Genomic DNA, 144,179 nt, shown 5'->3' with positions numbered 1-144,179 from the left:
ACTTAACCCGAATTGCTCATGTAAGACGCTCTGGATCAGAGCGTCCGACAAATGAATGAAATACCTAATGTAACGTTTGTTTGAACTTATCCAGTAATGTTTTATGTAGGCTAGCCTACAGGGGCATAGGATAAATAAACGCATTAATAATCGAATCAATCAGGTTACGTACCGGAGCCTGGGTCCACAGTATGTGTATGCTATGGTGCATCACATCACCCCGTATCGCTCAGCTCAGCCTCGACCAGAATGGATTCTCCAAGAGGAACACAGCTCAGCTCCATCGAAACGTCGGCTTGCTGACCATGCAAGGAACCACAGCAGCAGCTCTAATGCCCTGCATGCATTACCTGCTCCGCGTTGACAAATGCACTGGCTCGCTGGTCCATGTATATCTTGGCCAGATGATATCCTACATTAAACAAGAAGATGGATAATCGTTTGGGTCCTGGCTGCTTATGTAGATAGTATCTGTTCGTTTGACTGAATCAGTAAGTTGCCTTAAATGCAGTAGTATAGTATATTTTTCAAATTGTCTCTCATTTAAGAATCTGCACTAATCAACATATGCTTCTCTTTGAACATTTGCATGTAATATTATACTACCTTTTACTGCAGTGGGCTAAATCAGGGTCACACAGAGTGTTTCTTGGTAGACTTAAACAAATCTATTTTGAAACAAAAGTATACACCTCACACACATGGTTATGGGCTTAAACAAAAGAAGACACATGTACCATGTCAGATATAGAATTAAAATGTATTCAATTTTGAGTTTGCATCCCAATATTACATGTTATATACATCACAGAAGACTGAAATATAACTAAACCGTTTGACATAAAAAATATATTAATAACATTCCACCCATGAGGCCACTAGGTCATTTGACTGCAGGAAAAGGGTTACTGGGGCAATCCACAGTGAAACAATAACAAAGGGTTCTTCCCGCCCCTGTTTCGGTTAAAAGCTCGGGGATGGGTGTGGAGAAATGTTACCTCTCAAATTCATAGAGGGATTGATACAAAGGTATGGATGCAAGGACTGACCCTCCAAGATATCAAAATGATAGTTTTAACCATGTTTTGAGGCTGACCACATTGTTGTGTTTACTACATTGGTTACAAACGTTGGAGTAAAACAAACGTATGTGTTGGGTTCTAATGGGGTACAGTTAAGCTAAGATCCCTTTCTAAGATATATTTTTCAAGCATCAATGTGTAGGCCTACATTTCATTCATTGCAACAGAGACGTGAGGGGCTTTGTCTGAAACTTGGTGTAAAGCCGCAGAGGTCAAACAAATTCTCCAGCTGACCTACAAGGGATCAGAGATCCAGAGTAAGGACAAGGCAGGGTGGGCAACTACGGGAAAACAGTCAACATAATATATGTATCTTTTTTATTATTTAGCAGATGTTCTTGCTCAGAGCCACTTACAAGAGTAATTACATTTTTTTATTTTTTATTTTTTTATTTCACCTTTATTTAACCAGGTAGGCTAGTTGAGAACAAGTTCTCATTTGCAACTGCGACCTGGCCAAGATAAAGCATAGCAGTGTGAACAGACAACAACACAGAGTTACACATGGAGTAAACAATAAACAAGTCAATAACATGGTAGGAAAAAGAGAATCTATATACAATGTGTGCAAAAGGCATGAGGTAGGCAATAAATCGAATAATTACAATTTAGCAGATTAACACTGGAGTGATAAATCATCAGATGATCATGTGCAAGAAGAGATACTGGTGTGCAAAAGAGCAGAAAAGTAAATAAATAAAAGCAGTATGGGGGTGAGGTAGGTAAATTGGGTGGGTAGTTTACAGATGGACTATGTACAGCTGCAGCGATCGGTTAGCTGCTCGGATAGCAGATTTTTAAAGTTGTTGAGGGAGATAAAAGTCTCCAACTTCAGAGATTTTTGCAATTCGTTCCAGTCGCAGGCAGCAGAGAACTGGAAGGAAAGGCGTCCAAATGAGGTTTTGGCTTTAGGGATGATCAGTGAGATACACCTGCTGGAGCGCGTGCTACGGGTGGGTGTAGCCATCGTGACCAGTGAACTGAGATAAGGCGGCACTTTACCTACCATAGCCTTGTAGATGACCTGGAGCCAGTGGGTCTGACGACGAACATGTAGCGAGGGCCAGCCGACTAGGGCATACAGGTCGCAGTGGTGGGTCGTATAAGGTGCTTTAGTAACAAAACGGATGGCACTGTGATAAACTGCATCCAGTTTGCTGAGTAGAGTATTGGAAGCTATTTTGTAGATGACATTGCCGAAGTCGAGGATCGGTAGGATAGTCAGTTTTACTAGGGTAAGTTTGGCGGCGTGAGTGAAGGAGGCTTTGTTCCGGAATAGAAAGCCGACTCTAGATTTGATTTTGGATTGGAGATGTTTGATATGAGTCTGGAAGGAGAGTTTGCAGTCTAGCCAGACACCTAGGTACTTATAGATGTCCACATATTCTAGGTCGGAACCGTCCAGGGTGGTGATGCTAGTCGGGCGTGCGGGTGCAGGCAGCGAACGGTTGAAAAGCATGCATTTGGTTTTACTAGCATTTAAGAGCAGTTGGAGGCCACGGAAGGAGTGTTGTATGGCATTGAAGCTCGTTTGGAGGTTAGATAGCACAGTGTCCAGGGAAGGGCCGGAAGTATACAGAATGGTGTCGTCTGCGTAGAGGTGGATCAGGGAATCGCCCGCAGCAAGAGCAACATCATTGATGTATACAGAGAAAAGAGTCGGCCCGAGAATTGAACCCTGTGGTACCCCCATAGAGACTGCCAGAGGACCGGACAACATGCCCTCCGATTTGACACACTGAACTCTGTCTGCAAAGTAGTTGGTGAACCAGGCGAGATGGTCAGTGATCTGTTTGTTGACTTGGCTTTCGAAGACCTTAGCTAGGCAGGGCAGGATGGATATAGGTCTGTAACAGTTTGGGTCCAGGGTGTCTCCCCCTTTGAAGAGGGGTATGACAGCGGCAGCTTTCCAATCCTTGGGGATCTCAGATGATACGAAGGAGAGGTTGAACAGGCTAGTAATAGGGGGTGCGACAATGGCGGCGGACAGTTTCAGAAATAGGGGGTCCAGATTGTCAAGCCCAGCTGATTTGTATGGGTCCAGGTTTTCCAGCTCTTTCAGAACATCTGCTATCTGAATATGGGTAAAGGAGAAGCTGGGGAGGCTTGGGCGAGTAGCAGCGGGGGGGGCGGGGCTGTTGGCCAAGGTTGGAGTTGCCAGGTGGAAGGCATGGCCAGCCATTGAGAAATGTTTGTTGAAGTTTTCGATTATCACGGACTTATCAGTGGTGACCGTGTTATCTAGCCTCAGTGCAGTGGGCAGCTGGGAGGAGGTGCTCTTGTTTTCCATGGACTTTACAGTATCCCAGAACTTTTTGGAGTTAGAGCTACAGGATGCAAATTTCTGCTTGAAAAAGCTGGCCTTTGCTTTCCTGACTGACTGCGTGTATTGGTTCCTGACTTCCCTGAACAGTTGCATATCACGGGGGCTCTTCGATGCTATTGCAGTTCGCCACAGGATGTTTTTGTGCTGGTCGAGGGCAGTCAGGTCTGGAGTGAACCAAGGGCTATATCTGTTCTTGGTTCTGCATTTTTTGAACGGAGCATGCTTGTCTAATATGGTGAGGAAGTAACTTTTAAAGAATGACCAGGCATCCTCAACTGACGGGATGAGGTCAATATCCTTCCAGGGTACCCGGGCCAGGTCGATTAGAAAGGCCTGCTCGCAGAAGTGTTTCAGGGAGCGTTTGACAGTGATGAGGGGTGGTCGTTTGACCGTGGACCCGTGGCGGATACAGGCAATGAGGCAGTGATCGCTGAGATCTTGATTGAAGACAGCAGAGGTGTATTTGGAGGGCAAGTTGGTCAGGATAATGTCTATTAGGGTGCCCATGTTTACGGATTTAGGGTTGTACCTGGTGGGTTCCTTGATGATTTGTGTGAGATTGAGGGCATCAAGCTTAGATTGTAGGACTGCCGGGGTGTTAAGCATATCCCAGTTTAGGTTACCTAACAGAACAAACTCTCAAGCTAGATGGGGAGCGATCAATTCACAGATGGTGTCCAGGGCACAGCTGGGAGCTGAGGGGGGTCGGTAGCAGGCGGCAACAGTGAGAGACTTATTTCTGGAGAGATTAATTTTTAAAATTAGAAGTTCGAACTGTTTGGGCATAGACTTGGAAAGTATGACAGAACTTTGCAGGCTATCTCTGCAGTAGATTGCAACTCCTCCCCCTTTGGCAGTTCTATCTTGACGGAAAGTGTTATAGTTGGGTATGGAAATCTCAGAGTTTTTGGTGGCCTTCCTAAGCCAGGATTCAGACACGGCAAGGACATCAGGGTTGGCAGAGTGTGCTAAAGCGGTGAGTAAGGCAAACTTAGGGAGGAGGCTTCTGATGTTGACATGCATGAGGCCAAGGCTTTTTCGATCACAGAAGTCAACAAATGAGTGTGACTGGGGACATGCAGGGCCTGGGTTTACCTCCACATCACCCGAGGAACAGAGGAGTAGTAGGATGAGGGTGCGGCTAAAGCCTATCAAAACTGGTCGCCTAGAGCGTTGGGGACAAGGAATAAAAGGAGCAGATTTATGGGCGTGGTAGAATAGATTCTGGGCATAATGTGCAGACCAGGGTATGGTGGGGCACGGGTACAGCGGAGGCAAGCCCAGGCACTGGGTGATGATAAGAGAGGTTGTATCTCTGGACATGCTGGTCTCAATGGGTGAGGTCACCGCATGTGTGGGGGGTGGGACAAAGGAGGTATCAGAGGTACGGAGAGTGGAACTACGGGGTCCATTGCAAACCAAAACAATGATAACTAGCCTGAACAACAGTATGCAAGGCATATTGATATTTGAGAGAGACATACAATAAGGCATAAAGTGATTGCAGGTCATGATTGGGAGAGCTAGCTAAAACAGCAGGTGAGATAACAGCAGCTAGTCAGCTAACACAGCAACAGAAGGTAAAAATGGCGACGACTGGGCAGAGAGGGTCGGATTAACTACACACAGATCCTGAGTTAAGGCACAGAGCCGACAGATAAAACACAAAAAAACAGAATGGAGTACCGTGAATTAATGGACAGTCAAGCAGGCATCAGCTATGTAGCCAAGTGATCATAGTGTCCAGGGGGCAGCCGTAGATGGAGTAGTGAGGCCTCCACTAAGCTAGCCCGCGGCGTTTAAAGTTAGTAGCCCGGGGGGGTGGTCTGCTCAGACGGAGGGGGTCTGCTCAGACGGAGGCCGGTTGAGGGCACAGCGGATGGGGTATTTGTCTGCAGACCAGACGTGGTCGTGTCGACAGAGAATCCAAGCCGGATGGCGGTGGCGAAAGAGAGGTTGTGAGTTGTAGAATTGTGTTTGCTAACTGGTGCTAGCTTCGTGGGTAGTGGCTAGTCATGGGTAGCAAGCTAGCAGAAGATGGAGGTCTGTTTTTAGCCACGCCGTGCAATTCCGTCGGTAGATTAGTGAGGTTCCGTGTGGTAGAGGGGACCAATCCAATTGTCAAAATAGTTATAGTGGCCTAAGAAGATTGTTCGATAGACCTGTTCAGATAGCAGCCGATATGCTCAAGACAGCTAACGATTAGCGGGCCGCAGTTAGTATATGGACGTTCAGGTTACGTCGCGATGGAGGGGCCGGTTGAAATACTCCCTCGGGCAGATAACGTCGGTATCCCAGTCGTGAAGGCCCGGTGGGGCTACGCTAACTGCCTTGTTCAAGGGCAAATCGACAGATTTTTCATCTAGTCAGCTCGGGGATTCGAAACAGCAACCTTTCGGTTACTGGCCCAACGCTCTTAACCACTAGCCTACCATTAGTCCAACTCTAAAACTAGAGTTCCTATTGGACAAATTCAGGTCGGTCCCTCACCGTTTCGTTTTGCTTCCGTTTAAGAAACATTTTGAAACAGAATCTGCGTAGTGAATACACACCAGATATAACACTGAAAGCTACAGAAAGAGTCCAATACCGTCATTAGTTGGGCTTTTAAACGGACACTAGATGGGGTAGTTGCTCAGATTGAAATGTTTTTGTTTATCTTACGTATGCTGCACTGCAATTCAGTTTTCTTTATTGTAAACCGTCAAAGTGCTCCACTGTGGAACATGTATTTGTGTAAATAAAACCTACCCATTTATGAGTCCAAAAATGGATGTAGCAACTGCAGATTTCCCTTTACTGAAATAAATGGAAGGGGACAAAATGGTCTGGAAAAAATATATACTTCTCTCAACTTGCGTTACCCACTCCAGTCAGCAGATGGCGATATGCATCTTTCCGGCGATGCTTCCAGCGTGACATATAATCCAGTGGACAACCACCCATCGTGACACAACAACAACTTGGCTGCAGCTCAAACATGTTCATTTTTACCCCCTCAGCCCTCGCGCTAGCCATTTTCCCTAAGGGGAATCCCCACCAAAACCGGATGCAGTTTGATTGCCATCTGAAGTGGAGGTCCAATTCACAAACAAAGGTTACGTATGCTACCACGGTTATGTGAGCTATTGGATCACTCCAATATGGTATCCTTCCGCACGGCAGGATACATTCAGAGAATTTCAGATTAGTCCCGTGTATCGGGTCGTGCTGCGGCTGACCCAATTAAACAGCTGCTGCTGCACTACTTCCACCTCATGTCTTTTTCGTAGATCACAGACAAAGAGGATTGGAGTGATCCAATAGCTCAGATAACTGTGGTTACATACATAATCATCGTTATGTAACACTATATTGGATCATTCCAATATGGTATCACAATACCAGATTCATCTGTGAACTAGATAAGGGCCAGTTAGAGAGCAAAGTCCCGTCGAACTGAGCTCAGGGCAGTCATAGCTGCTATGTCCCTCCGTCCCCACTCAGGGTAGCGGAAGCAACACCCAGCACAGCCGTTCCGACCTGAGTGGCGGGGGCAACAATGACCCGATAGTACCGAGAACAAGGTGGTAAACAATACCCAACTGGCTATTGAGGGGAACTCCTTGGAGAAGTGCCTACGATATAGCTACTCCTCTAGTAGAATGCGCCTCTACAGCAGACGGCAGAGACCGGCTTGCCAGCCGATATGCTGTAGTAATAGTGTCCACAATCCAATGTGAGAGTCTTTGTATCGATAGGCTCTGGCCCAGAACTCTCTCACCATAGCAAACAAATAGCCGATCAGACTGTCGTATTGACTCTGTCTGTTTAATATAAGTGGCCAAGGCCCTGACCGGACGCTGCACACCTGGGGGGAAAAATACCCAGCTCACTCAGAGCTGCAGAAGGAGTATGTAAGGGCCGGTTCACATGTCTGTCAAACAGGACCTATGGCAAGAATGAGGGGTTAAGACCTTAGTCTGGACACTCCTCTTGTCTGGACCCATTCGGAAAAACATTCAGTGCTCACTGAAAAAGCATGAAGTTCACTCACCCTCTTTAGTGGAGGTAATAGACAACAGGAATGCCACCTGTATGGATAGGTGCTTCAAAGTCATCGACACTAGGAGCTTGAGGGCAGCTTAGCGAGCACTCACAGCACCACGTCAACGTTCCATTATGGCACCCAGCGGACCATTGCAGGACACAGACATCGAACTGCCTTCATAAATGTGGAGAGCAACGGGTAGCCAGCCATGGGTCCCTCTTGGCCTTCCTCGTGGCATGTCGAGATAGCGGCTAAATGCACTCTCATTGTGGATGCCACTCGGCCCGCATCGAGCAGTGACTGTGAAAACCGTTTGCACATGTGGCTTTCACACCAGGTAGAGAATATGCCCCACCACATTTAATATGACTTATTGGTGGAAGAGACCATGGCACTCTGCAACGTGTTCACCACATTGTCCTGGAGGCCTACACTGGTCCACTAATGCCTCTCAGAAGCCAAGCCTGAAGCTGGAGGCAGTGCAGGTCCAGATGCCACAGTGTCCCCCCCAGCCTGGAGAGAAGGTCGGGCCTCAGGGGCAGCTGCCATGGGGTCCCCGAGAGGAGAGACAACAGAAGGCTGAACCATGGTGGTATTGGCCAGCATGGAACAATCAAGAGCAGCTGGTGGCCAATCATAATGACCCTGCCTAGCGTAGCTGTGATCAGGGGAAATGGTGGGAAAACGTAAAGAGTTGTTGCTGGGCACGTTGTGAGCGAGGGCATCCAGACTCGTAGGGTCCGACATCATGAACCAGCGATGAGTGTTCTCCTGAAATGCAAACAGGTCCATCTGTGCTCTCCCGAACCTGTCCCAAAGCTGTAACACCACCTGAGGGTGTAGACTCCAGTCCCCCCCCCCCAGCAGGCCACCTCTAGAGAGCATGGCCACTGCATTGTTCAGGATCCCGTGATATGTGCTGCTCGCAGCGATGCCAAGCAGGTCTGGGCCCAAGGTAAGAGCTCCTGAGCTATTGGATCAGGAAATGCTGTCCTACCAGGTAGGGCTGGAACTGTTAAAGAGCTAGGCGAACCACACTGAGCTCTTGCACATTGATGTGTTGACCACTCGATGGGGGGCTCCAGCGGCCTCTGGCCACCATGCCTCTGAACATGGCACCTCAACCCGTCAGAGAAACTTCAGTGCACAGCAGTTCTCTGCGGTGGACTCTGATCAGGCTCACCCCCTTTAACAGGAAGGAGCAGAATAGCCACTTCGATAAGATCCTCAAACATGCACTCATGACCAACAGTTGGTTGTGTCTGTGTTGTTTGGGGTGTCAGCCATGGAGGTTGAACCAGTAGCCTGATAGAGAATGCCCAGCTGAACCAACAGTGAAGCCACCGTCAGTAGGCCGAGTAACTGTTGGCACTTGAACACAGACATGGCTCGTCCGAGCCGGAAACAGTTGATGTAGGATAGGATTTTGTTACTCTCACCTGAGGGAGACGTGACCTCATGAGAGTAGAGTCTATGGACATCCCGAGGTAGATCACCTTCCGTGAGGGGGTCAGGTGACTCTTCTCCTCGTTTAGGGTGAGGCCCAGAACTCAAATGTGGTTCAAGATGGTCCTCGTGTCCATTGTGGCCTGTTCACAGGATGGGGCAGACTAACCAATCGTACAGGTAAGACAGTTACTCCTCCAGTAGAATGTTCCACCACAGTAAAGGCAAAGGACGGCGGGCCAGCCGAAATGCTGCAGTAAGTGTCCACCATGCAATGTGAGAGTCTGGTCGGATAGGCTAGGGCCCAGAACTCTCTCACCATAGTAAACGAACAATGATAAAGCTTTCGTATTGCCTGCGTCTGTAAAAAGTAAGTGTCCATTGCCCTAGCCGGGCACAACACACTGCGGGAAGCCCCTAGTTCACCCGCAACAGTGAGAGGGGCGTATGTGGACAACTGTAATGGCCGGTTAACGTGTGTGTCAGACAGAACCCTTGGCCAGAATGAGGGGTTAGGAAGTAGGTTGACACTCCATCTGAACTCATTCAAAAACATTCCTTCAACCAGGGCTTCAACACTAGAAGACCCTCTCTCATTTATGCCTTGGGCCTGTGAGAAGCTGCCAATGCCAGTGGTAAGCATCTCAGGATGACTGCAGAGTGCAATCCTTCTTAGACGCAATCCACTGCCTGTGGGCAGGGACACCTCGCATTTCTCAAGGTGAAAAGCCCCACTGGAAATGGTAGTTTCTCTCTGTGGGAAGAAGAGATGGGTAGTGTATACCCTGCAGTGTAACAAAAGAATATGCCAACCCCAGCTACACACTGCTAAAATCCACAGTGTAATCTAGTTACTGTATGTACTGTAAAGTAGTGTAACAGAAAAACTATTGAGCACCAACCCACCTAGGCACTGTGTAAAAAACAGCAGTGAAATAGAGCATTAATGTGAGTTTCCAGGGGAAACTAGGATAGTTACTGTCTTAACTGTAAGTACAAAAGAAAACTAGTAATCCCAGCTACACACTGTGCAAGACCGCAGTGTAATAGCTGAAAAGTGAGTTTCCAAGGGAAACTAGGATACTCACTGGAAACTACACTAACCAAAAATATAAAACGCAACATGCAAAGTGTTGGTCCCATGTTTCATGAGCTGAAGTAAAAGATCCCAGAAATGTTCCATACGCACAAAAAGCTTATTTATCTCAAATTTTGAGCACAAATTTATTTACATCCCTTTCTCGTTTGCCAAGATAATCCATCCACCTGACAGGTGTGGCATATCAATAAGCTGATTAAACAGCATGATCATTACACAGGTGCACCTTTTGCTGGGGACAATAAAAGGCCACTCTAAAATGTGCAGTTTTGTCACACAACACAATGCCACAGATGTCTCAAGTTTTGAGGGAGTGAGCAATTGGCATGCTGACTGCAGTAATATCCACCAGATCTGTTGCCAGATAATTTAATGTTAATTTCTCTACCATAAATAAGCTGCCTCCAACATTGTTTTAGAGAATTTGGCAGTACATCCAACCAGCCTCACAACCGCAGACCACATGTATGGTGTCGTGTGGGCGAGCGGTTTGCCAACGTTGTGAACAGAGTGCCCCATGGTGGCGTGGGGTTATCGTAATGGCATGCATAAGCTATGGACAACGAACACAATTACATTTTATTGATGGCTATTTGAATGCGTTGAGATACCGTGACGAGATCCTGAGGCCCATTGTCGTGCCATTCATCCGTCGCCATCACCTCATGTTTCAGCATGATAATGCATGGCCCCATGTCACAATTCCTGGAAGCTGAAAATGTCCCATTGCTTCCATGGCCTGCATACTCACCAGACATGTCACCCATTGAGCATGTTTGGGATGCCCTTGATCGACGAGTACGACAGCGTTTTACAGTTCCTGCCGATATCCAGCCAGTTCGCATAGCGATTGAATAGGAATGGGAAAACATTCCACTGGCCACAAACAACAGTCTGAACTCTGTGCGAAGGAGATGTATCACGCTGCATGAGGCAAATGGTGGTCACACCAGATACTGACTGGCTTTCTGATCCACGCCCCTACCTTTATTTTAAAGGTATCTGACCAACAGATGCATATCTATATACACAGTTCATGTGAAATCCATAAATTAGGGCATAATGAATGAATTTCAATTGACTGATTTCCTTATGAACTAACTCAGTACAATCTTTGAAACTGTTGCATGTTGTGTTTATATTTTTGTTCAGTATAGCATAGTTACTGTATGTAGCCTACTGTAAAACTATAGTAAACCTGGCTGCACACTGTGATTTAAAAAAATGTGTAATAGAGCTGTCAGTTTCCAATTAAGGGATAGTTACTGTCTGTACTGTAAAGTAGTGCAATATAACTATAGTAAACACAGCTACACACTGAAACCCTCAGTGTAATAGAGCTGAGATGTGAGTTTCCATGGGAAACTATGATAGTTACTGTCTGTACTGTAAAATAGTATAAGAAAACTATTGTGTACTCTCACTCTCACTCTCTCACTCTCTCACTCTCAAAAACAACAGTGTACTCTCACTAACATAAACTCAGCCTGGAATACTGGAAAATGAAGGCAACAGTGTAATATTACTGTGTCTATAGTATACACTGCCAAATACTGTATGATAGTATAGAATGGGACCTACAGTATCAGCCTTGATCTCATACACTATCTGAAGGAGAAGAAACGTGAATGAATGTACCTTTTCCTTGTGGAAAAATTATTAAGCCAACAGTGTGATATACCATGTCTATAGTAAACATTGTGCAATACTGTATAATAGGAAAGATTACTACAGACCCAGTATCAGGCTTTGTCTCATACACCATCTGAATGAAGGACAGGAGACATGAATGCAATATTTTCTTAATCTATCCACATTGCAATGTTTTGAAATGCGGAGTTTTATTTTGAAGGTTTCCTCGTTACCATACACCCGTGACGTCATCTTTGTAGCATACTAGTCTCATCCACCTCGGTAGCTTCCTAGCCAAAATAGCCGAAAGATTCAAGCTCTTTAGACTCTTCCTGAGTATATTAGACACTGTGTTTTGAACACAATTGTCTCCTATCTACTAGTTACCCCATTTCATTTCATATTTACGTTGTTGTTAGTCAGCTTGCTGGCTCGTTAAATTAGCTCTAGCCTAGTGGCTAATAATAGCTAGCTAACATTCCCGACCATGAGCTCATTAAGCTACTCCCCTCTTGTTAAATAAGAAAGCTTCTGGACAGAGAAAGGGGGTCTGTAGCTCAACATTGTCGTGAAGGAAGAGAATAATGTCACAGTGAAGAAAGAGGTAGAGGGTGATGCTGTTACAATGAAAGAAGAGGAAGACGCGTTCATAATGAGAGGAGTTTGTTACCGTCTTAGAAGAGAAAGAGGCGCATATAGTTTTTGGAGTGTGGGAGGGGGAGATGACTATCATTTAAAGAGGAGGAAGAAGAGAAGGACAAGGTGGATGTCACAGTGAAGAAAGAGGTAGAGGGTGAGGTTGTTACAATGAAAGAAGATAACGACGTTTCTGTGAAAGAAGAGGAAGACGCGTTCATAGTGAAAGAGGAGGCTGTTACCGTCATAGAAGAGAAAGAGGCGCATGTCGTTTTTGGAGTGAAGGAGGGGGAGATGACTGTCTCATTTGAAAAGGAGATTGGAGATCTGATTATCACTAGTGAGTACTGTCTTGAAAAAAAACGGTACACAACTTGTGTGTGGTTTTAAAGGGGCAATCCGGGATTCATTACAACAACAAAATGACTGCCTTGACACTTTTGGTAAACAGCTGGGGGATGGAGAAATGTAACCACTCTCAAATTCATAAGGTCACAGCACTCTATATAAACACACACACACACACACACACACACACACACACACACACACACACACACACACACACACACACACACACACACACACACACACACACACACACACACACAGGTGGAAAAAGTACCCAATTGTCGTACTTGAGTAAAAGTAAAGATTCCTTTATAGAAAATTACTCAAGTTAAAGTGAAAGTCACCCAGTAAAAAACTACTTAAGTAAAAGTCTAAGTATTTGGTTTTAAATATACTTAAGTATCAAAAGTAAATGTAATTGCTAAAATATACTTAAGTAAAAGTATAAATCATTTCACATTCATTATATTAAGCAAACCAGATGGCACAATCTCTTGTTTTTTTTTTTAAATTTTACGGATAGCCAGGGGCACACTCCAACACTCAGACATAATTTACAAATGAAGCATTTGTGTTTAGTGAGTCTGCCAGATAAGAGGCAGTAGGGATGCACAGGGATGTTCTCTTGATGTGTGTGAATTTGACCATTTTCCTGTCCTGCTCTGCAGTCAAAATGTAACGAGTACTTTTGGGTTTCAGGGAAAATGTATGGAGTAAAAAGTACATTATTTTCTTTAGGAATGTAGTGAAGTAAAAGTAGTCAAAAATAAATTGTAAAGTACCAATACCCCAAAAAACGACTTAAGTAGTACTTTAAAGTATTTTTACTTAAGTACTTTACACCACTGCACACATATACACGACACTCTCGCGCACACAGACACAAAGTCACGCACACACATTTTAAGTTTCAAAGTGTATTTGTCACGTGCACCAGGATACAGCAGCAGGTGTAAAACAGTACAGTAAAATGTTTACTTGCAAGCTCTTTCCCAACAATGCAGTATTCAATATCAAGGTGAGAGGAAATAATATATGTAATAATATAGGTAAGAAAACACATGAGAAACACAAGAAAAAATTAAATACAAGAATTCAAGCTATATGCAGGTAAGAAGCAAACCACTTACCTAGCTAGATAACAAGCTACTGAATTAGCAAACCAAATGCACAACTGCAGAGCATTTAGCACATTTTAAACCATTAACTTAGTTATAAGCCATCTAGTTGGTAAACATTTAGTTGTGAATTCCATACTGTAACTAGATCACCTGGCGCATGCTGTGACTCAAGGCTCCGGGTCTCTGGTCATTGTGTGCTTGTAAACAAAGACGGTGTGACCAGTGAAATGAAGAATGCGATCTGCTTTATCGCCTAACGTATTGCACAAGTTTACTGCAGGTATTTACTTAAAAAGTAGCTACAAATAAATAGTTTCAACGCTATTGAAGGTATTGAAAAACCATACCGTGGATATTTCCAAATACCCCGGTATACGGTATATACCAGGGCATAAAATAAACATCTAAAAAAATCGACCCACTACTCAAATGTTTTACCAGCCCCCCAAAAATAAAAATTACGATAAAATGTATAGCAACAAAACACAAAAAAACAGACGAGCATACTTTGTTACAATGCATTCGGAAAGTATTCAGACCCCTTCTCTTTTTCCACATTTTGTTACATTACACCCTTATTCGAAAATTGATCAAATTGTTTTTTCCCCTCAATCTACACACAATACACCATAATGACAAAACAAAAACATGATTTTCGACTGATAAATAAAAAAAATATATATATAACACATTTATATAAGTATTTAGACCCTTTACTCAGTACTTTGTTGAAGCATCTTTGGAAGCGATTACAGTCACGAGTCTTCTTGGGTATGATGCTACAAGCTTGGCACACCTGTATTTGGGGAGTTTCTCCAATTCTTCTCTGCAGATCCTCTCAAGCTCTGTCAGGTTGTATGGGGAGCGTTGCTGCACAGCTATTTTCAGGTCTCTCCAGAGATGATCGATCGGGTTCAAGTCCGGCCTCTGGCTGGGCCACTCAAGGACATTCAGACTTGTCCCAAAGCCACTCCTGCGTTGTCTTGGCTGTGTGCTTAGGGTCGTTGTCCTGTTGAAAGGATGAATCTTCGCCCCCAGTCTGCGGTCCTGAGCAGGTTTTCTCCGTTAATCTTTCCCTTGATTCTGACTAGTCTCCCAGTGCCTGCCACTGAAAAACATCCCCACAGCATGATGCTGCCACCACCATGCTTCACAGTAGGGATGGTATTGGCCAGGTGATGAGCGGTGCCTGGTTTCCTCCAGACGTGACGCTTGGCATTCATGCCAAATTGTTCAATCTTGGTTTCATCAGACCAGAGAATCTTGTTTTTCATGGGTTGAGAATCCTCTAGGTGCCTTATGGCAAACTCCAAACGGGCTGTCATGTGCCTTTTACTGAGGAGTGGCTTCCGTCTGGCCACTCTACAGTAAAGGCCTGGTTAGTGGAGTGATGCAGAGATGCTTGTGAGAACCTTCCAGAAGGACATCTCCACAGAGGAACTCTAGAGCTTTGTCAGAGTAACCATCGGGTTCTTTGTCACCTCCCTGACCAAGGCACTTCTGCCCCGATTGCTCAGTTTGGCCGGGTGGCCAGCTCTAGGAAGAGTCTTGGTGGTTCCAAAGTTCTTCCATTTAAGAATGATGGAGGCCACTGTGTTTATGGGGACCTTCAATGCTGCAGAAATGTTTTGGTACCCTTCCCCAAATCTGTGCCTCGACACAATACTGTCTCGGAGCTCTATGGACAATTCCTTCGACCTCATGCCTTGGTTTTTGCGATGACATGCACTGTCAACTGTCATACCTTATGTAGACAGGTGTGTACCTTTCCAAATCATGTCCAAACAATTTAATTTTCCACAGGTGGATTCCAATCAAGTTAGAAACAGAAACAGAAACATCTCAAGGATGATCAATGGAAACAGGATGCACCTGAGCTCAATTTTGAGTCTCATAGCAAAGGGTCTGAATACTTATGTAGGTAAGGTATTTCAGTTTTCAATTTAACTCATTTGATCATTTAAAAAAAATATTTAAGCCAGTTTCCTGCAATTCTACAAATTTCTCCATAAAGCTAAGAGAAATTGTTAACATTTTAAAGCTAATTTCCTGCAGTTCTATGCATTTCGCCATAGCTAATGCAGTGTTATTTTGCGCAAGAATAATAACAAAATCAATACTGCTAAATTAATTGTTTTTTGAATTATCAGTTCTCCCTGACAGTCTAGCTTTTATTTTGATGATTGTTGTATTAGAAGTTAAAATTATTTGTTGGGTTAGGTAAGAAAATAAATAGATTACTGTTGTTAGAAGCTACTGCATTGCAATTGGTATATAAAAAAAAACTATAAAATCCATAAATGATGAAACTGTGGAACCCAAAAAGAAGTGTTACTGGTTTTCAATAACTAGTTAAATGATTTGATGAATTAAGTGCTGAAGAAGAAATGTAGCATTATAACAACTACATGCTCAGGGGGTTCACCTTAGGTGTCCCGCAGTCAGACCATATTGTGGGCTCGATCAGGAAACCACAGAGGAGCTTGAGGGTAACTGTAAAAAACACACAAAAGGAGCACTGAATGACAAAGTGCTGAACCCCTGCTTTCAGCTAAGAATTAATTTCATGAAATTAGTCTTAGCTGACACCCTATACTTAGCGAGTGTGACTCACCCGTGAGGCTGTTGTCTGGTCAACTAGAAAGGGAGGACCAGCCGCCATTATACCCCGTGGCTGAACGTATTCAGCGTGAAAGGCGAGATAACGCGTAGTAAGAGCCAGGCCACGCTAAAATAGTGCAGAGCAGACTATTAATAAATAATGGATTGCTCATTTGGTGTTGTACACAAAAAATAGCCCCTACTGACGCATAGTATATCTTGTCACAAACTACACATAAAGTGTTAACAGTAGGAAGGAGTGAGCTAACCTCTTTGGCAAGTAGAGATAGACAGAGAGGGGTGATCTGAGTTGATAAAGTGGAGCCCAGGGCTTAACTGCTAACTCAGCCTAGGGTAGGAAGACAAGAGGCTCATACCGCAGGATACAATCATATCAGGCCGTGTCTACACTTTGACACGTACATGCAACTTCTGCTATCCGAATACGAAGATCACATTGAAAAGACAGGTCTAGATGCACAAAAGTTGCTTTGTGGTTTGATTGTGTTCAGATCTGTCCGACCACCTCAGGAGGGGGTCAGGGACTCATTTTGTGCAGATTTCTCCTCAGTCTGGATGCAATCAGGCTACCAAAAGTGCATACAGTGGGAGACGTCATCAGCACTCTGCCCACAAGTCTCCAGAAAAAGTGTGTTTTGGGACCAAGGCACCTTTTCATTGGAGGAAATACGTTCCTAACGTGATAGTATTTAGATGCTAACCCATTTGCAATTATTTCGCTTGCTGGCTATATAGCTACAGTAGTTAGCTACTGCCATCAAGTTGTGTTATTTCACATTTTGTGTTACAGCCTGAATTCAAATATCGTACCCCGAAGACATGCTAACCTTTCCCTATTACCATAACAGGAGAGGTTAGCATTTTTGGGTGGGGTATGATATTGTGCGTCTAACTTTCTCACTCATCATTATTCACGATTCATTTAGGACTATCCGTAATTATGGTAGCATTCACATTAATGTATACTGACCAAAATATAAACGCAACATGTAAAGTGTTAGTCCCATGTTTCATGAGCTGAAATAAAATATCCCAGAAATTTCCATACGCACAAAAAGCATATTTTTCTAAAATGTTGTAAATAATTGTTTTTACATCCCTGTTGGTGAGCATTTCTCCTTTGCCAAGATAATCCATCCACCTGACCGGTGTGGCATATCAAGAAGCTGATTAAACAGCATGATCATTACACAGGTGCACCTTGTGCTGGGGACAATAAAAGGCCACTCTAAAATGTGCAGTTTTGTCACACAACACAATGCCACAGATGTCTCAAGTTTTGAGGGAGCATGCAATTGGCATGCTGACTGCAGGAATGTTCACCAGAGCTGTTGCCAGATAATTTAATGTTAATTTGTTTACCATGAGCCATCTCCAACCTCGTTTTAGAGAATTTGGCAGTACATCCAACCAGCCACACAACTGCACACCATGTGTAAATACACCAGCTCAGGACCCCCCCCACCCCACATCTGGGTTCTTCAGCTACGGGATCGTCTGACACCAGCCACCCGGACAGCTGGGGGGGGACTGGCTACCAACTGGGTGTGCCTATAACCTCCCAGGCCCACCCATGGCTGCGCCCCTGCCCAGTCATGTAAGATCCATAGATCAGGGCTTAATTTATTTATTTCAATTGACAGATTTCCTTATATGAACTGTAACTCAGTCAAATTGTTGAAATTGTTGCATGTTGTGTTTATATTTTAGTTAAGTATAGAAACATTCTATTCTTATTTACAATAAAAGTGAATCCAAAATGACACTACATTATTTACCATTCATTTCTATTCGGCACACAATAATCTAAAACACAACCAAAACAAACAACAAATACATCTAAGTTTTGTAGAGTCACAAGCTTGATGTAATCACTGCATGCTAGGAATATGGGACCAAATTCGAAACTTTTGACTACGTTAATACACACCAATACTTTTGGTCCCCTAAAATGGGAGGACTATGTCGCGAAAGCGCTGTAATTTCTCTACACTTCACCCGATATGGATGAAAATACCCTCAAATTAAAGCTGACAGTCTGTACTTTAACCTCATAGTCATTGTATCATTTCAAATCCAAAGTGCTGGAGTGCAGAGACAAAACAACAACACGTGTCATTGCGATGATCCACTATAGTCAGGTAAGGGTCTTTGCCTGCTGTTTTGGCATTCAGCATCAGACGTTTTGCCGTCTTATTTGATTTTTTTTTACCTTTATTTAAGTAGGCAAGTCCGTTAAGAACAAATTCTTATTTTCAATGACGGCCTAGGAACAGTGGGTGAACTGCCTTATTCAGGGGCAGAACGACAGATTTTCACCTTGTCAGCTCAGGGATTCGATCTCGCAACCTTTCAGTTACTAGTCCAACGCTCTAACCACTAGGCTACCTGCCTCCCCTTAACGGATGACTATGCTTTCCCGTTACTTTGAGGGTAATCAGGTGACGAGGTCTTGTGTTCGAATTCCTACAGTTCACCGAATCTTTTGAAATCATGGGAGGAATAGTGAGGTCCATTATCAGAGAAACAGACGTCTGGTATCCCTTGCAAAGTGTGATTTAAGGTTGCGGATCACAGTAGTGGACAGGTAAGTAGTCAATTTCCCAGAAGTTGGAAAGTAATCAGATAATCTCTGTTGTCAAAGGTTAACAGGTCTGTGCCTATCTTTTCCCATGGTCGGCTAGGCAGCTCATGTGGACAAAGTGTCTCTTTTTGTTATTTTGCATCCTGCAGACGTCACACTTTTCTATGAATGTCCTAACCTGTTCGTTCATGCCTTACCAGTATACACATTATCTTGCCCTCCTGAGGCATCCTTCAATCCCAATGTGAGAAAAGTGAATCCGGTTAGTTATTTCACCTCTGAGTGTGTCTGGAATAGCTGCTCTTTCTCCTCTGAATATGATTCCAACTTGAACACTCAGTTCGTCTTGAAATGAGTAGTAGTGTATGACATCTTTCTGTGTATCCATTTTCTTCTTTGGCCATCCCGACTGAATGGTCTGTGTCAGTGTCTGCATTTTCTTGTCTTTTGTGGTTTCAGAGCGACTAGCTTTGAGCCTCTCCTCTGAGATGTGTAGGTATTGGGCCACAATGCTTTCAATTATTTCAGCTTCAACTGATCCTTCTGTGGTACTTCCTGGTAAGTATGCTCAGCTCAGAGTATCGGCAAGCAACATGTCCTTCCCAGGAACATATGTAACCTCAATGTTATACAGTGGGGAGAAGAAGTATTTGATACACTGCCGATTTTGCAGGTTTTCCTACTTACAAAGCATGTAGAGGTCTGTAATTTTTATCATAGGTACACTTCAACTGTGAGAGACGTAATCTAAAATTCAGAAAATCACATTGTATGATTTTTAAGTAATTCATTTGCATTTTATTACATGACATAAGTATTTGATACATCAGAAATGCAGAACTTAATATTTGGTACAGAAACCTTTGTTTGCAATTACAGAGATCATACGTTTCCTGTAGTTCTTGACCAGGTTTGCACACACTGCAGCAGGGATTTTGTCCCACTCCTCCATACAGACCTTCTCCAGATCCTTCAGGTTTCGGGGCTGTCGCTGGGCAGGCAATACGGACTTTCAGCTCCCTCCAAAGATTTTCTATTGGGTTCAGGTCTGGAGACTGGCTAGGCCACTCCAGGACCTTGAGATGCTTCTTACGGAGCCACTCGTTAGTTGCCCTGGCTGTGTGTTTCGGGTCGTTGTCATGCTGGAAGACCCAGCCACGACCCTTCTTCATTGCTCTTACAATTTCCTTTGGAACATTTCAGGTGCCGGGCTAATCCCCATCGGCATCTTCAACCATCTGTACCTGCCACACGGTGTAGAGAATGTTGTCAGATAGCTTGACTCTTCTTCTAGCTGTATGTGCCAGAAACCATTCTTGACGTCACACACTGTGAATACTCTTTCTTTTAAAAAGGTCCAGTAAGAATGCATCTATAGAGGTAGAGGAAAGTGACTTCTCTTTAGTGCCTTGTTCAATGGTCTGGGGTCTATACATATTCTCAGTTTACCATTTGGTTTCTTCACAATCACAAGGCTGCTTATCCAATCGGGTTCTTTTCTCCACCGGTGTAATAATCCTCCTGTCCTGAAGGCTGCTCTGCCTTCTTTCAATGGCTTCATCATTGCGACTGGAACTCTTCTTTTAGGTAGTTTCACTGGCTCCACCTTGTGGTCAATCTGGATTTTGTAGTTTCCTATCGTCTCCTGTGAAGACAAATGAATATGAACTTTTTATGTTCTCCATAGTCCATTGAACATCTGTGTCCGTAACCCTCTGTCACAATGCTATCCACAGCAACAAAAAAAAGAAAAGTAAACTGCCATTTTACTAGGTTCATGGCCTGAACTGCTTTACTTCCTAGTATCGGCACTCTAGACAGGCGGCACAGTATCTTGTTTCGTGAATTTCTCAGTTGAATCTTGTATTTGCCCAGTGGCTGTAGTGTGCTCTTGCTGTACATCACTAGGATTTATTGGGAAAATATTGCAGCTTGCTCCACAATCTAACTGGAATCTCACAAGTTCTTTGACAGTGATCATTTGCCGAAAATAACTGACTAGGTCTCTCGTCTGTAGTAACACTCAGAATATCCTCATCTGTCTCTCACGTCATGCACTCATTTTCCTTTCCCTTGCTTTGACATGCACTTTGCAGCAAAACGATTGTCCTTCCCACACTTTTTACACTGCTTCCAAAAGCTGGCCATTTGTTTTTATTCCTCTCATGTGTTTTCCCACATAATTTGCATGAGATTGGATACTAGTCCTTTTCTTTATTTGTTGTATGTTTTATTGCATGGACTTCCTCAACTGTATTACCTTGAATTGTTTTACTGTTATTACTTGACAACTCGGCAGATCTACATATCGGCATACATTTGTCTGTCAGGTTATCCTCTCTTAGCAGTCTCTCTCTAAGATGAAAGTTGCATGGATCAACGAGTCTTTAATATCACCGAAATTGCATGTACTGGCTAGCGTTTTAAAATCTGTCACATATTTATCAATACCTTCATCAGTTCCTTGACCTCTCAACAGTCTCATTCAATTTTGGGTTGCAATGCGTGTCAAACGCCTCAATAAACTGGTTCACTGACGACCTCGCGGACATTGAACACGTCATTGTCTCACACAGCTTCCTACCACTCTCTCCAATGAGATGGTAGAAAAGTTTCACTTTCACGGTCTCCTCCGCATCCTCTAGTGTAGTAAGAACCAGGTAGAGTGTCAACTCCTCTTTCCACGATGTCCAGCTCTTCGCCAGGTTGTTGGTGGTTTTAATCCAAGCGCGCTTTCCATCTTGCAACGTGGTTTCTCTCTGCGTCACCCGTTTAGGTGGCCTTCTTGCTATATAGCTACATAGCTCACTGTTGGCGAGTCACTTCCAAGTTTGCTACTCACAGCCTCTCGACGGCGAAAGTCATTTTCCTGCCGACAAGTTCGTCTCCGCTGTCACCATATTTCATATCTGTTCTGTCTCTTAGACTTTTCAGATAGGACGGTTAAAGCATTTCAGCTGCTTAACTATTGTTTATTATTAACAATCAACATCTCATCATCAATAGAGACGCTGGTCACTGCAGTAGAACGGTATGAGCGAGTGTTGCACACATTAGTGTCCCCACTGCAACACATAACAATACTATTGTTACACCTACCACACAGAATATAAAGATATATGTGGTCATATACAAATGTAAGCAAGTTTTGAAATGATTGTTTTAGTCAAATGTTATATCTGTTTGATCAATTTGCAGTCTACAAATTATTAGTAATTATTCAAGACAAAATCTGCCCTGATAGCCTATATCATTAATTTGAAAGTCCCACAATTTATGAATTCTTGATATTGGCTTTAAAGGGGCATTCTACTGAAATTCTAGGTTCGCGCGGAGCAATTTTGTCAAGTCGGAGACCATCGTTCGTCTCTGCCTTTTAAAGTGTGTTACATTATAACGATTTAACAATTGTCAGACTGCATTAACTTTACAAAAACCAAGTGTTCAAAGTTCTTCTTTTTTTTTTTTACTGCAGTCAATTGCAAGTTTCTGCATTTGCTCTTCACCAGCTTCATCCTGCAGCCATCACCTGCATTGTGGGAGGATGTATTGTCAACCAATCATTAGGGTGTTGAAGTTTGACCCACGCGACTGTGCCCAAAAGACGTGACTGAAACAGGAGCTAACTTTGCCGCGATTCATGTACAGTGGATAAATACAAATTGAATGTGATATTTGGGGCTCTCTCTCACCAATTGATTGTACAATGTAGGCTACACACATTATTTCAGTGTGTGAGTGAGTGTGTAATATGGGGTTGGAGATGTTTATTTCGAAATTGTTTTATAAACAATGTCAATTACGTCAACACTGCCATGCTGATCTGAGTCTTGCTGTTGGAAAACCACAGCCGTGTCAGACTTGACTGTCGCAAATGCATCTCCCTGACTTTATTCGTCGACTTTTATCTACAGTCCGCTGCTTTTGTCTTACAACTCAAACCCCTACACTTACGTGTTTTTTAAAAATAATTTAGGAATTGTTAAAGCCACACTCTGTAAGATTTCTACCCCATCAAAGAGTGGGCCACCAACAGACCTTTATTAACAATGGATCAAATGTATCCAATGACATTGACTGACATGTTTCTTAATATCTATTATTATAGAGATCTGCTCAGCCTTAAAACATGAAATACCATGAGAGCAAGATTAGATTTGAAACTCTTTATTATTATGATGGCCCGCAAGTTAACATTTTGTATTATGAAATGTTGTGAAGCTTTGCCTGGGGTTATTGAGTGATCTGGTCTGGATTAGACCTCATAGGAAAACAGTTCATTCAGGTCTCTGTTTATATAAAGTGAAGCCGGTTCAGAAGGGAAACCCGAGTGCTGGTATCAGCTGATCACATGAGCAGAGATTGCACCAAAGTATTTCTGCTATGCCAACCCCACCCCAGCTTCACACCTGTTTGGCTGGAGTAGCTTAGAGAAGCTAGCTAGCTAGGCTAACTGGAGTAGCCTAGAGAAGCTAGCTAGCTAGGCTAATTGAGGCGACATGCTGTGCTTTCTCCCCAACCCGATTCAGATAAAACAACAGCCTCGTTGTAGCCTACCTACTCCTTTTAATTCCATCATTTTATTCCATCTTGCATTGCATTAGTGAACTCTCACTTCACTTGCTACACATTGAGCTGCTTTGATTGGCCAAAATAAACATCAAGCTACACGTGTGAAGGCTACGGCTACAATGAAAAGGTAATGTAAATGTCATAGTATGTCCTTTTATGTAACAATGTCAGATGGATATCTTCATTTAATTTAGAAAACTTTTCAGTGTTAAAATATGTCACCTTTTTGTTGTTGCAAAAATGAATGCTCACAAGTATTCAAATACTAACATCCGTTCGGATATTAGAGTATTCGAATACCGTGCACATCCCTAGTCAAGACCTAATGTATTGTTCCTCTTTCATAATAAATGGTTAAACAAATGTGTAGTGTTTCCTTTCTGAACTAAATTCTCGATTTGTCTTTGGCAGGAGAGGGACCAGACTCTCGTCCTGACAGCGGGAAGAGTCCCTCAGAGGAACCACAGCCAGCGATATCCAAACCAGCAATACCACACCACTGCTCCCAATGTGGAAAGAGTTTTAAGTGGTTATGGAAGCTGAAAAAGCACGAGAGAACACACACAGGAGAAAGGCCTTACCACTGCTCTCAGTGTAGAAAAACTTTTACCCAGTTAAGGAGTCTGAAAGAACATAAGAAAATACGCACAGGAGAGAAGCCTTACCACTGCTCCATGTGTGGAAAGAGTTTTTCCCGGCCAGAGGACCTGAAAACGCATGAAAGGACACACACAAGTGAGAAGCCTTACCACTGTTCCCAGTGTGGAAGGCATTTTAAGTGGTTAGGGAGTCTGAAGGAGCATAAGAAAATACACACAGGAGAGCAGCCTTACCATTGTTCCTTGTGTGGAAAGAGTTTTACCCAGTTAGGGAACCTGAAAAGGCATGAGAGACCAGACACTCACGATGATAACAGGAAGAGTCCCTCCGATGAACCAGACCCAGAGACGTCCAAACCAGCGAGACGACACCACAGCTCCCAGTGTGGAAAGAGTTTTACTGAGTTGTGGAACCTAAAAGTGCATAAGAGGACACACACAGGAGAAAAGCCTTACCATTGCTCCCAATGCTGAAATAGTTTTAGGTGGTTAGGTAACCTGAAGGAGCATGAGTGAACACACACAGGAGAGAAGCCCTACCACTGCTCTCATTGTGGAAAGAGTTTTACCCAGTCAGGGGACCTGAAAAGGCAGGAGAGAACGCACACACAGGAGAGAAGCCCTACCATTGTTCCCACTGTGGAAATTGTTTTAGGTGGTTAGGGACCCTGAAGGAGCATGAGAGAATATGCACAGGAGAGAAGCCCTACCACTGCTCCCAGGGTGGGAAGACATTTTCTCGATTAGGGTACCTGAAAAGACACATGAGAATTGAGAAGCTACAGTTGAAGTCGGAAGTTTACATACGCCTTAGCCAAATACATTTAAACTCCTGACATTTAGTACAAGAGGGGACTGAGCACGCACCCATGAGGGGCCCCCATGTTGAGGATCAGCGTGGCAGATGTGCTGTTACCTACCCTTACCACCTGGGGGCGGCCGTCAGTAAGTCCAGGATCCAGTTGCAGTTGGAGGTGTTTAGTCCCAGGGTCTTTAGCTTAGTGATGAGCTTTTGAGGGCACTATGGTGTTGAACACTGAGCTGTAGTCAATGAATAGCATTCTCACGTAGGTGTTCCTTTTGTCCAGGTTGAATAGGGCAGTGTGGAGTGCAATAGAGGTTGCATCATCTGTGGATCTGTTGGGGCGGTATGCAAATTAGTGGGTCTAAGATTTCTGGGATAATGGTGTTGATGTGAGCCATGACCAGCCTTTCAAAGCCCTTCCTGGCTACAGACGTGAGTGCTATGGGTCGGTATTCATTTAGGCAGGTTACCTTGGTCTTCTTAGGTACATGGTGGTCTGCTTGAAACATGTTGGTATTACAGACCCGGTCAGGGAGAGGTAGAAAATGTCAGTGAATACACTTGACAGTTGGTCAGCGCATGTTCGGTGTACACGTCCTGGTAATCCGTCTGGCTTTGCGGCCTTGTGAGTGTTGACCTGTTTAAAGGTCTTACTCACATCGGCTACGGAGAGCGTGATCACACAGTTGTCCGGAACAGCTGGTTGCTTGCCTTGAAGCATACATAGAAGTCATTTAGCTCATCTGAGCTCGTGTCACTGGGCAGCTTGCGGCTATGCTTCCCTTTGTAGTCTGAAACAGTTTGCAAGCCCTGCCACATCCGACGAGCGTCGGAGCCGGTGTAGTAGGATTCAATCTTAGTCCTGTATTGACGGTTCGTCGGAGGGCATAGCGGGATTTCTTATAAGCGTCTGGGTTAGAGTCGCGCTCCTTGAAAACGACAGCTCTACCCTTTAGCTCAGTGCGGATGTTGCCTGTAATCCATGGCCCCTTTGGGGTACATACCCCCACTAGTAGTAGCAGCTAGCTAACGTTAACAGGATCCAAACATAAACATAAAAAAACAATACAATCATTTAATTGGCAGATTCATTTAAAAAAAAAAATCACAGTTGGATATACCCATATAAACACACACATCACCATAGCTACCAAGGACAGTGGGATTGAACTTCGGGAAAAGTGGGAATGGGGTGGGGATCTGCAGCAAAGGCTATGAGCTGGTGGCTGGGGCGCCAGAGGGCGGCAGCCAATTGCCAAAATGCCGCCCCAAATTCAATTGCCGCCGTAGGCAGCCGCCTAATATGAGGACCGGCCCTGCATGGGAGAGATCGCATTTGTAAAATGATGTATCGTTTCAAATGTCGTAGAGACAGACTGGTAGGTTTATACAACCCCCAACTGTTGCAAACCAAATAGTAGCATGGAAAATGTATTTGAAGACAATTTCTTCCAAAGGGAGATAAAGATTATGAATTTCCTGCATGGGCTGCAGGACAGTGGAATTATGACATTAACACGTCATGGCATTTTGTGGGACATGGCATAACTCCAGTATATCAACCAATCAGGATCCAGGATCCAAACCACCCATTTGATTTAAGAAATAAGGCACAAGAGGCAGTGCTGTATCGTGAATAGAGTCACAGATAAATGGCGTTGTTCGTCAACCCATTTACCTGTGACTATATTCATGATATAGCACTGCCTCCTTTGCCTTTATGCTTTTTTTATAGAACGGGTGGGTCTAATGCTGATTGGTTAAAACCACATTCCAGCCTGTGTCTATTCCACAAGTTACCACTGGCTAAATATATGACGTTAAAATGCCTATTTACTCTCTTCCATCTGACTGCTCAATCCACTGTCTCATCAGCCCAGCCAGAAATTGTATCAACTTGATCTCCACTATAAAAAAAACATCTAGACTTTTTTTAGACTAACATTTAGTTTTCAACGGTGGAGATTTGTACGAAAGAGCACATTTTCTATGCCAGGTGAAATCTCCCTTCATTAGCTCATTGTTATGGATGTATCCAAATAAATTTCACTAGAAAATAGCTTAAACATTTACATTTTAGTCATTTAGCAGAAGCTCTTATCCAGAACGACTAACAATACTTTTTTCGTAAACAAATGCAGCTACTTTGTTGTTATTCTGGCTGCACTGTTTGATGTGACTAAGTTAGCTGTAGTTGGTTAGCTAACAAGCAAGGGATAAGAACGTTGCCAGCCCTCAACATTTAGAACGAACGAATGGGTCGTGTCCATAAAAGGAACAAAAACAGTTAACGACTGGGTCGCGTCTCTGGCAACCGAACTGATAGAATTGTTGTACCATTCGTCCACCGCCATCACCTCACATTTCAGCATGATAATGCACACCCCCATGTTTGAAGGATCTGTACAAAATTCCTGTAAGGTGAAAATGTCCTAGTTCTTCCAAAGCCTGCATACTCACAAGACATGTCACCCAGTGGCAGTGATGAAAAAAGCACCCAATTGTCATACTTGAGTAAAAGTAAACATACCTTAACAGAAAATGACTCAAGTGAAACTCACCCAGTAAAAAAACGACTTCAGTAAAAGTCTAAAAGTATTTGGTATTAAATATACTTAAGTATCAAAAGTAAATCTAATTGCTCAAATGTACTTAAGTATCAAAAGTAAAAGTATAAATCCTTTCAGAAGACGGTCACATTTTCTAGTTTTTTATTTTATTTTACGGATAGCCAGGGGCATGCTTTAACTCTGACACAATTTACAAACTGAAGCATATATTTAGTGAGTCTGCCAGACCAGAAGCAGTAGGGATGACCTGGGATGTTCTCTTGATAAGTGTGTGAATTAGACAATTTTCCTGTCCTGCTAAGCATTCAAAATGTAACGAGCACTTTTGGGTGACAGTGAAAATGTATGGAGTAAAAGTACATCCTTTTCTTTAGGAATGTTGTGAAGTAAAAGTTGCCAAAAATATTAAAAGTATTAAAAATATTAAAATACTTAAGTACTTTACACCACTGCCCAGTGGAGGCTCCCGAGGGGAGAACGGCTTATAATAATGGCCCCGAATAAGGCCCGGAAAGTATTTGATGCCGTTCCACTGATTCCGTTCCAGTCATTACCACAAGCCCATTCTCCCCAATTAAGGTGCCACCAACCTCCTGTGATGTCACCCATTAACCATGTTTAGGATGCTCTGGATCGACGTGTACGACAGTGTGTTCCAGGTCCCGCCAATATCCAGCAACTTCGCACAGCCATTGAAGACGCGTGAGACAACATTCCACAGGCCACAATCAACAGCCTGATCATCTCTATGCAAATACCCATAAAACCTAGAGGTCAAACAGGGAAATGTTTCCAATCGTTTTTCCACCATTCATTTTTTCCATAGGGGAATTTAGAAATACTTCAAATAAGGGTTGTGCTTTGTGTAGGCTTACCCTGGCATGATGTTTTGATAACCATGTAAATCTGTCTAGGACAAGGTGACTTTTATCAATATATTCACTTAGTTTTCAGATTTGGCCTATATCCCTGTTATTTTTAGACCTGATTAGCTAGCTGTACCACCCAAATACTGTAAACCTGATCTGCTGCTATACAGACCTATTGATACAGTATTTGTACTTTATTACTGACAAAAGAGCAAACAATTTTTATAAAAAAGTGAAACTGCTCCTTGCCTCTATAAATGAAGAAAAACCTAAGTACATTCTCTATATTACACAACCATTATATCCAAACATTCTTAAACATTTTGCCTAATGAATGTGACCCAGTCTTGCAGGGACTTGTAGTTGGGCTGGGGTCTGAACTGAGTGTGTTGAGTAGTTTGTGTGGAGGCTTGGCCAGCTCTCCGTCAGTGAACTTGTCAGGGAGGAGTAGGTAGCTGGACTGGAGCTGTTCCATTAACCTCTAATTCCTCCCAAACCCGGATCCCGGAGCACCCCATCAGTAAAAAAGCTGACTAGCATAGCCTAGCATAGCGTCACAAGTAAATACTAGCATCTAAATATCATTAAATCACAAGTCCAAGATACCAGATGAAAGATACACATCTTGTGAATCCAGCCATCATTTCTGATTTTTAAAATGTTTTACAGGGAAGACACAATATGTAAATCTATTAGCTAACCACGTTAGCAAAAGACACCACTTTTTTTACTCCACCAGTTTTTTACTCCATCAGTAGCTATCACAAATTCGACCAAATAAAGATATAAATAGCCACTAACCAAGAAACAACTTCATCAGATGACAGTCTGATAACATATTTATTGTATAGCATATGTTTTGTTAGAAAAATGTGCATATTTCAGGTATAAATCATAGTTTACCATTGCAGCCAGTAATCACAACTCTCACCAAAGCGACTAGAATAACTACAGAGAGCAACGTGTATTACCTAATTACTCATCATAAAACATTTCTTAAAAATACACAACGTACAGCAATTGAAAGACACAGATCTTGTGAATCTAGACAATATTTCAGATTTTCTAAGTGTTTTACAGCGAAAACACAATATAGCGTTATATTAGCTTACCACAATAGCAAACATCACAACAGCATTGATTCAAGCCAAACACAGCAATAATGTATAAACCACCAAAAGATATTAATTTTTTCACTAACCTTCTCAGAATTCTTCAGATGATAGTCCTATAACATCATATTACACAATGCATATAGAGTTTGTTCGAAAATGTGCATATTTAGCGGCACAAATCGTGGTTATACAATGAGAAAAGTAGCCAAGCTGCAAAGAAAATGTCAGGAGAAATCTTGGGAAAGGCACCTATTCTAATCGAAAACTATTCATAAACTTGACTAAAAAATACAAGTTGGACAGCAAATGAAAGATAAATTAGTTCTTAATGCAATCGCTGTGTTAGATTTTTAAAATTAACGTTACTGCGCAATACAGCGTGCGCTAAAGCGAGACCGCTCCATAATTCATGGCGGAATTATTATTTGACATTTGTCAACATAAGTACGAATTAACAGCATAAAGACTGCTTACTATTAGCTGAGCTTCCATCAGAATCTTGGGCAAGGTGTCCTTTCTCCAGAACAATCGTCTTTTGGTTGAAAGATCTCCTCTTCTCCTGTCGAAATAGCAGCTAACGATAGCCACCCACTGGAGAGGTGTCCAACTCGTGAAAGCGCATGACAAAGAAATCCCAGAAAATCGCAATAAACTGCTATAAACTGCTATAAGTCGGTTTAAATTAACTACCTTATGATGTCTTTAACACCTATAACGAATAAAAACATGACCGGAGATATAGAACTACTAAAACGAAAGCGTTTGCAGGACGCCGGTACTTCCGTTCCACGGTCTATATATAGGGTCCCAGATTGCGCAATCCACTCCATTCAAATTCTCCCCGCTTACTGACATCTAGAGGAAGACGTATGCAGTGCATGTAGCCCGATGGCTTACATGGGGACTTATAAACTGACCTCAGAACAGGGACCTCGATTTCTGAAATCTCACTCCCTGACAGGAAATGTGCTGCAGAATGAGTTCTGTTTCACTCAGAGAAATAATTCAAACGGTTTTAGAAACTAGAGAGTGTTTTCTATCCAATAGTAATAAATGCATATTGTACGAGCAAGAATTGAGTACGAGGCAGTTTAATTTGGGAACTCATTTTTACAAAGTCGAAATGGCGCCCCCATAGGCTCAAGAGGTTTTAAGGTGATCAAACTGTGGAAACTATCCAGCAACTCCATGTGCATCAGCACCACCTCTTCTGGACCCCCTGACTGCTGAAAGAGGGGTAGGTATATGATATGTCTCTTTTAGAAGTAAAAAAAAAAAAAAAAAAAGATTCTCAATGAGAATAACCAGTATAAATAAATATTAAATTCAATATTTGACTGACTCTAATTAGTGTTTTACATTCAGCTGAATCCCAAATACGAGGGCTACCTACACCACTACACCCAGGAAGTGCTCCAATGCATCCTGGGATACATGCAGGAGGCCTCATAGACCATCAGGAAGGAACAGGAGGGTGACCAGGATGATGATGTCAGAGGTCAAGCCAGGCACTGCCACCACTGTGGGCACCAAAACAAACTGCAACAGAGGAGCAGGCCAAAACTTCAGAAATCTCACTTGGTCAAACAAGCAGTAAGAGAAAGAGTGACACAGAGGCAGGCCAAGGAGTCAGTATCGGCAGCCGAAAACGGGAAACCTCTCACCCAACCCAAGAGGAAGTCCTCCAGTGACATCACTGTAGCGCCAAAATTCGAAGGCGAAGAAGAGGGGGAGAAGAAGCAGGAAGAAGAAGGAAAGCGACGTGGAGGGGAAAGGAGAGGTGGCCCCTAAAGAGTCAGAGGTGAAGAAGAGGCCCAAGCTGAGCTGGCTGTCCTCAGGGAAGCAGCCCAGTATCTTCTCTAAGTTCATGAGCATGAGATGGATTAGCTGCCACACAGGAGGGAAGACAGAGACAGCCAAACCTGACCAGGAGGAGACGCAGAGTAACCAACCTCAGGAGAACGGTGGGGAACACAGGAAAAACTCTCGGGAGAAGGTAACAGAGGAAGCGGAGGAGAAAGCTAAAAGTGAAAGTGAGGTCAGAGTCGAGTACATGTCGTTGGAAATCCACTTCATCGACCGTGTCCTGTCTGTCGCATTTTTTTGTACCCTTGCTTTAGCCATTATGTTTTGTCTATTACTGTGTTGAATCCGGACTCTGCTCTTTCCCTCTCCCCTGTCCAGAGTGCCTGGGTGTGGACCTGATGGAGCGTTTGTTCCAGGGCCTTCTGGTGTTGAGGACACGCTGTCTGAAATGTGAGTGTCACGCTGAGAGCAGAGAAGACTTCCAGGACATCAGTGTCCCAGTGCAGGCGGACGAACAGGGTGTTATTGTGTGTACACACACTCACACAGGGTTCTTGTTTAATACGGCAATCGTGCAGCCTAGTGACTGTACTATACACACACACACAAGTTAGCACACGGTCACACATACATGAACAGTCACCACTTAAACAAGCTGTTTCAAAGATCAGCCCAAGCAACAGTCTCCACAATGTATATCCTCTCATATTACAACCATCTCACTCTAACCCCTCTGCTCTGCTCTGCTCTCCACCCCTCCAGTCCCCCAAGCTGGAAACTCTGAAGTGGGCCATCTCCCAGTTTGCCTCAGTGGAGAGGATCGTAGGAGAGTACCTCTGTGAGATCTGCCACCACTACACTGAGGCTGAGAGGAGTCTGCCGTTTGATAAAACCCCCCAGGAGGTCGTCACCGTCCACCTCAAGTGCTTCTCCGTCCTTTATAATGCCCTCTGTCTCAAGTCTGCTTGGTTTTGCTCTTACTCTAGTTACAGTGGATGAATACTTTGTCACTTACATACAACATCAACACACAATCAGATATGATATAACACAGAAGCGCAACACCATATTATACAACAGTACTTGGTAAGCTGATCTGAGGGAAAAAGGAAGGTGTAAGGTTCAGTGTGTGTTAAAATTAGTTCAGTGTTTGTTTTACAACCATCTTTGTAACCTCTGTGTCTCAAGCTACTCAGCATGTGTAAACTGACGCTCTCTCTCTCTGTGTTGTTCAGGATGGACCCGTACGCCGGCCTCTCAAAGGTGAACACCCCCCTACTGACCCCTTTCAAGTGCTCTCTGGAGGAGTGGTGCATGCACCTCTCAGCCACCGGAGGGCAGCACTACCAGCTGTTTGCTGTGGTCATTCACAGCGGTGTCACCCTCTCCAGCAGACGGTACACCACCTACTTCAGGATGATGGACCTCAAGGACACCAAGGTCCGTCTGCCCGAGGGGGATGAGAAGCAGAGCGGAGAGGAAGAGGAGTGTGGTGGGAAATTGCATGGTCCGCAACCCAAGGAAGAGGTGTTGGATTATGATGACGGGGAAGTGTCTTAGAGTCTCAAAGGTAAAGGACAAAATGGTTCTGCTAACGCCAACTCTGCTAGCACCACAATAACCAGCAAGCTGGGGGCCAAGAAGGCCTCAGAGGGGGTGGGACTGCTGGGGGGGCCAGAGGAGCCTGTCCAGCTACGACCTTGGGGGCAACAAGCAGACAGCCAACCCAAGGCAGCCTCTATTGGGACAGAGAACACCACCACCAGATCATCCAGACGGACTTCCAGGGCCCCGGGACACAGTAGTAATGGAGGGATAAAGGAGGAGGCTGAGGAGGTCCTTGTGACTGGGTGCGAGGGGGCTGGAGGTGGGGTGTCTACGGAGCAGGCCCTGAGCAGCCTGCTGCAGTACGAGGGGAAGTGGATGCTCTTTGACGACTCTGAAGAGCTTTTCTTTGAGGAGGACTTCCCGAGAGCCTGCTCTACTTCTACTCCATACTTGTTATTTTACAGGAGGCTCTCCCGCCAGTGATACCACTTTGTATGTGTGTGGGTCAGTGGCGGTTCTAGCTTGTATGGCTTCCTACGCGAACACACCCTTCAGCCCCCCCCAGACAATATGTCTGTGAAACTATATATTCACAGTATTATGAATTGTGGTTTATTTGGTAGCATTTTGTAGTGTGACTGATTTTACTAATTGCATTAGTGCTGTACAAAGTTAGAGGTGCGCTATTTGATAGATTCCCCCGCTCCCCCTACCTCGGGCTTCCAGTGGGGAGACCTGAGGTCAACCTACCTCCGCCCCCCTCCCTATCGCGTACTTCTGAGTGGGAGACCTTCCCAGGCAGTAGCCTGCCTAGCTCACAAAATAGAAATCGGGGGCCTCCCGGGTGGCGCAGTGGTCTAGGGCACTGCATCGCAGTGCTAACTGCGATGCGGTGTCGCAGCCGGTCGCAACCGGGAGGTCCATGGGGCAACGCACAATTGTCATTTATTTTACCGTTATTTTACCAGGTAAGTTGACTGAGAAAACGATCTCATTTGCAGCAACGACCTGGGGAATAGTTACAGGGGAGAGGAGGGGGATGAATGAGCCAATTGTAAACTGGGGATTATTAGGTGACCATGATGGTTTGAGGGCCAGATTGGGAATTTAGCCAGGACACTGGGGTTAACACCCCTACTCTTACGATAAGTGCCATGGGATCTTTAATGACCTCAGAGAGTCAGGACACCCGTTTAACGTCCCATCCGAAAGACGGCACCCTACACAGGGCAGTGTCCCCAATCACTGCCCTGGGGCATTGGGATATTTTTTAGACCAGAGGAAAGAGTGCCTCCTACTGGCCCTCCAACACCACTTCCAGCAGCATCTGGTCTCCCATCCAGGGACTGACCAGGACCAACCCTGCTTAGCTTCAGAAGCAAGCCAGTAGTGGTATGCAGGGTGGTATGCTGCAGGGTGGTATGCTGCTATAGCGTCATCCGGGTTAGGGAGGGTTTGGCCGGTAGGGATATCCTTGTCTCATCCCGCTCCAGCGCCTCCTGTGGCGGGCCGGGCGCAGTGCGCGCTAACCAAGGGGGCCAGGTACACGGTGTTTCCTCCGACACATTGGTGCGGCTGGCTTCCGGGTTGGAGGCGCTGTGTTAGGAAGCAGTGCGGCTTGGTTGGGTTGTGCTTCGGAGGACGCATGGCTTTCGACCTTCGTCTCTCCCGAGCCCGTACGGGAGTTGTAGCGATGAGACAAGATAGTAATTACTAGTGATTGGATACCACGAAAATTGGGGAGAAAATGGGATAAAAAAAAAATTAAAAATAGAAATCAGGGCGGCCACTCCGACAAAGTTAATTGACCCACAGTGACACGCTGTGGCATGATATCATTGACGTGACGTGCAAATGAGCGATAGAAAACCGATCGTGCAAATCTCACCATTCCATTTATTTCAGCTCATGAAAGATGGGACCAACACTTCACATGTTGAGTTTATATTTTTGTTCAGTGTAGATGTAGTTAACTAGCTGGCCTGACGCATCGTTGCCCATTAAAGGAAGTTCGGCAAGTATTTATTTTAACCAGGTAGCCGAGGATAACAAAAGCTAAAAGCGTGTACTGTATGACAGTCATAGACCGTTTTGGCAACATGAAAGAGGATGGTGGCATTGGCTTTTCTCTACAGGTAGGGTGAGTCGACATGTTTTTTCTACTTGGCGCGCACACCCACAGCTTACTTTGATTGGACTAAATCGTTTTTGGTATATTTTAGTTGACACTATTAGACTAAGCAGAGGTGATTAGATGGTGTTGACATGGTGCTGGAATAGTGGAGGCCGCTCCTATTTTCTTTGTGACTCGTGGTAACTCTCCATAGTTCTAAATTAATAGTTGTTTAATGGTCCGAAAATGTCAGAAACATTACCTTGCGCGTGACCATGCTGTAGGTCATATAACTGTTTATTAAGTGCAATATGCTTTGTGGACAGATGGTGCTCCGGTTTTGTGATGAAACAAAGGTTTGGTTGAATTGATTCTGTTACTGTCTTCTTATTGCATCAACCTTAGGCCTATATCACGGTCGCAAGGCATATGAACTAACAGGTTATAGAGCAAACAACGCAATTATCACAACACAGATTGTAATATGGCTTTTTTTTCCTGGATTGGCTTCCCCCGGTGATTTTACCCACGCACTCCTACTGTGAATGAAGTCAATCTACTATATCCCTTTACCATTCATAAATCATACAACGTAGTTTCATGTCCATGGTATCCCACCGGGACAAGTAAACCAAATATCTTGTTTGTAATTTCCTAGGATATGCAGCCAATATCCGGACATGGCTGACAGTGACGTTAAAGTGAGAGATTCGTCAGTGATTGAGTATGTTTACATGCACACTAATAATTTGAAATGAAACATATGGCAGTAGGCAGATTATGCAAAAGTCATGTGAACACCTTACTAAGTTTATCTTAAAATCGGGCGTAAGGTCAAAATTGAAGTGAGAATACGCAGAATAAAATCTGTTTTTCTGAGCAATCTTTCAAATTGTTAGGACGTGAACAATTTGATCTGCTTCCACCAGCCGAGCAAGCCCCCCTCTTTAGAGCTAGTGGAGTGAGTTCGGAACAACTAAACGAGCTTAGTAGAAGTAGTTTTCGCATACAAACGTTATGTGCAAACTCCGAATCAAATATGCTTTCCAAAAATAACACGGTCGCTGTGGTAGAACGTTTATTTCGATTGGCCATTTTCTGCATTTATCAGAGTGCCATCAGCAGGGGCGAAAATCTGAGATCAACCTTGGAGGGGACAATTACATTAAATTTTCTCAAGAGCAATTCCTGAGGGGGACACCAAAAGTAGTGCTGTAACACATAGCATACGTTGTTAAATGTATATTGAGGAACCATAATTCCTACAACTGGATAATTGATAGGTACAGTAGTTAACTGAAGGGTTTTCCCAACTTGTTCAAATGTTTAAATCATTATAATTCTACTAATAATAATAGTTATAGCAGTGCTCCTTACCAGTCCAGTATGTATGCAGGTATTCGTACTTACAACCAGCAATATCAAGAAAGGTCAGTAGGTGACAATGGTACTGTACACTGTATGGGTGTAGTTTTCATAAATACAATGAACATGGTGTGATCACATCTAAAAGAATCTCCATTGAGAACCATCACAAAGTTGGTCTCCGTATTGAATTGACCTTTTAATTGGACTTTTTCTGATACATTTATATAGTCATTAAATATGTCCACCTGGCCTGAGTCTACAATATCTTTGCAAGAACAAAAAGCTTAAAATAAGTAGTTCTAAAAGCAAAATAACTACTTCAATGAAAAACCCAAATAAATCAAACAAAATATCCTTCAGTGTCTCAACTCAGCCAGTGTCTCAACTCAGCCAGTGTCTCAACTCAGCCAGTGTCTCAACTCAGCCAGTGTCTCAACTCAGCCAGTGTCTCAACTCAGCCAGTGTCTCAACTCAGCCAGTGTCTCAACTCAGCCAGTGTCTCAACTCAGCCAGTGTCTCAACTCAGCCAGTGTCTCAACTCAGCCAGTGTCTCAACTCAGCCAGTGTCTCAACTCAGCCAGTGTCTCAACTCAGCCAGTGTCTCAACTCAGCCAGTGTCTCAACTCAGCCAGTGTCTCAACTCAGCCAGTGTCTCAACTCAGCCAGTGTCTCAACTCAGCCAGTGTCTCAACTCAGCCAGTGTCTCAACTCAGCCAGTGTCTCAACTCAGCCAGTCTCAACTCAGCCAGTGTCTCAACTCTTCAAACAGCAGCTATGGACAAGTATGTCGCACAAAGTAGGCCATTTTAAATAAAATAACATGAAATAAATAATTTGTAAGTGTCTTGAAAACTACTAAACAAAAGAACAAATATCAATTACACCAGGGGTTCTCAAACAGGGGTCCATGGACTAATTGCAAGGGGTCCGTGAAATAAAAAAGTGTAATGAATGTAGTCAGTACCACAAGGTTTCCAGTAAGTTTACATATAATATAGAGGGGGTGGAGGTCCCTGAGGACTGCTCAAAACCTTGCCTGCCTTGCCTCAAAATATGCAGGGGTTCCAGTACCCCAAAAAGGTTGAGAACCACTGCTATACACACTACTGAACAAAAGAACCGAGCATATGTTTGCGGGTTTCCTCAACAACACATCAGTTGGCACTTTCGCAATGCCCTCGCCTGTTGTCTCCGACACCCTGTATAGCCCAATAAACTCCTTGTGAGGAACATGGTCATGGTCAACATAACGCAGACAGACACTCTCCTGTTCAGCACCAGAGACATCTTGAGTACCATCAACAATTAATGAAAATTGTACAATCGGAAGAGACCTAATCTCAGCTGCAATGCCTCGAATGACTATTGGCCATGATGTTCAGAATTTCATTCTGTGCTTTGGGGCCTGTGTACATTGTGGTACGCTCTGTTAACCACTTCAGTAAAATGGGATCATCCTCTTCTGCCCTAAGTTTCAAAATCTGGTATAAATTCCCACTGTCATCCGTGTGGCCTCTAAAGGCTTGTCCCTGTCTTACTACATGCCGCACCGAACTAACAATTTTCATCAAGCAATGCCTTGCGTCATCCAGCTGTTTAACCCACGCGCTGGACATAACTGGACACTGATTGGATTTAGCTGGTGTGCTGTTACAATTACAAAGTGGCGGTGGGTTTGGCAATTTTGATGTGCTGTGAATTTTTCAATGCCTTTTCTCCAGTTCCTAAATCCTGCACTAATGAAGGCAGCATCAGCTCTTTGGCCAAAAGATGGCTGGCTTGAAAACCCTTGGCTACAGTGAAAACACAACACTCCTTTTATTGATGGATTATAATGTAGCCAGGGGAAATCGCGAAACCATCTCTCTTGAAACGTCAACACTCTGTTGGCAAGAGTTTGCGGTTCTATAAATTGTGGGTGTGGCTGATATGGTTTTGTGCCATCACTGTGGTAACTGGACAATGCTGTGCCACTGTCCCCTATACTGGTGCTGCTGGCAACAAGGGTGACACTTGGTCCTGCCGTGGCTGTGACACTGTCCTCTGAAGTCTCTCTTCCTGGCTCTTTCCCTTTCACCCCCCTAACTGACTCAGCCGGTCTCCTAGAAAATAAATAAGGTGTTTGCCGTACTCCTAACTACCGGTACCCCAAACTACACAATTAATCACAACAGCAATACCATTGCCGTAAACAAATCTTAGTTTAGTCACCAGTTTAAGTTGAGAGTGGGGGTATCCATGGCATTTTCCAATTATGTCCCTATTTTACAAGTCAAAAAAATTGAGAACCTTTCATAATGTTGCCAAACAAAGACTCAACAAACCTACCTGAGACTCCCTGTCTCTGCCAGTCTGTCCCTGCATATCTGTCCCCAGCTCTGCTGTCTGTGTGCCATCTGTTGCCTGCTCTGCCTAATGACATCATTGTGAAACATTGCCATTAGCATTTCACTTCTTTCTTATGAACATTTTATCAACTAGTCTTTGAGATATTAGGATACTAGAGTTCTTACTATGCGTTTTGGTGTACTGACAAATACTCTGATGTCCGTCTTCTTACTTGTTTCTGCCATTTTTCTACCTGGCTGGCTGGCTGGCCTAGCTGCACACACACACATTTACACAACACATGCTGCAAACTTTTGTAATTTAAAAAGTTTGTTTCATATTGGCTGGCTTCCAACAATAGCTGAATTTGTAAAGCTAGCGAGCACCAATTCCGTTTCTGTGTGTTTGCTATAATCTTTGCTACCTGGTTAAATAAAGGTGAAATAAAATAAAATAAAAAAAGTTCACTAGCGACAATTTATCTTTTGCAACGAGACCATTATATATATTTAAGACAATGGTAGAAGAGAGTGTAGTTCTGTTCTGTTCTGTTTGGACTTCAGTTTATTGCTAACCTTATCACAGGGACGTCGAAGCACTACAGCTGCATGCTGATCTTGGAATAAACTGTCGATAGCAAAGATTCCATCTTTGACGACGCCACATAAATGGAATAGGTACTAGCTAGCTTGATAGTTAATGTTTGCTTTAGTTTGCGCGCTAGCTCTGCAAATTCAACTAGTGTGTGAACCCTGCCAACATAAAAATAAATAAATAACATTGCTATGGACCTGCTATGGATTGACTGGATTAACCTCGCGTCAGTTACGTACATGTCCCTTTCGGACAGTAGATACGAACTCTCTATTACCTTGCCAGCTAAAGAACTGGCAGTGGATCAAACCATTGTGAGGCAAAGGGCGGGGGTCGCAATCTTTTGAAATTTAAATGCGCTATTAAGTGTCTATAATCAGCACAAGTGCTTTCATTGCGTATTATTAATATTATTGAAATTACATAGTTATGTTTACAGTGATATATTGGGGGGGACAAATCATATTTTTCCCAAGATGGGGGGGTCGTGTCCCCCCCGTCCCCCCTGGGATTTCCGCCTATGGCCATCAGGTAGCCCACGGCGATATCGGTCCGCTAATACAGGACAATGTGACTTTTTTGTAATAATCTTTTTTTTTGGGGGGGGGGGGGGGGGGTCTGCCACACCCCTACTTCCCGTGGCTATGCATGTAAACAGGATTATTAGGGGTATCATTCTTCTTGCAAAGTATGTAAACATTTTAATAAAATGTATTAATCTGACTACCCACAATAATCGCATCATTGTGTGCATGTGTACTCAGTGTAGCCCACCGAATCACATTGGAGTGAGCCGTTCATTTGGCTCCCTAATTTGCATACTGGTAACCTTTTTGGCTGTTAATCTGTAGATACATTATGAAAGCATTCAATGAAGATGGTGACTCCTCACTGCAGGAACAATAGGTAGCGGAAAGAGACTTATTCTGTTCCAAATATGACAATGATAAAAATAAAAATACATCTGTGAAGTCAGAAATATATAATACTTATAAACCTTTAATTTTAAATGTAACCTTTTTTTGAAGATGTGCCCCATTTAACACATTTTTCTGTTTTAAAAACCTCTTAGATGTCAGGTCCCGTTTTGGGGACCTGCATGGTTACTGGTACCGGATCCGACCCGACATTTCCGCTTATAGATCGATCTGTGGACACCGTAGACCGAAATGGCTTGCATTGAGCGATAGCTCTGGTTCCCACGGACACAGTAATTCATGTTGTGCAGTAAAACTGTATGTAAGACTTTAAAACTGTCTTTTCATATAGGCCTAGACAACATCCAAAATAACTAATAATACACTGAATTCGTATACATTTGCAGTAATTTAAAATTGTAAAGTCATGTCTTTCTACACAATACCACAACTCATTTTATCAATCTGAAAAAAAAAAAAAGATTATTACAAAAAAGTCACACTGTTTTTCACAGCATTCAATCATTTTGCTGTATATTTTAGATGGAACCAAGTTATTACAACATACCAGAGGCCACCAAAATAGAGCCTATTTGGCAACCTTTTTTTAAGCCCCCACGGTCCAGGAAGTCCATAGCTGGCTTTACTTAGGGAAAACATTGGTTTCATGCCTTCAAATACTGTTGGACCGTCAGAAATAAGCTGCTCAGTTTTGGTCCATAATGTTTAAGTTCAGTTAGATACAGATAAAGTAGGCCATCTCGGTCTAGTTCTTGGCGAGACAATTGTTGCACGTGTAGAAAATAATAATAATTCCCACATATTTTCTACTTCTCGCTCCTGCTATAATTTGTAGATTCTCTTGTACATTTAATAAAACACCAGCATATGCAAAGTTTACCTTTGTTTGTTTCTTTGTCTTCAAGATTGTCTTTTTTGTCTTCAAAGAACAGTACTCACCCATTTGGACATTCAAATATTTATTTAGTCAAATATTTAAAGTAAACAAAAAAAATACATAACTATTCAATGTCAATGTTTAAAACATTTCCCTAACTAAAAACAAAATGGAGCTTAACTAAAAATTATAAAGCATTATAAATAGTGTCGGTACATATTTTTCAAGTTTACTTTCCATCCCATTTTTGATTAAATATTAAAACGTTCAAGTCGCAAAATGCATTGATACACAGTAATTTAAAAAAGTGCATACATGAAATATGAATACAGATTTGACATTATACGTAGTAAGATCCACTTTGTTAAACCCACTGATTGCGTAACAGGCTGCCTGCCTGTAAACAAATAAGACACTTGAATGACGTACCAAGTTCGTGGTAACACTCCTTCTGCTCGCTAATCGGGAACGCTGACTCCGTCTTTACACATTAATAAATTAAGGTAATGATTCTTCATCTTCAAAGTTCAAGCTTGCGGAGACTCATTCTGCTGAAGGAATCCCTGTGGGGAAAAAAGAACACAGAATGCAAAGTCAGTGAAACATGGAGAAGCCAAGTCACACCAAATTGGCCATGCAGTAGAGACCCAGTGCAGACAGTTTTACACAGGTGATTCCAATCACAGAATACCAAACTACCTGGTGAAGCTGCCCGTTTGCTGCATTTAACAGAAGCAAAAGCAGGGAATCATATTTATGTGGAGGGGAAGGCATGACAAAACATAAGCAATATGAGTATTTCATACGTCCAAATGCACATCATTAACGCGCCAAAGAAAGAGTGGAGCCGCGAACATTAGAAGCAGTTTACATTTAAACTGTTTCTATGTCTCAAAAAACATTTGTTGCCATAGTTGCACGTGATATAACGCTACATGTTAGCTTTTCCCCATCAGATAGCATAGGGATAAGTATGCCAGGTTAACAACACCAGCTGAACATGATTTTTCCTGTGACAAATTCTGTATCGGCCAATTAAAAACGTTGACGTGACCAACCCCTTTTTTCCCATGAGCGTCCTTAACAGAAGTCACACAGCACCAGCTGCTAATCAAAGTTAGTAAAACATGCACAAAACTTAAGCTGGACAGATAGCTCACAGTCAGGCTTCTAATCCCAGGTGAGATCGTTTTTTCCTTTGAAATGTAGACCTACATTTATTGTGATAGTGTGTTGCGAAGGGTGCAGCCAAAACCTTGTAAATGAAGATTACAAATATATCTAATGAGGAGTTTCTCTGAGTTCCTCTCGTAGACCGACAAATAGGCTTCTATTATACAGGGGTGTAGATCGACCAGATCGCACTAGAGCGATGCTTCGTCACTTCTCAGAATGGTGCTTGTTTAATAAAGTGTTATAACTTAAGGTGAATCAATGTCTCGCAAGATTACTTAATGATTCATCAGTATTCTACATAAGCCCAAAATACCGAATATATAATAGCATAGTTTCATGTAACTGTTAGACCAGAAACACCATTTCATATGTAGGCTACACTTACAACATTTTACATGTATTATTATAAATCATCCACTTTTGTTACATTTTGAATCGCGCATCAACGAGTCAGTGAAAAGCCCTATGGATTTAGAGTCAACCGCTTTAGCATTGTGTGCCACTTCGAAGCGATGGTAATAACGGTACATGACCGCTAATCGACAAGTCCATAAGGTTCTTAGTCTATTTATTCGATGTATGATACACGTACATGTTTGTAAGGACCTAATTGACCTTTTCTCTGCAAAAACTTGGGATTTTGTTATATGTGAAAACAATTGTGTGTAAAATTAGTACTAGTAGCTAGTTGCCTAGTCAAGGATTAATCAATGCAATATTGGCACATAACATTTTGATACAGACCAACAGAACAAAAGTAAACCTTGAATTTCAGGTTTAAAATATCCTTCTGGTGGCCAGAGTTGACCTATTTTAAGAAATGCCATTGATAGGCTGATGCGGAATTTATTATAGGACATAATCAGTCAGCTGGTGAGGTTAGCATAGGGCTGACGGGACCAAGTACAATGTAGTGCTCTATCACGTTCAAGTAAATCAGCTATTTTAATTGGCTGATGCACATTTTGAGACCGAGAAACAGTTTAATAGGGGTGAGCCAAGTACTCGGACAAAACGAGTACCGTAACGGATATGGAGAATTTTCCGAACACGATTATGACAAGTATTTTTTGTAATTATACGGAAAAAAGTAATTTTCAGCTGCCAGCACACATTCTCTTTCACTCAAACAAAGTGAAGGGCTGTGTGCTCCAAACAACTATTGGTTAGTTCTTCTGTCTGTAAAGAAACGGGCGGGGTATCGGTTGAGCCAGCTGCAACGATTTGGATTAGAACAAGCCGCTCTCAAGTCTCCCCTTCTCCAAACACTGCGTATGAATCAGAATCCGTAGCTAGCCATTGTTGTTCTAGTTATTTCCTGTCCACTTTGCTGATGCTATTTGGTTGTTTTGTCTGTCTACTTGGCATGGTTTAGTAAGCCTACTTTGTCTGAAGGTATATTTATTCTATTGCTGACGATGTCTGTCGTTATTTCGTGATCCAAACCCATGCTTGCTTGCTATTATTACTTATTCTCGCCCAGGCATGTTTACCGAGCAACATATCATTAGAAAATAAAATTACAAATGTAGTTTATTTGTATTATACAAATGTTGTGGCATAAGTGTCAGGAGAGATAAGTTTTGCTCCTCTCGAAAGTGAAACAATATACGGGGTCAAGAGAATTAGCCTACCTTCATTTAAATCTGTGTCTGCAATAAATGCAGGCACTAGTAGCCAGCCATACATTAAGCTATTTATTAGCCTATTTCGTTGATAATTGAATAGGACTAAGTAAGTAAATCATGTGCATTTTCATCTGTCGGGGTCGTTTAACAATGTGGGTGAGTGAATGAAGGACATGGTGGAGAAAATTGCAAGATTGTGTTATAATACTGTTATTGCATCAAATGTTTGTTTTATGCAACAGAATAGGGGGTTCTCTGAACACTTTCATCTGTGTGTGTTCTACTGAGGATGGGCCTCGGAGTTTTAATGCTGACAGAAGATTTACCATGTCTTTGGGTGATGAACCTAACAAGACCGCATTCCATAGCATGAGTTACCGTTTCTGTACTGGGTTACCATGGGGAGATGGCTCCAGTATTGAGTTGGTGGGGCCAGACTCTGGTTTCTACACAACAAGAACAGTCTTGACAGCGGATAGCCTTTGCTGTGAATTATTAGCATCTTTCATTTGAATCTTAACCTTGTGACCCATTCCATACATCTGTTGTTTGTCATGATTATCCAGGAGGATGGACTTTGCTATAAATGCTGTGGCTTAGTCCTGCTGGTTGGGCTCTCAACGAATCACCTACGGGGGGGCTCGTTGACAAGCTCCATTACTGCAGTAATTAAATAAGAACGTTTACTTGTTTTGAATAAATTTACAAGTCTCCCCTTTTGATTAGAATAATTCCACAACAAGAAACATAAAGATGCACTCAGTGATAGAGCAGTAATGTGCACTTGAGGTATAGGCTTTACCAGCATTTAAAGCGCACGTCCGGGTTTTCCGATCAAGAGTAAATCTGATTACGAGTATCAAGTGTGATAAAACGGATACGATTCCGCATACGAGTATGACGAGATCGGCACACCCCTAGTTTAAAATTAAACTATTTCTAATGTTCACAAGTATGGCCCCAGTATGTTCCTGCTTGTCAACATACACACACACACACACACACACCTGTGAGAGTTGACCTGCAGCACAGGTTTATAAAGCTGGGGTATCTTTCTGCAGATGAGTGGCTGTAGCGCCTCCTTCAGACGATGGTAGTTCCTCTCCAACTCCCTCTGGTACTCCTTCTGGTCTGGACCAATCAGACTCTTGTTCTTACGGAGGGCGTCTTCACACCTGTATGGAGGAGAATAGGACAGGTGTGAGCAGAGCACTGGACTTCAATATGACCTGTTGCATACAGCACAGTGAATTGAAGTCTATAATCTTGATTTACAAACAACAGTACTTTGAATTGAATAAACTTTATTGACCTCTAGAGCGGAAACTGGTACTTTACCTGTTCGTGAAGTCTTTGAAGCAGAGACGTAGTTTGTTGTGGTGTCTATAGATTTTAGGGTCACTGGGGATCTCTGAAAGGAACACCTGGGCCACTTCCAGAGGTCCCTGGTTGACGGTGGTCCCCACAGACCCCTGCAGGACCATTTGCAGCATCTTGGCATCGGAGGGGTCCTGGTGGGTGGCGAAGGCCAGCTCCTGGGTCTTCTTCTGCATATCCTCTATAGCCACCTCGATGGGCATGGAGCTGATCTAACACAGGACCAGAGAGACAGGGATTGACGATCAGATGGAGAAAGCACACGAGAGACATTTGCGTCAATATTTAAAATAAACCGAGGTACATGCCTGTTTTTCATACGAATGTGTGTCAGTAAGAACATTGCTTTAGTGGTCACTCTGAAATATGGCGTGGATTTCATGTAACAGTAGCATGTGGTGCACGGTGTCAGATGACGTGCCGGTGCCTCACCTCTTCTTTGTGGATGATGTTGATGCGGGTCTTGATGTAGGGGAAGGCGTGGGAGGTGGTCAGGATGGTTTTGCGCTTGAACTGATCGTGCAGATCCCCGTGCGCACGCCCGTCCAGCGTGAACGGCGTGCAGTAGACAAAGCGCCGCAGGTTGTAGTTCTTGTCGAAGTACGTGATGCGGTCCTTCATTTCATAGTTGTCAAAGTACGGCTCCACGTACGTGATCTGGACATAAGCCTGGACACAGTAAAGATACACAGTGGCACCTAGTTAACATGTTGTTTTACCAACATGAAACACAATACATATAAATAACCAATTAATATTCCAATAAGTGATTTGGAATTACATCTTTATCCACAAACCCTCTCTCCCACCCCCACACACACCTTATTTGGGTCCAGTTTGCACTTGTCCACTGGATTGGAGTCCTTAATGACTTCCACCTGGTCTTCTCCATAGCGCTCGCCATAAAACCCCTAAGAGATCAAACACACAGGACACACTCGGTGCTCAAGCTCTGTCACAGCGTAGACCGAGACCATTTAAAAAACTGAGAAGAGACCATTACTTAACTTCTCTAGGGTAGGGGGCAGCATTCGTAATTTTGGATGAAAAGCATACCCAAATTAAACTGCCTGCTTCTCGGGCCCAGAAGATATGATATGCATATAACTGGTAGATTTGGATAGAAAACACTCTAAAGTTTCCAAAACTGTTAAAATAGTTTCTGTGAGTGTAACAGAACTGATTTGGCAGGCGAAAACCTGAGAAAAATCCATTCGGGAAGTCGTTTTTTTTGTTGGTTTTGTAGTTTTCTATTCAATGCCATTACAGTATCCATTGACTTAGGACTCAAATTGCAGTTCCTATGCCTTCCACTAGATGTCAACAGTCTTTAGAAATTGTTTCAGGCTTGTATTCTGAAAAATTAGGAAGTAAGAGCAGTCTGAATGAGTGGGCCCTAAACTGTCACAGAGCTTTTTCATGCTAGTGACCGAGAGAGTGCCTTTCTTGTTTACCTTTTATATTGACGACATTATTGTCCGGTTGAAATATTAGCGATTATTTAGGCTAAAAACAATCTGAGGATTGAATATAAACATTGTTTGACATGTTTCTATGAACTTTACGGATACAATTTGGATTTTTTTGTCTGCGTTTGAGCCTGTGGATTACTGAAGAAAACGCGAACAAAACTGAGGTTTTTGGATATAAAGAGACTTTATCAAACAAAAGGAACATTTATTGAGTAAATGAATGTCTGCTGAGTGCAACCATATGAAGATCATCAAAGGTAAGGGATTCATTTTATCTCTATTTCTGACTTGTGTAACTCTTCTACCTGGCTGGTTGCTGTTTGTAATGATTTGTCTGCTGGGCTATGTTCTCAAATAATCGTATGGTATGCTTTCGCCGTAAAGCATTTTTTAAATCTGACACCGTGGTTGGATTCACAAGAAGTTAATCTTTAAACCTATGTAAAATGTTTTGTTTTCTGAATTTTCAGATTTTTTTTTTGAATTTTCTTTTTTCTGAATGAGTATTTCTGTATTTGAATTTGGCGCCCAGCAGTTTCACTGGCTGTTGAAGAGGTGGGACGCTAACGTCTCACGTACCCAAGAGAGGTTAAAGGAAAAATCCACTGAAAAACAATCTTTTGGTATTGCTTTCATTAGTCCACTGTTGATATGGTCCCATAACGTACTGTAGCAAGAGACACTTTGCATCTTGAAAGTCCAACATCTTGATTGCTGACATGTGAAACATTTCAGGACTGTTATCAACAGTAGACTAATGGAAAAAATATCAAAAGATAGTTTGAGACACACTCCTCCAAACTGCCATTTACCTCGAGTCGGTGTGAGATCTCTGCTAGCTTGGTGATGGCAGGCTCTTTGTACACAAACTCCTGCTCGTCCAAGTCCCCAAATTTAGAGCCGTAAAATCCGACTCTGAAGTAAGTACCAAACATTCTCTTCCCACCCTGTAAGACAGAAAACATGTTTTACGTGTGCAAATGTAAAATATAAGCGCATGCATGCATGCTACTTGAACAAAAACATGCTGCTTTTACACAGAATGTCATCAGAAGTGTAAGGACAAAGCACGGTAGTAACCCCGTGGATGGTGACAGTCTGATTATGTCTGAGCCAGACTGTTGATACATTAGCTGAAATCCATCCAACTCAGTGAAACCATCAAGTTCAAGTTCTCATCATCAGCAAACACTTCAATTGCAACACCAAATATGAACAACTTACAGAGGCTCTATCAATGGCCATGTTGACCAATGATGTGTTATTGCTGATCCGATTGGAATATGTGCACTGACCTAGAAACAGTATGTATTCCTGGGTGTTGTGTTGACGTGTGACTGGATAGATACTACTGCACTGTTGGAGCTGGGAACACAAGCATTTCGCTACACCCGCTAAATATGTGTGTGTGACCAATAGCATCGGATTTGGTTTGAGTACACGTGTGAAAAGTCTGTCACGGTCTATGGCCCGGTACCAAAGCCTTTAAACTGGCAGATGAATGAGGATGGACAGAGCGAAATTAAATGAACAGGCGCTGGTCAAGCAGAGAGCTCTGTAGTTTTTCAGGAAGGGGTGGAGCAGCTAAGGAAACGTGTGTGTGTGTCGGTGTTGTGTGTGTGTGTGTGTGTGAAGAGTGGGAGGAGGATATATACGTGGCTGTACAGAAACAGGTCAGAACTGAGCCAAACCAGATCAACTCGAGGCTGCAAGCTCCCAGTACTGCTCCTATTGGTTGAACAATTATTTTAATCGACATAGCTTTGGCATTATATATAGGTACATAGTACAGCAGTGAAATTCATATCATATTTTCCCGTGATCAGTTGCTCTGCAATTTGGCTCAGTGGTTGTTTGTCAGTGGTTCATTGCATTACATTCCCCCTCAAAAAGTCACAGAAATAAAGTCATCCTCAAACTAGAAACTTACCACAACACACAATAAGTAAAGTGGGAAGGAAGGGTCGGCATGGCAACCAGGGAAATCAAAAGGAGAAAACAAGAACACATTTTAATCAGGATTCCAGGTAATTCACTAGAGAAACTAAACAAGAACACATTTTAATCAGGATTCAAGGTAATTCACTAGAGAAACTAAACAAGAACACATTTTAATCAGGATTCCAGGTAATTCACTAGAGAAACTAAACAAGAACACATTTTAATCAGGATTCCAGGTAATTCACTAGAGAAACTAAACAAGAACACAAGAACACCACAAACCAAGGCAAACAGAATAGACAGCAACCACCAATACCAAAACAATTCCTTTTGACTTTAAGAACACACGACACGAAACATGCAGAGAAAGAGAGAGTGAAGTAAAGGGAGGTGAAAGGAGAGAGGTGGTGATGGATGGTGGTGATGGAGCTCCACAGTCCCTGGAAACATTCAGGGAGCTGTACTCCCAGTCCTTAAGTTCCCTCAGGAGAAAACGGAGGAGTGTTCTGTCCGGGTCATGCAACACACCGGGTTAATACCAGTTAACACAACAGCAGCAGTATGAATGAAGGAACTCAGGGGTCGATTTAGTTTGTCTTTTTCCAAATAAAAAGGGAGAAAATTTCACTTTGAGGTGGGACAAATTTAACAATCCAGTCCAAAATCCTTGGACTTGCACCCTCTTGAAATTCAACGTTTCTTAACCGAATGTGGATTCTGTTGGAACTGCATATGGCAAACGCAAGTTTGCAATAGTTTGTGGTTCATTTTTTTGTCAGAGCATTCTATTACAAAAAGGCTCTGGTTTGTGGGAGTGTGTATTGAGAGAACAACCTGGGGGAGTGGGTATCCTCAGCATGAATATCTGACTAAAATCGAACCCTGTGGCCGTAGATGAGATGAGTTGTGACAACAGGCGAGCGAGCAACAGACCAGATGTTGACGTCCGACCGGACCAGACAGTTTGTTGTTGATGAGAGATGGTCTGACAAGGCAGGGGTGCAGGTAGGTGAAGCCCTCATTCACCAAGACTTGCCATTAGTATCACACTGGGGCTCCCATGCACGGCCTGCCAAAACGGTCACGTTAAGACAACCTTCCGCAGACAGAGCAGAAGAGGAAAGGAGAATGAGGAGGAAGAGGAGGAGGGTTGCTGCCCGTAACATGGCATCAGCAGTCCCACAGTTGGTTGGACAGAGGGAGAAACGGACAGCACCCAGTCTAGGTAGATGTTAATGGATGGTACAGTATAATGTAAAACAGCAGCAGAGAGCAACACGACTAGCAAATAATAAATATGAAGTAGAGACAAAAAGTAAATGAGCAGGCCAAGCAGGAACCATTAGGACCTACCTCCCAGCCAGTGCTCTGTGGTGACAATGAAAATAGAATATAAACACGTTTACAGTCACATTGGTACACTGCAGTGGCTGTCGGTCGGAGAGTGTACATATTTGGCATGCTCTTTCCTGCAATGCCTCCGACAGACAACAGGGCATTGCACTGGTGGGTCCATGCTCCTAACACACACATGGCACAGTACAGTCACAGTACGTGTTTCTCTGTCCCAGAATCACAGACATGCACGCGTAACATCCACAGACAGGCAGTCCTAAACGACTTCCACACAGAGGTGGGGCATATAACAGTCCTGTCCGTCTGTTCTCTATACCTACAGTATGTATAGGGCAAGAGCTAGATAAAAGCACGTGGATTTACCTGGTGCACGATTTTGCCAAAGGCTTCCTGTAGTTTACCATGTATGGTGGCCAACTTCTTGGCGTCCCGGTTGGCCTCGTGGATGGGGATCAGGACCTTGTACACCTCGTTCACCGCCTCGTACATACCAGCCTGGGAAAAGGTATTGAAAGTATTGGTGCGCTTGATTTAGCTTGGGGCTTACACTTTCGGGACTATTCCATTGGTTCCACTATACCGGGCAAAAACGATCAAGTGCATCTTAAGTATTTGACACAAGTATTTGACCCAGGTCTGGTTATGTGAAGTATTTATTCCTATGAGTGGTTAGATCAAGCCTTGACAACGCTCCATGTGTCATAGATAGACCAGCTGTGGACTGCCTCTGGTCTATCTTAAGTGCCGTAGTTATTTCTCAGAGTCTCACCAGGGAGAAGGAGGAAGCAGCCTGATCCAGCAGCCCCACTAGGCCAGCCTCAGTGAAGTATTTCCCCGAGCAGATACCCTCCTCATCGGGAGACACCACGTCATCAGACACTGCAGACTCCTCCAGCACGTTGGAAGAGACGTTCTGAAACGGAGAAAGACAAGTCACACATGGTCACTCATTATTTAGACACAGACATAATACTCTAATGGGTTAATCATGGTATTACATTTTCTTTACAACATGTTACTCTGTATTGTTGTCTGTTCACACTGCTATGCTTTATCTTGGCCAGGTCGCAGTTGCAAATGAGAACTTGTTCTCAACTAGCCTACCTGGTTAAATAAAGGTGAAATAAAAAAAAATAAAAAAAATATTCAGTTGATAAATTGAGTCACTTGTGATGGCACTGAGGTAGGACTAAACCTGCAGTATCATGTCTCTCCAGGATGATTTCCTGGTCAAAACAAAGTAGTCAAATCTATCAGGTCCTAAAATAGTATTTTCTCTTGTCCTCACCTGGAAGGTGACACAGCCAACAGGCAGGTACTTGCGGTCCTCCAGCATGCTGAGGTATTCTGCCACCAGGGCCGCGCTGTGCACCAGACACTGGGCTGCCTCCGCGTGATTGGTCCTCTCAGAGTGTTTACCCGCCATGTTCTGCATCCACGTCAGACGCAGGTCTGGAGACGTCTGGTAACCCTTAGCGATCCTGGACACAGACGCAGCACCGCCTTGAAGCAAAGCTCAATGTGTGTGTGTGTGTGTGTGTGTGTTCCATACCTGTACATGAGGTCTATGAGCATCTCTGGGTCCTCCTGGTGCTCCTTCATCTTGACTGTATCAGACAGGATCATGTGCAGGTTGAACACCAGATCCTGGACCTACAGTACACACAAAAGATAGAAATATGAAGCATGGGTAATAAGGTGACATCATCATCTCACGTGATTGGACAAGGTATTCCCTTTCCGGTCAGCCATTTTCTGATGACATTTTCATCGTTTTTTTTGTGTGCGTTGTATATTGAAACACTTTTATATACTGAACAAGTAGTTCCACTGCTTTGTACTACAATAACTAAAAAGGGTTAAATGTCAGTAAGTCTGTACTAATCTATTGACATCCAGCATGTCCGCTGCGGTTACCTGGTCAGGGAAGGTGGTCTCCCGGAGTTCCAGGTCTTCCTCGCCGTAGGTCAAGATGGTCTTCAGGGAACGCCGGAGGAATTCCCCGTTGAAGTGCTGAGACGTTCCCACCAGGGAGGACAGGGACATGGTCGCCTGCATCTTCACCCGAGCAAAATTCTACAAAAGGAGCAGGGCCAGTCAGAGAAACGGCGAGAACATAGAACACCTACATGGAACCTGTCCTGAAAAGGAGGAACATACGTCACATGTGGAATATGTACAAGACGTGCAATCCTTCTCCTGCGTTTCATCAATAATGACCCCTAAAGGGATCAATAGTTGTATTGAAAATTGGTTAAGTAGCTGGCAGGTAGACAGTACTCTTATGTGTCCGTGTTTGCTGTGCGTTGCCCTGACGTTGTACTTACGTTGCCAATCTCAAAGTTCTGCCTCATGAGCAGGTAGAGCGAAGCGGAGGCGTGGGATCTGATGGCGCCAATACTGCTGCTACAGTTCCTCAGTAGACGCAGACACAGGTCAGCACACTGCTCTGTCTCCTCCTCGAACAGCAACTCTGGGAACTACACACACACACACACACAAATGTACGTAAGTATGAAACAGGACAGATACACAGAGATAAACAGACAATACTATGACAGTGCGCAGGCGTTTTACAAATTGACTTCACAAAATCTCTTTAAAAAGTGCAACTCTTCGATGGAAAATATCGACACGATTGTAGACAGGAAGTCAATTCGGACCTTGGAGACGAGAGCCCTCTGTGTAGCAAAGCAGTGCTGGAGGTAGAGTGCACTCTGGTTACAGGCCATGCTATGGAGCAGCACCTTCAACATTCCGCCCAGGATACTCTCCTTCGACTCTGTCACAGACACCGTCTAGGATACACAAATACTGTCATTGCAAATAAGAATTTGCTCTAAATTGATTTGCCTAGTTAAATAAAGGTTAAATAAAACAAAATTTAAAAATACATATCACAATCAATCAATACATTTGTATTATCCCCAGAGGGAAATTTGGTTTACAAATGTGTCCATCTTTCAACCTGACTGTGTGCGGAGTCTGGTGCCTCTTAAAGGTAGACTCAGCGATATGACATAGGTGCACAGAGTAAACAGCACAGTGGGTACATTTCCACAACAACTAAGAGCGTTGACGCGCGAGGCTATACTTATCAGCTAATTTGGTGCCCTGGCTGCCACGCTGCAAGAGCGTGAAGCGAACCTGTGCACGTACACATGCGCCGATACTGCTAGTGACTGTGTGAGAGCAAAGTCTTGCATCTCGCTCATCGCCAATATCTGCAGGGCTGCTGGTGGAAATGTCATTCCTCTGTACCTGGACGATGATCTCCAGAGTGTCCAGAATGATCAGATTGGCCTCCGTTGCCAGGTTACCGTCAATAAGTGCTTCGTGCTCCAGCTCCGCTCGGGTCCTGTCACAGGAAACAGGACGTGACAGACGGTCAGACACTCTCCAAACTGGCCGCCGGCCAGCTCCATATTCATGGGGTCCCCTTGAATGCCACAGCACTCATCATGCCTATCAGTCACATTCAAGCCATCGCACACAGACAGGAGTTCTTCCATGTGCAATGAACTGTAAGGGGTTTGGTGTATGGAGGGGTTGAAGAGTAGGATGATGGTGGTGGGGGGTTATGATATGTTTTGTTACAGTTGATAAGTCACACACCTAACTACTAAAGGCTCCTGGGTTTGGGTTGGACTCCCTGGGCTGTGTAGTAGGATGCTGTCTCTAAACCTGCACGACACAGTACTCACACAGTACACCACAGAGTCCAGAGCACACGGTAGCTACACGCTGCATGGCTAGCACACGGAGAGGAGAGCAGGGGACCAGGGACCCAAACACACCTCCAACACTTGGGGGGAGTTACATGCTGACCAAACTGGACGCGCGTCAACGCTCATGCGTTGATTTTGTTCACCCACACCAGAAGCAATCAGGACACGCAGGTTGAAATATCAAAACAAACTCTGAACCAAATATATTAATTTGGGAACAGGTCAAAAAGCATTAAACATTTATGGCAATTTAGCTAGATAGCTTGCTGTTGCTAGCTCATTTGACCTGGGATATAAACATTGGGTTGTTATTTTACGTGAAATGCACAAGGTCCTCTACTCCGACAATTAATCCACAGATAAAACGATAAACCAAATTAGGTTCTCATCATCTCCCCTCCTTCCTTCAGGCTTCTTTTTTTCCCCTTTGAACTTTATATGAAGGTTGGCAACCAACTTTACAGTGCATTACTACAACTGACTGGAGTGCGGACCTAGGTTCATCTTTCAATCACCCACATGGGTATATACTCCTAAAAACCAATGAGGAGATGGGAGAGGCTGGACTTGCATCACATTGACCGTCAGAAATAGAACCAACTTCTGGCCACGCAGACGGTCGCGAGCAGTGTGGGTGCAATGATTGAATAACATGTATGTGTACATTTATTTCGCAATGCTCGCGCACGTGACGCGAGTGGTGTGGTCAGCATGTTAGGCAGCAGAGGTAAGACAGGAGGAAGGTTAAGGGGGCACTGGTTGCATGGAGAGCAGTAGAGGTAGAGAGGCCACACCAATAGAAGATGTGATTTCTATGAAAGTGCTTATCCATTTTTTTTGTTGATTTATTGGACATTCAGTATTACAAACGGGTCTAATTGGCAAGTACACATGCTGTACAATCATCTACATTTTCTACCGTGCAAATTGTCACATGCTAAATCAACCAATTGAGAGCCTACCATTTACGACAGAATCACATTGATTTCACCCATCTAAACCCAGAATAAGGAATAGACACACATCAGTGAGCACTGCACACTGGTTAAATGACCAGCAGTCCCACCGCAGGCGCCAGACAGACATAAACCACAAGCACCGTTACAGGAAAGGTTGGAGGTCAGAGGTCAGGGTTCGGAGGGAATGAGTCAGGTCACCAAAGCAAGCAGGAGGCACTCAGAGCACTGCAGCACACTGACTCCAGGGGGACAATACAATACCTGAGTGATCTGGGGCTCCTATACAGAGGCACAGTGAGACACGAGAGGACATTCGGAGGAGTGAGTTAACAGATGAAATGGGACAGAGGACAAGATGCATGTGCCTTCCAGGCGTTTTAAACACTGGGCATCTAAAAACAACGGGATAGGGTCTATCAGCGTGTCTTCTTCTGTTGTAGCATCAGGAATCCAACCCGTATCGCTCGGTGTGGGCTTGTTCGGTTCAAACTAGATTCTTGTTTCTCTGAAGAAGCCCACTATAGGGCCTGAGTGGATTGTGAGATGGCGATGTGTGCGTGCATCTCTCTCTCTCTCTGTGTGTGTGTGTGTGTGTAAAAAGCGTAAGCATACTTGTCCATCCTCTCGCTGTGCTGGCGCCAGTGTGTCATGTCTTTCCTCCAGCGCAGGTTTTCCTGGCTGCCGAAGGCACTGCCTGACGAACTCCTCTCTACGGGTGGAAGACATAAGAGGAGGAGAGAAGATAGGGAGGAGAGAGGGGAAAAAGCAGGCAAGGGGGTAGAGAGGGTGAGGAGATGTGGAGCGAAAGGGAAAGAGAAGTTGAAGGCGAGAGAGATGGAATGGTCATTTTCAGATCCCTTTTCCCAAGGTGTGTGTGTTCCGTGTGTACCTAACTGTCCCCTGCTGCGGCGGACCATCTCCTGCCGTGCCCCGATGCTCCCCAGTATGGCCTCCTCCAGCTTGGCCTTCATGTCCTTGGACTTCTTTAAGGTCAGGCTGTTCATGCGCTCAAAGGCCTTCTTCCCCTGCATGGTGAAAAAAAACATGGTCCTTTTTCCATGATGAGGATGGAGAGAAGTTACACAGGGTTACTGCGCCACACCACCACAGCAAGAGAGGTAAAATAGAATAGAGATGGATTATATAAGAGTAAGGTGAGCCGAAAAGAGTAGGAAAGCTCTCTGATTAAGATGACTTTGTTAGTCAACTGCACACAAGGTCCAACTGATGCTTCCACTTGTATCCCAAACTCTCCGAAAAACACACACACATACAGTTGAAGTCGGAAGTTTACATACACTTAGGTTGGCGTCATTAAAACTAGTTTTTAAACCACTACACAAATTTCTTGTTAACAAACTATAGTTTTGACAAGTCGGTTAGGACATCTACTTTGTGCTGACATTTCACATTCTTAAAATAAAGAGGTGTTCCTAACTGATCTAAGACAGGGAATTTTTACTAGGATTAATGTCAGGAATTGTGAACTTAAATATATTTGGCTAAGGTGTATGTAAACTTCCAACTTCAACTGTACATATACCGATTTGAAAACCAACTCATAAGCGCCTGGGAAGTAAAACTTCATAGCACCTTTTGAAATAAGTTTCTTTCCACCCAGTCTTATCCAGGCACGAAATAATGGACTGTCAAGTGAGGCAATACACTTGACGTGCTTCTACAGAATTGAGGCATTACTACTGTCATGACGTTGGCCTCTGGGTAAGGTTTATGTCCTCCCATAAATACCTTTCTCCCTTTCCTCTCTTGACTCTACTGAAGGACTCTTGAAAAGCCTTTGATATACATAGAGAGCGGGGGAACATCAAAAGGTGGGGGGAAAGGAACCATATTTCGGTAAACCAACAAGTTGAAAATATGCGTTGGTACTTAATGAATATGATGTCAGTTCAGTTGTCATCTGAGACATTCTTATTAATGATAGGATGACAAACTGTATCCTGGAAATTCTACACATTATAGTTATCAAATTCACATGGAATTGTTGTGCAATTTAAATGTTTAAATATGAAACTATTTGTGAAAATTTTAAATGGAATTTTAGCTTCCAAATGAGAGAATTGGGTTTTCATAAGGGTAAATCTCTGCTCACTCAGTGGCCCGCCCATGTGAAGAGACATTGGTTGTAAACTATGAAACATGCCCTCTCTCCTACCACTATATAAAGCCCTTGACGAAAATGTAACCTCCTGTTCTGAGGACGTGAGGACGACGGTCCCACGTTAAAAGGACTAACATGTCAACTACAGAACTAAGCCAACCTCAGCGTGAGCTTTGGTTGCGAATGGTATGAACTTTGAACTCTTATTCACTACAGAAGTGATACCTCCTAGCCGTTGAGTTAGCAGCGGCCGCTGTAAACGTGGGCTAGGAAAGGACGGACGACGGATCCAGTCTAACACACAACGACGATACTTCAACGTATCCAGTTTACCAACAGAGACATTCTTCCAAGAACAGGAAGATCTCTGTTGGGCAACACGGCCAGCATCTACGACCAACCTACCGAAGCGCAGCTCAGAGTAAATATTTATTGCATTTTCCTTTTCCAAATGGGCGGTAATTTAGAATGTATAAGATACTGTATTTACGATAGCATAGCTTCTCCCTTTGTTCCTCAGGCTTCCCACTCTTTCACTCAAACCCAACCCTCTTTCCTTTGCGTAACCAGCCGTCATGTCGGCTCCGTCCACCAGGGACATTTTCTGTATGACATAATTAGCATTCTGTATATATGTAATTCTGTGTGATTTTTTAGGTATTTAGTAAATAAATAATTAAACCAAAGTTTGTATTGCTGATTCAACTTGTTAGCCAGGGTTCGTGAAGAGAATGTACAACTTTCAGATGATACTGAAATAAGGTTAATAATGACTGCTATTGATGTAAAATAATACTAGGTCTTTAAGAGTTTATTCGGAAGATAACAGCTCTATAAACATTATTTCGTGGTGCCCCGACTTTCCAGTTAATTACAGTTACATGATTAGCTTAATCAGGTAATATTAATTACAGAGAAAGGATTTTATAGAATAGCATGTCATATGACTTAATCCGGCATAGCCAAAAACACGACACTACAATAGATCTACAACACGCACATGCTTTTTCTGTGCTCCAGCTGTGACGTTACCTTGTACTCGAAGCAGGAGACACAGAGGTAGAGCATGTCCAGCAGACGGTTGAGCTGGGAGACAGACAGGTCAGTGAACCACTTCTGTAGTACACACTCATCTGCATTCTTCAGAACCCACAGCAGACAGATCAACAGACTGTGACTGGACTCTGCTGAGAAGGTGGCGTGCGGACGACTGGCCTGGAGAGAGAGAGAGATGGGAAGAGACCAAGGGAAAAAAGGTGAGCAAAACAGAGAGTTATGAAAGTAGAGGTAGAAAGGGGGAGCTTAACAGAAGGAGAGAAAGAGACTCCAGAAGCAAAGACAGAGGGAATAAGCGAGGAAGGGATAGAGGGAACAGGAATTGTAGTTGCCTGTGGGTTGAGCAGGAAGCTGCTGGGACGGGACATCGGAGATGAGGTCCCCGCTATCGCCATGGCAACTGTCTGACTGATCATGCTGTTGCCGTCCTCCACAGACTCACCCCCCCCGGCACCATCTGCGGACCCCTGAGCTCCCCCAGGGCGGCCCCACTGGATATGGGACTCTACAGAAATGAGGGGGGGAGAGAAGAGAAACCAATCAGGATCAACAAGCACAAAATACAATTAGTAGGGAGTAGCACATCAGAGTTGCAGACATTGTTTAATGTGCTTTTCCTGAGCAGCACCAGAACCAGTGGGATGCCCAAAGATTTCTAAAGCCACCTGATAGTCCTATATCTAATCACACAGCCATTCAAGTATGGATAAACTCCACATATCTACAGACTCAGAATCTTCCTGAAAGTTTGGGACACATAAGGCTAGATGTAGAATTTAGACCCACCTGTGAAGTCGTGCAGCTGGGGCAGCGATTCCATGACGATGCCGATGAGTGGCAGGTAGAGCATGGCGACACGGGCCTTGACCTCAGGGTCAGCGTAGCGGGGGTCGGAGTCATGGCTGGACAGCAGGTTATGGACCACACTGATCACCTTCTTATGTAAGCCAAACATCCTTTAGGTTAGGGAGGGAGAAAGGCAGAGGTTGTTTTTTTGGTGTATTTGGACAGGAACAAGTCCAAACACATTGACCAAACAATTTCCTGATGCATTGCATTATAGCGTTTCTAGCTGATGCTAATTTTAAACAATTTTTTTGTCATTCTTGATCCCAAAACTTTTTGGGGAATCAAATGTTACTGGTCACATACACATGGTTAGCAGATGTTAATGCGAGTGGAGCGAAATGCTTGGCTTCTAGTGCCGACAATGCAGTAATATATAACAAGTTAACAAATTCACAAAAACAACCGTATACACATAAATGTAAAGGGATAAATAAGAATATGTACATATAAATACACTGCTCAAAAAAATAAAGGGAACACTTAAACAACACAATGTAACTCCAAGTCAATCACACTTCTGTGAAATCAAACTGTCCACTTAGGAAGCAACACTGATTGACAATAAAGTTCACATACTGTTGTGCAAATGGACTAGACAACAGGTGGAAATTATAGGCAATTAGCAAGACACCCCCAATAAAGGAGTTGTTCTGCAGGTGGTGACCACAGACCACTTCTCAGTTCCTATGCTTCCTGGCTGATGTTTTGGTCACTTTTGAATGCTGGCGGTGCTCTCACTCTAGTGGTAGCATGAGACAGAGTCTACAACCCACACAAGTGGCTCAGGTAGTGCAGCTCATCCAGGATGGCACATCAATGCGAGCTGTGGCAAGAAGGTTTGCTGTGTCTGTCAGCGTAGTGTCCAGAGCATGGAGGCGCTACCAGGAGACAGGCCAGTACATCAGGAGGCGTGGAGGAGGCCGTAGGAGGGCAACAACCCAGCAGCAGGACCGCTACCTCCGCCTTTGTGCAAGGAGGAACACTGCCAGAGCTCTGCAAAATTACCTCCAGCATTTGTTTTGTACACTGCTGCTACTCGCTGTTTATTATCTATGCAGTCATTCCACCCCTAATTACATTTACCTCAACTAACCTGTACCCCTGCACACTGACTTGGTACCCCTTATATATAGCCTCGTTATTGTGTTACTTTAAATAATTTTTTACTTAAGTTTATATGGTGAATATTTTCTTAATTCTTCTTGAATTGCTTGTAAGTAAGAATTTCATGGTAAGGTCTACACTTGTTGTAATCAGCGCATGTGACAAATAAAGTTTGATTTGATTTGTTTGAGGGGGGGGTGACATGGTGGTTTCGGTGAGAAGGGGTTTCTGTAAGAAGTACACACAGTGATACACCAGGTGGTGGTGATTGATTGGCCCAATAGGGTAAATGCAGATAACCCCGCTTATTAACAGTCACTCACTCACACATTGTACTGCCCCTTAGCCTTGAGAGGGTCGAGAATGACAAAGACACACAGTATAGGTCAAAGGAGAGACACTTTCTCAAATAGCACATCACACACAGTACCCCTTCTAGACCTTCAGAAAGTACAGAATGACCGAGAGAAACATGAGGTCCATGTGACCACAGTAACCCCCATACACAGTAACACAATGTACTAACCGCCTAGGAGCCTGCCTCGAGAATGAGAGAGAGCGACAAAGGAGGCAAATGACATAACCTCTCGGTCTCCCTATCACACACAAACACACAGACAGTAACACAGTTTATGATTACTGACGCTTCGCCCTCTGGGTCCAGGATGACAGCCAGTTCAGTCAGCACCAGACCAGCCAGGTAGTGCTGCTCTCTGAAAGGGACAGACAACTCAAACATGTTGGCTATCTTCTGGTCCTGGGCAGAGAAGCCAGAACTCTGTGGAGATGGAGAGAGGTATGGAGAGTGAGAAACAGAAGCAGGGCATGATTTAGAGACATTGTCCACACACCACTTACTACTCCAGGACGTGTGTGCGTGTGTATATCTGGTGTGTAAATACAGTTGAAGTCGAAAGTTTACATACACTTAGGTTGGAGTCATTAAAACTTGTTTTTCAACCACTCCACACATTTCTTGTTAACAAACTATAGTTTTGGCAAGTCGGTTAGGAGATCTACTTTGTGAATGACCAGTCATTTTTCCAATATTTGTTTATAGACAGATTATTTCACTGTATCACAATTCCAGTGGGTCAGAAGTTTACATACACTAAATTGACTGTGCCTTTAAACAGCTTGGAAAATTCCAGAAAATGATGTCATGGCTTCAGAAGCTTCTGATAGGCTAATTTACATCATTTGAGTCAATTGGAGGTGTACCTGTGGATGTATTTCAAAGCCTACCTTCAAACTTAGTGCCTCTTTGCGTGACATCATGGGAAAATCGAAAGAACTCAGCCAAGATCTTAGAATAATTTTTCTTTGACTTCCACAAGTCTGGGTCATGCTTGGGAGCAATTTCCAAACGCCTGAAGGAACCACGTTAATCTGTACAAACAATAGTACGCAATTATAAACACCATGGGACCACGCAGTCGTCATACCGCTCAGGAAGGAGACGCAATCTGTCTCCTAGAGATGAACGTTCTTTGGTGCGAAAAGTGCAAATCAATCCCAGAACAACAGCAAAGGACCTTGTGAAGATGCTGGAGGAAACAGGTAAAAAAGTATCGATATCCTCAGTAAAACGAGTCCTATATCGACATAACCTGAAAGGCCGCCCAGCAAGGAAGACACTGCTCCAAAACCGCCATAAAAAAGCCAGACTAGTGGACCATGATAGTTCGCTGGTGATTTGGACACCAAGGGCCTTGAAATTCTCGACCCGCTCCATTACAGCCTCGTCGATGGGGGCTTGTTCGGCCCGCCTTTTCCTGTAGTCCACGATCAGCTCCTTCGTCTTGCTCACATTGAGGGAGAGGCTGTTGTCCTGGCCTATAAAAAAGCCAGATCGTACATTTTGGAGAATGGTCTGTTGAAACAAAAATAGAACTGTTTGGCCATAATGATCATTGTTATGTTTGGGGGGAAAAAGGGGACGCTTGCAAGCCGAAGAACATCATCCCATCCGTTAAGCACGGGGGTGGCAGCATCATGTTGTGGGGGTGCTTTGCTGCAAGAGGGACTGGTGCACTTCACAAAATAGATGGCTACATGAGGGAAAATGATGTGGATATATTGAAGCAACATATGAAGACATCAGTCAGGAAGTTAAAGCTTGGTCGCAAATGGGTCTTCCAAATGGACAATGACCCCAAGCATACTTCCAAAGTGGTGGCAAAATGGCTTAAGGACCACAAAGTCAAGGTATTGGAGTGGCCATCACAAAACCCTGACCTCAATCCTACAGAAAATTTGTGGGCAGAACTGAAAAAGCCTGTGCGAGCAAGGAGGCCTACAAGCCTGACTCAGTTACACCAGCTCTGTCAGGAGGAACGGGCCAAACTTCACCCAACTTATTGTGGGAAGCTTGTGGAAGGCTACCCGAAACCTTTGACCCAAGTTAAACAATTTAAAGGCAATGCTACCAAATACTAATTGAGCGTATGTAAACTTCTGACCCAGTGGGAATGTGGTGAAAGAAATAAAAGCTGAAATAAGTAATTCTCCCCACTATTATTATGACATTTCACATTCTTAAAATAAAGTGGTGATCCTAACTGACCTAAGACAGGGAATTTTTACTAGGATTAAATGTCAGGTATTGTGAAAAACTGAGTTTAAATGTATTTGGCTAAGGTGTATGTAAACTTACGACTTCAGCTGTATGTGTGTGTCCAGTGTTTATGTACTGTGTATAGCTGACCTGTGAGGTTGCGGATGACACGCTGGGTGAAGGCGAGGCGGGGGGCGTGAGGAGGCTGCAGGGCAGGTTAAGTGTGACGTAGTGCTCGTGGCTACAGACGATCCTCAGGAAGTCGAGTCTCAGGGACGCCAGAGTCGGGTTCTGCAGCATGTACAGCTTAGTGGACACCTGGGGAAAGACATGGAGTCTAGAAAACTTCCCAAAACAGGGTTTGATGGAGAAGCACTGTTCAGGCCCTTTACTCCCAAGTCAGGGAAGTGATATCCAATACTGTAATTCAAATCAAATTTTATTTGTCCCGTGCTCCGAATACAACAGGTGTAGTAGACCTTACCGTGAAATGCTTACGTACAAGCCCTTAACCAACAACGCAATTCAAGAAAGAGTTAAAAAGTAACACAAAATAACGAGGCTATATACAGGGGGTACCGGTACCGAGTCAATGTGTGGGGGTACAGGTTAGTCAAGTTATTTTGTACATGTAGGTAGGGGTAAAGTGACTATGCATAGTTAATAAACAGCGAGTAGCAGCAGTGTAAAAACAAAGGTGTTTCAATGTAAATAGTCCGGGTGGCAATTTGATTAATTGTTCAGCAGTCATATGGCTTGGGGGTAGAAGCTGTTATGGAGCCTTTGGGACCTAGACTTGGCGATCCAGTACCGCTTGCCGTGCGGAAGCAGAGAGAAGAGTCTATGACTTGGGTGACTGGAGTTTTTATAAACCTTTTGGGCCTTCCTCTGATACCACCTATTATATAGCTCCTGGAATGCAGGAAGCTTGGCCCCACTGATGTACTGGGCCGTACGCACTACCCTCTTTAGCGCCTTATGGTCAGATGCCGAGCAATTGCCATACCAGACGGTGATGCAACCGGTCAGGATGCTCTCGATGGTTCAGCTGAAGAACATTTTGAGGATCTGGGGACCCACGCCAAATCTTTTCAGTCTCCTGAGGGGAAAAGGTGTTGTCGTGCACTCGTCACAACTGTCTTGGTGTGTTTGGTGGACCATGATAGTTCGTTGGTGATTTGGACACCAAGGGCCTTGAAACTCTCGACCCGGTCCATTTACAGCCTCGTCGATGTTGATGGGGGCTTGTTCGGCCCGCCTTTTCTGTAGTCCACGATCAGCTCCTTCGTCTTGCTCACATTGAGGGAGAGGTTGTTGTTCTGGCACCACCCTGCCAGGTCTCTGACCTCCTCCCTATAGGCTGTCTCACTGTTGTCGGTGATCAGGCCAACCACTGTTGTGTTGTCAGCAAACTTAATGACGGTGTTGGAGTCGTGCCTGGCCACGCAGTCGTGGGTGAACAGAGAGTACAGGAGGGGACTAAGCACGCACCCCTTAGGGACCCCAGTGTTGAGGATCAGCGTGGAAGATGTGTTGTTACCTACCCTTACCACCTGGGGGCGGCCCGTCAGTCCAGGATCCAGTTGCAGAGGGAGGTGTTTAGTCCCAGGGTCTTTAGCTTAGTGTTGAGCTTTGTGGGCACTATGGTGTTGAATGCGGAGCTGTAGTCAATGAACAGCATTCTCACATAGGTGTTCCTTTTGTCCAGGTGGAAAAGGGCAGTGTGGGGTGCGATTGAGATTGCGTCATCTGTGGATCTGTTGGGGCAGTATGCGAATTGGAGTGGGTCTAGGGTTTCCGGGATGATGGTGTTGATGTGAGCCATGTCCAGCCTTTCAAAGCACTTCATGGCTACCGACGTGAGTGCTACAGGGCGGTAATCATTTAGGCAGGTTAGCAGGATTGATAATTGGCAGGATAGCTACTGTAGCGTTACTTCCGAAATCCTGTGCACAAGGTCACTCTAATCTATCATAGTGGTTTCATCACCAAGCCTTTTAAATGAAAGCAGATTCTGCAAGGACGTTGTCATTGAGGTGCTGTTGGGTTGGTTTGCTCTCCCAGTACCTGTTTCCAGTATGTCTTGATGAGGGAGAAGACAAAGCCTCGGTCCATGACAGACAGCAGGTCATTCAGGAAGAAGGCCAGGCTGGTGTTCAGACGCTCCACCAACTCCAGGTCCTGATTGGACAGAAACACAGGGTCAGAGGTCAGGGTAAAGTCTCGAGAACACTGCTCGATCTGATTGACTCAGAACCAGAAAAGGTCCATTTATTTTAAGTACCTGTGTGGTTAGTGGCATTAGAAACTGCTGTGTTGATGTAAGCCTGATCTGTAGTGTCCCGTGTGTCCTATGCTGGTGACAAAGTTAATTCAAATTTTCACTCCTACCTTCTGAAAGCGTGAGACAATGTCCCCAGCGATGGTGCTGACCAGGGCTGTGATGTCATCCATGAAGCGCTCGGGGAAACGGTTCTTTCTGGGCGACTCAAGCCGGTCGGTGAAGTACAGGTGGTGGATGATGCTCTTCACCTGAGGAGTGAGGTCATCAAGGTGAGACAGGGCCCAACCTTAACAGATGATAGGCTTGTTTTTGCATGGGCTGTGCCATTGAGGACTTTCATCATTTTGAAGTAGTAACTTGGTGGGACTTCATTTGGGTTAAGGAAGGATCACATAATTCCATCCAGGTCATCAGCCAATGAATTGTACTTGTGAGTAAACCTTCCATAACTGCAGGTGGCAATACATCGCCAACCTTGGCATAATACCTGTTCAAACAACACACTACAAGGTGGCAGTACGCACATTTTCAGTTTGTTAGCCAACTCAAGTAGTAGAAGAAGAAAATGTACTACTTCAAAATGAAGATGTCCTCAATGGTGCTGCCCATGCTCTCACAGACTCCATAATGGGACAGACACAGTGGTGTGTAAGTCTATGGGCCCAACACATAGTGGTAGTCATGAGTTGTCAAGATCTGGCCAAGTTCCAAAGTTGGAAGCCCCACGTGGTTCTACAATTTATTTTCGTAAAATCAGTTTTTAAAACTAACCAAGCAATTATGTTGGATATGCAACCAGGCCAGAGCAGTACAGGTCGGCACAGCTTAGTAGTGTGAAAAGGGCGCCAGAGATGCAGCTGTGTGTAGTCTTGTCTTACCATGAGCTCAAAGAAGAACCAGGCCTGTTGTAGAGCTCCCTCCCTGACGATGCCACTGCTCACCACCCACTGTAGGGCCAGTTCCTCATGGAACAACTGAGACACAGAGAGATGGAGACACACAGACCAGACAGTTAGACACATATCAATTTAGTTTGAGCTGATCTTAAATCATGTAATATTTGCTCAAAATAACTAAATAATCCACTTGGTGCACCTGTGTCTGGTGGTAACACTGAAAAGGGAGGCTTCATTAATATATAAATACATATAAAAGTGTGTGCTGTTTCCCTGAACAAGAGTAAAAGTGCTATAGTTAGTGGTACATTACACACACACACAATTCAATCACAGCCAAGAGGTGGGACATCTACACTCCACATCAGGGAAGGGCAACTGCAGGCCTGCGACCCCCCCTTTTGTCAGTCGAGGTCTCGACTTACTGGTTAGAGTTAGAATACACAAGGTGCAATTTAAAAATTTTGTTTGTGCATCGGCAGTTTTTCTCCTGTTATGTCAGTCACTGTCACTCAATTATCCCATGTCAGCTAACATTTTTTTAGATTGGTAAGTTAGTCTCGCCAGCTGTCTAAACCTGTAGTAATCACAGTTGAATTACCAACCAGGGGTCCCCCGTGGATTTTGTTAGTCACTCAATCAGATATCATATTAAAAACACCCTATGGCAAAATGTGTAGAATTGCAGGAAATTAGATGTAAAACTGCAAATGTATATCTCCGCTCCATGAAAAATTTGTAGAATTGCATAAAATTGCTAAATGTTCTCTCCACCCCACGACATGTGTAGAATTACAGCAAACTTGCTTTAAAACTGCCACATGGCAAAATGTGTAGAATTGCAGAAAATTACCTAATAAAACGTAATTTTTTTCTCTCACCTGTCAAGAGGGGGGCTGCTAAAATGTTTTGCTCGCAAGGTGGGGGGACCCCCCCAAACAAAATGTCCCTTGCATGCTTATTTGGATCCCCATTATCTTTTGCAGAAGCAGCAGCTACTCTTCCTGGGGTCCACAAATGTGTGTGTATGGATGTAGGTATGCAGACCTGCAGCCCCTCATTAGGAGTTCAGATTTTTGTGGTCCCCACCCCCATCAAAGTTGCCCATCCCTGCTCTACATCCAAAAATACCACAATTCCCAAATACACCATCCAATCAAGAGGCACACATCCAAAGACAGATTGGCGAATAAGGTGAGGTGGCATTCTGCATGGCTCCTCCCCCGGTATAGACAGTGGCGGGTACCTTTTTGGTGGGTAACCGTCCTGTTAAAGTTTGCAAGAAACTGGCGCTCTCAGTGTGCGAAGACATGCGGTTGCCACAGCGCTCCACGGCCTATGGGTGGGATGGGTGGGACGGTGACAACAACAACAGGTTAGTGAGGGGAAACAGGGGTGGGGTCTAGCTGTAGCACCTTCTCAACCCAAGGAGATGTGTCTGCAGCAGAATCCCTCTCTCACGCACACAATTAACACACATGAGCACAAAACATCATAATCTAAACTAGAGTATACAAAAACATACAGTACCAATGTAGAAGTGCAGTGTGTGAGTTCCCTCCTATTTACATTTCTTACACACCTCATTAGATACATTTTATACAAGTGGACAAACTGCCCCTAGACATGCAGTTCGTGCTTTGTATCAACTGTGGGGGGAAAAAGGACAAAAAACACCCCAAATGTGGTTTAACTTGTGCGTACAACTTACCTCAGTTAAATAAAAATGCATATAGAATTTCTTACTGAATCTTTGGACATGACTAGAGCCACAAAACACCCTTCATGACGACAACCATAGTCACAACACAGACAAAGACAAGCACGTACACACTCGCAGTCACTCCCAAACCCACGCAGCACACTCCACATCATGCCCATCCCACACGCTGAACGAAATTAGTAGTAGGTCATGCATGGGTTTAAATGATCATGGTGAAAATGAAACAGGACTGGAAATGACAGGGTGAAGAAAGCCAATTAAAATGAATGCTGGGAAAATGAAGATAACCTCTGGATTGCCAATAAAAATAGTATAGATTTCAAGTATGAGAAAAGAAAAATAGCACAAACGGAGTCACGTGGGTCTTGGCTAGAAGTTGGCCGCAACGTACGTACAACACGTCTCCTACACTAGGGGTACTAGAAAGTGCGGTGAGAAATCCTTCTGCACTCGTTTCAAGACAGTGACAACACCACGACTGTCAGAATGGTCATAGATGTTTCTTCTACAGCCAACTGGAGAGAGAAAGGTGTTGTGTAAAAACTGAAAGGATGACAAGAAGGGAAGTAACTAAAGAAGAAGGAACTAAAGATGGCGGTTTAAGGTTCATAGCGGCAGCTTTGACTTCCTAAGTCGGGTAGAGCGTGTAGGTGAGGGGTGGTTGAGGTGCGGGTTAAGAAGGGTAGGGAGTGACGGTGATGTATTTTTTGGTGGGAGAGGAAGGGAGTTGTTGTTGAAGCACCTGCATGGTGTCGGTGTCAGTGTCAGAGGCAGAACCGTGGCTGGATCTCCAGGGGGTGCTCTTACACCGCATGGTGTGCACCCAGGAGTTGGAGCGGTCTAGGCCCTGAGACGCCAAGTAAAAGGGTAGGCAAGATTAAGGGAGCAACAAGCGGACAGAGCACCACAGGGGAGGAAGGAATAGCATAGAGGTTAAAGGTTAAGATGATTGAATCGTAAGCAGCAAGGCGGAATAATAAAGTTAACTAGTTAAAGATCTGAAATAATTTCATTAGAAACTCCTGATTCATGAAAACAGCAATGCATGAACAGATTAGATTACATATCCCATCATGATAATCTGCACCCTTGGTTCAGAAAAAAGAATACAGGTTAGTTTAGTAGCATTATACTGTAGGTATCATTCATCACACAGAGGAAGCCATAGAACTAGAATTACTAGGATACCTTAAACAGGAATCTCCATTCAAGTCGATGTGCCATCATGGGTGGCTATTCTATTTCTATGGGGGTAGCATCCATCACTAGCATCGCGTTAGACCAGACTATTCAGAAAGGCCGAGAAGGGAGTGTTCATCACTCATTCATCTGTTAAGTACTTTTGGGGTCAAATTAAGTCATTTGATCAAAGTACCAAATCATTGTACGATTTATATGGCCGCATTAGAGCAACAAGTCCATGCTATTAACTAATTTACAAAGTGTCTCTGCAATACACTTGGATACCCCTGGAAATTACCCAACTAACAGAGCCATGAAGATTGTTTAACTTTACTAAAAGTGTGCTAGTGTATGCTTTGCTATGCCTTCGTCGCAGAGGTTGCCCTCTCTCTTCTGTGTGTCAGGTTGCCAATACAGGGGTTACAGAGATAAGGTGTTCCTGCTGATGTTTGTCCATCAGCTATAGGGTTGACAAGTCACACAGTGGAGAAATGCTGCTCTCAGGTTCATAGTGTACAGTAAGTGATACAGTGGTACAGTGAACGCTTATGTGGAGACAGAAACAATGGGTCTTTTCAATCCAATCCTCTTTGAAGTCAGTGAATCCATGTAAATGAGGGGGGAAAAGTGCTTCATTGTACCCCTTTTATATAATTAAGCAATAAGGCCAGAGTGGGTTAGGTTTATGGACAATATACCACGGCTAAGGGCTGTTCTTATGCACGACGCAAAGCGGAAATCCTGGATACAGCCCTTAGCTGTGGTATATTGGTCATATACCACAAACCCCTGAGATAACATATTGCTATTATAAGCTGGTTACCAATATAATTGGAGCACTGGATATCAGTGCGGCGGTAACTTACCTGCATTACAACCAGGAATACGACTTTCCCGAATTGGATCCTTTGTTCGTTCCCCCCTCCCAGAACCTGCTCCAAGATGCCGTCAGGGGAGAAGAGGTATTCAGAGTGGACTTCTAGTCCAACTCAGGAGGCGTGCACACCTTCCACTGCTTCTGAGTATATTACTCGCTAATGTTCAGTCTCTGGACAATAAAGAAGACAAGCTCAGGGCGAGGATCTCCTTCCAGAGAGACATCTGGTACTGTAACATTCTGTTTCACGCAATCATGGCTCTCTCGTGATATACTGTCCCCATCCATACAGCCAGCTGGGTTCTCAGTACATCGCGCAGAGAGGAATAAAAAACTCTGGGAAGAAGAAAGGCGGTAGCGTTACTCCTTGTATATAGCCTGCATACAGTGCATTCGGAAAGTATTCAGACCCCTTGACCTTTTCAACATTTTGTTACGTTACAGCCTTATTCTGAAATGGATAAAACAAAAACATGTCCTCAATCTACACATAACACCCATAATAACAAAGCAAATGTTACGAATAAAAAACAGAAATACCTTATTTACATAAGTATTCAGACCTTTTGCTATGAGACTCGAAAATGAGCTCAGGTGCATCCTGTTTCCATTGATCATCCTTGAGATGTTTCTACAACTTGATTGGCGTCCACCTGTGGTAAATTCAATTGATTGGACATTATTTGGAAAGGCACACACCTGTCTATATAAGGTCCCACAGTTGACAGTGCATGTCAGAGCAAAAACCAAGCCATGAGGTCAAAGGAATTGTCCATAGAGCTCCATAACAGGATTGCATCAAGGCACCGATCTGGGAAAGAGTACCAAAACATTTCTTCAGCATTGAAGGTCCCCAATAACTCAATCATTCTTAAATGGAAGAAGTTTGGAACCACCAATACTCTTCCTAGAGCTGGCCGCTTGAGAGAATCTGCAGCGAAGAATGGGAGAAACCCCCCAAATACAGGTGTGCCAAGCTTGTAGCATTATACCCAAGAGGACTCAAGGCTGTAATTGCTGCCAAAGGTGCTTCAACAAAGTACTGAGTAAAGGGTCTGAATACATATGTAAATGTGATACATTTTTTACTCTTTATAAATTTGCAAAAATGTCTAAAAAACAGTTTCTGCATTGATATTATGGGGTATTGTGTGTGTAGATTGCTGAGAATGTGTATTTATTTAATACATTTTAGAATAAGGCTGTAACGTAACAAAAAGTGGGGTCTGAATACTTTCCGAAGGCACTGTACACATGATGAGTAAAGCAGTATGTAAACTTTATTAAAGTGACTAGCGTTCCATTATTAAAGTGGCCAGTGATTCCATGTCTATGTATATAGGGCAGCAGCCTCTAAGATTCAGAATTGAGCAGGCTAGTGATAGCTATTTAACAGTCTAACGGCCTTGATAGAAGCAGTTTTTCAGTTTCTCAATCCCTGCTTTGATGCACCTGTACTAACCTCGCCTTCTGGATTATAGCGGGGTGAACAGGCCGTGACTCGGGTGGTTGATGTCCTTGATTATCTTTTTGGCCTTTCTGTGCCATCGGGTGCTGTATGTATCCTGGAGGGCAGGCAGTGTGCTCCTGGTGATGCGTTGGGCAGACCACACCACCCTCTGGAGAGCCCTGCGTTTGCGGGCGGAGCAGTTGCCGTACCAGGCGGTGATACAGCCCGACAGGATGCTCTCAATTGTGCGTCTGTGAAAGTCTGCGAGGGTCTTAAGGGCCAAGCCAAATTTCTTCAGCCGCCTGAGGTTGAACAGGCGCTGTTGCACCTTCTTCACTACACTGTCTACGTGGGTGGACCATTCCAGATTGTCAGTGATGTGTACGCCGAGGAAGTTGAAGCTTTCCACCTTCTCCCCTGCAGTCCCGTCGTTGTGGATAGGGGCGTGCTCTCTCTGCTGTTTCCTAAAGTCCACAATCAGCTCCTTTGTTTTGCTGACCTTGAGGGAGAGGTTATTTTCCTGGCACCACTCCGCCAAGGCCCTCACCTCCTCCCTGTAGGCGGTCTCATCATTGTTGGTAATCGTCTGTGGATCTATTGAGGCAGTAAAGCAAACGGGTCTAGGTGCGTCTAGGGTGGGAAGTGGGTCTAGAGTGTCAGGTAAGGTAGAGGTGATATGATTCTTAACTAGCTTCTCAAAGCATTTAATGATGACAGAAGTGAGTGCTGCGGGGCCATAGTCATTTAGTTCAGTTCTTTGCTTTCTTTGGTACAGGAATAATGGTGGACATCTTGAAGCAAGTGGGGACAGCAGTAAGGGGAAAGGGAGAGATTGAATATGTCCGTAAACACTCCAGCTAGCTGGTCTACACATTGTCTGAAGATGCGGCTAGGGATGCCGTCTGGGCTGGCAGCCATGCGAGGATTAATACGCTTAAATGTCTTACTCACGTCGGCCACGGAGAACGAGAGCCCCCAGTCCTTGGGAGCGTGCCGCGTTGGTGACACTGTTATTCTCAAAGCGGGTGAAGAAGGTGTTTAGCTTGTCTGGAAGCAAGACATCAGTGCCGCGACGTGGCTGGTTTTCCCTTTGTAATCTGTGATTGTCTGTAGACCCCTGCCACATAAATCTTGTGTCTGCGCCGTTGAATTAAGACCCCACTTTGTCTCTGTACTGACATTTTGTCTGTTTGATTGCCTTACGGAGGGAATAACTATACTTGGTTTTTTTAAAGATATTTCTAGTCATCTTGCAATGGATAAATGCAGTTGTTCGTGCTTTCAGTTTTGCGCAAATGCTGCCATCTATCCACGGTTTCTGGTTTGGTTAAGTTTTAATAGTGACAGTGGGAACAACATCCCCTACACACTTCCTGATGAACCCAGTCACTGTGTCTGTGTATACGTCAATGTTATTCTCAGAGGATACCTGGAACATATCCCAGTCCATGTGATCAAAACAATCTTGAAGCGTGGATTCCAATTTGTCAGACCAGCGTTGAATAGACCTTAGCATGGGTACTTCCTGTTTGAATTTCTGCCTATAGGAAGGGGGGAGCAAAATGGAGTTGGGATCTGATTTGGCATCTCGAAAGGGGGAGTAGCAGTCGTCTAGTGTTTTTCCAGAGCGAGTACTACAGTCAATGTGTTGACAGAACTTCGGTAGCGTTTTCCTCAAATTTGCTTTGTTAAAATCCCCAGCTACAATAAATGCGGCCTCAGGATGTGGTTTCCAGTTTGCATAAAGTCCAGTATAGTTCCTTGAGGGACGTCATGGTACCGGCTTGAGGGGGAATTATACACTGCTTTGACTATAACCAAAGATTCTACCCCTGAACAAGGCCGTTAACCCACTGTCCCGTCATTGAAAATAATAATTTGTTCTTAACTGACTTGCCTAGTTAAATAAAGATTTAAAAAAATACATTTATATATATATTACCTCAATACAATTACGGTCGGCATTTGATTGCGAGGTATTCTAGGTCAGGTGAATAAAAGGACTTGAGTTTCTGTATGTTATCACAATCACACCATGAGTCATTAATCATGAAACAAACACAACCACCTTTCTCTTCCCGGAGTTTTTTATTCCTCTCTGTGCGATGTAATGAGAACCCAGCTGGTTGTATGGATGGGGACAGTATATCACGAGAGAGCCATGATTCCGTGAAACAGAGTATGTTACAGTCCCAGATGTCTCTCTGGAAGGAGATCCTCGCCCTGAGCTCGTCTTCTTTATTGTCTAGAGACTGAACATTAGCGAGTAATGTACTCCGAAGCGGTGGAAGGTGTGCATGCCTCCTGAGTCGGACTAGAAGTCCACTCCGAATACCTCTTCTCCCCTGACGGCATCTTGGAGCAGGTTCTGGGATAAGTTCAATTGCCCTGGGGGAAACGAACAAAGGATCCAATTCGGGAAAGTCGTATTCCTGGTTGTAATGCAGGTAAGTTACTGCCGCACTGATATCCAAAAGTTATTTCCGGCTGTATGTAATGACAAATTATTAGCCCAGAACGTTTTTTTTTTGTAAGAAATAACAAAATATATCCAAAAGTTATTTCCGGCTGTATGTAATGACAAATTATTAGCCCAGAACGTTTTTTTTGTTGTAAGAAATAACAAAATACTGCAAAGTTGCTTAGGAGCTAGAAGCAGAGCTCGCCCATATCTCAGATACCCACTGCAGCCCTCATCCTTTACATGCAACATCCGTTCTGTTAAAGGTCCCCAAAGCACACAGATTCCTGGGTTGCTCCTCTTTTCAGTTCGCTGCAGCTAGCGACTGGAACGAGCTGCAAAAAAAACTAAAACTGGAGACATTTCTCCATCTCTTCATTCAAAGACTCAATCATGGACACTCTTACTGACAGCTGTGGCTGCTAAGCGTGATGTATTGTTGACTCTACCTTCTTGCCTTTGTGCTGTTGTCTGTGCCCAATAATGTTTGTACCATGTATTGTGCTCCTGCCATCTTGTGTTGCTACCATGTTGTCGTCGTGTGATGTTGCTACTGTACCATGCTGTGTTGTCATGTGTTGCTGACATGCTATGTTGTTGTCTTAGGTCTCTCTTTATGTAGTGGTGTCTCTTGTTGTGATGTGTGTTTTGTCCTATATTTAATTTTTAACCCCAGCCCCCATCCCCGCAGGAGGCCTTTTGCCTTTTGGTACGCCATCATTGTAAATAAGAATTAGTTATTAACTGTCTTGCCTAAGTAAATAAAAGGTTAAATAAAAAAAAGTCTTGCCTAGGTAAATAAAAGGTTAAATTAAAAAAAGATATATAAAAAAAGAGATGCTATGTCTGTCGGCGCCATCTTGGGTAGGGCCCTATAAAACTAATTAAAATATGCTCAAGTCCGTTTTGTTTTTCCAGGTTTTCACAACAAATGTTATGTTTAAAGTCCACAACAATGCTTAAAACACATCAGGAGACCACTTTTGATGTCTGGGAAAAATCTGAGAAATATATTTTTTGGGGTGTAGTTACCCTTAATTCAAGTGCGCACAAAGCAAGAGGCTGTTGTTTAGCAGTGGTTTTGTAGCGGTAGAGTTTGCTAAACAAATACCCACTGGATTAATGAAAAACAAATCATGATATAATTCTGCTAGGTAAGCATAGGCTACTTTGCAGTAGAAATGTAATTGAGAAAGTTTTTAGGAAAGCCTTTCCAACTTCCAGAAGACTGTTTGCATTAGCATCCTCACTAACAGCTGCACAAAGTTCTAGACGAGCGTGCCGTACACACAGAGACAGGGGCATTCTCATTGCCTCTTCAGAAAGTAGCAGGAAATATGAACCAATGATGCATTCTGTTCACGACTTGCAATAAACTTGGAGAAATGTATACATTTCCTATACATTTAGTTGATTCCTTACTAAGGTCAATGTGTTGTTTTTTATATTGTTGAATTCCGTTTCAATGCCTGGATTGCGCGAGGGCCCTAATTATCGTATTTGGACCAGAATGAGGCTCTCCACTACCTATTGTTCCTGCAGTGATGACTCACCATCTTCATCTTACATTTTCATAATTTATTCGCAGATCATTTCCAAAAAGCCTACCAGTAGCCTATGCAAATGAACGTCTCTCTCACCGATGCGAGTCGGTAGGATACACTGACTAACGAGACGATAGTCACTCACAGACCTGCAAACTTCAGCACGGCGGCGGCACCCCAGTAGATCGCTAGAAGATGCATATCGTTCATTCTAGCGGGAAAGGGTACGACGGACTAGCGATTTGAAACTTTGAAATGAAAAGTAGCCTAGTTAATATAAAGTGGGAAAAGTAGCCGGCTCAAAATGAGTCTGTAACCGTCTGATTAGCCCACGGCTGGCGCTAATGGAAAACACTGCACCATTGATGCATAGTGGACTGACTACACCCCAAAAGTACTGAGAAACATAACGTAAGCCATGTCTGGTCTGTGGCGTGTCTCTTACCTTACTACCGATGATGGATCGGACCTCATCGTCAGGGGAGGTGGGTGTGCCAGAGATATCAGGGTTACTATTGCTAAGGCTACGGGAGCGGTTGAGGTTTAGGCTGGCAGGTCGCTGGGCGGACCTGGCCATGGTGGCATAGTGGACTGAACCACCCAGACCTGGACCTAAGACAAACGCACACATGGAAGAGAAGAAAAGAGTAGTTATTACTCCACAATAAATGTAATGGCTCTTACAACTTAATTGATTTTAATGTAATTTAATAGAAGTAAAACTGAGGTAAAAAAAAATATAAAGCTGAGGTACCTGGTGAGGAGGAGTTGGGTTCCATGTTGGGCAGGCGGAAGACGTAGTATACGTAAGAGGAGAGCAGGCTGTTTCTGCCGTGCATGTCCTGACTAGTGTCCAAGTACTTATGGAGCCGGTTCACTATGGACGCCATCACCTCGAACGACGCCTGGCCCAGGTTCACTACACATACAGACATGGACAACACATTTAGGATCAGATAGTCCAGTCGTTTTATTCGGTGCCAGTTCAGTGGCAGCACAAATAAATAAGTTCAAAAGGCACATGTTTCAGGTTTGTTCTTAAAATATGTACACTTTGAATATTTGTGTGTCATTTATGATCTTCCTATTATTGTTAATAATTTGGAAGGTTAGATGACGGAATATATTATAATTATATGAATATAATTATAAGAATATAATTATTTAAATGAAGTCATTGAAAGGCTACAGTTCCTATGAGCCTGGATGCGGTACCTATCTGTCCTGATATGACGGGCGGCCGCACCACCAGCAGCACCAGCTTGTCCAATAGGAGGTGGAGGAAGCGGACGATGGGCTCCAGCTCGGAGGAGTTCAGCGCGGCGATGCTGGACTTTAACTCCTCCTCCAGGTTGTTCTCCATGATCCGCATGTCTCCTATCCGCACAGGGAACATGTGGTCCAGGGCATGGACCAAAGCAAAAAACTTATCCAGGTACTGGTCCTGATGGAGGGAGGGATGAAGGGAGGGAGAGAGGGTGGGAAAGAGATGGGGGGATGGGAGAAGTCAGTAACAAAGAAAACCTGGCTTTGATAAAATAAATAAGTTAAACTCCACCACACAATAGAAGAACTGTGTGCTCTGCGGTAAGAGCAACAGACTAGAGGTCGACCGATTATGCTTTTTCAACGGCGATACCGATTGGAGGACCAAAAAGAGCAGATACCGATTAATCGGCCGATATTTATATATTTGTAATAATGACAATTACAACAATACTGAATGAACACTTATTTTAACTTAATATAATAGAGAAACAAATTCAATTTAGTCTCAAATAAATAATGAAACATGTTCAATTTGGTTTAAATAATGCAACACAGTGTTGGAGAAGTAAAAGTGCAATATGTGCCATGAAAAAAAGCTAACGTTTAAGTTCCTTGCTCAGAACATGAGAACATATGAAAGCTGGTGGGATCCTTTAAACATGAGTCTTCAATATTCCCAGTTAAGAAGTTTTAGGTTGTAGTTATTATATGAATTATAGGACTATTTCGCTCTATACCATTTGCATTTCATATACCTTTGACTATTGGATGTTCTTATAGACACTATAGTATTGCCAGCCTAATCTCGGGAGTTGATAGGCTTCAAGCATTGCAAAGAGCTGCTGGCAAACGCTGGAAAGTGCTGTTTGAATGAATGCTTACATGCCTGCTGCTGCCTACCACCGCTCAGTCAGACTGCTCTATCAAATATCAAAGCAGACTTAATTATAATATAATAAACAGACATAAATACGAGCCTTAGGTCATTAATATGGTCAAATCCGGAAACTATAATTTAGAAAACAAAACGTTTATTCTTTCAGTGAAATACGGAACCGTTCCGTATTTTATCGAATGGGTGGCAACCCTAAGTCTAAATATTGCTGTTTCATTACACAACCTTCAATGTTATGTCATAATTATGTAAAATTCTGGCGAATGAATTACAGTCTTTGTTAGGAAGAAATGGTCTTCACACAGTTCACAAAGAGCCAGGCAGCCCAAACTGCTGCATATACCCTGACTCTGCTTGCACTGAACACAAGAGAAGTGACACAATTTCCCTAGTTAATATTGCCTGCTAACACGAATTTCTTTTAACAAAATATGCAGGTTTTAAAAAAAATACTTGTGTATTGATTTTAAGAAAGGCATTGATGTTTATGGTTAGGTACATTGGTGGAACGATTGTGCTTTTTTCGCGAATGCGCTTTTGTTAAATCATCACCCCTTTGGCAAAGTAGGCTGTGATTCGATGATAAATTAACAGTTAAACTAGTAACATCATCAACCATGTGTAGTTAACTAGTGATTATGTTGATTGATTGTTTTTGATAAGATAAGTTTAATGCTAGCTAGCAACTTACCTTGGCTCCTTGCTGCACTCGCGTAACAGGTGGTCAGCCTGCCACGCAGTCTCCTCGTGGATTGCAATGTAATTGGCCATAATCCGCATCCAAAAAATGTTGATTACCGATTGTTATGAAAACTTGAAAATCGGCCCTAATTAAAATCGTCCATGCCGATTAAATCGGTCGACCGCTACTACAGACTACAGTAGGGTAATGCAGTGAGCAGAGCTATAGGTAAAATAACCCAGAGATTTATGATCACACTACCACCGGGCTAAGCTCCTGGGAAAGACTCTCCCTCTCTTCACACTACAGCCAAAAGAACAGAGCGATGGAGTGGGCTGCACTAAATAACACCAGTGAAGTTCAACCAGTAATGAACTGAGGGAGGGACACATCACGCTCACCTCTCCTCCTTCCACTACCCATGCTGAGGTATTTGGTCTATCTATCAGTCTCAGAGTCTGACACAGATATATGCTATACATGTATACCAGGTAGTGAATGGAAAGTGTAGGGGCTCCTTTGCATGAAATACCTGGGTCGTGCTCAATTGAGGCACACTGCAGCAAAACGTTTTGCAACAGAAAATGTTGGTTGTGGTAGGCTATACCTGTGTGTGGACAGTGGAAACGGATGTCACTTCAACGTTGAAAACACCTCTGTGGTTATCCACCCATTTCATCCCAGGTAGAGGAACATCGGGGGAGAGAACAGAGTAGGACTGAGGAGGTTTCTCCAGAGACACAGGCAGACAGAAGTTTCCTGTACGCAGACGACCGTTCTGCAGCATAGGAATCCACTAAGGAGAGAGAGAAGGAGAGAAATACAGATGATTAGGGCCTGAAAAGCAAAAGGCATGTGCTTGTGTGTGCGCGCATTTGTTTGTGCATATGTGCGCACACATGTGCAGTAGTTACCGTGTATCCCACGGGGGTCTCCAGAGGGGTGTTCTGTTTCTGCTGGCAGCTAACATGGTAGAAGGTGAACAGGATGTGGTGGTGGTCAGTCAGAGAAGCCGGCAGCTTGATCTTCACCTCCTCATGGAAGTCTGGGGACCTGGGGGGAAACACAACAACCATTACACACACAGAGTTGAATGAATGGTTGGTTAGGGCTTTATAAGAAATAACCGTCTGGGAAAGACTGGGGTCGTATAGGAATAGACATCTAACGGAGTATAGAGAAGTCAGGGAATCTGAGAAGCACAACACCCATTACAGAGTCATGGTAAGTTAAGGCTTTAAAAGGATTTGGAATAAGCATCTAAATGTCACGGTTGGTTAGGGCAGAGGTTTATAGGAATAAACAACACACTAAAGACTGCAAAGAAAAAAGCAAGGGGTTTTAACAGCTATAGAAAATAACAATCTAAATGAGTACAGAGCAAGCCTTTTTCTCATGGTGAAGACAAAATAGATTGTTTGTGGATAAAGGGTAGAAACATCCTTTGGAGCGAAGGAGCCTGAGCAACCTTTCCCCCTAATGGAAAATATAACATTATTGGACAGGCCGAGGGAATAAAACCCCAAACATCCAAAGTGCAAAAGGTGAAACTATGTTCAATCCTTAACACTATGTTAATCCTTAACACTAGAAAAGCCGAGACGCGTCATATGGACGCAAAACAAATTTACATGCTTTATTACTCTGCCATTTTTAAATTCATGTCCCCCAAGTCCTTGACTTTTCCTAAATAAATCTAATACACATTGTCAAGATCTTAATATCACAAACAGAATTTGTGTTATAAGCAGATAAGAGGTCATTCCCCCTCCCCTTTCATTGACAACGGAACAGCAAGTGTTGACTAGTTTATAAAAGGTGTTGAACTGAGTGAATAAAGTCAATCTCCTATATCCCTTTGCCATTCATAGATCATATAACGTAGAGTGTCACGAAAAAGTTTGTGAACCCTTTGGAATTACCTGCATAAATTGGTCATTAAAATTGATCTGATCTTCATCTAAGTCACAGCAATAGAGAAACATAGTGTGCTTAAATTAATAACACACAAATTATTGTATTTTTCGTGTCTATATTGAATACATCATTTAAACATTCACAGTGTATGTTGGAAAAAGAATGTGAACCCCTAGGCCAGTGGTCACCAAATGGCGACTTGTCGATCTCCAAGGCATTTCTAGTCAATCCCCAAACATTTCTGTAAAAAATCCAACAATAAAGCCTTGTTTTCCCCCAAAAAAAATATTAGTCTCGGGCCGTTGATGGTGGGTGCAGCCAATTCAACTGCCCTGCGCGCCGTGGTAGGCAAACTGTTGCCGTTTCATGTGTCTGAAGGTACAAGCTCTGCCTTCCCGGTGGGCCTGGAGAGGAAATCAAATACACTATAGGCCTACCGCTGGCCAATCAGATTGCTCAGATGACCGAGTCTGCAGTAACATAGCAGGCATGAAAGAAAGCTACGGCAAAATTGATACTGTGAGATTTCAAAACGTTTAAAACCATGACTAGAGAGAGACTGTCAACGAATACACCAAAGTGCTGCTGTTTTTATGAGAGTTCATGTTTAAGTTCTTACTCAGCACTGTCAACACTTTTATACGTCATAAAATGCGCGCTCTTCCTATTTCCACTCAGCGCTACAACCATCACTGCAGCAGTAATGAATGAGTAGGAAAGTGTATCTATTGGCTTGCGTTGTTATTATTAGCGGCTTGGGTCTTTTTTAATATCAAGGAATATTTCACTTTCTCTGTTCATAGGAGTAACATGAATTTGTGCACGAGGCAGAAATAATGTGGTGCGACTCGAGTTTCGCCATCAGCTGGAAGACGGTGTCTCTTTGGTCAGAGTCAGTGGAGGAAAGGGAGAGCGGAGGGATGTGGAGAGACGGACCCTCAGTCTGCTGCTCTCTCCCTCCACTGAGACTGACCATCAGATGCAGGCACCATCAGCCCAGTAAAATAAAAAGCTAATGATTTAAATGTGCGCTCACTCAGCTGTGCCTCACAAGTAATACAACAATGGATCTATTACCGGTGTGATCATATAGCCTACCGCAAATTTGGAAATATAAATAAAAAAAATGTCCCAAACAACAATGCATTGGCAGGTAAATTCAAGCAAAGCCAGTATGCAGTGATAATGTATTGGGCCTACAAGCTAATTGGAGTCAGGAGTCAGCTAACCTGGAGACCAATTAATGAGACAAGATCGGAGATGTTGGTTAGAGCTGCCTTGCCCTATAAAAAAACTCACAAAATTGGAGTTTGCTATTCACAAGAAGCATTGCCTGACGTGAACCATGCCTCGAATAAAAAAGATCTCAGAAGACCTAAATTAAGAATTGTTGACTTGCATAAAGCTGTAAAGGGTTACAAAAGTGTCTCTAAAAGCCTTGATGTTCATCAGTCCACAGTAAGACAAATTGTCTAGAAATTGAGAGTGTTCAGCACTGTTGCTACTCTCCCTCCCTACTCTCCGTCCTGCAAAGATGACTGCAAGAGCACACCGTAGAAGAATCCTAGAGTTTCAGCTAAAGACTTAGAGAAGTCTCTGGAACATGCTAACATCACTGTTGACGAGTCTATGATACGTAAAACACTAAACAAGAATGGTGTTCATGGGAGGACAACACGGAAGGAGACACTGCTATCCCAAAAAAACATTGCTGCACATCTGAATTTAGCAAAAGTGCACTACTGGCAAAATATTCTGTGGACAGATGAAACTACAGTTGAGTTGTTTGGAAGGAACACACAACACTATGTGTGGAGAAAAAATGGCACAGCACACCAACATCAAAACCTCATCCCAACTGTAAAGTATGGTGGAGGGAGCATCATGGTTTGGGGCTGCTTTGCTGCCTCAGGGCCTGGGAAGCGTACTATCGTCGACAGAAAAATGAATTCCCAAGTTTATCAAGACATTTTGCAGGAGAATGTTAGGCTATCTGTCCACCAATTGAAGCGCCTCAAGAGAGCAGTTCACACCAGACATCCCACGTTTGAAACAGTTTTGTGAAGAGGAATGGTCTAAAATTCCTCTTGACCGTTGTGCAGGTCTGATCCGCAACTACAGAAAACGTTTGGTTGAGGTTATTGCTGCCAAAGGAGGGTCAACCAGTTATTTAATCCAAGGGTCCACCCTGTACTGCGAATATTTACAAGGTGCTTTCAATAAAGCCATGAAAACATATTATTTGTGTGTTATTAGTTTAAGCAGACTGTTTGTCTATTGTTTTGATCTGATATTCATCAAAGTCACATGTTATGACCAATTTATGCAGAAATCCAGGTAAAACCAAAGGATTCACATACTTTTTCTTGGATATCCTTGTCTCAGTATGTAAATGTTACGTTCCCCAGTTTCTGTGTTCTGTTTTGTATTTGAGTGTGTGTTTCAGGAGATGGCTTCCTGAAGTACTCCCCAACCAGCTAATCACCATTGCCACCTGAAGATAAAAGCCAGTGTTCTGCCCAGGAGAGGAGAGAGAGGAGATGAGATAGGGAGTAGAGATTTGGAGATTGAGAGAGAGAAATTAGATTGTGATATAGTGTTGGTTGTGTATCAGAAAGTGTGGTATGTACTGTTGTTGGTAGCAGTTTTTCTATGTTCTGTGTTTGAGTGTTTGTGAAATCATTAATAATTACTCTGTTTCATTTGTTCCCAGGGGGGAAGGAGAAGGCACTTTGGGAGTGCTTAGGCAAGAGGCCCGCGGGCATACATATACCCGTAGTATATTTACTGTCTAGGCACACTAGGTAAGACCTGGGCGGACCACCCCCTGTATTTTGGTTAGGGCACCAGGCGGTGTTAAGTTAGGTAAGTTCAGTGGGTAGGCAGGTTAGATAGGAGAGGGGGAACTTTGATATTTACTTTCTTTGCTTTGGTTCCGTCCAGCCCCTTTTCCCCATATTACCGTGTAAGAAAATAAATTCTAGTAAACGGTAAATTCTGCTTTTGTGTCATCCTTACTCGCACCTACAGTCCATACCTCTTGCACTTCAGAGAGTTGAGTTGTAGCAGGGAGTTGCGTTCCCTCTTCTCAGAGGCGTGCGTAACAGTAAAAATGTAATAAAATGTATGCACTCTACTGTAAGTTGCTCTGGATAAGAGCGTCTGCTAAATGACTAAAATGTAAAAATGTAAATGTCAGTGTAGCCAACCAAATCGCATAGGTGAGAGCGGTTCATTTGGCTCCTTAACTTGCACACTGGTAGGCTTTTTGGCGATTATCTGCAGATACATTATGAAAACGTTCAATGAGGTGCAACAATAGGTAGTGGCGAGAGAGCCTCATTCTGGACTAAATATGAGATTGATACTTAATTTCAGTAAAATCTGAAAGATATAATACTTAAGACTGATATAACCCTTTTATTTTTTTTCAAGATAATATGCCCTTTTTACTTAATTTTTCTGATGAAATAAAATACATAATTTAAAGAAGAAACATTGTGGCAATTTATATATCTTGCAGTAACCCTGAAAATGAGACTTCAAGATTTAATGTTCTCCACTTAGAAAATAGTCCTGATCATATAAACCTAGGCCTAGACGATATCCAAAAGAACAAACAATATAATAAATTAATGAATTTTCAGTAAATTACAATAAAAAAATTGTAAAGTCATGTCTTTCTACACAATACCACAACTCATTTTACCAATCTGGGCAGTAACCTTGATAAAATATTCAATAATTTTGCTGCGTATTTTGGGTGGAATCAAGGCAGTAGAATGTACCAGAGGCCACCAAAATAGAGCTTGTTCTGTAAAATAAATGTTTTACCTGCGATGTGTGACTGTATAATCCCCCCCCAATCACTACTAAGCATGACCATGTCCCAGATAAATCTCTACATTAAATAATGTAAAATCAGGATATAATATGACCGTCAGATCATACAGAGGGGGAAGACCTGAGTACATCTGACATACTAACCCTCAATGGGTTTACAGATTGAGCCTTCAGCTAACCCATTATAACCTATACACTTTTTGGGAGGCTCAATTTCAGCCTCTTCAGAAAATCACATTCAAGACAATGCGTGACCGACCGGCTCGATTTTGAAATTCTTTTTTATTTTTTACATTGGATAAAAGTAGAGACTTAGAGCTACAAAATTGTATATTATACACTACAGTTGAGGACACTACAGTTGAGTCATTCTTTGAAAGTTGATAAACTTGTTACCTCACTTTTGCAAAAATGGCCCTTGAATGCTTTGGTGCAACTACTGGATAGCTCTTCTTTGTCTACTCACATTCAGCATCGTTCACACCCTCTTAAACCCTAACCCCACCCATCTCTTTAAGGATACACATGTGACGCCATGTACTAAACAACCAAAGATTTCAATACCAAAGGCTGGTTTATACTACGGATGTGTTCGTAAATTCAAATCTGGAGTGCCAGAGTGCACTCTGGGCATTCGTAACTCATAACTTTCTCAGATTCTCCGTTCGTAAACTTCGAGGAGTAGGGTTGATCCGAGCGTTCTGACCTAACAGCAGCAGTCAAGCACCCAAGCTATCTGGCTAACGTTGGCTTGCTACTTCCAGACACAAATGAGAGAATAGCTCACTCTGACCATTTTACTTGTCCTAGCAGAGCTGGTTACACTGTTTTTATGTTATCCAGAGCGTTGGTGACCGTAACTGTGCTGCTGGCAAAAATGTTATTACGTTTATTTGCCAACGTTTACTGACACCGGCCATATTCAAAAGGTATTGAGCGTTCTTAAATTCGTCAGTTATTCTGCGCTCTGGAACACAGACGAGTGCGCTCTGAAATCGGAGTAGATAGCCAGAGCAAATTTACCAGCAACGCCTATCGACGGTTGCCGCAGTGACATCATGAAAATTCTATTGAAATGGTGACTTGCATAGTGGAGACTTTTGTTTAAACATGTAGCTAGCTAAACAAGAACCATAATCCCCACTCATAACGTTACTACCCTGCACGATTCTGGTTCAATGTTAGGTTGCTAATATAAATTTGCTAATAATTCTAAAAACCTGTTTTTGCTTTGTAATTATGGGGTATTGTGTGTAGATTGATGAGGAAAATTTTTTATTTAAATCAATTTTAAAATAAGGCAGGAATGTGTCATGACGTTGGCAGTGGGGGTAGGTTTATGACAGTCATAAATACCTCTTTCCCCCTTTTTCTCTCTCCCTACTATAACTGATGTGACATAAGAAAACCCCTTGGTTAACATAGAAATTCTGGGAACATCAGAAGTTGGGGGGGGAATGAACAATATTCTGGTAATCCGACCAACTGAACATATGCGGTGGTACTTAAGGTATATTATGTCAGTTCGGTTGCCCTCTGACACATTCTCATCAATGATAGAATGACAAACTCTACTGTGGAAAGTCTAAACGTCAGAGGTATCGGATTCACATGGAATTGTTGTTTAATTCAAATGTTTAAATATTAAATTATTTGTGAAGAGATGCAATGTAATTTTAGCTTCCAAATGAGCGATTTGGATTTTCTTAAGCTTGGCTTCTGCTCAACCAGGGGCCTGCCCCTGTGAAGAGACATGGGTTATAAACTTTTCAGACACACCCCTCCCCCTCCACTATAAAAGCCATTGACAAAAATATAACTTCCGGTTCCGGGTACATTTAGGATGACGATCCGATGTCAGAATGGTTCAGATAATAACTACAGAACTAAGCCAACATCAGCATGGACTTAGGTTGCAAATGGTATGAACTTTGAACTCGTATTCACTACAGAAGTGATACCTCCTAGCCGTTGAGTTAGCAACAGCTGCTACAAACGCAGGTTAGGAAGGACAGTCAGAGTATCCCGTCTACTACACATCGACGCTACTCCAACGTATCCAGTGACCACCAGAGACATTCTTCAAAGGACAGAGGACTCGGTTTTGCAAGACGGTCTACCATCTACCACCAACCTACTGAAGCGCAGCTCAGAGTAAATATTTATTGCATTTTCCTTTTCAAATGGGCGGTAATTTAGAATGCATAAGATACTGTATTTACGATAGCACAGCTTCGGCCCTGTTCCAGTCTCCCGCTCTTTCACTAAAATCCCGCCCCTTTTCTTTGTGTAACAAGCTGTCATATCTATTCTGCCCGCTAGGGACGTTTTCCTTTATGACGGCACTTTGTGATCAAGTTATGATTTAATTGTGTATGTGTGATTCTGTGTGATTAGTTAGGTATTTAGTAAATAAATAATTAAACCCAATTTTGTATTGCTGATTCAACTTGTTAGCCAGGATTCTTGCAGAAAACAAATGATTTACCACTTTCAGATGAGACTGAATAAAATGACGATTAATGTGACTACTATTTAGTAAAATATTACTAAATCTTTAAGAGTTTATTCGGAAGATAACAGCTCTATAAATATTATTTCGTGGTGTCCCTCTCGTTAATTATATTTACCTGATTAGTTCAATCAGGTAATATTAATTACGGAGAAATTATTTTATAGAATAGCACGTCATAGCAATTTATCTGGCATAGCCAAAGACACGACAAATGTAACAAAATTTTGAAAAAGTCAAGGGTTCTGAATACACTGTACATGGATGGACGCTTCTCCCTCTGTCACGAAAGCCATGGTTGCCCTTAGTTTGAAGATGTATAAAACACCTGAAAATTACACAACAAAACCTAATACACACAATCTAGTAAAGGAATGGGATGAGAATATATAAGCATAAAATATATGGATGAGCAGTGACAGAGCGGCTAAGATGTAAGAGATAGTGAAGGATACAGTATACACATTTGAGATGAGTAATGCTAGATATGTAAACATTCTTAAAGTGGTTAACGTGGCATTAAAGTGACTAGTGTTCCATTTATTAAAGTGGCTAATGATATCAAGTCCGTAAGTAGGCACCCGCCTCTCTGTGCTAGTGGTGGCTGTTTAACAATCTGATGGCCTTGAGATTGAAAAACAGCTTCTATCTCTCTGTCCCAGCTTTGCTGCACCTGTACTGACCTCGCCTTCTGGATGGAACAGGTAGTGACTCGGGTGGTTATTGCCCTTGATGATCTTTTTTGCCTTCCTGTGACAACAGATGTTATAGGTGTCCTGGAGGGCAGGTAGTTTGCGCCCGGTGATGCGTTGTGCAGACCGCACCACCCTCTGGAGAGCCTTGCAGTTGTAGGCGGTGCAGTTGTCATACCAGGCGGTGATACAGCCCGACAGGATGCTCTCAATTGTGCACCTACAAAAGTTAGTGAGGGTTTTTGGTGACAAGACACATTTTTTCTTGAGGTTGAAGAGGCACTGTTGTGCATTCATCACCACACTGTCTATGTGCGTGGACCATTTCAGTTTGTCAGTGATATGTACGCCAAGGAACTTGAAACTTTTCAGCTTCTCCACTGCGGTCCCGTCGATGTGGATAGGGAAGTGCTCCCGTTGCGGTTTCTTGAAGTCCACGATCATCTCTTTTGTTTTGCTGACGTTGAGAGGTTATTTTCCTGACACCACACTCCGAGGGCCCTCACCTCCTCCCTGTAGGCTGTCGTCATTGTTGGTAATCAATCCTACCACTTTAGTGTTGTCTGAGAACTTGATGATTGAGTTGGAGGCGTGCACGGCCACGCAGTCGTGGGTGAACAGGGAGTACAGGAGAGGGCTGAGAACGCACCCTTGTGGGGCCCAGTGTTGAGGATCAGCGGGGTGGAGATGTTGTTTCCTACCTTCACCACCTGGGGGCGGCCCGTCAGGAAGTCCAGGACCCAGTTGCACAGGGCTGTGTCGAGACCCAGGGTCTCAAGCTTAATGATGAGTTGAGGGTACTATGGTGTTAAATGCTGAGCTGTAGCCAATGAACAGCATTCTTACATACAGTTGAAGTCGGAAGTTTACATACACCTTAGCCAAATACATTTAAACTCAGTTTCACAATTCCTGATATTTAATCCTAGTAAAAATTCCCTGTTTTAGGTCAGTTAGGATCACCACTTTACTTTAAGAATGTGGTGTCCTTTAGTAGTGGTTTCTTTGCAGCAATTCGACCATGAAGGCCTGATTCACGCAGTCTCCTCTTAACAGTTGTTGAGATACTGTCTGTTACTTGAACTCTGAAGCTTTTATTTGGGCTGCAATTTCTGAGGTTGGTAATTATAATGAACTTATCCTCTGCAGCAGAGGGAACTCTGGGTCTTCCTTTCCTGTGGCGGTCCTCATGAGCCAGTTTCATCATAGCACTGGTTGGTTGATGTTTTTTGCTGATGGTTTTTGCAACTGCACTTGAAGAAACATTTAAACAATTTCACAGATTGACTGACCATGTCTTAAAGCAGCCTTTCTTAAAGTATGGGTCACAACCCGGGCCTGTTAATGGTGGGTCGCGACGTGTCAGAGTAGATGTATAATTACTTCATGAATTACAGGAATTTATTTGGCCAAGTGCATCTGCGGTCTCTGCTCAGTTTGGCAGCTGTGGGAGAGAGATGCCTGTGTGCTTCCTGGTTCACAGGATCTCTTTATGCAGTTGTCTTGTAGATCACTCCGCGACACACGATGCAGCGCTGTCGTTCAGCAACAGATGATTCGCTGTCAGCCACTGACTTGTCATTCCCACTCGCCATCACTAACCGCTGTCGTCCAATGGACTCATGCTAGCCACAAGTTCTGACTGAGCTCAAATTGTCATGAAACGCATATACAGCGCTGAGTTTCTCGCTCTTTCATACAAACTTATAACGAGGAGTGCCCACAGTGCGTTTTGTGCGGGGAAGTGCTTAGTAGTGTTTCGACAATGGAAAAGTCAGTCAGCTAGCAAGGCATTGTTGTCATATTAAAACAGGTGGTGATAAGCAGAAATAAAGGAGGACTTACTAACTCATAGTAGTAGATGTGAGTTTATCTTTCTAACAATCCCCTGGCCTTCTACACAAATAATAGCTAACATTAGCCAAACAAGCTAACAGCCCCTAGTAACAGTACAGACGAAGATGTAAAATGATCAGGCCTAGTGTACATCTTACTGTATAAATTATTGTTGAAAACAAATCTAGGTTGGAACTGTTGCTGTTAAAATGCAAGTCATAATTTTTATTCTGAACTGGAATGAACTGATTGAAGCAAGATGCTTTTTGAGGCAAACACACACAGTTCTGGGTTGCTCATCTAGGGCAGGAAGCGGTGTCCTGCCTGACTGAGAAAGCAGTAGATGTTCTGATCCAGTTTGGCACCACATACCTCAGGGTTCTCAACTCTGACATACTTAAAAAAACAAGTACAGAAACAGTTAAGGCTGAGCATGACCTCCGTGTTGCACTGTCAACAACGGAACCCAGAATCAGTTTTTTTACAGATAAAACACAATACATATTTTGATTCTGAACAGCAACAGTTCCAATCTAGACTTTCTTTCAACAATAATTTATACAGTTAGATGTACAGTAGCCCTGATCATTTTTTATCTGTATTGTTACTTCGGGTTGAACTATCAAAAAGCCTGTGTGTGTGTGTGTGTGTGTGTTCTTTTATTCATCTGTGTGATGTGACCAATCAGTTTATTCCCACTGACCCACTGGCTCCAGGTCATCTACAAGGCTATGCTAGGTAAAGTGCCGCCTTATCTCAGTTCACTGGTCACGATGGCTACACCCACCCGTAGCACGCGCTCCAGCAGGTGTATCTCACTGATCATCCCTAAAGCCAAAACCTCATTTGGACGCCTTTCCTTCCAGTTCTCTGCTGCCTGCGACTGGAACGAATTGCAAAAATCTCTGAAGTTGGAGACTTTTATCTCCCTCAACAACTTTAAAAATCTGCTATCCGAGCAGCTAACCGATCGCTGCAGCTGTACATAGTCCATCTGTAAACTACCCACCCAATTTACCTACCTCACCCCCATACTGCTTTTATTTATTTACTTTTCTGCTCTTTTGCACACCAGTATCTCTTCTTGCACATGATCATCTGATGATTTATCACTCCAGTGTTAATCTGCTAAATTGTAATTATTCGATTTATTGCCTACCTCATGCCTTTTGCACACATTGTATATAGATTCTCTTTTTTCTACCATTTTATTGACTTGTTTATTGTTTACTCCATGTGTAACTCTGTGTTGTTGTCTGTTCACACTGCTATGCTTTATCTTGGCCAGGTCGCAGTTGCAAATGAGAACTTGTTCTCAACTAGCCTACCTGGTTAAATAAAGGTGAAATAAAAAAAAAAAATTTTTTTTTAAATATTCCAGTTCAGAATGAAAATGTATTGTATTTTAACAGCAACAGTTCCAACCTAGACAGATATGTAGGAGTGTTTTTAAATGGGGTGAAATAAACATGAATAGATATTTATATGGATATTTCATTTCATTGTTATTTTTTTGTCTATATTGCATTTGTTTTAGGTATAAGGGCAATGAAATGTACCGATATTTATGTATAGTTGCATGTATTTTGTATGTATTTTCCTAAGCTTGGGTCCCAGGAAAACACAGAATTTCTAATTTGGGTCCCAGGCTGAAAAAGTTTAAGAACCCCCGGCTTAAAGTAATGGACTGTCGTTTCTCTTTGCTTATTTGAGCTGTTCTTGGACTCGGTCTTTTACCAAATAGGGCTATCTTCTGTATACCACCCTTACCTTGTCACAAGACAACTGATTGACTCAAACGCATTAAGAAGGAAATAAATCCCACAAATTCACTTTTAACAAGTGTCATGACGTTGCCTGCTTGGGTATAGCAAGCCCCATCCCCCTCTCCCTGCCTCTCCCTTTCCTCCTTCAACCCATGCTGTGGTGACAGAGAGACGTCGTAAATTCCTGAGAATCTCCTCATGGCCAAACAGTATGAGAGAGAGGATAAACTTTCAGGACAAAGGAAGTTTTCTTCCACCTCACAGAACTTGAGGTACGAACAGATTTCATGTTCCTAAAAAAGTATTAAAGATCGGTGAAGATCCCAGCTATTAACATGTCCGTTTGTCCCAATGTGGGAAACTCATGGGAGACTGTGGGACTACATTACCATACCGCTGTTTGTATAATAACCTCAGATATGAGGTTTACATCTGATTGTTGTATAAAATGAATGAGTGAGTATAATACTGTTTGTATAATTGTGTAATATGATTTTGGACTGTTTAATGAAGAAACATACAAATCCCTTTTGATTTGAACTAAATCCAAAGACCGCCCCTGAGCCCAGTTAGGGTCAGACATCCTGGGACAGCCCCTTCCTGCTATCCGAATAAAAGCCCTACTCTGAGAAATTATCAATAGACCATGTTTTTCTCCATAGGAGGAGAACGAAGGTTAAGTACCATTGCTGAATCTTTAACCATACCACGTGGTTAAACTTTTAGACGAATAAGAACAAGTCTTTGATATTGACTACTAGTCTGCAGCTAGGAATTCGGTATCATTGAACGCAAAGAAAGACAACCGCCGAAACATCCATTCTATAACGAATGTCACTCTGAACTATCCACAATAAACAAAGACAAAGACGGACCAAACTCTCCCAACAAAAACTAACTTCTCTCCAGCGATCAAGACGACACACCGAGCGTAAATATATATATATTGATTGCAATTGTTCCCGAATGAGTGAGCGTTCATGTGTAAGGATTAGCATGTCAATTGTTATAATTACGGACTCTGTAGTGACAATTTTCCCTTTGTCTAACAAGCCGCCATGCCAGTTCAGCCCACTAGGGCATATTTCTCCCATTTCATGTAACCATTTTTAAGTTTGTTTGTTTGTTTATGCATTTCTGTGAATTCATTAGTAAGTAATAAATAAATAATTTAAGACAATTGATGTATGGATGCCTCATAGTGAAGACTGGGTTCGTGCAGATAAGCAACAATTTACGATGTTTGGAATGAGACTAACGTGAGGTAAAATAAATAAATCATTAATCAGAAGACTATTGATCAGATATGAAAATATCTGAAAGGTTATATTGGGAAATTATAACTTTGTAATCTGACAACTTTCCCTGGTGCTCCCAAATTCATAGTTAATTAGTTACGTTACAACTCAGTTGATCGCGTAGTCCCTAATTACAGGAATCTTTGATAAAAACTATAAGTCTTCAATTTAATGATAGCAAAGACACGACACAAGGCACACCTGTTAATTGAAACGCATTCTAGGTGACTACCTCATGAAGCTGGTTGAGAGAATGCCAAGAGTGTGCTAAGCTGTCATCAAGGCAAAGAGTGGCTATCTGAAGAATCTCAAATATAAAATATATTTTGATTTGTTTAACATTTTTGGGGTTACTACATGATTACATATGTGTTATTGATAGTTTGACGTCTTCACTATTATTCTACAATGTAGAAAATAGTACAAATAAAGAAAAACCCTTGAATGAGTAGGTGTCCAAACTTTTGACTGGTACTGTGTATATTTCTTTTAAGAAAGGGCCTAAGCACACTTCATACAAAATGTAAACATCAGTGAGTTGTCTGAAAGCTGGATCTGAGTCCCTCACCTGTTATGATACACTACAGCAGTGTATGCTTCTTTGGCGTAGTCTGCACAGCTCGACTTGCCAAAAATCACCTCGGGAATAGAGAGACGAGAAAGAAACTTAGATGAAGAACAGCATACATGGGTTGAATTACATAGGACCAGAGGAAGAGGCAACATACAGTTACAGTGGACATTAGACTTATGTTTGTCTGCATGTGTTAAAATGATGTGTTTAGTAACAGAGCTCAAATATACTTGAACACCATTCTTCACAATCCATTTCCAAGAAATCAGTCTAGGATTGTGCAGCAGTACCTGGTAAAGCACCAAAATACACTAATAACCCTAAGAAGAATTCTCGTGGGAGGGTGAGCTAAGAAGAATTATTGTGGTGGGTGGGCTAAGAAGCATTCTCGTGTGTGTGTCATTGTTACCGGCATTGCGTTGTTGGGGTCCTCCCCGTTCATGAACTGCACTTTCACTGTGATGTTCCGGGCTGAGCCTTGACGGTTGGCGAAGTTCAGGCTGTGTGGGTTCACATACAGCAGGTTCCTGGAACACACACGTATATAGACACGCATTTCCCATCGTGAAACCAAACCACCTTCCATCAAACAGGAACACATGAACTCAACTGACACAGCAGCACTGTTGATACTGTATGTATCAACAGCTCTGAGTGAATTTCACAACATTGTCCCCTCGCCATTTTCCTTAGGACATTACATACCTCCTACACATAATGTACTGAATATAACACCTGTACAGTACTATCAATAGGTCAGTGACTGGAGTGACCAAGGCCATCAGGGTAGGCCTCTGTGGCCACTGCCTGGTGGAAAAGGGAGGCTCGTCCTGTCAATCACTCTGGATCCACGGCAACTAAATCCTCTGCTGGGCTAGATTGGTGGTGGTGGTGGTGGGGGGGTGGGGCACAGGGGCAACATTTGCCTTACTGCACCACTGCTGGGGGAAGGTGCAATAATGCCATGGCCAACTGCGCATGTTCAATACCGTCAAAGAGGTATAATGTTCATCATCGATGAAAGATATGTAAATTGGACAGTTATTTGACTTAAAAAAAAAAAAAATTAAGTGTCTATAGTGGCAATTGGACAATACTGTGGTAGCCTATAGGTCCAAAAGTTGATGTTTTAAAAAAGTCCTCCTCTCTTCTCCACAGGCAGTAAGCAGCGGGGCTTCAGTTAACACTAGAAAGGCAGAGAGTGTCATAATGACGCAAAACAATAAAAAAATGTATTACTGCCATTTTTTAAGTCATGGGATAAAGTATAATACCATTATTGCGTTTGTGCTGATTTTCACTATTCACAAGCACACTTGGCACTTATACGGATGTTTAGGCTACTGATATTTTCTTGATTTGACCGGTGCTCTTGGTGGTTTGAGTATTTATATTTGTTTTGTTGTTATAAAAATAAAGCTTTTACTCTGTTCCCACATCAATTATTTTTGTTTCATAGTTGTAACAAAGACTCCACGAATAACATTTATTTTACACTTGAAACTGTTTTTAGTCGTTTTTAGTTTTTACATATAGCCTACAGTACCAAACAAATGAACATGTTACGTTATATCAAATATATATTATTTTTGTTGCAGTCACACTTTATTTGGATAGTCCATCTGTAGATACTATACAGATGGTTGTACTATCAATAAACTATCTGTATATAACCAACTGCTTGCTAAGTTACGGTTAGATTTAGAATAAGGGTAAGGGTTAAGGTTAGGTTAAGGGTTCATTTACAGTTGGGATAAGGGTTGGTAGGTAGTTAGTTGAAACGTAACTGACAGTATGTAGATAGTCCATCTGTAGATGCATTACAATCCAATCCAAATAAGGTGGTACCAATACAATAGCATATATATAATCTATTTATTAGACGATTAGAATGTTGAAAAGACGTGTCATTGCCACGAAGGGAGGTACAATGAGGCCAGGCTCTTTCTAGTGTTAACAAGCTGGACACAAACGCTTTAGGGTTCCCAGGGTTACGACCACAGAACGTCCGAGGCAGCCACAGCGCAGTGGCCTGACCACATTGACGTAGATTCCGCCGCAGGGTAGGTCCCCCTAGGACCACAGCTGTGACGACAAACGGCTAAAACCGTGGGAATCCCTCATCCTCTCTCTCTCGGTTCATCTCCCTCACGCTATATCTATCTATCTAATTTCCTCTCCCTTCGTTCCTCTCTCCTCCTTTCCCTGTCTAGCAGCTGGTCACGTGTCTCCGTGAAGGTGAAGAGCTGGATGATTTTTTTGATCTGCCTGATTGTTCTTTGAGGCACTCATGTTGATTTTAGAATGATGTAATTGCATTGCAATAACCCCCAGGAAAAAGCCATTCTTACACATACGGACCAGATACAGCTCCCTTTTCAGCACGGGGCCAATTCTCTCCTATTGGTCATTCAGCCTCAACAGATTCATCTCAGGTTAATCAATTATTTGACTCAGAGTAGCTGCATAACCAAACCGAGCGTAAGCACCGTTTCGGAGTCACACAGTCAACCCTCGTCTCCCACTGTAGGCTTACTACATGTCCCAATGTGAATATTGTACCGTCTGTGCTCCCCACAGATTTAGGAAGGAGAACATATAGGGAGTAAGGAATAATGTAGCCAGCTTTAAGCTAAGCAAGCTCAGAATCAGGTAGGAATGGTGTTTGTTCAGAAACCCATATTTACTAAGGACATAATGCAGCCAGAGTCTCTGTACTGTATGAACAAATAGCCAGCGTATCTGCATTTGCTATGAACATTGCTATGCACTAGAGTAGGGATGAGTAACTTTGCTGGGGGTGGGGGCCACCAAAAAATCTGAACTCATCAGCAGTTGCTCACAGGTCCAAGTACTACACATTTTGCCATGGGACGGAGAGAAATGTTAGTTTTTAGTAAGATATTTGAGTGAGACTGACTAACAAAATCAATGGGCCCTGTAATTCGACCATGATAACAAGTTTAGATAGCTGGCCGCTAAACTCACTTAGTCCATGCTAGCTAATTTATTTTAGATTACTAATTGACTGACTATCAGTGACTGACATAAGAGAAAAACTGCTGATGCACAAACACATGGGGGGGGGGGGGGTGATCCGAGGGCCTTGAAAAGGGGGGGATCCCTGCACTAGAGTTACCCGCGTCTGTAATGGCATGGCGAGATTTGTCATGCATTTACAGGATACAAATGCTAAAGAAACGAACTAACTACCTCCCCACAATGTGCCTCTGTTGAAGGGAAGTTGCTGTCCATCACTCTTTCCTCATTACGTATTGGTGTTTTATTTGAAACTTTTGGGGACCCCAAAATAAAGTATAGCCACCGCTTTTCAGTTGGATAAACAACCTAAAAAAGGCCAAAAGTTGCTAAAAAAAAATCCTAGAGGCCCCACCAACTCTCTGCCCCAACCCACCCACCTGTACACCCAATAAAACATATAGTAGAGTAGGACTAACATGATTTAGAGTCACTGAACCACATTGAAACATGCTGTCGACACAGTTTGACCGACCTCTCAAAGTAGTCAGATTATTGGGAGCATTAAAATAATCTTGGCTAAGTAGGAGCAACAAAAGATGCTCACAAAGAGAGCATGGTCAGATTGCAGAACTAGAATAGTCAAATGTGGCAACAGAACGCAATAACAATTTAGGCTCGCCTTCATAATCATCACTGGTGGAAGCTTGGAATTTTACAGTAACGATATAGTGGATATGAAACGACAAGCCAAGAACAAACCACTGACTAGGAATTCCTATAAAAAGTGATTCATTAAAATAGATATTTAGATAGATCAGAAAGACGTGACTACATTAAATCAGAATAGTACGATCAAACAAAACCAAAATGAGTTCACAGTCGTCTACATGTAGGACATTCTCCCCCAATGCAAACTACAGCAAATACCATTGCATTGATGACATCCACCTGCCTCTCTCAGTACCTACAGCACACCTCATCTATGCCCAGCGAGAGGGACCTGAGAGAGTGATGCTGGGCTGATTCAGCAGGACGTTAAATCAAACCCATAGACAACAATTGTGTGACATATTATGAATCATGGTGAGGTGTGGCTGCTATAAGGTGAGATTGATAGGGACAAATGAGCCATCATCTGATGGCCTTCCACTGTGGGCTTTCTGCTGATCAGCTAAAGCAGGCTGGGTGGGGTGTGGTGGGGGATTTGGGAGGTTAAGCGGGAGGGGGGGGGGGGGGGGGGGCGAGCTGTCATGCTAAAGGGGGTGTATTTGCTATTCGCTCACTGCAGTGATTTGTTTGTTTATGAAGGGAGGGGGTTGAGGGGGCCCCCCGAGGGGATTTCAGGGGGCCCAGTAGCTCAAACATAACAGGGCTTAATGATCAACTAATCTACCCTTCCCTTGCTGGACTGGGGTATATAACACAGGCCTGCCTGCTGCTCTCACATCTTTCTAGCAGAGTGACAGAGAGAGAGGTAGAGGGAAAGAGAGAGAGTAAGAGGTGTACAGACAGACGGAGAGTGAAAGTAGGGCAGCGGAAGGAAGAACAGAGAGAGAGACTACTTCTTGCTATTCCACGATTGCTGAGAGAGATTTGACCATGAAGCTCTTCTGCCTCTTGTTCCTGCTGGGTGTGTCTACAGTTCAGGCAGCTCATCAGGACACCTCCAGGGTCTACCCCACCGTAACCTCGCAACTCCAGCCCCAGACGCAGCCTCCAGCCGAGGCCAAGTCCCGCTTTGCCATGCTGGACGATGTCCGTCTCCTTGCCAACGGCTTGCTCCAACTGGGTCAGAGCCTCAGGGAGTTTGTCCACAAGACCAAGGCCCAGATCAACGACATCTTTCAAAAACTCAACATCTTTGACCGCTCTTTCTACCAGCTCTCTGTGGTCACCTCTGAGATAAAGGAGGAAGAGGAGGAGCTGAAGAAGACCACCACATTCCTCAAGGCCAACAACGAGGAGATCCGGAACCTGTCACTGGAGATCAACTCCAAGATCAACAGTATCCTGCAAGAGAGGAGCCAGCTGCAGAGTAAAGTAGGCGGGCTGGAGGAGAAACTGAAGGGACTGTCGGAGAGTATGATACCCGCAGAGCAGCTCAACGAGATCAAGTCACTCAAGGTACACTGCTGACCTTCACTCATTAAGTCAGTACTGAGATTTATTACTTATTTTGTTTCAATGTGAAATGTCTTTGTTCTAGAATAAGATTCAGTGTTTCTGGCACACATATTCAACATATTTAAACATATACAATTCCTACTGAATATTGCATCAAATGTTCTTTTGCTGAATTCATTGAGAAGTTTAAGTTATTAATGAACACATACATTTTTAATGAGTAGTAATGATTTCAATTTCAAGTTATGCCATTGGGAAATGTATTTTAATGTGAGCATTAACTAGACAGTGTTAACTGGTCTGTTTCAGGATGTGATTGAGACTCAGGAGAGGACCATCACGGACCTGCTGAAAGCTGTGAGGGAGCAGCACGATCAGCTCAACCACCAAAAGACTAAGATCAAGACTCTGGAGGAAAAGGTACACATCTCTGTTGCTGGCCATTTTATTCATCCCTGTTCAATCAGTGTATATAAAAGGCCACTAAAAACATTTGAGACAACACCGTACCGTTTTTAATTTTGCCTGCTATTCCAGATCAGCATTGACAATTTCCAGGACACGACTGACAAAGCAGCTGATTCCAACTCGGAGACGCCAGACATGTTCGAATACCTGACAGGCAACTCCACTGGTCCGGACGCAGACCTATCCATGGACTGCAGTGATCTGTTCAACAGAGGCGAGAGAAACAGCGGGGTGTACTCTGTCAAGCCAAACCAGTCTGAGCCTTTCAACGTGTACTGTGAACTGACCTCAGGTAAGACACAATCCCGTCTCAAATTCTCAACCAACTAGGTGACAGAAATGTGTCAAGCCATTTCTTTGCACTACATACAAGCGTTAGCAGTTGATGTTACTCTTCAAAAACACAAAACCCAAAGCAAATCAGGGGGAGGAAAATAGGTTTATTCACCAAAGAGAACAAATCATGCGGGGAGGTAGATAGATGTTCATCCTCAGTGATCCTCAGTGATTCTCTCAACAGAACAAAGCAACAGGATGTAATTTATAACCCCCCACACACTAGCCTGTGGCTGACCAATTAGAAGTCCTTGCAGTACAACCAAATAACAAGTATCCTGCTCCAGACTCAATGTACAGACGATTCAGACCAATGAAAACATAGCACACGTAGCTATGAATTCAGGACTGACAATCCTAGGAAATAAGTGCTTCCTACGACTTTCCCTAATCAGTCTAGAGAAATGAACAGGACTTTGTTGTTGTTGTGTTTCTCTGTCCATGTATTGACTACATGTCCCATCTCCCACATCTACAGAAGGAGGATCAACAGTCATCCAGAGTAGGGAGGACGGGTCTGTGGATTTTGACCAGGCATGGGAGAAATACGAGAACGGATTTGGGGATCTGGAAGGTTAGTTTGGCTTATTTCTTTCTATCAGTACATTTTGTCAGCGGTTTGGACAGTAGAGCCCGACCGATAGGTTTTTTGGGGTTCGATACAGATTCCGATTTTTGGGGGGAGAAAAGGTACAGATGCCGATATACTGTTTAACTGCGGGGGAAACTAAGGAAAGTGTCATTTTCCCCACTGAATTCTCATAAATTGCCATCCAAATGAGCAATTGTCCAATCTCTATGCTTCAAATGTTGATTAAATACATTGTGACAATAATGACATGAGAATGGCCGCAAGTGTTCAGATAAGCATTAGATTCCCTTTTTTCATCACATTTATTGTGCGTTGCTTATCGTTGGACTAATATCGGCCGATAATATCGTTGAACCAATATATCGGTCGGGATTTAGTAGACAGTCAATACATCTCTATCCATAAAGAACGAAAAAATTAATGATATCTTTATGGCTCAACTCAACTGCAAGCACCCATACCTGATTATGCCTTTATATCCTGATTCCAGTCTACAAAGGCCTGTAGGCATTCAAAGCAGGAAACAACCAATACAGCCACACATTACCACTCTTAAGTACTTCCTGAAGGAACAGTGGACAGGAAACAGTTATTGTAAATTAGCTTATCAGGCACCCGTTGACAGGTTGACTTCCTCCATTGTCTGACTAGACAAAGCAATAGCTGCACTTAACTTCAGCCAGGCTTGGACCCCAGCTCATAGGCATATAGTCCTACTGCATTCCAACAATGCCACAGGTCATTTAAGCTATAAATTGTTCAGTGTCAGTTTCCGTCACTGCTACGAGCGTAATTATGTCATCACACCCATGACTACAGTATGCATCCAGGGGCTAGGGAAAATAGTACTGAGTGTCAGAACTTGCCCCACACTATTTAACACATGAGTCATGGGCCATGGCATACAGAACAAAACAAAGTAGCTAGGCCTACAGTATAGAATCTGAACTAGCTTTATGGCCATTTGATGGCATTGTATGTGTTTGTGATCTGTTAAAGTAGAGTTCTGACATTTGTGTGTGATCTGTGTTACTATAGAAGTGTTCTAACAGAATGTGTTTGTTCTCTGTGTTATCATAGGACAGTTCTGACAGAATGCGTGTTTTATCTGTGTGTTGTAGCTCTATGGCCATTCAATGACATTTGTGTGTGTTATCGGTGTTATTGTAGGAGAGTTCTGGCTGGGCCTGAGGAAGATCCACAGCCTTGCTGGTCAGGGTGAATCTATCCTGCGTATTGAGCTGGAGGACTGGAAGGAGGAGAGGAGGTCTGTAGAGTACCAGTTCACCCTGGAGGGACCCCAGGCCCACTACACCCTCCACCTCACCCACCTGTCTGGTGATCTGCCCGACGCCATGGGCAACCACAGTGGCATGAGGTTCTCAACCAAGGACAGAGACAACGACAACCACCAGGACTCCAACTGCGCCAAAAACTACACAGGTATGTATAGACTACACACCTGATGCAACTACAGGTACTGACTACACACTTGGTACAGGTTCACAGCACTGGCTGGTACCATACACCTGTTAAAGACATTTCCAAGCAGGCAGCAGAGACTGACTATGAGTTCTAGACTTGTTATATAATTTAACCCATTTCTGGCAGGTGGCTGGTGGTTCAATGCCTGTGGTGACACCAACCTGAACGGCAGGTACATGTGGCTGAGGTCAAAGGGTCGTTCCATGAGGAGGAAAGGAATCCAGTGGAAACCTATGGGGACCTCATACTCTCTCAAGACCACCAAGATCTCCATACGACCCGCCTCACCCGCCCCCCTCACCTCAAGCCCCCCATAACCTCGTCCCCACCTACATTACACCTCGTTGGTATGGCAACAACAAATACACCCCCTCTCGCCGTAACCTTCCACTTACCCACCCTCACATTACACATTGTTGGCATGGTAGCAAAAGATAGAGCAGTTGTTGACAGTAGAAAAAATGTCAGCCGCCAATAACAGCCAGCCAACAAATTTGTATGACAGAGAAAATAAGCTGACTCGTCAGAATGATGCAATTAGCAGTCAGCCGGTCAATGACCTCACAACTTGTTTCCAGAAACACATAGAGTTGGGTAACAACTGGGAGGGGTAATCAGTTTTATAAGAGCCAAGTTTTGGTTTGGATGGAATGTCAGATGATTCAACATTGTCTGTCCTGGTCTGCAACACATCCCAGCACTGAGAAGTTAGGCTACCTTCAATGGGTGATTTTTTTTTACTTCTCAATTAAGCAATTTATGTAACCGACAGAACACTCTGCTTTAGATAAGTTACTACTCATTATGTTAAATGAATGAACTACATGTGACAAAGGCATAATCCTCAGGCATGTCCTTATCCACTGATTTATCACTCTATATTGTGTTTCTGCACATTTGGTGGCTGTTGCTGAATGTACCAAATATTCACACGTAAGTAGAATAGAATATCAACATGATGCATAGATCTTCAAATGTATATGAGCTTAGTGTTTTCACCATCTTTTTAAAAACTTTATACTGTATTTAAAACCATTTTGATGTTCTATTAAATGTGCTGCCAGGTTAGTTAACGTCAGGTCATTTACATTGGTCATATTGACTCTTGTCTCCTGCCAACTCTTATCTTTCTGCTGCATTTAAAACGGCTGCTACTTACTGTACATATTTTATGTTTCTTACTAATTATTGCTGAGCGATTAAATTAAATTGAGTTTTTCCCCCCCATTATTAAACTAATTGACCGACGTTGGTTCAATTACTTGAATTCCATTTCGTTTTTGTCAGTTCAACGCGCCGTTCCTCTAGAGAAATAATAACAAGCAAGAGAGAAATCAGATCAAGAATGAACTGAAATGCTAAACATAGTTTTTCAATCGAATAATATTTAACCTAGTTCAGCGCAGTGGTAATTAACTACAATGCCCATAATCCATTGCGCCTGTACTGCCTTCCATATGTTACTCCCGGCCATATGCATGAGAGAGTTATGTACACAAAACAGACAAAAGGGATAGAGACAGTTTGAGAGGTAGCTCTGCCCGATTGACAGTTGTAGTATTTGGTAATTAGCAGTCTTGAAAGTGATTTTTTCATAGAGCATAGGCAGCTAGCTACTAGCTTAGCTAAATAGGATAACTCGTTGGAGAGAACGTCAGATGGTTGTCTGGCTGGCTGCTACTGCCTGAGCAGAGATGAGATGACTAACAAATTAAATAGAATAAAAAGTAATAAGACTGTTAGAATGTTTTGGCAATTGGATGTTCTCAATATTTGGCTTTGGATTATTTATTAAAAAGCTCTAAAATCATTTTAAGGTAATCATTTAATGTAAAAATGTTTTTTTGAACCAAAATCGAAATCCTCCAAAAAAAACACTAATTGCTCAGCACGATTACTTCCACCTTATCAGAGAGACTCTGGTAAACTACTGTATATTTATAATGACAAATAAAACCATCATACTCAAAACAAATATACTGCTGTCCTTTGTATTCTTTGCCAAGGAAAAACCAACAAACTGAGCTAATGATCTAATGCCACCGAATCAGGTTTAGGCAACGCTTCACCAACCACAGGTCATCACACCCCTGGCCTAGAAACGCAACAGTTGAGTCTGATCAGCCCGCAATGCTGACAACAATCCTGAAACATTATTTGCATTAACCATCTTATGCAAGTGAGAGGCCAATATACAGTACACTAAACCTACAGTGAGTAAATGGCATTTGCTACTGTACCAAGATGTACTGTACCGCTTATCCAATCGACATGTAAATGTACAGCGGGTAAATAAACTTCAGAGCTCACAGCATTTTCTACCATAGAATTAGAATACTAGAATGGACATGAACCTTCCTATGAAGGTATAAATGGTAAGCAATGTTGGTGAGTTGGTCAACCATGCCAGTGCTGTGATAAGATAGTGTAAGACAATTCATTTGAAGATGACCTGCACTGTGCGTATGTTAGCTAGCTAAACAGACAGGTTTAGTGGAATGATTGCAGTAGTTCTTCAAATTAAACTGCCAACACGACAACATTCCATACAAACAATGCAGTCAATCCACAGCCAAACAGTGGCTGAAATTAGTTGATGATATGACTTAGACAAGTTGGAAATGCAAGTACTGGTATTGTACTATCACTCATAGCTTTCCAAGAAAACAAAAATGGAGACATGGTCCGTTGACATATTTCCCCATCTCAGGAGGTAACTATAGCAGGTGCCTATTTAAAGTAACAGGGTTGACGATTTAAATCGACGACTTAATCTTATATCAGTCATAAATCCCTGTGTGACAGGGGTCATGGAAGCTTGTCGTGTGCAACAGGGAGTGGCAATTGAATGCAAGCGTCACAAAAAGTCACTGCTAAAACATTTATAACCCGTCTATCTTTGAGTAAGAGGGATGGCGTGTAATGCTCGACCGGCTCAGTTTTCAACCACAAAACCCCAGAAAATTGCCAAAAAGGGTAGAACCTAAATGAATCACTAATCACATTAAATAAATTGTTTTCGCCTTTGCGTCGTCTCACTGAAATTTTGTTACTCTTTCAAATGACTGTTTGACTTGTTGACTGCTCGATCCACACAGCAGACATTGTGGGCTAGTTTAGGAATGCTGTGTTACACGTATAGCGCACAATTTTATGTGGCGTCATTACGTCATGTACCTTCGTTATATAGATATGCACGTCAGCTTCGACATCGGTTTTGCACATCGGGCATTAAACTATGTTGCCATTTTTAGCTAATATCGGCCATTTCCGATATGTTCACCTATATATCGTGCATCCCTAATGACAGGATTTCTGATATATCCCATTTTACTTTTATTTTCCTGCATACGTAAAAGCAGGAAATGCAGCCTCTACTGCCATTATTCCAATTAGAATCGTTTGGATTTCTCCCTGACCAAAATGTCTGCCATTACCAAACCATTCTGGAACTTTGAGAGTTAATGATATATCCCTCCTAGTAATGTAATAGTTTGTAACACATCAATCTCCTTAACCAGGAAGTATGCAGAGCAACTAAAGCAGAGTTACTAAAGCTGGCAGGAGCTCAATCTAGGAAGGCCCTGCCTGCTATCAGGAGACAAACAAGGCCTCAGGGCAGCTGAAGTGGCCATGTCAACACAACCTGTGATAAGGGTCCTCTCGCTCTTTCTTTCTCTCTCTCTCTCTCTCATTCCCTCCATGCCACCACAGTGTCTGATAAGAGCCCTCTCTCCCTCCCTTCATCTCCCTCTTTCTCTCTCGCCATGTCAACACAGCGTCTGATAAAAGTCCTCTCTCCCTCACTCTCTGACCTTGACTAAAATAGCAGCAGGGCTCAGAAGGTCACTCAACACAAGGCTGTGTGCAGTTAGTCAGTCGATCTGGCAGTCACACGGGACATGGGGTGCTGTTACAGATTGTTACATGTTGAACCTGGTGCGCCATGGCTAGAAGGAAAGCTTAATATCAACAGGAAGGCCTGTAGGTTGTGTGTTGTGCTGCTCTGTTACAGTAGTGTTACCCCCATGGCTCAGATGAAAGCGAGACACAGAGTGGAAGGGAGAAAGACCGTTTGGTTCGTCTGTGTGCTCCAGGCTCCAGTGTGTTTGATCAGAACAGTTAGATGGAAATACACAGTCTCAAAAACAGGAAGGACTTCTTGTGTGTTACATTCCCCTTGACGACTAGGAATGACATCAACGTGTCAGGAATGCCCTGTTGATGGTATTAGATTGTAAGTCTAAGGATGGTATTGGATTACAAATTCAAGCCCTCTAGCACAAACTTCCGCTGTACCTTACTTCATTGTTAAACTACAGACTTACCAGACCCGATCACAGGGATGGCAAACTCTATAAGTCCCGTTGAACTGTTGAGGAAAGTGATTGCTTTTCATTAATTGCTTGTAAGTAAGTACTGTATGTTTTTATTGCATTGCATTTGTAAAATGCTGTATTTGTATGCAGGGCTCTCTTGAAAAAGAGGCCTTGGTCTCAATGGGATTTCCCTGCTAAAATAAAGGTTAAATAAATATCCATGCATGTCATCTTGTTATGTTGCCTGCTGGTTGGTAGAGTGTATCATTACACGTAGCTGGTGTTGGGTAAGGCTAAGTAATGTACAGTGCATTCGAAGAGTATTCAGACCCCTTCACTTTTTCCACATATATTACGTTACAGCCGTATTCTAAAATGGATTAAATTGCTGTTTTTTACTCATCTACACAGACACACTACACCAAAATGTCAAAATAAAAATAGGTTAAGAATATTTTCAAAAAGTATTTAATAAAATAAAAAAAACTGAAATCACATTTACATAAGTATTCATTATATAAATAAAGTTTGTTTTTCATTTTAAATACCTGTTTTCACGTTGTCATTACGGGGTATTGTGTGGAGATTAACAAGCAAAAACATTTTGTTAATCCATTTTAGAATAAGGCTATAACGTAACAAAATGTGGAAAAAACTAGAAAATAAATACTTTCCGAATGCACTGTAAGTGGTATTGTTTCATTACCTGTAGGTGGTGTTGGGTAATGCTAGCTAGGTAATGTACAGTAAGTGGTATTGTTTCATTACCTGTAGGTGGTGTTGGGTAACGCTAGCTAGGTAATGTACAGTAAGTGGTATTGTTTCATTACCTGTAGGTGGTGTTGGGTAACGCTAGCTAGGTAATGTACAGTAAGTGGTATTGTTTCATTACCTGTAGGTGGTGTTTGGTACGTAGACGTCCTTGGGTGGGAACTCCAGTATCTCCCTGGTGGGGCGGACCCTGCTGTCTGGGTAGGGCTTGACCTGCTGGAGGTCAGGGGTCAAGCAGTAGTGGGGGTTCTCTGGGGCCGGCGAGATGTCAATCTTTAGCTGGGCTGGATGGAACAAGACAGGGTAAACAACATCACACACAGAGCTCTACACCTCAACGAATATCTAAGCCTAATGGACTGATATGGCAGTGGTGTTCTCTCACTGGAAGTTATATGTAAGTCAGAGGTTTTCAAAGTGTGGGGCGCCAGAGAGTTTTAGTGGAGGCGTGAAAGGAAAGTCAAACTGTATTCTCTTCTCTAATACCATCGCAGGGAACACACCTTTTAAAGCAGATTTGATGGATACATTTAAAAAGAGGGGTGTCCCAGCTTTCCAGTGATACCACATTTACTTCTCAACTCCTAGTGTTGTGCACATGGCATCATAAAGAAAATGCATATACAACCAGAGTTTGTAGCATGGTTTAGGCACAACTGAGCAACCAAACTCTTAAAGGAGCAGCGTCATTTTAAAAATGCCAGACATACTTTGTAACAGAAACCAAAATATATTATTTTCAGATTAAATAATAAATTACTTGGATATCCTGAAAGCACTTTCATTGATTTCGTTTTTAATAGGTCAGTTGCATGTTCATACCACTGAGCAAACAATATCTGTAAGTATACATTTTTGTACACATAAATTCATTATCAGGTTTTTGCTTTGGAAAAACATAATTTGACATTTGTCAATAAAACTCATGAATGTAACTTTTTATGTCAAATTGTTTTGTGTTCCGCTTGTAGACCTGGCTGTCCTGAAAATAAAATGGTAAAACACTTAATTGTGAGGCTAACTATAAAGACTGGAAAGTCAGATAAATAAAAAGCTACTTTTTTCTGGGGTCTCAGAATTAATGCCTTCAATCATGACAGTGTCCATAAATAAAAAGTTGTTCTCTAACAGTTTTATTGAAACTACTATATTTGAGAAATTAATTGAACATATTTTTCTTCATTTTCTCTGACGAGAGGCCCACTGTCTGAGACTTTGAAGAAGCCTGATGTAAGTAATTAGATGTGCTTGCTGAAAGCAAAGCACAACTTTAGAAACTGTTAATATTATTATCATTATTGCGCTGGAAACTCTCGCACAAAAACTGTAAAAGCTACCAACAACAAAAAAACTTTAACATTTGCTGATTGGCACTGGTCAGAATGCTTTTTGATACTACTTACACTTTTCACACTACAACCATATTTGCATAAATCGCAATGCATTTCAATGGCCATAGACTTCGACAGGAAACATTCCGGTCGTAACCAGTCTTCCACCGTTTAAGATAGAAACACCATTCAAAGTTTCAAGCGCAGTCTGGAATAGGTTGCATACAGCTTTTTGATACCATTTGAATTATAACTTTTTTTATTTAACTTCTATTTATTCAGGGGAACCCAATTGAGACAAGTGTCTCATTCTCAATGGTGCAATGAGAACAAACAATTAAAATATCAACATTATAATGCAATTAAACAGCAACAACAAAAAATACTCCAAGATACATTACAACACAAATAAATGATTACAATCAACCAACACACTCAGTGAATTCATTCCTTATCAGCGTTCTAAACGGCCCTATTGGCACCAGTGATTTAAGATGTAATGAGGATTGTAAATGATTCCAAACGTGGGTGGGGCGTTAAAACTAGAGGTCGACCGATTAATTGGAATGGCCGATTAATTTGGGCCGATTTCAAGTTTTCATAACACTCGGTAATCTGCATTTTTGGACACCGATCATGGCCGATTACATTGCACTCCACGAGGAGACTGCGTGGCAGGCTGACTACCTGTTATGCGAGTGCAGCAAGGAGCCATGGTAAGGTGCTAGCTAGCATTAAACGTATCTTATAAAAAACAATCAATCAATCTTAACATAATCACTAGTTAACTACACATGGTTGATCTAGTTTATCTAGCTTGTCCTGCGTTGCATATAATCGATGCGGTGCCTGTTAATTTATCATTGAATCACAGCCTACTTCGCCTTATTCTAATAATGGATTAAATTGTTCTTTTTCCTCATACTACACACAATACCCAATAATGACAAAGCAAAAACAGTTTTTTAGAAATTTGGGGAAAACAAAAATTTCACATTTATATAAGTATTCAGACCCTTTACTCAGTACTTTATTGAAGCACCTTTGGCACCATTACAGCCTCGAGTCTTCTTGGGTATGACGCTACAAGCCTGACACAAGGGGAGTTTATCCCATTCTTCTCTGCAGATCCTCTCAAGCTCTATCAGGTTGGATGGGTAGCGTCGCTACACAGCTATTTTCAGGTCTCTCCAGAGATGTTCAAATCAGGTTCAAGTCCGGGCTCTGGCTTCGCCACTCAAGGACATTCAGAGACATGTCCCAAAGCCACTCCTGCATTGTCTTGGCTGTGTGCTTAGGGTTGTTGTGAACCTTCATCAAGCATCTCTATACTTTGCACTATTCAATCTTGGTTTCCTCAAACCAGAGAATCTTGTTTCTCATGGTCTGATAGTCCTTTAAGTGCCTTTTGGCAAACTCCAAGCTGGCTGTCATGTGCCTTTTACTGAGGAGTGGCTTCCATCTGACCACTCTACTTACAGGACTTATTAGTGGAGCGCTGCAGAGATGGTTGTCTTTCTGAAAGGTTCTCCCATCTCCACACTGGAACTCTAGAGCTCTGTCAGAGTGACCATCGGGTTCTCGGTCACCACCCTGACCAAGGCCCTTCTCCCCTGATTGCTCAGTTTGGCCGGGCAGCCAGCTCTAGGAAGTCTCGGTGGTTCCAAACGTCTTCCATTTAAGAATGATGGAGGCCACTGTGTTATTGGGGACCTTCAATGCTGCAGACATTTTTTGGTACCCTTCCCCAGATCTATACCTCGACACAATCCTGTCTCGGAGCTCTAAGTATAATTCCTTCGACCACGTGGCTTGCATTTTGCTTTGACATGGACTGTCAAAGGTGGGACCTTATATAGACAGGTGTGTGCCTTTCCAAATCATGTCCAAACGATTTAACATTTACCACAAGTGGATGCCAATCACATTGTAGAAACAGGATGCACCCGAGCTCAATTTCAAGTCTCATAGCAAAGGTTCTTAACACTTATAAACGGATAAGGTATCCGTTTATTAATTTTTATAAATGTGAAAATCTAAAAACCTGTTTTCACTTTGTCATTATGGGGTATTGTGTGTAGATCGATAAAAATAAAAATAAATCATACATTTTAGAATAAGGCTGTAACGTAACAAAATATGTAAAAATTCAAGGGGTCTGAATACATCCGAATGCACTGTAATTAATAAAAACAAACCCCTGCGGGACACCTTTAGTAATACAGTGGTAACTTGACACGTTCAGAAAGCACATTGTGTGTCCTATCTGACAGTTTCCAAACCACTTGCATGACAATTGGTTGAAGCTCATTTCAAACAACCTTTGAATGAGTAGGGGATGGTCGACAGTATCACAGGCAGCACAGTGATTCTTATGATCTAAGCAATTTAACACATAATTTAAGCGTAGCTGCTGAAAAGGTGCTATATCCGGGTCTAAAACCACATTAAGAATATAATTTGAAGTAAAAAAAGTTCTTACCTGAGAGTTTGCCACTGATTGTATCTTGCCTTGCAAAAATATTACAGTAGTTAAGAAATTGGGTGGTAGTTATCTAGGTCAGAAGCATCCCCCTTGAAGCGGGAGGACATGCGCCGCCTTCCAGATCTTAGGGATAGCACCAGAAGCAATTGTTAAATACAAAAAATGGTTCTACAATGAGGGGGGCAGAAAGCTACAGTAAAAAATGATCAAGCGAATCAGCTATTGTGGATTTGCTATCTGTTTAGAGGTGAATAAAGGACTCCCTGTAGAGCAGGGATGTGTAACCTAAAATTATTATAATTTTTCTTTTACTAGGCAAGTCAGTTAAGAACAAATTCTTATTTACAATGACGGACTAGGAACAGTGGGTTAACTGCCTTGTTCAGGGGCAGAACGACATTTTTTTACCTTGTCAGCTCGGGGATTCGATCGTTGGGCCAGTAACCGACGCTCTAACCACTAGGCTACCCCTTGATGGGGGTGGGGGCCACACAAAACCTGAACTCATCATGATGGGCCACAGTGGCTCGCGGGTCAGCGTACCCACATCCATACAAAGCCGGCACTAGACTTTTGGGGGCCCTACGTGACATTTTGTTGGACTCCCACCACTATAATTAATTAATATTGTTTTGGGGGGGTGCATGCTACACTACTGCTTATAACTAACTGTAAGTATAACAATAAGAAATCTAATCTAATTAAATTCAGCTCTAGCTTGGCATTTGGTTTGCTAACTTGCTAGCTAAGTGGCTAGATGTCAAGATCAAGCTTCTTGGTTACAGCAGAGACATTCAATCCCCTCCTGCATCAAGATCCCTGTTGCCTAAATTACTTTGTACGTAAAAATGTAATAAAACAAATATTATTGTTTCTATTTTTCTTTGTCGTTATAATTGAGCCCCTTGTGTGCACTTCCGGTCATGCCATATACCCCGCTACAGTACAGAAACTATGAAAATCTGGAGAACACCCAACCCAAATTTTTGAGGGACAATTCATACATGAACCATGGGTTGGATCTGTACTTTACCCTTAATCATGTATATGGGTCATGTTTATCTGCAACAGAGTTAAACAGAGAGATAAAACATTTAAGGTCCTGATCTGAATCAGAGAGGACACACCCTCCCAATCATACAACGTCCAGGTCATACAGGAAATGTTGTTAAGTGAAAGTTCTAAAACGTATCTTTGTAATAATGCGTGAACGTTATTTAAGTAGCTTGATATGTCACATGCAGGCAATGGGACAACGGTCACTGAGCTCGTTAGCAAAAATTCCATTGGCTGTATACTTACAAAGGGTGTTTGTCAGAATGATATCTAAAATAATAGATTTTTCAAGGTGTTTTAAGTTGGTTTAGTCAGTACAAATATATATCTTTCAGTCCATCTGATACCAGCATCAACTAATCCAGGTTAAGATCACCCAATATTAATAATTCAGATTAGCAGTTAGAGCAAGACAGATAATTTGCTCAGAGCAATTGGGATGGCGATAAACTCTCACTAACGTTAGTTAGGAATTATTACCAAGGCCCACATTTAGGACAAGACATTCAAATCATTTGGGGAAAGAGGTGGAAATACACACAGCAAATTTCAAGATGTTCTTTATAAATATGGCTACACCTCGACCTCTGCCAGCTCTGTAAACATTGGATCCGTTCAGAGACATCAGAGTCTGGCACAATTTTTTAAAACTAAGTCTCAACATTATCTAAAATGTCTGTGTTGGTTTGAGAAGCCAGAATTACAATAAGATCCATTTTCAACATTTACATGAAACAGTCCAAGGCCACAGCTGCGGGTTTTCAGATCGGTCTCCAACACAAACATGATATGATCAGTAGGTAACCCTCTATATAAAATAGCCACGGGTTGGCATGAAATGGTAAAGATACAACATTGCTTAGAACTGTGCCATTTGTAAATGTGAATAAATTCTCCATAGGCTTGAAGGCGAATTATTTGGATTTGCCACTGCTTTTAAACTGTTTGTAGCTCAGTTGGTAGAGCATGACGCTTGTAACGCCAGGGTAGTGGGTACGAGGGGATGCTGGCCCATGTTGACTCCAATGCTTCCCACAGTTGTGTCAAGTTGGCTGGATGTCCTTTGGGTGGTGGAACATTCTTGATACACACTGGATACTGTTGAGCGTGAAAAACCCAGCAGCATTTCAGTTCTTGACACACTCAAACCCGTGCGCCTGGCACTTACTACCATACCCACGTTCAAAGGCACTTAATTTTTTGTCTTGCACATTCACCCTCAATGGCACACAATCCATGTCCCAATTGTCTCAAGGCTTAAAAACCCTTCCTCCTCTTCGTATACACTGATTGAAGTCTATTTAACAAGTGACAACAATAAGGGATAATAGCTTTCATCTGGATTCACCTGGTCAGTCTATCATGGAAAGAGCAGGTGCTCCTAATGTTTTGTACGCTCAGTGTAGTACTCAATCTAGCCTACTATATTATCCGACTAGAACACACCATAATAATTACCCACCATGCCAAAATAGATCACTATAACTAACATTAAACCTTTGAAAACTATTACTACCTTCAACTGCTGTCACTACCACGAGTAATACTATTTCACAACCATAAATACTTCAAGACTAGCAAGCATACCATATTTACTTCAGTAAAGGTCATTTTCTAGTTAATGGATTGATATGGTGACTTAATTCAAAGGATTGTGTTTATTGACGCAGTGAGTAGTGCTGATGGTGGTGGTGTTACTGTACCTGTGATAGGTCTCAGTCTCCTCAGTACAGAAGACGGCCTCCTCATGTCAGCTAAAAACTTATACAGGTCCTCATCACTCAACCGGTCCCCCTCCTGTTTAAAGAAGTTGGTAACGGTGAGGGTAGCAGGTCTGAAGCTGCTCAGACTACATGACTCGTCTCCACTCGTGGTCCTCTCCAGGGAGCGCCGGCCCGCAACGCTCGAGTTCCTCCTCTCCGACCATGACCCTTTCCTCTCTGGGGGGGGGGGGGGGTGGGGGGGGGGGGGGGGGGGCAACAGAAAGCCACAGCCAGGGTCGTCAGAGTTACAGAATCATCATTACATCACAAGGTCAAAGGTAATCATATAGACCAGCCTCTACACTCTATATTCAATGATATGTTTCATTTCATATGATAATAAAGTTAAATTGATGAAAAGCGGCCTAGATGTGTTCCCTGAGTCCCCCCCCCCCCCCAGTATGAAACCTCTCCATCAGAAACCTTACCCCCAAGTATGACTAATGTCCACCCGATGACTCATATAGACAAACTGCACGGCCCTGTTCTGTTCTCAGCTGGCACTGACTTCCAGGAAGAACTGGCCATCCTCTGTGGTAATCAATTCAACTCTGTACAACTTTATTGATCCCCAAGCGTTCTGACCTGGAAGTCCCATCTCCAGCTCAGTGTCTCTCTCCAGGCTACCGGCGCTGTTCACAATGTTCATCAGGTGGATGGCTGTCCAGGCAAAGGGCATCCGGTACCGACCCAGACGCGTGCAGAACTGCTCCGACTGGCTCCGCAACTTGTCCAACTTCTCTTTGTTCTATATATATGGAAGGAGAGAGAATCAATGCATCTCCTCCATCTGTTTGAATACACCACTGAATCTACCCATAAACATCATAATCTACCTAATCTATGAAAAGATTACCATCACTTTGAGTCGATTGTTTATTTGAATGTATTTTTTTAAAGAACGCTCTTACCTTGGCTGTGTCGGACTCTTTGAAGACCACGTAGGGCTCTGCACACTCTCCTATATCACCCTGCTGCAACACCTTCTCCAGCTGGGGACAGCCAACACACAGGAAGGAAGTTAGTCCCTACTCACATACAGATCAGCAGATCCAATGTACAGGAAGTGATTAAGTTAACACTGCAAAAATTCCCTGTTTTTTCAGAAATCCCTGTTGGATGATTTACTTACATCTTATTCCCTTCTGATTTATTTCTTATTTTTTGACATTTAGGGAATTTTGCAACTCTAGAAATGTGCGTGATGCTGACCTGTATGACGAGGAAGACGTCCTGGGAGGGGTATGTGATGGAGAAGATGGCTGAGCGGGCCAGGGTGGAGATGGCTGCTGTCTGGATGTGGGAGCGCAGCATCCCTTTAGTCTGCTCCGAGTTCAGGTCGAATAAGAAGTTCTCTGATATCTGATGAGGGAGAGACGTGACATTTTGAATGGAATAAACAGTGTAAAAAGACAGGAGACTAGTCTGACATTGATATCGGTTAGTGCAACGTATTTCTCAATCCAATACTTCATCTGACAACATTGAAGTTTCTAAAAACTCTGAAATATTTGTTCACTGTGAATTGACTGAGCATGGAAGAGGGGCTTGGAGGGACTTTATTTTAAATTGGTTACCGCTTCCCTCTAACGTTTGATGTGTATGAGCAACGATTGAGTGTTACTCATACAGATACATGGTATGACTTAAAGAGCATTCACACAATGATAACAGGTCTCATATGTAAACTTTTATAGCCCAGTCATCTAGTTCATGTTGGACTCCAACCACTTAATGATTTCTCAGAGACTGACCCAACAACTCAGGGCCGAGTGGCATTGAGGAAAACATAACAGCTTACCTTTTTCTTTTCCTTGACATCGTATAAGGCCAAACTGGCGAATATGGGCTCGATTTCGATCTCAAACCTTGAAGGGGAAATAGGATTGGGTCAGTAGAAAGCAAAAGGCAGTTAAAAAGAATGCAGCTAAAATGCTTTTTAAAGGTTGTCGGTGTGTTCCCCCACTTACTTCAAGGACAAGCACTTGACGAGTAACCTCTGGCCAAAGTGCTCCTTAGGAACATCAGGCACACAGTGGCGCTCTATTGGTTCCTCCTGAGGACGCAGAGAATGTATAATAAGAAGAAGAAAAAGAAAAACATGAACATAAGTTTTTGTATAGTCCATTATGTATTGGAATATGTGGTGTATAAACACTATCTGATGAAACGTATTTTCACACTCGTGTGAAACCAGTAGCGTCTACTTCGGGATTTTCGCCTCTTTAAAAAGCCATGTGATGTGACAGCATTAGCATCAATAGGGTTGCCAGGTCTAGCTAAAATTTCTAGACCAATGACTACTCAAAACCTACCCACAAGGCCTGAAAACTACCCCATTTTTCTTTCTCAGCAGCAAGAGAGTAGATTAACGTTTTTGAGCGAATTAAGAAGGAATATCGACTTCACTTCTAATGACCAAAGAAAAATGTGGTTTTCCATCAAAATAATTATTGTGAACTAATAAAATAATTTAAATATGTAGCAAGAGAAATTATAATTTGCTGTTCAATTATTTCCTGGCAATTGTGCCAGATGTTAAGACTACAAACCGTTATTAATGGCTAATTAGATTGACTTGTCATTCATTAGAATTAGGCTACGCCTACTGACTAAAATCTGAGTTTATGATTGTAATTAAACTTTGCCACGGTTTGGTTAGCAAGATGCAGGCTATAGCCCCTGATACACTGGCTTGCTAAAGTATTCACCCCCTTTGGCATTTTTCCTATTTTGTTGTCTTACAAACTCGAATTAAAATGGATTTTTTGGGGGGTTTGTATCATTTGATTTACATAACATGTCTACCACTTTGAAGATGCAAAAAAAATAATGTTTAATTCATATAACTATTCACCCACCCAAAGTCAATACTTTGTAGAGACACCTTTTGCAGCAATTACATCCAGTGGTGTAAGGTACTTAATACTTCATCACAATCAGATGGTTAGAGCGTTGGACTAGTTAACTGTAAGGTCATGCACATTTGTGGCCTGCTGGAGGTCATTTTGCAGGGCGCTGGCAGTGCACCTCCTTGCACAAAGGCGGAGGTAGCGGTCCTGCTGCTGGGTTGTTGCCCTCCTACGGCCTCCTCCACGTCTCCTGATGTACTGGCCTGTCTCCTGGTAGCGCCTCCATGCTCTGGACACTACGCTGACAGACACAGCAAACCTTTTTGCCACAGCTCGCATTGATGTGCCATCCTGGATGAACTGCACTACCTGAGCCATTTGTGTGGGTTGTAGACTCCGTCTCATGCTACCACTAGAGTGAGAGCACCGCCAGCATTCAAAAGTGACCAAAACATCAGCCAGGAAGCATAGGAACTGAGAAGTGGTCTGTGGTCACCACCTGCAGAATCACTCCTTTTTTGGGGGTGGCTTGCTAATTGCCTATAATTTACACCTTTTGTCTATTCCATTTGCACAACAGCATGTGAAATTTATTGTCAATCAGTGTTGCTTCCTAAGTGGACAGTTAGATTTCACAGAAGTGTGATTGACTTGGAGTTACATTGTGTTGTTTAAGTGTTCCCTTTATTTTTTTGAGCAGTGTATTTTCTTTAGGAACGTAATGTACTTTTTACTCCATACATTTTCCCTGACACCCAAAATTACACAATATATTTGGAATGCTTCGCAGGACAGGAAAATGGTCCAATTCACGCAATTATCAATAGAACATCCCTGGTCATCCCTACTGCCTCTGACCTGGTGGACTCACGAAACATACATGCTTCATTTGTAAATTATGTCTGAGTGTTGGAGATAAACCCTGGCTATGCATAAATAAATAAATAAATAAAATGGTGCAGTCAGATTTGCTTAATATAAGGAATTTGAAATTGTATATACACTTTTGATACTTAAGTATATTTAAAACCAAATAATTTTACTCAAGTAGTATTTTAATGGATGACCTTCACTTTCTATTAAGGTATGTTTACTTTTTTTGACAATTGGGTAGCCTACTTTTTCCAACACTGAAATACATTTGACAGTTCCAGGAAGGCTACACAAGTGACACAAATTGATTTGCAATGACTCCAGTGATATTTATTGTATAGAACAGCAGACTAGAGTAGCGTACATCGGCATAGAAATTAATAGGCTAATTGATGGCCAACAGATAGATGGTTAATCTTCGTGTTCTTCTGTTATGGACAGAGGTAGTTCTATAACTTCCATTTCAAATTCCCACTCGCATTAAGCAATAAGGCATGAGGGGGTGTGGTATATGGCCAATATACCACAGCTAAGGGCTGTTCTTACACGATGCATCGCGGAGTGTCTGGACACAGCACTTAGCCGTAGTATATTGGCCATATGCCACAAACCCCGAGGTGCCTTATTGCTATTATAAACTGGTTACCAACACAATTAGCAGTAATAATAGATGTTTTGTCATACCCTTGGTATATGGTCTGATATACCATGGCTTTCAGCCAATCAGCATTCAGGGCTCGAACCACCCAGTTTATAATGCAGTTTAAACCACCGTCAAGCGAATTTATCTAATGCGCTCTACAGCGCCTAAAGTCTAATGGCCGTTAATTCTTGATGCGCATCCGTTCTAATGCGTTAATATGTTTTATGGAAAAAGGGTTGGAAATAGGTGTCTCCATAATGACAATCTAAATAGCCTACCCACAGCTGGTAAAAAGTTATCACGACGTGGACACCTGCCGCTCTGTCTCCTCTCACTCACGTGACTCAGCTGTCTGCTTGAAGCGCTCAGTGTCAACACACAGACACCGCTCTGGCCCTTTACTTCCACACCTCACTCACTCAGCAACACGCTGACTCACTGCCTGAGTCAGCAACAGGTCACAGTGAAATATATATTTAAAAGAAATTGCCAAGGATGCCGCAGTGGAATTTAGAAGTGGGCCAAATACCCGCAACCAATACATTTACACCTGCCACATCATTTATAAATTAGCCAAATTTTCGGGAAAACTGCAGGACATGGCAACCCTGATCATGGCTGACGATACTCATTCATGTGAAGAGACAGACATGCACAAAACCCTGGCAAAGCAAACGCTGGCCTGACACGTCAAAATGCACTTCAGTCTCTACGTAGAAATGCAGCAGTGTGTGTGCGCCTCTGTCCTAACCTCTTCGAGGGCGGGGTGCAGGGCGAAGAGCTCGCGATGGCGGTTGGACTTGCGGTGCTCCTCATTGTGCCGGTCGATCTCCTCGTTGGGGGCTCGGTCCAGCAAATGGGGCAGGAGGGCGTCGGGGACAGAGTTCTTCAGGGCAAAGATACTGCAGGCCCAGCTGCCACGCGGAGTGTCGTCTATGGACATGGACCTAGGCTTCAGGTCATCCTGGGGTAGGGCAAACACACAGGTTAGAGAGGGCCTATATATACACACACACTATAAAACTATTGAAAGCGTAAGATGACCGCCCCGTTGCTATGGGTTACCTAGTCGACTGCCCCATTGCTATGGGTTACCTGGTCGCCCTGATAAGCGCTAACGTCTGGCATCTCATCAGCCTCAAACACCTGTTTGGGCAGGCCTTTCTGCCTCTCCTTCTGCTTGTCCAGGGTGTTAGGGTTAAACCCAGTACCAAGCTTATGGTATCTGTTGAAATAAGTAGACCAGAATGCGAGTGTTGAGGTGTGATAGATAACTAGCTGCCAGGTGTAATTGTAAAAAAGTGTAAAATAAGGGTTAAAATGTAATGAATACGTTTTTTTAAAAGGACACACTCCCTAAAAAATAGAGAGGAGCCTTACCTTCTGTTGACAACGGCCCAGTCCTCAGTGTAGGACCTGACACAGTCTCTGACGTGGGCGTCATTGTGCCTGGAAGGCAAAGAGATACCGCACGTTACTGGCAAAGTCTCATCCTCAACACCAGATGTGTTCAGTGAGGTTTAACGTTCATATGTTGCAGATGGAAACGTAATTAAAAGAGCTATTACTGATGACCTATTTCTGGGGGCTTTCTATTTCAAAAGGGGCTTAGGTGGTGGGTGTGGCAGGTGGCGCGGTCGGCCCGTTTAGAGAACACTTTAGAGGCCGTCATGACAAAAAAAGTGTCCCCCTGTCAAAAAGTAATGGTAATTACAAATGTCCTTAACTTGGTGTCTTCGCCAGACAGACAGAAGAAAGTGAGACAGGATGAAAGTGAGAGAGGGAGAGAGGTGGGAAGAGAGTGGAAGACAGAGATGGAGAGAGAAACAGAGAGAGAGAAAGACAACAGTGCAAATTTACTTAGACTCGAGTATTTCAACAACGCTTCTCTTCCAACTTGTTAGGCAATCACATGTACCTAAAGGGAAAGGATGGCCAGCCACACAGGAGGGGGATTTTTTACTAAGGAGGAGAAGGAGGCCGTGCTGACCGAGATGCATGCTGGCCATTTCGGAGTGAAACGCATGAAATAACCTTTTGTTTATCAATCACATTCTATTATATCTGAAATTATTAGAATTTCAATGAATGTCACTTTTTGCTTAAAAAAGGTCAGTACCCTGTCTAGCCTGACAGAAGTTTGAGAGGGCGAAGACTGTGGTGCCGGAGCTGAAGCCCATCAAAGTTGTTTCACCATGGCACATGATTGGTAAGTGTCCCAACTCAAAATTTGCCCTGATAAGTTGTTTTGTAATGGTTGCATTATTTGACCACAGCAGTTCAATATTATAGAATATGTGTGTGTGTCAGTATCCTTACAAATATTAAAATCTGCATACTGTATGACACAGATAAAGGTAAGAATAACGTAATCTTCTCCCTAAAACTTTAAATGTTAGGGGTGGACCTCATCGGACCCTTCACGAAATCCAGGAATGGCAACAGCTGGTGTCAAAGGGACCGATCACTTTAAAAAGTGGGTGGAGGCAATACCCATTCAGGTCAGTAAAGGACGAGTACGTTCTTAACGCTACATCTTCTGTAACCCATTAAAAAAGGGTGCTTGCAACCAAAAATAGATTTTCATTTTGTGTGATACCCCTCAAGGACGACACTGGCGAGGCCAACTCCAAGGCAATGATGGACATCTTCAACACCCACGGTTCTCCTGAGGTCATCTTGAGTGACCGAAGTCATGAACGCTGGAACAAGGTATGGATGTTATAAGTTACATTCTGTCACCAATGGTTTGTTTTATTTATTTGTTACAATTTTTTTGTTTTTCGATTATGCATAAATCAGACATATTTCAATATCTTACATTGTCAATAGACATCGCTTTCCTACCCCCTGCTCCAGGTTTTCTGAATGGACCAACCAGACCCTCAAGACTGCCATGGGCAAGTCCCTTGATTGGTACCAGGAAGGGTGGGAGAACAACCTGAAGGTAATTCTCTTTGCACACAGCAGCAGCATCCAGGTCTCTACCGTGTACGGTCCGGGAGCCGCAGCTGTTGACTGAGGTAAACAAGGCGATTGTATATACAATTATTGTATATACTGTAGTCTTTCAAATTTGTGATTTGTTTGTCTATTGCTATTTTTGGATAACGTACTTTCAGATCACTGAAAACACCACCTGATGTGGTGGAAGTTGTCAAACCAGATCAGAACACCTTCAAAGACCACCTTCAGGCACGAACTGAGAAGGATGTGAAGGTTGTTGACCAGGTAAAAATTATTTGGTTGACATTTAAGAAAGCAATAAATGGTCATCTTCTTCAATTTACCTCTCCAAACCCCCCAGCCAGAGGGGAACCACATTGAGGTAGGCTACACCTTCCAAAAGTTATGAAAAGTACATATCTCCCATTCGAGACTGGATGCCTGTTGAGAACAAGTGACAGGCAGAACCTTCCATCCACACAGCAACCCCCTCAAAATTCCACAAACCAGAATTCAGTATATTAGTATGATTGCCATGTGACTGTCCCCGCCAAAAAAATCTGTGAAAATAATGCTGTACCAACTGTACCAAAAACGATCAAAGTTTATGAATGAAAATCTTAAATATTGCCAGGTTGGTTTCACAGCTGTTTCACAAGGTGTTCATAGTAAGACGTAAGGTATCCTTTGATGGCATTTATTTGTTCCACATGATTCCTTGTTGTATCCTAGGACCAGCGCGAGAGATAGAGAGATAGATATGTTCAACCACAAGGTTATACTAATGAGCTATGCAAGATAGAAAAAAAATGAATCAGAGTAGAGGACTACTGAAATTATATTATTTCAGTGTAGATAAAGGGAAGGGCGGGTTAAAATATTAACATGACAGCCAGACAAGCCAGTGTATGAATCAAATGGATTTGCATATGAATGGAGTGGAAATTAGCTGACTTCCTGATCTGTAAGTTAAGTAACTTTAATGTGTAAAGCAGATTACACGTTTTCCTTGCTATTTCCAAAAGGTTGCAACGTTTAACACATGAATTTCATGTTGTAAGGTTAACAAGGTACCCAAAAGTAGTTTGAAGTAATGTTTTCATTTTATTAGCTAAATGTTTAAACAAAGAAATTGTCGCGGAAATCAGCCTTGTTCGCATAGCGATGATGAAAATAACGTAATTTAGGCTGTAGTGAACTCAAATTCGAATCATTAGCCCATCACATCGTTGATATTGCAACAAACTCTAATAGTTCATCAAATCCCATTGTGACGCAGAGGGGGACACTTTTTGGTATTACATCCCCCATCTTGGTGGTGTAGAGAAAGCTTTGCATTTTTAAGACAATTTCCTACAATTCTACAAAATGTCTCCATGGAGAGGAGACATTTTTGCCATTTTAAAGCAAATTTCCTGCAATTCTATGCATTTTGCCATGGCTAATGCTGCGTTATTTTGCACAAACATAATAACAAAACTGCTACTTCTAAATTAATTGTTTTTATTTAAAATTATCCTTGACTAGCTTTTATTTTGTGTGATTGTTAATTCTCAAAAATAAATAAGTCCATGATCTTTTCTACATATGTTATCTGGTTTCAGCAGTTTAATTTTACACTGAAAGTGTTTTTCCATCCCGAAAATGTATAAAAATTATAATAATTGGCGACCACAAAAAAACGCTTGGCCCAAGAATTTCAATGGCAGAAAAATTCCTGCTATTTTACCTGAGAAATAGTAATTTCTGTTAGTTCATGTCTGTTCTAGACAATATATTTATATCTAAACATTGCGTAACGTCACACCCCTCCTAACTGGACGTCAAAACCAGAACAGTTATTTGCTTTATTCATTTGGTAAATCAATTGGTGTAATCGTGTTAAAATGAGGAGATGCATCCTGTTTGCTGCAACTGAGTTAGACCTGATGTAGGCCTAGAGGAATCTGATAATGTCTCAACTGATAATACAGACTCAGCTCGTACTGTATGGGGCTTTTTTTGGGGGGGGGTCTACGGTAAAGCCCTTTTTGATAACTGTTGATATAAAAAAAAGGCTTTAAATTAATTGATCTGATTGAGTTCCTCAGGACCAACTCTAACCCAGCCAGTCAGTATTGTCCCAGTCCAGCACCTACCCTTCCTCAGGCACGGCCTGTCCCACTGTGCGACACTCTCTGGGGGTGCAGACCACCTCGATGTCGTCCGGGGGGAACTCGATCAGGTCCCTCAGGGGGCCCGACTCAATGATAGGTGTGTGAGTGCTGAGGTACTCCTCAAAATCAACTGGCTCCACTGCCTCTGTGAGAGGCACCTGGCAACAGAGAGGAGAGGCTTTGTTAGAGTGAATACAAAAATCAGAGAATATATCTGAAAAAGGCCTACCTAACTGGGTTAGCCGCAGAAAATCATCCCCAAAAGGTCCAGCTGTATTACTAGCAAAGAAATATCAAGGCTTAGCTGTCAGCAAATGCCGTGGCTTGATAAATGTTGAGACAAGTTCTAACCTGAGAACGTTTCAAAACCAATTATCAGGGAACTGCATTTTCTATATTGGCAGAGAGTAGAGGCTCCTCAGAGGTGGACCATTCTCCTCAGTGAATTTCATTTAAAAAAGTGTCACATTAAAAAAGCTATAATTTTTGGATAAAACTATACTAAATATATTCACATATCACCAAATAATTGATTAAAAACACACTATTTTGCAATGGAGGTCTACAGTAGCCTCAAAAGCACTCTGTAGGGTTGCACCATGGTATAAACAGAACTACCCATCCTCCTCTGGATACATTGACCTCAATACAAAACCTAGGAGGCTCATGGTTCTCACCCACTTCCATAGATGTCCTCCAACCTATCAGAGCTCTTGCCACATGAACTGACATTTTGTCCACTCAATCAAAGGATCAGAGAATGAATCTAGTAATGAAAGCATAAGCTACAGCTAGCTAGCACTGTAGTGTATAAAATGTGGTGAGTAGTTGACAAAGACAAAAGTTTAACAGTTCAAGAAATTACTTAAAAAATGAAGGAGAGAGAGAGGAGAAAGAGCGAGCTAGCTATATTTCGTAGTATTTTTTTTAACTTTCAAGTTTAACTTACTTAACTAGCTTAGCTAGTTTTCTAGTATAGTCCACTCAAACACCCATCTCACACAGAGATGGATGCTATGTTAGCTAGCTGGCAATGGCTATCCAACACTCAAACTCTTCCAAGGTAAGCTTTTTATTTTATAAATGTATTGCACCTGTTCAATAATAACTTTTTTCCTTTATTCCGATTACAACCGCTCACTCTCTAAATATCACTATTTTTAAAACAAGCCACAGAAATACTGTTGCAATTTCAGTTTAATCCACAACAAGAGAGAACAAATAATGGTTCAACTCAATTATACTAGTTGATAAAAACTAATTTGGAAAACAAAATGTAAAATTGTATAACCTTAAATTTGATCATAAATAGGACTGGTGGAGTTGTCACACATGCAGCTAACAAAAATATGGAAATTTCTGCTCTATCCAAAATTACAAACAAGTAATTGTAGCAGTATCGTAAAAAATGGAAGTGTGGAAGGGGGAGAAAGTAAGGAACTTGTCTGTCAGCCCTGCATTAAAGACCAAAATTGGTTAAAGAAAATTATGAAAAATGAAAAAGTCTACCAGTTTCATTTAAGGACCCAAAAAATTGACAGCTGTGCCATTCAGATTGCAAAATATACTGAACAAAAATAGAAATGCAACACGTAAAGTGTTAGTCCCATGTTTCATGAGCTGAAATAAAAGGTACCAGATATGTTCCATACACACAAAAAGTTTATTTCTCATAAATTTTGTACACAAATTTGTGTATACCCCTATAACTGCCCAAATAATCTATCCACCTGACAGGTGTCACATATCAAGAAGCTGATTAAACAGCATGATCATTACACAGGTGCACCTTGTGTTGTGGAAAATAAACAGCAACTAAAATGTGCAGTTTTGTCACAACACAATGCCACAGAGGTCTCATGTTTTGAGGGAGCATGCTGACTTAAGTAATGCCAACCAGAGCTGTTGCCAGATAAATAAATGTCCGTTTTTCTATCATAAGCCGCCTGCAACGTTGTTTTAGAGAATTTGACAGTACACCCAACCGGCCTCACAACCGCAGACCTAATGTATGGTGTCGTGTGGGAAAGCAGTTTGCTGATGCCAACGATGTGAAACAAGTGCCCCATTGTGGCGTGGGGCTGGCAAAAGCTACGGACAACGACACAATTGCATTTTATCGATGGCAATTTGAGTGCACAGAGATACGATAACCTGAGGCTCATTGTTGTGCCATTCTTCCGCCGCCATCACCTCATGTTTCTGCATGAAAATGCATGGGCCCATGTCGCAAGGATCTGTAGGCAATTCCTGGAAGATGGAAATGTCCCAGTGCTTCCATGGCCTGCAAAGTCAGACATGTCACCCATTGAGCATGTTTGGGATGCTCTGGATCAACGTGTATGACAGTGTGTTCCAGTTCCCGGCAATATCCAGCAACTTCGCACAGCCATTGAAGAGGAGTGGGACAACATTCCACTGGCCACAATCAACAACCTGATCAACTCTATGCAAAGGAGATGTGTCGCGCTTCATGAGGCAAATGGTGGTCATATAAGATAATGACTGGTTTTCTGATCAACACTCAATTTTATTTTTTAAGGTATCTGTTAGCAACAGATGCAAATCTGTATTCCCAGTCGTGTCAAATCCATAGATTAGAGCCTAATGAATGCATTTCAATTGACTTGAATTCCTTATATGAACTGTAACTTAGTAAAATTCTTTTAAATTGTTCCATGTTGCGTTTATATTTTTGTTCAGTATGTATAAAATGTGTACCACAGGTGTCATTTTGGGGCCGGATGTGGAGGTCCTGGGCTGGTGTGGTTACATGTGGTCTGCGGTTTTGAGGTCGGTTGGACGTACTGCCAAATTCTCTAAAGTTTATGGTTGAAAAACCATAAATGGTTGAGAAATAAATATTAAATGATCTGGCAACAGCTCTGGTGGACATTCCTGCAGTCAGTGTGCCAATTGCATGCAACCCTCAAAGCTTGAGACATCTGTGGCATTGTGTTGTGTGACGAAACTACACATTTTAAAGGTGGCCTTTAAATTGTCCCCAGCATAAGGTGCACCTGAGTAATCAGATTTTTTTTAAATTAATAATGACCTTTTTACATCAGCAGATGTCACCCATGATCATGCTGTTTAATCAGCTTATTGATATGCCACATCTGTCAGGTGGATGGATTTTCTTGGAAAATGCGAAATGCTCACTAACAGGAATGTTAAAATTTGAGAGAAATTAGCTTTGTGTGTACGGACAATTTCTGGGATTTTTTATTTTAGCTCATGAAAGATGGGACTAACACCTTATGTGTTGAATTTATATTTTTGTTCAGTGTAGTCGGGAAGAGATTTCAGTGTACCGGTTCCATTGCACATGGTTTATGTACTGATACACAAAACGACGCCAGATTCAAAACGGAGTTTTTCAAATAAAATTATTATACAAAATTCTTTCAACAAATAGAATATTATATATATGGGAGATAGAACAATCCAAGCTTTGCAGATTTATCTACGAAGAGACAATCAGAACATTGGTTTTACTACTGTCCATATGTAGATCGTTTGTCGTAGGTTCAGGAAAGGATGAAGAATTGCAACATTTACCTGGAGTTAACTGTGCATATAGCACTGCTGGGTGGTTTGATAAGTCAGAGTCAATCGATCAATAATACCTTGTAAATAAAGAAACACTTTTGCTATCTGTAAAAACTATGAGAATAGAAAGCTTCAGACCTTCTGTGAAACATCATAGACCAGTTGAAAAATATATGGCAAATAGAAATTAACTGGTGTTCAGAGATAGATGAGAGGGGTTGAGGGGAGCTGAAGGGTGGAACAAAAAAAAGATAAATACACTGTGTCCGTAAAATGCATATAGGTTCAGAACTTTTGTGAAACACAGTTAAAATATATGGCAAATAGAAATCAAAACTGGATGGTTGTCATAGATAGATGGGAGGGGTTGAGGGTAGCTGAAGGATGGGAATAAAAACAAACAAAAGATAACTCATGTAAAATATACCGTGTCCGTAAAAGCTAGAAGTAGAAGCCTAAGTGATATTGTCCATTAGTTTACTCCAATTAGGGGGCGTTAGGGGAAAATAATAAAGGGGGAAAAAAGAGAAGAGGAGAGTGCAAAGAGTGTAGTGGAACAAGGTCCCTGAGAGGCAGTACTAAGCGGTGGGCGGGTGGATATGGCTAGTACCGTATCAGAGTTCAGCAGGGTTACAGTAGCTGGAAAGAAACTGTTCTTGAGCCTGCTAGTGCGGAAACGTAGAGACCTGTACCGCCTGACTGATGGTAGGAGGGCAAACAGCTTGTGGCATGGATGTGATCCAAATCAGTCAGGTTTCAAGACTAGTCATTCAACTGAGACTGCTCTTCTCTGTGTCACGGAGGCGCTCCGCACTGCTAAAGCTAACTCTCTCTCCTCTGCTCTCATCCTTCTAGACCTATCGGCTGCCTTTGATACTGTGAACCATCAGATCCTCCTCTCCACCCTCTCCGAGCTGGGCATCTCCGGCGCGGCCCACGCTTGGATTGCGTCCTACCTGACAGGTCGCTCCTACCAGGTGGCGTGGCGAGAATCTGTCTCCGCACCACGTGCTCTCACCACTGGTGTCCCCCAGGGCTCTGTTCTAGGCCCTCTCCTATTCTCGCTATACACCAAGTCACTTGGCTCTGTCATATCCTCACATGGTCTCTCCTATCATTGCTATGCAGACGACACACAATTAATCTTCTCCTTTCCCCCCTCTGATAACCAGGTGGTGAATCGCATCTCTGCATGTCTGGCAGACATATCAGTGTGGATGACGGATCACCACCTCAAGCTGAACCTCGGCAAGACGGAGCTGCTCTTCCTCCCGGGGAAGGACTGCCCGTTCCATGATCTCGCCATCACGGTTGACAACTCCATTGTGTCCTCCTCCCAGAGTGCTAAGAACCTTGGCGTGATCCTGGACAACACCCTGTCGTTCTCAACTAACATCAAGGCGGTGACCCGTTCCTGTAGGTTCATGCTCTACAACATTCGCAGAGTACGACCCTCCCTCACGCAGGAAGCGGCGCAGATCCTAATCCAGGCACTTGTCATCTCCCGTCTGGATTATTGCAACTCGCTGTTGGCTGGGCTCCCTGCCTGTGCCATTAAACCCCTACAACTCATCCAGAACGCCGCAGCCCGTCTGGTGTTCAACTTTCCCAAGTTCTCTCACGTCACCCCGCTCCTCCGCTCTCTCCACTGGCTTCCAGTTGAAGCTCGCATCCGCTACAAGACCATGGTGCTTGCCTACGGAGCTGTGAGGGGAACGGCACCTCCGTACCTTCAGGCTCTGATCAGGCCCTACACCCAAACAAGGGCACTGCGTTCATCCACCTCTGGCCTGCTCGCCTCCCTACCTCTGAGGAAGTACAGTTCCCGCTCAGCCCAGTCAAAACTGTTCGCTGCTCTGGCACCCCAATGGTGGAACAAACTCCCTCACGACGCCAGGTCAGCGGAGTCAATCACCACCTTCCGGAGACACCTGAAACCCCACCTCTTTAAGGAATACCTAGGATAGGATAAAGTAATCCTTCTAACCCCCCCCCCCCTTAAAAGAGTTAGATGCACTATTGTAAAGTGGTTGTTCCACTGGATATCATAAGGTGAATGCACCAATTTGTAAGTCGCTCTGGATAAGAGCGTCTGCTAAATGACTTAAATGTAAATGTAAATGTGAAGGGTCCCTGATGATGCTGTGCGCCGTACGCAGACACCACTTGCTCTGGAGGTCTACAATGGCAGGGAGCTGGGCACCAGTGATGTGCTGGGCGGTTTTCACCACCCGTTGCAAGGCCTTCCGGTAGGCCACGGAGCATCTGCCAAACCAAATTGTGGCGCAGTTAGTCAGAATGCTTTCGACCGTGCAGCAGTAAAACTTCATCAGGATCTTGGGAGACAGGTGGGACTTCTTCAGCCTCCTCAAAAAGTACAGGCGCTGCGGCGCCTTTTTGACCAGGGTTGAAGGTGTTGAGGGTCCAGGAAAGGTCCTCGGAGATGTAGACACCCAGGAATTTGAAGTTGGGCACACGCTCCACCTCATCGTTGAGAACGGGGCGTGGCTGCAGCTTTTAGACTTCCTGTAATCCACAATGAGCTCATTGGTTTCCTTTGAATTGAAGACCAAGTTGTTGTCAGCGCACAATGCAGCCAGGTGCTTGACCTCCTCCCTGTAGGCTGACTCGTTATTGTCACTGATCAGGCCTACCACCGTGGTGTCGTCTGCGAACTTGACAATGGTGTTGGAACAGTGTACAGGAACGCAGTCGTAGGTGAAGAGTACAGGAGGGGGCTCAGCAAGCAGCCCTGTGGCCCACCGGTGTTCAGGTTCAGGGTTGAGGAGGTGAAGTTGTCTAACCTAACAGACTGGGGTCTGTTGGTTAGGAAGTCCTAAGTCCAGTTACAGAGAGAGGGGCTGATCCCTAGGTCATGGAGTTTGGTGATCAGCCTAGAGGGAATGACCGTATTGAATGCTGAGCTAAAAAGTCTATGAACAGCATTCTCACATAGGTGTTGGTTTTGTCCAGGTGGGTCAGGGCAGAGTAAAGCTGTGGAGATGGCATCCTCTGTAGACCTGTTCAGTCGGTAGGCAAACTGGTGGGGATCCAATGTTGGAGGGAGGCAGGAATTAAGGTAGGCCAAAACAAGTCTTTCGAATCATTTCATGATCGTGGGGGTGAGTGCAACAGGTCGGAAGTCATTCAGGCTTGATGCGGTCGACTGCTTTGGCACTGGCGCAATGGTTGCGGTCTTAAAGCACGTGGGGACAACCTCCCTGGCCAGTGACAGATTGAAAATGTCAGTGAAGACCTCGGCCAGCTGCCCAGCACATGCTCTAAGTACAAGCCGGGGACGCCATCAGGACCAGCACCCTTGCGTGCATTCACCCTGCTCAGTGCAGACAACACATCTGCGATGGATAGTCTGAGGGGGAGGTCGTCTGGGGGTGAGCTCAGCTTTGATGGCTGGATTTTTGTTGTCCCTGTCGAAGCGAGCATGGAACCTGTTTAACTGTTCGGCGATTGAGACGTAGCTGGCTGTGGGGGTAGGGTTTTTTGGCCAGAAGTCTGTGATGGCATGGATGCCCTGCCACATGCGTTGAGAGTCGGAGTTGAAGTAATCCTCAATCCGCAGTTTGTGGTCATGTTTAGCCATCTTGATGCCCTTTTTCAGGTTGGCCCTGGATGAGCTGTAGGCTTCCGCAGCGCCGGATCTGAAAGCAGCGTCACATGCCTTTAGCAGAAGTCGGACCTCTCTGTTCATCCAAGGCTTCTGGTTGGGGAAGGTCTTTATTAGTTTATGGGTGGTGACACTGTTGATGCAGATGTTGATGTACGTATGGGAGTCAAGGGTGGCCTGAGTGGCAAACAATCTCCAGGCTGTGTGTTGGAACTGGTGCTGTAGTAATGAGTCTGACCCCTCTGGCCACACTGACTGTCCTCACTGATGGTTTCACGTGTTTAATGGAGAAGTAAATACTTGGGGAGTAGGAACAGTGAAAGGTGATCAGACTGTCCCATGTGGGGGAGGGGAATGGCTTTGAAAGCCTCCGGAATGTTTGTCTAGTGTATTGTCTCCTCTAGCAGGGCAGGAGACATTTGTGGAATTTGGAAAAAACAGTTTTCAGATTTGAGTGGTTAAAATCCCCTGCAACAATAAAAGCACCATCAGGATGTGCAGTTTGCTGTTCCCTAATAGCAATTTGCAGCTCTCATTGCTAGTTTAGCATTAGCATGCGGAGGTATACAGGCTGCAGTACCACCAATAGATGTAAGCTCCCGAGGCAAGTAGAAAGGCCTGCACCTAATCGTCAACTACTCCAGATTTGTTGAGCAGTGACTCCCGGTTATGTTACTGTATGTACACCATGCTTTGTTTACACAAATGCACAGACCACCTCCTCTGGTCTTACCAGAGTCCTCTGCTGTACGATCAGCCCTGAAGACGTCGCGCCCCTCTAGCCCAATAGTGTTGTTGAGTGTGCTGTTTAGCCACGTTTCAGTGAAAACCATGACGTTGCAATCCAATCCTTTTTTGTGAGATGATTCTTAGTCGTATTTCGTCTGCCAGTGACCGAACGTTAGCGAGGAAAAGGCTAGGTAGTGAAAGCCGATGTGGGGTTAGCTATTGCCTAGCCCGGAGGCCAACCCGCTTCCCTCTCCTTTGTTTACGATCTCGACTCCGGGCACTTCCTCTCTGTGAAGTTTCAGTCTCCCGGAGCATCCTCGCGATCTCCAGTGGAAGTTGTAAGTCGTCAAAAACTCTCTTTGTACATTGTGTTCCAATATCCAGGAGTTCTTGTCGGCTATATAGAGTGTACGTCAGGCTGTACTGAGTGAATAAACGAAGAACAATTAAGTAAATTACTGCTAATTCGCTAAATCTGGGTAGACGCCGAGCCTCGTGTTGTACACGCACCGCCATGTGTGTAGAGTAGCAGTCATACTGTACATTTAGCAGTCATATATTTAGCAGTCATACATTGTAGAATAATTGTGAAGACGTCAAAACTATGAAATAACACATATGGAATCATGTAGTAACCAACAAAGTATTAAAACAAATCAAAATATATTTTAAGTAACCACACTTTGCCTTGATGACAGCTTTGCACACTCTTGGCATTCTCTCAACCAGCTTCAGCTGTATGTATGTATGTATGTATGTATGTATGTATGTATGTATGTATGGTGTCAAAAGTTTGGACACACCTACTCATTCATTACTGGTGAGAGGAGCAAGGCAGTGTTATCATTGACCACACCGTAGAGGTGAAAGGATGTGAAGAATGGACCTGTTAATTGTTAGCTGATACACTCAAACCCTTCCCCCTTTCCCCCTCCCTCCATTTACCTCTACCTCTGCAAAAACACCAAGATGCATTGTGGTTAGACGCTTACGGTGTTGCTTGCAGCGGCACCCACGTTGAGGTTCTTGAGGAGCTGTGGGGAGCCCCCATACTGACCAGCAATCTGCTTTCTCACCTCAGCTGCTACAGTCCTGCAGGGAGGTGAGGAGAGAGAAGCTTAGCAGTGAATATCGATCCTTAAGATTAAGTTAACAGGTCAAACACAGAGAGACAGATCATGGCTATAGGCTAAATGATTTGCTTCAACAAATGGCAACCCTTCAGTACAGACAGAGGCTAGCCACTTGACAGTCTAATCTATTCAATCTAGGCTTTGCTTATGGAAAACACAGTCTGAAGTTGCCTCCAAGCTGCTCACAGTCAAAGATGTCTCACACACACACACACAAACACGGGTTGGAAAAGTGGAAAAGGGCAGTGTAGGCGTAATAAGTTAACAGATAAGGCCAGTTCATTTGCTGCAGTAGTCTGGTCACTCTGAAGGACAGGTACAGTATAGTCAAGGGCAGCCGTTCTGTTGTGAGCCAAACATTACTATTATATATTATTGTCCCTGCTATAAGGGCTCCCGAGTGGCGCAGCAGTCTAAGGCACTGCATCTCAGCGCTAGCAGCGTCACAAGACAGCCTGGAAACGAACCAGGGTATCACAACTGGCCATGATTGGGAATCCCATAGGGTGGCGCACAATTGGCCCAGTGTGTCCAACTGGCTTGCCTAGTTAAATAAAAAATAATGAAAATGCTGTGGCCTGAGGGCTCTCTCTCTCTGGTAGTGGCCTTACTGTTCCCTCTGACACTGCTGTATATCACACAACAGAACAAATAGGGAAGTAGTTCTGTTGTGGGCCAAACATTACTATTATGGTCCCTGAGGGCTTGCTCTTCCTGGCCATGCTGGTGGCCTTTACAGTCCTTACTGTTCTCTCTGACACCATTATGGTCCCTGGCCAGACTGGGCTTGGTCTGGAGTAAGCAGAACGTCTAGAGCTGCCGACTCGTTGAAGTAGAAATATTCATCCAAATAGAAGTTAGTGATCGCTGTTCTGATGTCCAGAAGCCATTTTCGGTCATAGGAAATATTATGTACCAAAAAAAATTGATCAGCGTGAAATGGCCGCTATCCACTGCAGCACCATCTCGGAGCATGCGCTGATCAGCTGGCAAGTGTCTTCACTGACATTTTCAACCTCTACCTAACCGTCTGTAATACCTATAGTGCCTTCAGAAAGTATTCATACCCATTGACTGATTCCTCATTTGGTTGCAATTCAGCCTAAATTCAAAATAGATTAAATATTATTTTTAATTCTCACCCATCTACACGCAACACCCCATATTGAGAAAGTGTTTCACATTTCTGCAAATTTACTGAAAATAAAATGCAGAAATCTCATTTACATAATTATTCACACCCGAGTGAATACTAGTGCTAACTGATTAACAGAAATGTTGGTTATTTTTCGGGTTTTTAAACAACTAATTGACCGGTCAGTTCAGTTATTTGAATTCCATTTTGTTCGTGTGCGCACATTGCACAGTTTCTCTAGAGATAAATCAGATTCAGCCTGAACTGTGTGATGTAGTAGGGAGTTGTAGTTTCCAACAGGCTAATAATCAACAGTTTAGCACATCAAATATGGTAATTTTACTACAATGACCATAATCCATTACGCACATATTGTGCATTCAGAAAGTATTCAGACTTTATCCACAGTTTGCTAAATTACAGCCTTATTCTGAAATTGATTAAATTGCTTCCCCCCCAATCAATCTACACACAATACCCCATAATGGCAAATACATACATATATTTTTTTATAAGTAATATGACATTTCCGTAAGTATTCAGACCCTTTGGCTGCAATTATAGCCTCGAGTCTTCTTGGGTATGACGCTACAAGCTTGGCACACCTGTATTTGGGCACTTTCTCCCATTCTTCTCTGCAGATCCTCTCAAGCTGTCAGGTTGGATGGGGAGCGTCGCTGCATAGCGATTTTCTGGTTTCTCCAGAGATGTTCGATCGGGTTCAAGTCCGGGCTCTGGCTGGGCAACTCAAGGACATTGAGACTTTTCCCGAAGCCACTCTTGGCTGTGTGGTTGGCTGTGTGGCTGTGTGGTTAGGGTTGTTGTCCTGTTGGAAGGTGAACCTTCGCCCCAGTCATTATGTCATCTACCTACATTATATACAGTTGAAGTCGGATGTTTACGTACACCTCAGCCAAATACATTTAAACTCAGTTTCACAATTCCTGACATTTATTCCAAGTAAAAAGTCCCTGTCTTAGGTCAGTTAGGATCACCACTTTATTTTAGAATGTGAAATGTCAGAATAATAGTAGAGAGAATTATTTATTTCAGCATTCATTTCTTTCATCACATTCCCAGTGGGTCAGAAGTTAACATACACTTAATTAGGATTCGGTAGCATTGCCTTTAAATTGTTTAACTTGGGTCAAACGTTTTGGGTAGCCTCCCACAAGCTTCCCACAATAAGTTGGGTGAATTTTGTCCCATTCCTCCTGACAGAGCTGATGTAACAGAGTCAGGTTTGTAGGCCTCCTTGCTCGAACACGCTTATTCAGTTCTGCCCACACATTTTCTATAGGATTGAGGTCAGGGTTTTGTGATGGCCACTCCAATACCTTGACTTTGTTGTCCTTAACTTCTTATGGCTGGGGGCGCTATTTTCACATTCGGATGAAAAGCGTGCCCAGAGTAAATTGCCTGCTACTCAGGCCCAGAAGCTAAGACATGCATATTATTATTAGATTTGGATAGAAAACACTCTGAAGTTTCTAAAACTGTTTGAATGTCTGTGAGTATAATAGAAATCATATGGCAGGCAAAAACCTGAGAAAAAAATCCAACCAGGAAGTGGGAAATCTGAGGTTTGTACGTTTGCCTATCCAATACACAGTGTCTATGGGGTCATATTGCACTTCATAAGGCTTCCACTACATGTCAACAGTCTTAAGAACCTTGTTTCAGGCTTCTACTGTGAAGGGGGAGAGAATAAGAGCTGTTTGACTAAGGGGTCTGGCAGAAGGCCATGAGCCAAGTCAGGCGCGCGGCCGTGAGAGCGAGCTCTGTTCCTTTTCATTTCTAAAGTTAAAGGAATTGTCCGGTTGAAACATTATTGAAGATTTAAAATAAAAACATCCTAAAGATTGATTCTATACATCGTTTGACATGTTTCTACGAGCTGTAATAGAACTTTGACTTTTCGTCTGGACTTAGTGCTCGCACCTTGTGAATTTGGATTTGTGAACTAAACGCGAACAAAAAGGAGGTATTTGGACATAAATGATGGACTTTATTGAAACAAAACAAACATTTATTGTGGAACTGGGATTCCTGGGAGTGCATTCCGATGAAGATCAAAGGTAAGTGAATATTTATAATCCTATTTCTGACTTCTGTTGACTCCACAACATGGCGGGTATCTGTTTGGCTTGTTTTGGTCTCTGAGCGCTGTACTCAGATTATTTCATGGTGTGCTTTCGCTGTAAAGCTTTTTTGAAATCTGACACAGCGATTGCATTAAGAAGAAGTATATCTTTATTAAGCCATTTTGGCACAACTTTGGAATTATGCTTGGGATCATTGCCCATTTGGAAGACCCATTTGTGACCAAGCTTTAACTTCCTGACTGATGTCTTGAGACGTTGCTTCAATATATCCACATAATTTTCATCCCTCATGATGCCATATATTTTGTGAAGTGCACCAGTCCCTCCTGCAGCAAAGCACCCCCACAACATGATGCTGCCACCCCCGTGCTTCACGTTTGGGATGGTGTTCTTCAGCTTGCAAGCATCACCCTTTTTCCTCCAAACATAATGATGGTCATTATGGCCAAACAGTTTGATTTTTGTTTCATCAGACCAGAGGACATTTCTCCAAAAAGCATGATCTTTGTCCCCATCTGCAGTTGCAAACCGTAGTCTGGCTTTTTTATGGCCGTTTTGGAGCAGTGGCTTCTTCCTTGCTGAGCGGCCTTTCAGGTTATGTCGATGTCGGACTCGTTTAACTGTGGAAATAGATACTTTTGTACCCGTTTCCTCCAGCATCTTCACAAGGGAATTTGCTGTTGTTCTGGGATTGATTTGCACTTTTTCGCACTAAAGTACGTTAATCTCTAGGAGACAGAACGCATCTCCTTCCTGAGCTGTATGACGGCTGCGTGGTCCCATGGTGGTTATTATACTTGTGTACTATTGTTTTACAGATGAACGTGGTACCTTCAGACATTTGGAAATTGTTCCCAAGGATAAACCAGACTTGTGGAAGTCTGCAATTGTTTTTCTGAGGTCTTGGCTGATTTCAAAGTAGGCCTTGAAATTAATCCACAGGTACACCTCCAATTGACTGAAATTATGTCAATTAGCCTATCAGAAGCTTCTAAAGCCATGACACCCTTTTATGGAATTTTCCAAGCTGTTTAAAGGCACAGTCAACTTAGTGTATGTAAACATCTGACCCACTGGAATTGTGATACAGTGAATTATAAGTGAAATAATCTGTCTGTAAACAATTGTTGGAAAAATGACTGGTGTCATGCACAAAGTAGATGTCCTAACTGACTTGCCAAAACTATAGCTTGTTAACAAGAAATTTGTGGAGTGATTGAAAAACCAGTTTTAATGACTCCAACCTAAGTGTATGTAAACTTCCGACTTCAACTGTAGATTCCCTTGCTCGTGCGTGGTTCGGACGGACCAGTCAGCACCATCTGCAGTGCCTCTACTCAAATGACTCTCACCAAACACACACACGCCATACGTTGCTGCTACTATTATATTTGTTCCTGCTGCTCAGCCACTTTACCCCTGATTGTATGCATACAACTACCTCGTCTATCACTATCGTTATTGATATTGTTCGTGTACATACTGTATATTTTATTTATATTTACACCATCTATTTCTGATATTGCTACTATGCAAGTAACCTTTGGCTGTACCGTTTACACCTTCTGTAGAGACCCATCCACTTTGCAAGACTTAGCAAAATATTGATATATAAAATGAATATTGACATGTGTGGTCGTAACATGATTTTGTGACATACCACACAGACTCACTAAAGACAAATGTATTGTTTGTAAATTATGTCTGAGTGTTGGAGTGTGCCCCTGGCTAACTGTCAATAAAAAATAAAAATAGGGCAGTCTGGTTTAAGGAATTTGAAATGATTTATACTTTTGATACTTAAGTACATACTTAAGTATTTTTAAAACCACATACTTTTAGACTTTTACTCAAGTAGTATTTTACTGGGTGACTTAGTTTTACTTCAGTAATTTTCTAATAAAGTATCTCTACATCTGGACACTTTCTGTTTACCTGGAATTTTTCCTTATTGTAGGCTACTACCACTTTTAGTCTTAATCTTTACTACTCTACTCACTGCTTAGCACATGACCTCATATGTGAATCCTTAAAGAGATGGGTGGGGCTGGCTTAAGAGGGTGTGAACAATGCTGAATGGGTGTAAACAAAGGAGAGCTGTCAAGTAGGTACCAAAACATTCAAAGGCCCTTTCCTCAAAAGTGAGTTCACAAGTTCATCAACTTTCAAAGCAGAATTACTTTCCCATTGTTCCTCAAAAATGCAGTGTATGATATACCATTTTGCAGCTCTGAGTATACTTTTCACCAATGTAAAAAAATAATATTATATTTACATTTTTGCTACATAAGACCGAATCCAGGTGGTGAGTCACATATGAACAATTTCTTCACAACAATGCAATGCATTGTTTTACATCCAGCTTTAATTCCACTGGCATGAACAGCAAGCAACTACAATTGATACAGCGCTTCTGGTTTTGTTCGTTTCAATAGACGCATTAGATCTGAATGCATTACTTTTAACTGTGATTGACAAAACTTTGAATGTTAGAGCTTTTGCTGGTAAACTACCACTGTCCATGACGATGTTAGTTAACGTAACTGTATAGCCGATTAAACTCAACTCCACGATTTAGGATGGAGTTTGGGCAAACTGGAGCTCCATCACATAAAACAAACAATTATTTATCATAAACTACTGATTTCAGCACCCAAAGAATAGCCCGCAATTACACAAGTCATTGTTCTGTGTAATTGCGGGCTATTCTTTGGGTACTGAAATCAGCACCTACAGTAAAGAGCTCCACTTTGGAGCTCGATTTCGCCGCCCACATTAGTCGTCGCTCAACTGGCATCGTAGCTACTGTGTTGCTTTCTCTCGTCGATGTGTCAGTGCTACCCAGCCGTAGCCAACAAGTTACCGCAACTGTCTACTACGGATTTTCAAGTCAGTCCAACTAATGCTTACCTAAATCCTTGTAAAGACAGATAGTGGTTGGGTTTGATAGTATGATAGATGTCAAACGTAGCTAAACTTCAACCCCGTATGCATGCAACTGCACGATACACAAAAATAACATTGCGAGAAACAGACAGCGCTGTACTATATGGCGGGTCTATCACTTGCACTGGGGCATCTTTGATATGGCTAACGATAACTAGCTAGCTGGCAGGGCCTTATTTGGAGATGGCTTTGCCTTGAAACGGAGGGCAGAGGACGAGAGTTTTTTAAATGTTGAAAACAGCGTAGCTTGAAAGAGGGACTCAGTTCTATCAGTGTTAAAATTGGAAGTAACGCCCTTACCTGTTGATTTTTTGGGCGAATGCGCGGCGCTCAGCCATGACTGTAAACGCTGATGTGCTCGGGTCCCAGACTTTCCGCTGCTTCCTCCCAAGGCAAAAAAAAATGAGTCTGGAATAGCTACCGTAAAGGTCATAAAGCAGGCGCACGTGAACACACCCTGCCACAAGTCAGACAGACTGTTTTTGTATGACACCAAACACTTCATTAGCCTAAAGCCAGTTTCAAAATGCAATTTGGCACGTATTTGCTGTTGAATAAAATTACATTTTCAAATAGTTATTTCAAATCTAACTCTCAGCCTCCAACTGCTCTTAAATGCAAGTAAAACTAAATGCATGCTCTTCAACCAATCACTGCCCGCACCTGCTCGCCCGTCCAGCATCACTACTCTGGATGGTTCTGACTTAGAATATGTGGACAACTACAAATACCAATGTGTCTGGCTAGACTGTAAACTCTCCTTCCAGACACACATTAAGCATCTCCAATCCAAAATTAAATCTAGAATCAGCTTTCTATTCCGCAACAAAGCCTCCTTCACTCACGCCGCCAAACTTACCCTAGTAAAACTGACTATTCTACCAATCCTCGACTTTGGCGATGCCAGCAACAAAATAGCTTCCAATACTCTACTCAGCAAACTGGATGCAGTCTATCACAGTGCCATCCGTTTTGTCACCAAAGCCCCATATACTACCCACCACTGCGACCTGTATGCTCTCGTTGGCTGGCCCTCACTACATATCCGTCGCCAAACCCACTGGCTCCAGGTCATCTATAAGTCTTGCTAGGTAAAGCTCCGCCTTATCTCAGCTCACTGGTCACGATAACAACACCCACCCATAGCACGCGCTCCAGCAGGTATATCTCACTGGTCATCCCCAAAGCCAACACCTACTTTGTCTGCCTTTCCTTCCAGTTCTCTGTTGCCAGTCACTGGAACGAATTGCAAAAATCGCTGAAGCTGGAGACTTATATTTCCCTCACTAACTTGAAACATCAGCTATCTGAGCAGCTAACCGATCGCTGCAGCTGTATATAGTCCATCTATAAATAGCCCCACCCAATCTACCTACCTCCTCCCCATATAGATTTTATTTACTTTTCTGCTCTTTTGCACACCAGTATCACTACTTGCACATCATCATCTGCTCATTAATCACTCCAGTGTTAATCTGCTAAATTGTAATTACTTCGCTACTATGGCCTATTTATTGCCTTCCTCCTCACGCCATTTGCACACACTGTATATAGACTTTCTTTTTTTCTATTGTGTTATTGACTGTACGCTTGTTTATTCCATGTGTAACTCTGTGTTGTTGTTCGTGTCGCACTGCTTTGCTTTATCTTGGCCAGGTCGAAGTTGTAAATGAGAACTTGCTTACCTGGTTAAATAAAGGTAAAGAAATATATATATATATACAGATAAGCATGAGACAGTATGCGCAGGAAATGTGGTTGAAACCATGTTTGGATTTTGTTTTGCCTGGGTAAGTGGCCACATGGGCTGATCGGAAAGAGCGAGTGGGGGGGGGGGGGGTGATGTTTCTGAAACTGGGTGTACAGTATGGAAGAGTAATGTTGAGAACTGAGTTGGAATGTATAGCGGTTGAAGTGTGGCGTGTCCAGTGCAGAATTACAGTACTTAACTTTTACAACCACAGATTAGTCTGCATAAAAGATGGATGCCCAACAAGATTTCACATTGGGTGAGCAACTATGTCATGCATTATCTGGCATCGGGGGATCTGGCCAGAAGAGAGGATTGGGATTTAATGGACCGGTATACTGTACAATTGGGAGCGACCATTTCCCAATTCTGAGCTGGTTTGGCCGGAAACTGTTGGAAGTGGATGAAAGACATTGACCCCTGGACTTTGAAAAAGCTTGATGGGAGGAATTTGCAGAGAAATGTGCAGAATGTTTCAGTGAGGTTCACAGTGACTGATCTGTTGAAGAATGGAATGAATTCCTGCGTTCAATGATAATTCAAGCTTCTGTGCTTACTATCCCACAGAGAATGCCCCTAGGACACAGAGGAACAAGGATTGTGATGCTGCAGTTCGTGCTAGAAATTTGGCATACAGGACCCTGAGGCAACATACATTGGAGGGTTCAGCGGTGGAGTATTAAAGCTACGGGAGGTGGGGAAGGTCATTAAGGGAGCTAAGTGGGAGTGTTGGAGAAATATTGCGGGAAATTGGGGGCCGATACACCAGTGGGGGAAGTGTGGGCAGTGATTGGCGAATGTCGGAAAGTTACAGACGGATGGGTATGCCGGTGTTGGAGGATGGAGAAGAGATCACTGTAAATTATAAAGATAAAGATGACTTACTTGTATGTGTCAAAACGTTTCAGGCTATCCACCAGTGGGGTAAAGTACTTAAGAAAAATATTTTTAAGTACTACTTAAGTAGTTTTTTGGGGTATCTGTACTTTTTTGACAACTTTCACTTTTACTCCACTACATTCCTAAAGAAAATAATGTACTTTTTACTCCATACATTTTTCCTGACACCCAAAAGTACTTGTTACATTTTGAATGCTTAGCAGGACAGGAAAATTGTCTAATTCACTCACACACTTATCAAGAGAATATCCCTGGTCATCCCTACTACCTCTGATCTGGCATACTCACTAAACACAAATGCTTCGTTTGTGATTGTGTTGAACTGTGCCCCTGGCTATCCGTAAATTAAAGAAACAAGAACATTGTGTTGTCTGGTTTGCTTAGTATAAGAAATGTTCAATTATTTATACTTTTACTTTTGATACTTAAGTACATTTAAAACAAAATACTTTTAGACTTTACTCAAGTGGTATTTTACTGGGTGACTTTCACTTTTACTTGAGTCATTTTCTTTTAAGGTATCTTTTACTTTTACTCAATATGAAAATTGGGTACTTTTTCCACCACTGCTATCCACAGTGTACTGTAGATAACGTACTGTAGATAATATTGACCCGGGCAACCAACTTGTTGATTTGGTACTGGAGGAGGTATTGGAATTATTGAATACATTATGGGAGGAGGGGACGTTACCAGCAGCGTGGAAACATGCCATAGTTCCAATCGTGAAACCGGGAAAAAAAGCATCCCACCCGGGCTCATACCGACCCATAGAGTTGACCTCTGTACTGTGTAAAGTAATGGAAAGAATGGTCACAGACAAATGAGTACATATGTGTGAGAGTGTAGGTCTCTTTTCTCCGTACCAGAGCGGATTAATCATGGACTCGGTGCTAGCACTGAACTGTGATATAAAGAAGGCGATGGCCAACAAGGAGGAAGTGGTGGCGTTATTACTGGAAAAGGCATACGACATGCTCTGGAAAGGGGGACTGCTGCTGAGGCTGCATGATGCTGGGGTGCGGGGTCACCTGTTTAATTGGATCCAGGATTGTGCAACTGGGTCCTAGATTTGTGCAACTGGGTCCTAGACTTCCTGACAGGCACCCAGGTGGTGAAGGTAGGCAACATCACCTCTGCCACGCCGATCCTTAACACGGGGGCCCCACAGGGGTGCGTGCTCAGCCCCCTCCTGCACTCCCTGTTCACCCATGACTGCATGGTCATGCATGTCTCCAACTCCAAAATCTCCAACATGTCTCCAAAAGTTTGCTGATGGCGTAACAATGGTAGGCATGATTACCAACAACGGCAATACCGCCTACAGGGAGGAGGGGAGAGCACTGTAAGAGTGGTGGCAGGAATATAATCTCAACTTCAACAAAACGAAGGTGCTGATCGTGGACTACAGGAGACAGCAGAGAGAGCACGCCGCCATCCACATCGATGGGGCTGCAGTGGAGAACGTCAAAAGCTCTCAAGTTCCTTGTGTGTACACATTACTAAGTACCTGAAATGGTCCCTCCACACCAACAGCGTGGTTAAGAAGGCACAACAGCGCCTCTTCAGCCTTGGGAGGCTGAAAACATTTATGTTGGCCCCTAAGACCTTCACGAACTACCACAGATGCACCATCAAGAGTATTCTGTTAGCCTGTCACGACAACTGCTCCGCCCGCAACCACAATGCTCTCCAGAGGGTGTTGCAGTACACCCAACGCATCACCGGGGGCACACTGCCTGACCTCCAGGACAATTTACAGCTCACGATGTCATAGGAAGGCCAAGAAGATCATCAAAGACCTCAGCCTCCCAAGCTACAACCTGTTCACCCCGCTACCATCTAGAAGGGGGAGACAGTACAGGTGCAGCAAAGATGGGACCGAGAGACTGATAAACAGCTTCTATCTTCAGGCCATCAGACTGTTAAACAGTCACCACTAGCTGGCCTCCACCCAGTACCTTGCCTTGAACATTAGTCACTGTTACTAGCAAATCTGTGTATGCGACCAATAAACATTTATTTTATTTTATTTCTTGAAGAGCCGGACTATCCAGGTCAGAGTTGGTGGGGCCTATTCTGAGTCAGTGGAGATAGGAAATGGGACACTCCAGGGAAGTGTAATTCATCCAGTTTTGTTTAATATAATGGTGAATGACATGTTCCAGGATGTCGGGCCTGGTGTTGGCCTCTTCCTGTTTGCAGATGATGGGGCCAGGTCAGGCTCCAGGATGGCATGCCTGAGGGGGGCATTTTATAAGTCCATGGGGGGCACGACCACACTGAACAAAAATATAAATGCAACATGCAACAATTTCAAAGATTTTGCTGAGTTACAGTTCAAAGAAGGAAATCAGTCAATTTAAATAAATTCAATAGGCCCTAATCTATAGATTTCACATGACTGGGCAGGGGCGAAGCCATGGGTGGGCCAAGGAGGGAATAGGCTCATTCACTTTGAAACCAGGCCCACACCACTGAGGATCCAAGCCCAGCCAATCAGAATGAGTTTTTCACCACAAAAGGGCTTTATTACAGACATGGTATGGTAACATGTGGTCTGTAGTTATGAGCACTGCTGGATGTACTGCCAAATTATCCATGGCAACAGCTCTGTTGGACAATCCTGCAGTCAGCATGCCAATTGCACACTCCCTCAAAACTTGACACATCTGTGGCATTGTGTTGTGTGACAAAATTGCGTTTGCAAAGCAGAAATGCTCACTAACAGGATGTAAACAAATTTGTGCAAAAAAAGTGAAAGAGTTAAAGAATATTTTTTTGCATCTGGAAAATTTCTGGGATTTTATTTCAGCTAATGAAACAGGGGAACACCACTTTACATGTTGCGTTTATATTTTTGTTCAGTAATAGTATTTCTTTAGAGCCCTAATAAAACAAGGTAGATTGTTCCTACTGCTGTTCAAGTCTACAAAAATTCATCTGAAATGTAGCTGTACACTTCAACTACCTTTGTTTTATATAATAACACAAGAAAGATGTGTGCCTCACTACCACTCAAATAGGGAATGGTGGCCCTGCACTTTCCTGCCTGTCCGTTCTGTAGGCTACTTCGGTTTTATAGTGGAGCATGTGCTTATGTGCAGCGGAGAAATAAATATAAGAACTCCATTTACTCCATGCTTCAACCACTGTTTGAGGAGCATGCTCTTGCTGCCCGAACACGTGATATTGCACCCAAAGTCTGTATGCCATGGGCTGTCCAACCTTTTCCTGCAGCTACCCAGTGCTTAATGTGGGAAATCAAGTGAAATCTGTTCCGGAACATCCCATAGTAAAATGTTTTCGCAAACAAAACATATTTCACTAAATGGTTGACAGATTGTCTGCGCAATCGAGAAGGAAATAAAGGAGAGTGAGGAGGAGATGGAAGAAAGATGGCGGAGGTGGATGCGAAGTGGAGTTCGAATCAAGCAGCGGGTTGATCAAAGTTGGTAATGTTCTGAATGAACAACAGTAGTATCGAAAAACTGGAACAAAAAAGGAAATTGTCTAAAATTGAAGTGGAGGATACGTGTATGAATGATAATGAGTCGCTTCTTGTTGGGATGCGTTTGTTGAGTAAGGATACATGTGGGAGACCCTTTTGAGGTGTTGACAATAAGCGCTGGGAAAAGTGGAGTCCGTCAGAGTGACCAGGATTGGTCTTATTTTCATTAATTGTATTTCTGAAGAACAGAGGAAGATTTCAGTGAGAGTCAAAAGAATCCGGACAACAGAAGTTTCGTGTTTTGAACTTCGGAGTAGAGCACCCGTCAAAGGAGTCATCTCAGGGGTGACGACGGATGTTCAGGTTAAATACCTGAGGAGAATTCCTGGTGTGGTTGGTGCCTGGCGTCTGACCCGCTGGGTGAATGGAGAAAAAGAAGAAAGTCTGTCAGTCCTGTTGCTTTTTTATAAAGAGCAAATATATATGCATATGAAGCTTGGTTATATATGATACGCTGTAAGAGCTTTCGCCCCCAAAACCATTGCAGTGTACGAATTGTAAAGTTTCAAGTGTGTGCAGACGGACAGAGTATACTGAAGAACGGTGTGTAGAAGGACAATGGTGTTATAATTGTGGTGGGGGTCATGATCCGAAGTTCCTGGAGTGCCCTGTAAGGGTGAAGGAGATTGAGGTGGCAAAGGTTAGAGCGGTCAATCGAATCTCTTATGCGAAGGCGATTTAAAAGTATTGAGAAAACAAGTAATACTAGCTAACATGTGGTAGTGGACGCACCACAGTCTATAGTAAATGTTTGCTGGAAGTCAAAAGATACCATGTGTGTTTAAAAGGTGGATTTTGTGGCGCTCATTGCCACAGTTACAAAATGTACGACACAAGTCTCAAAGAAGTCTAAGAAACTGGACATTATTGTGGCTGCGGCAGAAAAGTTTTTGGGACTTAAGGATTTTACATCTGAAGACTTGAAAGCAGTACTGCCGCCAGAAGACCCTCCCTCCTAGGTTTGAGTTGAACGTGTGTAGGGATCAGAGCTGTTATATTCTTTTACAGAAAAGGTATTTCTTTATTTTAGTGGTTCGGTAGTTTTTTTGTCTTTAAGTTCTTGGAATCCGGTTTCCATCCCGCACCGTCGGTGGCGGATGCACATTAATTAGTGCAATCGACAATATGCCATAGAAAAAGAAGAGACGAGGAAATGGAAACGCATGGTGGTAAGATATTCTGTATAGCTAAAGGTAATTAAATAATTATGAAAATATAAAAAAATAACTTTTACTAGGCTACTTAAAATACAAATACACATTCACTAATTGTAGGCTAACTGGCTATTGTAAATATAAAAACAAGAAAATAGTTTGATATGGTTTGCTTAATATAAGGATTTTGAAAGGATTTATACTTTTACTTTTGATACTTAAGTATATTTGATCAATTACATGTAATTTTAATACTTAACTATATTTAAAATCAAATACTTTTACAATTTAACTCAAGTAGTATTTTACTGGGTGACTTTTACTTTTACTCGAGTCATTTTCTGTTCAGGTATCTTTACTTTTACTCAAGTACGAAAATTTGGGAATTTTTTCAACCACT

General features: G+C 42.9%; 3 protein-coding genes, 1 long non-coding RNA gene and 1 pseudogene across 4 annotated transcripts in view; 2 read left to right on the top strand and 3 right to left on the bottom strand.

The window, feature by feature from the left end:
- The window catches only part of LOC129855531 (KN motif and ankyrin repeat domain-containing protein 4-like), a 101,038-nt gene extending 100,540 nt beyond the window's left edge, over positions 1–498 (bottom strand). Inside the window, exon 1 of the mRNA XM_055923295.1 lies at positions 173–498. The gene's annotated coding sequence lies outside the window, so the exon portion shown is untranslated. The remainder of the gene's footprint in view (positions 1–172) is intronic.
- A 13,001-nt stretch (positions 499–13,499) lies between these two features.
- On the bottom strand, positions 13,500–21,971 carry LOC129855530 (uncharacterized). The gene is made up of 2 exons (XR_008759521.1): positions 21,381–21,971; positions 13,500–20,574 (listed from the first exon to the last, which is right to left on the bottom strand). It is a non-coding gene; the product is annotated as an uncharacterized LOC129855530 (long non-coding RNA).
- Positions 21,972–27,965: 5,994 nt separating this feature from the next.
- On the top strand, positions 27,966–33,364 carry LOC129856082 (ubiquitin carboxyl-terminal hydrolase 1-like; annotated as a pseudogene).
- Positions 33,365–41,096: 7,732 nt separating this feature from the next.
- LOC129855528 (dedicator of cytokinesis protein 7-like) lies at positions 41,097–136,897 on the bottom strand. The gene is given in 51 exon segments (XM_055923292.1): positions 41,097–41,594; positions 41,731–41,750; positions 44,843–45,010; positions 45,174–45,424; positions 45,645–45,881; positions 46,034–46,123; positions 47,497–47,622; positions 49,979–49,993; positions 50,345–50,476; positions 50,751–50,894; positions 51,270–51,462; positions 51,534–51,634; positions 51,899–52,057; positions 52,309–52,461; positions 52,645–52,779; positions 53,243–53,339; positions 53,597–53,665; positions 54,930–54,947; positions 55,281–55,377; positions 55,558–55,693; positions 57,823–58,005; positions 58,179–58,351; positions 58,633–58,802; positions 60,444–60,577; positions 62,507–62,674; positions 64,424–64,537; positions 64,748–64,888; positions 65,519–65,614; positions 66,783–66,872; positions 68,002–68,106; positions 75,219–75,385; positions 75,528–75,692; positions 75,989–76,217; positions 78,227–78,415; positions 78,534–78,672; positions 92,052–92,122; positions 92,467–92,584; positions 105,256–105,418; positions 111,710–111,946; positions 112,355–112,517; positions 112,681–112,761; positions 112,982–113,131; positions 113,571–113,637; positions 113,740–113,825; positions 116,889–117,101; positions 117,233–117,362; positions 117,518–117,586; positions 121,222–121,397; positions 130,138–130,237; positions 136,765–136,828; positions 136,831–136,897. Coding segments are annotated over 51 exon segments (6,579 nt in total). The 3' UTR covers positions 41,097–41,574.
- On the top strand, positions 96,478–104,582 carry LOC129855529 (angiopoietin-related protein 3-like). The gene is made up of 6 exons (XM_055923293.1): positions 96,478–97,163; positions 97,473–97,583; positions 97,701–97,923; positions 98,446–98,541; positions 99,730–100,002; positions 100,171–104,582. Exons 1-6 carry the CDS (start codon positions 96,639–96,641, stop codon positions 100,359–100,361), a joined length of 1,419 nt encoding a protein of 472 aa, XP_055779268.1. The 5' UTR covers positions 96,478–96,638; the 3' UTR covers positions 100,362–104,582.
- Positions 136,898–144,179: the final 7,282 nt, after the last annotated feature.

The sequence above is a fragment of the Salvelinus fontinalis genome, chromosome 5 (genome assembly GCF_029448725.1).
Source record: "Salvelinus fontinalis isolate EN_2023a chromosome 5, ASM2944872v1, whole genome shotgun sequence".
In the NCBI taxonomy this organism is placed as follows: Eukaryota; Metazoa; Chordata; class Actinopteri; order Salmoniformes; family Salmonidae; genus Salvelinus; species Salvelinus fontinalis.
Note: the sequence above shows the minus strand (reverse complement) of the source record. Positions and strands in the feature narration are given on the sequence as shown.

Bases quoted from the DNA above. Each gene is read 5' to 3' on its own strand.
- LOC129855529 (XM_055923293.1), top strand. From the start codon at position 96,639: ATGAAGCTCTTCTGCCTCTTGTTCCTGCTGGGTGTGTCTACAGTTCAG. The intron at 97,584-97,700 runs GTACACATCTCT...CTGCTATTCCAG, and splicing joins TCAAGACTCTGGAGGAAAAG to ATCAGCATTGACAATTTCCA. The intron at 98,542-99,729 runs GTTAGTTTGGCT...GTGTTATTGTAG, and splicing joins CGGATTTGGGGATCTGGAAG to GAGAGTTCTGGCTGGGCCTG.